This window comes from Lactuca virosa, chromosome 8 (assembly GCF_052849685.1).
Source record: "Lactuca virosa cultivar CGN04683 chromosome 8, Lactuca_virosa_CGN04683_v6, whole genome shotgun sequence".
NCBI classification, from domain to species: domain Eukaryota; kingdom Viridiplantae; phylum Streptophyta; class Magnoliopsida; order Asterales; family Asteraceae; genus Lactuca; species Lactuca virosa.
In genome coordinates this window covers 337,096,502-337,240,680 of record NC_136433.1, presented here as the reverse complement: position 1 = coordinate 337,240,680, position 144,179 = coordinate 337,096,502, and the positions used below count along the sequence as shown (strand labels likewise).

General features: G+C 36.7%; 2 protein-coding genes across 2 annotated transcripts; one reads left to right on the top strand and one right to left on the bottom strand.

Annotated features, from left to right (window-relative positions):
• The first annotated feature begins 34,549 nt into the window (after window positions 1–34,549).
• LOC145131813 (uncharacterized) lies at window positions 34,550–35,164 on the top strand. The gene has a single exon (XM_079066462.1). It carries the CDS (start codon window positions 34,550–34,552, stop codon window positions 35,162–35,164), a length of 615 nt encoding a protein of 204 aa, XP_078922588.1.
• Window positions 35,165–39,495: 4,331 nt separating this feature from the next.
• Window positions 39,496–124,458, bottom strand: LOC145131812 (uncharacterized). The gene is made up of 6 exons (XM_079066461.1): window positions 123,919–124,458; window positions 42,187–42,225; window positions 41,695–42,096; window positions 41,052–41,574; window positions 40,701–40,959; window positions 39,496–40,483 (listed from the first exon to the last, which is right to left on the bottom strand). The coding sequence occupies exons 1-6, from the start codon at window positions 124,456–124,458 to the stop codon at window positions 39,496–39,498; spliced, it is 2,751 nt and encodes a 916-aa protein (XP_078922587.1).
• Window positions 124,459–144,179: the final 19,721 nt, after the last annotated feature.

Below are 144,179 nucleotides of genomic sequence, written 5' to 3'. Positions count from 1 at the left end.
TGTCTGATTGCTGATGATAGTTCCCCGGATGCTTCCTACGGGCACCATGGTTCTTTCACTGTTTTCCCTCCTTCTCTGGCAAAGTGACCAGGTTCATGGCAGTTGAAACATCTTAGTTTGCCCTTGTTGAAACTGACCTTCTTTTCCGCGTTCATTCCCCAGTTGTTCTTGCCTGTTTTCTTTGCGAATTGTTTGCCCTGAACACAGCCATGGCAATTTGTCATGTGATGTCCATCTCCTCGACATCTTCTAGGTGTATTTGATCCAGGTCAGCAAAAGAGAGTTGAGGAGGTAGTTCCCCAGCCACAAAGGCGTTATAGCAGTTAACAAGTCCGATTGCCAAAGACATGTTCTCGTCTGATTCTTTGGTAGCAGGAGTGGAAATGGGTGCTTTGGAAGAGGATGCTGCTTGTTGATAAGGCATTGGTGGTTGAACACAGTGCATCGGTGGTGGAATGACATGAGATGGTTGTGAGGGAGCAACAAAGGTTTGTGGTTGTGGTGTGGTGAATGACGAGAAGGCGTTGTTGGATGAAATCTCGAGGTTAGCAGTTGAGTATGAGTTTACGTGATTGATCTCCCTCTGCTTGTCATCCAGGTCGCAAGCTTTAATAATCGCCATGGTTTCAGCGATACTTAGACAGTTAAGATCTTTTGTCTTCTTTATCACTGAGACGTTCATGTCCCATGAATTTGGCAGTGAGTTCAACAGCTTCTTGTTCATTTCAGACCTTGTGACCAAAACACCAGCAGAGCTCATCTCAGTAGTGAGAGTGATGATGTAACGACGTAATTTTTCAAAACAATTTTTTTCATTTTTAAATCATCAAAAACAATATCATAACAAACTGTATCCAATGTCATCATAACAACAATTCCCAGAATCTCAAAACATAATCTCTATGAGTGTGTACAGATCATGTCGGCGCCTTCCCGCGATCCTCGCTAGTACCTGAAACACATAACACAACAACTGTAAGCATAAATGCTTAGTGAGTTCCCCAAGATACCACATACAACACATACGCCTTTCCAGGCCATAACTCTGTGGGACCTTCCGGTCCAAGTGTCTCAGGGGACTTCCGTCCCGAATCCCGATAGACCTTCCGGTCCTACCCGTATCGACCTTCCGGTCCGTAACCTCTTGACCTTCCGGTCCATATCATCTTGACCTTCCGGTCCTTATCATACATAGCATACATAACACATATATATCACATAACAATATACAACTCATACATCTCATAGCATATAAGACCTTCCGGTCACACATAGGTACCCTTCCAGGTACAGTATAGTGAGAAGACTCGCCTCAGTGAAGTCGGATAAGCTCTCGTGCTCAACGTCCCAACCTAGCCTCCTCCTATCATTCAAATAACATCCCCGATCAATACTCTCTCATAGTCTCATCTCTAAAGATTGGGTAGAAGGCCATTCTACCCCTCCCTGAACTCTCTTGAATCAGTCTTGACCAGAACCCTAAGGTCAACGAAAGTCAACGGTCAAACTTTGACCCGACTCGTCGAGTGCACATGGGCGACTCGGCGAGTCCATGCGGGTCCTCTGAATCCTTCTAGCCTCTCTTGGCTCGTCGATTCATCCTTCCACTCGACGGGTTCCTCCTGTCACGAATCGCGGGGCAACCCAAACTCGACTCGTCGAGTCCACTTATGAACTCAACGAGTTGCTTCCATGATCATACTCAAATGACCTTCTGAGGTCAGATCTACTTCTCTAATCTATAGATCTGACCTTCCCAAGCATAATAATCACGTAAAGGTCGAATCTTGGTACTCATGCAACACACCCAAAGCTTCTTTTGGTGAAATAACCTCTAAAATGGCCTCCTAGGCTCATAACTCAAAAGGTATGGCATAAAGCAGAGTGGTAAGGACTCTCTGGACCTCTTAAGGTCTAGATCTATGAACCATTTCGCCTTGGGACCTCACATACTCCAGATTCAACTAAAAGAGGCATAAAGAAAACCCTAGATTCCACTAGAATCATTATAAACACGAGAATGGCACAGATTGTTACCTCTAACAGCTTCCTCTGATCAAATAGAAGTGGATCCAAGCTCCTCAACACGCTTAGCTTGTTCTACCTCCTTCCTTCTTGCTAAAACACATAAGAAATGGTGAATTAGCCTTCCTCTTGCACCACAAACTGTTGGGTTTTGAGCATTCTAACACTCCTAAGTGTACATGCAACCCTAAATATCTTGGATCTATGTTTTCTCTATTATACATGCAAATATGAACTTTCCAAGGTATTCATCCTAACTAGCATAATAACACATACTCAAATGAATATCTCAAGTTAGAATTACATACCTCTTTGATGTAGAATGTCTTCATGAAGCTTGAGTGCCTAGTGCCCCAAGTGTGACACCTCAAATGGTTCACACAACATCAAATGCACATGGAATGACTTGAGAGAAATTGGAACACTTCATAAAATCGGCTAGCCCTTTTTCCTCACACATAGTCCTCGATTTCTTGAGCCATGGGATTCTTTTATATGGTGGCTATTAGGGTTACACCATGTAACTCACAACTTTACCCATTCCTTATGCTCCATGGATTTTAACCTCCATAGAGTATCCATGGGTCACCCCATGGACTTAGTCCAACATAAGGAATCTTGGATCACAAGCCCACATATAAAAGAATGAATGATTTACACAATCAACCCATATATTTAATTAGTCTCCTTTTGATCACTTAATTAATTCCAAATTAATTCTTGATCAATACTAATTAAATAACCTTATTAATATATTAGAACTTATAATATATTAATAAACCTTAAGTGTTATTTCTCTCATTTTAGTCTATCCAAATGCATGATGCCATGCAACCCAAATGGACCATGCCGGGTCGGGTCAAGTCTTACCAATTATAGTTATGGACTTAGACATTAATCCAACAGTCACCCACTTGGATAAGTCTAAAACTATTATTGCGTACGACTTCAAGAACCGACTGGCAATCGTAGCTCTCAAAAGCTTCTGTCGAACTCTGACCTTGTCGATGATCTCTGGCCTTTGTCAATGACTTGTCCATTAGATAAGGGATCATATATTCCTCCATTCTAGATATCATATGGACTGAGACATGGATTATAATTATTCTCTCTGTCCATTTGTTGTTTCCTGATTTCCGATTTATGACGACTGACTAATTGAACAAATCAAATCAGTCCAGGCCCGGCCGAGCACTTACATTTGTCATCACCAAATCATCGAGGGGCCCACAGATATCGCTTTTATCCCGAAGGTAAAAGGAATGGATAAACTTCGACTCATATGGCTTGTTCTACTACTTGTTGAATCATACACAAAGGCACGTTTTATAACATCGAGTTACCAATGCGTTTTCGTGCAACCAATGTATAACCAACTCATAGTAACAACTTATATCTCTAGGTTTGAAGAATATAAGATATTATCGTCTCATGATCACTCGTGATAAAATCCATGAAGTGATTCCAATGAGCGCGAGTTGAATCCAATACTCAGAACTTATGAGCACTCATGAGTGTTGTAGCACCACCTTGTCCCACATCTTAGACCTCTACAAGCCCAACCCATGACAGTCTTGATTCATATCTACTTCCAACATATGACCGACTGTGGATGGTTTGAATAACTTAATCATTCAGGAAGAATGACCTAGTTATTTTGGAAGTCAAAACATGCAAAGTGAAACACAATAATAATCGAATCCAATATGGTCTCAGAACTTATGAATATAAATAAAACACCTTTTATTTATCACCATATGATTACACATTATTCATTGTATACTGTTTGAAACTATCAACTTTATACTTGAATTAAAACAATAGTTGTCCCATGCTCCAAGCATGTACACTATGTTTTCTAAACACTAGTCATGCCATACACCAAGTATGCATACTATGTTTGTCTATGATCTTTACTTTGTGAAATAGATCAATTGAACATAACTTCAATGATTCTCTTTTCACAGTCCCAAATCCTTACTGCAAATGCAAGAATTCCAAATTCATGCCATTTACTGAAATTTGTTAGATTCTAAACTTATATGCATTGATCATCTTGTAATGATTATGCACAAAGTCACAAGGACTTGACAACAAACATTACAGAGCATTCCAAGGAGATCAACTCCTTGGAAACATCCTTCTTGCATTAAGTTTCCTAATCTTACACAGATTGAATAATTTCTAACTTTGAAACATTTCCATATTCCATTTTGACTATCACTTCTGAACAAGAGTTGCCTCCTTACAGATTATGTCAATATGGTCCTTCCAGAATTAACACTATACTTCCAACTGTCCTTGAGCAACCAATCTTTGGTAAACCTTAGATTGTCCTCGACAATTGCTTAATCCTTTTAGTCATCCAGTTCTAGACCTTTTCCCTTCTTAATGCCCCAGACATTTGGAAAATTTTAGAAAGGATGAATATAGCACATGTAATCGATCCTATATCTGAAGCATATAGGACACGGTTCATGATGTCTCACATAAAGACTAAACCAGTCTTTTGCTATAATATTTCCATTTCAATTTGCCAAGTTCTCATAATTTAGATTATGAAAAGGGATGCCGTAATCATAATCGAATTTTAGAACGCAAATAATGGACCCATATATAGAATTTCCTTATGTTGAGCCATTCCAACATGAAATTCATATATATATATATATCCTTGACTAAATACGATTTAAAACCTCAATCTAAACTTTTAGATTTGAGATGAAGTATAATTTCCTCTCCCTTAATTATATCAAAACAACTTTTTCCCAATTGAAACCTTTTGTTTTCTATAATTAACATTGCTAACTTGCAACCTTTATCATAATTATCATGCTCCCACTAACACGATGATTATTAGCATAACACTTATGCTCCCACTAGCTTTGACATGTACTCAGAAATCAGCTGAACTTCTAGAAAAACAATACTTTATTGACTTTCTTACCAAAGTTCAGATTTCTGATACTAGATTGCTTTGATAAAACTTTATCAAAATCATACACCTTGCCTTAGATAGCACACTTGTGTGTCTAAACAATTTTAAGAACTATGAAAAGGGATGCCGTAATCATAGTCTCAATTGTTTAGACTTTTGTCACTTCTCACAAGTCAATGTTAGTGTGCCGGTTAACCACACATGCTCCACTAACGACTTTGAGAATGCAAATATCACAATTGCTATCTAGCTAAAATCTACTTAGTGAAAGTGTTTCCTCACCATCATTTTCATGAATCGGAGAGAAACCTTATGACACTTAGATTTAATGGTGTATGTGTTCTTATCCATGTGAATTGTCAAAACCATAGTCACAAGACAAGGATAATGACAAATTCAAAATCATATGGACTGAACTCAATCTTAATTTCTTGCCATCTGGCAGCTCAAGGGTCTGCCATTGCTTCCAAGTTGCTGTGCAACCAATTGAGAACTCTAAGAACTCATATGCAAAGCCAACTTTAATTGGAATGGACACAGAAATAGTCAACACGATAGGTTATAAACCTCAAGTCGTGTGCTAGTGAAGAACTTTAGGTTTTACTCTTGATTAGTTCTTGAGACTTTCAAGACCTTTTAAGACTCCCACTGTCCTCTTGACATATAAGACTCTCTTGTCAAATATTCAAGAGATAGTGTGGATTCTAATCAAGACAAACACTTCACACAATGGGCCTTAGTTGGTCTTTGTTTTATCCAAAACATCACAACTTACCAATTTCAAATGTACAAGAGTAGAAACCTTTTACTCTTACATTTGACAAGTGTTTTTAAACCTTCTTTAAGACATGTCACTCAAGTTACAATCTTGGAGTATGACTCTAAGAATTGTTTTGGAATGAAATATGACTCATCTTCTAGATTTAACCACTTCAACAATTCATAACTCCTCTTCTTAGCTACCAGAATGCACTTAGAGGATGAATTGTGATAAGGTCTCTTAATCATTAAGATGATTATATAACATGATACTAAAGTACTCTCCCATCTTTTCAGATTTGAGAAATTTTTATCCTTCTGCCTAATTTGATTCTTCTCATTCGTTCCGCCAAAAACATTTTTCCAATGCTTCAGAATTATACTTACGCCTGTAAGTATAACCATATTTACTAAACTTTAGTAAATCATGACGAATAGTCTTATCGATCTTTTGTGGTGGACTTAATCCGTGCACAAGAATGTGTACTCGATCCCTTAGTCCGTTACTTGACTCACACATCCATGTGAACAAGTAGTTAGTCTTAATTTTTCCAATGCTTGAAGGTTCTCATTCATCATGCTCTACAAATTGCATGATTCCAAGTTTCGGTCCAATTGAAACTTGGGTGATGAGAATCTTTCCTTATTTGGTAAATTTAGACACTACCACAAATGAAAGAATCAAATTCATATTTCCACTCTTGCTCTTAATGGAATCTTATAAGCAACACAGTTTTTCACAAATGCCATTGTAAGGATATTTTAAAATAAATAAAATCAAAAGTTTACCTTTTATTTTAAAACTTTGCAGAAAAACTCATCCTTACAATCCATATGAAAACTTGTTGTTATCTATTCCTAAGCAAAATATTATAACTCCTAAGAAGTAGCTCAAGAATCCAATCTTCAAACTATGTGATAGAAATCCATCTACGCGATCAGATTCAACATATTCTTTCTTTAAGTTTCTTCACTTTTTCTTTAAAACATCACCATGTGACCCAGTCACATCATGTATCAAGAATCTCATAATAGAAACTTAGCAGAGTTAGATAGTGGACTTTACCTGAAGTAGAGTCGAACTGATTGACTTTAACATCCTTAGGTAAATTTGGCAGCTTCGCAACCAATGCCCCTTTCTTTGGCAATGGACCCTTGATAATGGGACTATCTCAGACTTAGCCTTTTCTCTTTACCATTTGGTCAACCGAGTTGAATATGGTCGATCCCTTTCCATTGGGAAGAGAGAGCTTTACTGGATATCCAATGTCATCATTGTCAATGTCCATAAAGTTTTAGGAAGTTGATCTTAGCAAATAGATAAGATCATTAAGGGTCTTGTCATAGTCTGTTTCATAGGAGTCCCAAAGGAACTCACTATGTGACTTAGAAAGTGATTGATCATCAGCTTCCTCTAGACTTTGACACCTAACTCTCCCGGCTTGTCAATAGGTGACTACATCTCCAAGATGTGATCACACATAGACATTTGCTTGCCAATAGGACTTGAGTGACCTTAAACTTTTCAGGAACTTGTGGGTTAGGGAGAATAATTGGAGGATGTGAAAGAAGTATGATTTCCATGGGACATCATCTTCATTTTAGGAAAACTTGTTTCAAGAGATTTGGGAAGATCATCTTTTGGGAGATATTCAAGATAGTTGATTTAAAGTCCTTAATATAACACCCAATATGAAATATTAAGGCTAGGACCCAACACAATACTTTTATAACTTGGAAGAGGGATGCCGTAATCCAAGCTATAAAATATTTGAAGGTAGGTGAATGAAGATTCACCAATTTCCACCAAGATAAACGAAATGTATTATTAGGTTTTAATTGGTTTTGAAACTCCTAGATTCTTTTGAGATTCATTGAACTGTTCAATGGCATGTTTCAATCTTGAGTGTGCCCTTCAGGTTTTATGACTGGGATGCCTAGGATCACAAAACAAGGTGTGAATAACCATGCAAATATACTTGGTACCCTTAAGTGTTTACCCCTCAATCGATGTGCCGGTTAACCACACACACTCCATCGATACTATGATAAACATTAAGTTACCCTTTGCCTACCTTGTTAAATACGAGTTAGTGTGCCGGTTAACCACACACGCTCCACTAACCGATTTAAACAAAGTGCAAAGTGTAATTTCATGGGTTAGCACCAAATTCACATTTTCCTAAGTAACTAAGATTGGGAATTTATAAATGTTTAGTTACTTAGTATTTATCATTAATACTTTTAATGAAGGGAGAATTATAGTCCTTGTCCTACCCGTTCGGCTAACGACCCTCCACCAGTCAAGGAAGCGGTGGGTGAGAGTGGACACCCATTAAACTGCCATTTTAAGGCAGTAACCTTATACCCCCCTTATAGACCGGCTTCGTGAATGAGGCCTACTAACGGTAAGACTGACTTTCTCTTATACATATATATATATATATATATATATATATATATATATATATATATATTATTAACTTATAATATTATAAAGTATAAGGGTTGAATTTTAACTTTTAAAATTCTAAGGGCTTAACTTGGAATTAAAGTATTCATAAGAGAAAACTTTTCAAATTCCAAAACTTGAGGGCAAGTTTTGAAACTATTCAAAACTAATTAATTCCATAACTTATGTGTTTAAAGTAGTTTTAATTAAAAAACTCTTCAAGTTCCATAACTTGAGGACAAGTTATGGAAGACTTTAAACTAATGAAAGAATGTAACTTTTCTTTATTTTTGTAACTTATGGAACTAATTAAGGTTACACATTTTATTACTTAATGAAGTGACTCTTGAACCTCCATAACTTGAGGACAAGTTATGGAGTCATAAAACCATTCAATGAAGACAAGACTCTTCATTTTGTAACCTTTGCCAACTTTTATGAGTTTTAAGAAACTTTAATGTGACTTTTCATGTAACTTGAGGACAAGTTACACAAACACATTTTAGAATCATCTCTTAGATTAAAATGGATTGAAAACAACAATTTCTAATAATTTTTTCTATTAATCTAAGCAACTCATAAGAACAAGATAATTTAATCAAACTTTTTCATGTAATTAGACTAACCATTAAACTAATACAAAACATGAATCTATTGACAATTATCTTTGAAATTGGATTAGAATGAACATTACCACATCAAAAACAGGTTTATAGGTTCAAAAACAGCTTATGGTAATGTTCCTAGTCCATTTCTAGCCAAAAAACTCGAAGATATGCTGACAGGGGCTCCTACTCGTCGAGTGTATAAACCTACTCGACGAGTAGGATGATTTTCTTCATGTACTCGGCGAGTTCATCAGTGGACTCGGCTAGTCCAGTGCCCAGAATGCCCGAAATTCGACTTTTTCAGCATTTTTCAGCAATTTGCATCAAGTATAATTGAAAACAAGCCTATGCTATGATACCACTGTTGGGTTTTGAGCATTCTAACACTCCTAAGTGTACATGCAACCCTAAATACCTTGGATCTATGTTTTCTCTATTATACATGCAAATATGAACTTTCCACGGTATTCATCCTAACTAGCATAATAACAAAGATTCAAATGAATATCTCAAGTTAGAATTACATACCTCTTTGATGTAGAATGTCTTCATGAATCTTGAGTGCCTAGTGCCCCAAGTGTGACACCTCAAATGGTTCACACAACATCAAATGCACATGGAATGACTTGAGAGAAATTGGAACATTTCATAAAATCGGCTAGCCCTTTTTCCTCACACATAGTCCTCGATTTCTTGAGCCATGGGATTCTTTTATGTGGTGGCTATTAGGGTTACACCATGTAACTCATAACTTTACCCATTCCTTATGCTCCATGGATTTTAACCTCCATGGAGTATCCATGGGTCACCCCATGGACTTAGTCCAACATAAGGAATCTTGGATCACAAGCCCACATATAAAAGAATGAATGATTTACACAATCAACCCATATATTTAATTAGTCTCATTTTGATCACTTAATTAATTCCAAATTAATTCTTGATCAATACTAATTAAATAACCTTATTAATATATTAGAACTTATAATATATTAATAAACCTTAAGTGTTATTTCTCTCATTTTAGTCTATCCAAATGCATGATGCCATGCAACCCAAATGGACCATGCCGGGTCGGGTCAAGTCTTACCAATTATAGTTATGGACTTAGACATTAATCCAACACAAACGATCTCTCTGCTCTCTAGGGTTTCTCAGGGGTGAAGGTGGCCGCAAATGAGGGCCATAAGGTCCCTTAAATAGGGCACAGGCCCGGGGATTTAGGGTTTCCACCCACAGCGCCTACTCGGCGAGTCTACTCTTGGACTCGTCGAGTACTTCATTAAACTTACGTGGTCACCCCGCTCCTACTCGACGAGTTATCGCACCAAATCGTCGAGTAGATCAAAGATTCTCAAAAATAAATAATTAAAATAATATACCTGGAAATCCGGGTGTTACAGATGAACCTCTGCAGTTGAGCTTCTAAGGATTCTCCCACAATATAATTGAACATATTAAACCTCTGCCTAAGCATGTCCTGACGACTCTGCTTCATATCCTCGTTTCCTTCGTATACCTCAATTAGTGTTTCCCAAAAAGCTTTTGTAGAAGTGTATTCTCTGAAACCCTGAGCAATCTCTGGAGATAAGGCCATGGTGAGTGTGGCAAGTGCTTTCTCTTGCTGTTCAATTTTCTCAAATTCTTCATCGGTGTAATCTTCAAACTCCTTGTCAATGATTGTTCCATTCTCAAGTGTTGTGGTGATTCGAACTGGTCCTTTCAATATTCTTCTCCAAATCTTGAAATCCTTCATTTTTATGTACTTTTCCATGCGGTATTTCCATTCGGGGAAACCCTCAGCAGATAACAGTCATGGAATGCGCGTAGTTGTACCCATAACGGAATCCAATTCTTGATGAATTGTTGAGCTTTGTGAATCCATTTTTGTTTTGTTTTTTTTTATTTTCTTGATTAAATGAAAAAGAACTTGAAAAACAAATTGATAGAACAAAAATAGTGTTCACGGTCGAAATCTGTTCACGGCCGTACACACAATCACGGTTCAAACGTTTACGGCCAAACAATGCTTCACGGTTCAAGAATTGTTCACGGTCAATTTTGGATGAATAGTTCACGGTCAAGCAATTGATCACGGTCCAGAAACAGTTCACGGTCCTTGAAGATGAATGGTTTACGGCTGTATCAAGTATTCACGATCGTAATCCCTTCAACACAGCAAACCGTAAACTCCCAGATTTTGATGAAAACAAGTGTTTTTGAGCAGATTTCGATTCCCTTAGCCTTGAATACTTGAACAAATGCAGATATCCAGCAACCAAACACGAATCAACCACAAAAATGAAGAGAAGAATCCAGACGTAAACACAAACTTGAGCAAGTTTGACACCAGATTGGCTCTGATACCAATTGTAAGTCCCAAATCCGGAACCAACCAGTGATCAAACAATGAATCAAGCTTAGTTCAATCAATTAAGAACAAGAATGGAGTAGAAGAAGAAATTAATCAAGCAATGCACACATTTATATAACCGTAAACGTCGAGTACACCTTGAAGAATACACACATACGTCTGACTCGCTAACTCCCAGCACTGACACATTCTGACACTATTTATAGGACACGACCAACCGCAAACAGGTTCACGGTCGTGAACATGTTCACGGCCGTGAAAACCTTACAACCGTGAACTAACTGGCCGTAAACACCAAACACATGACCAAAACCCAAACCAAGACTTATACAAGATAAATGCCTAGCCCAAACCATCTAAATGTGACCTAACATATATTATACTTATAATATATTAATAAATCACAAATAGCCTTATTCTCAAAAGTCCATCCTATCAAATTGCACTGGTGAAGGCAACCCAAATGGAACATGCTACAATCGGGTCAAGTACATCCCAGTTATAGTTATGGGCTTAGACACTAAATCCAACAACCCCGACCTCAGAGCGATCTTGGAGAACCAAGATGCACCCTGCAACTGATCAAAGAGGTCGTCAACCGGAAAAAGGGGATAACGGTTCTTCACCGTCAACTTGTTCAACTCTCGGTAGTCAATGCACATACGATGTGAACCATCCTTCTTCTTGACGAACAATATCGGTGCACCCCACGACAAACTGATCGGTCTGATGAACTCATTGCCTAGTAGCTCTTAAAGCTGAGAGGATAACTCCTGTATCTCGGGCAGTGCCAAACGGTATGGCGCCTTAGCAATCGGAGCCGCACCTGGCACTAGGTCAATCCTGAACTCAACCTGCCTCTCGGGAGGCACACCGGGTAACTCCTCCGGAAACACATCAGCAAACTCCCTGATAACTGGCACATCTGAAATCGAGACCCACTCCCCAACCTGAGTATCAACCAGATAGGCAAGATAACCCATACAACCATGTTGGATGTACTGCCGAGCCCTGGCCGCTGAACAAAACTCTGACCCAATCCTGGTACCCTCTCCATATATGACCAGTTCTCCCCCACTTGGGGTTCGAACTATCACTCGCTAACCCTCGCAGTCTATCATGACACCAAACCTGCTAAGCCAATCCATCCCCACTATCACGCATACATCCCCCATGGGAATAAGAATCAAATCAATCGGATAAGGCACCCCAAAAATCTCCAAGACACAACCCTAATACACTATGGATGCAGAAATCCCATGTTTTTTGGCGATAGAAGCCTGCAACGGACACTCCAACTCACTAAGGATCATATCAAAATCCCTACTAAAAGACCGAGACACAAAGGACGACTCGGGCCTGAGTCGAATAATAAAAGATCAAGCAAATAATTCACTAAGAATGTACCTATTAGAAACATAAACATAAGCATACCAGAAAATAATTGATAGAATGATAAATAGAAACATACCAGTAACAACGTCTGGCACCACCCTGGTGTGACAACCGTCAAAATTTGAGACAGTTCTACATTTGAATAAACTTAGTTGCACATATAGGCACGACACATACTAGACTTTGTAACTACGAGTTATGTTATAACCTACTTGAAACTTGGAAACAAGTAAAATCAAAGAATAGTGTATTTATATTTCACATTGGTATGTGAATTCTAAAACTACTTAACTGTAATGACTATCCATATTCGGGTCATTCCTTGAATTTAACATCTTTGCATGAATCATGTAGACACATCATGCACTCGACGTAGAAGTAGAAATTAGTTCAAAGTCTCATAGAAACTTAAGTCAAAGTTGAAACAAGGACTAGTATATTTCATTCATCAAATTCACTTGAATCTTGGAACAACTACATAGAATGCCAAGAAACCGAAAAAAAAAATTAATTACAAACATTATTTCTAACTTGCATAAGAGTTAGGAAACCCAAAAACAATATGAAGTCTCAAAGATTCAATTTATTTTGATATCCAAACATTTACAAAATTCCTTAAAACCCTAAAAGTCATAAAAACTTAAATTTATGAAGTTTTATATTAAAATCCCATAAAAGTTTTTATAAACTCTATAATATTAAATTAGTATATCTAAAATGTGGAAATATAATCTAGGAAATTAATTTAATTCATTAACGTTAACCTTATATTTATAAGCTAAAAATCCAAGAGTTATGAACAAATTTTATATAAAATACACATTTTATATAAATTGAAAGAAATTTTATAAAAATTAAGGAATTAATAAAAAAATCAAATATCCTCTCTCCTCTTCAAAATTCAGAATCCATCTCTCTCCCCTCAGTTCTCCTTCCAAAGTCAATCATTTTCACTTCCCATTCACTCCACCTTTCTCTTTCTCTCTCTAGAAACTTCTCTCTCTCTCTCTCTCTCTCTTCTCTCTAAAGCTAACAAACATAGAAGCTAAATCTGTGGGAGAGATTTATCCACTAAATTCTTTATGAGTTCGTAAGCATCTCTGTGTTTTGGTGGAGTATAACCCCAAAGAGATGATGAGAGAGATAAGCTATCCAGAGAGATAGAATCTCTTTTTTTCTCTCTTTTCTTCTCTCTAAAACCCCCACTCTTTACCTCTATGAATTAGCTCCAAAAACCACAAAATTTCCAAAAAAAATATCCCTCATTTTACTCAAGAATATTCATCATTTGAAGTTGATCTTTAAGGTAAAATCAATTTCCTTACGTTTTGTTCACTTTTCTTTCAAAAATATCAAGTTTTCTTGCATTTTTCTTCTCCATAAACACTTTTCTTTGAGATTATTCACATGCATGTTCATGCATGTCGAATTTGATGAAAATGGTGGTAGGGTTTCACCCAAAAACAACATGCATGTTGTTAGAAGGTGAAATCCAATGATCAAAACCTAATCAAGTCCATCAACTTGAGTTTTACAAGTTTTAAAGATCCAAAACAACATGCATTTAAAATTTTCATTTAGAAACATCATTTTGAACAAAATAAGTTCATTCATGGTCTTCAAATCATAATGCATGTGATGAACATCAATCTTAAAGGCTTGATGATCAAAGTACATTGTTAAGAATGCTTATAAAGGATTTATTCAAAAATATATATCTAAAACTTTTTTTCTGCTCAAATCCGATTTTTCAAAGAATCCAAACAACAAAATAACAATGGCACAAAATTTTTGGAGAATTTTATAAACTGATCCTATTTATTTTGATTTTTGCTATAATAAATACCAGTGTTGTAGAAATCGGCCTTGGCGGCCGATTAATCGGCGATTAATCGTTTGGCGGCCTCGAACCGATTACGATTAGGATGCTTGGCGAAAATTGGCCAAAATCGGTCAAACTCGGGCTTGGCGGTCCTTGGCGGCCTTGGCGGTCCTCGGCGGTCATAGGCGGGAAATATTTAAAAAATTCAAAAAAAAATAATTTTCAAATATTACACCAAAATTTTAAAATTTTAAATTTTTAAGCTTTCAAATTCTAAAATATTATACTAAAATTTTAAAATTTTCAAAATTTTAAAATTTAAAATTTCCAAATACTTAATTTTTTAGGAAATATTAATTTTTTTAAATAAATTTATTAATAATTTAGGGTCCCCGATTAATCGCCGATTAATCTCCAACGAGTCTGATTAATCGTTTATCGTCAGTCGACCGTCGAGCTACCGTCGAACGATTTTTACAACCTTGATAAATACACAAAAATCATAAAATCGGCTTACACTGTTTGAAAATCAATTTGAGTATTTTCCCAGTTTATATACATTGTATAACAGTTATACAAAAGATTGGAAATTTTTATTAACTGTTTATTATTTTTCATGATTTTATGATTTTTTTTCAAGGAAATAAATGGTGGAAAAATAGTTAAACATATTTAAAAATCATGAAAAATTACAAGAGGGTTCTAAATTATAGTTAGAACTGAAATGTAAAGTTTGGAAATTTTTAGAACTGATTTGATTTAGTTTTTGATTTTTAGTTTGTAAATCCCTTCCAAAAGTGCTAAAGTGCATTTCAAACAATAACACAAAATGGGATTTGTCACTTGCAAATGTTAACATTTGTTTATGGAAACTCTTTGGGCTTCGAACTCTCTCGTCATCTCTTTGGGCAACGAACTTCAATTCATGAAAACTTATTTACTTATTTTAGCATTGAACATTTGTTTATGGAAACTGTTATCAATATTCAAATTATCAGGATTTCAAACTATATAATGTTATAAACCTGTAAGTACTCACTAACTATTTAGTTGACGCTCGTTTTACATGTTTTTTCAGGAATCATCTAGTAAGAGACACCTAAGGACACATCACTTGTAGGAGCATTCGCATGTGTGATTCTTTTTATACGTTGTAATTAGTTTTAAAAGTTGTTCAAACTTAATGTAAATTATAAAGCTTTTAATACTATGGTTGGTGTTGTCTTTTAACTTTTGCTATGAGACCCATTGTACTGTCGCGTCCTGTGTTTCCGCTTTAGCGGGGTGTGACAAAAATGGTATCAGAGCCGAAGGCTATAGAGAATACCGGTTTTCCTTTGGAAAACCACAACTATAGCCAAAAAATTTCAGAACGTTTTTAAAATACTGAACGTACTACTGATATAACTAATTCGAGTACGCATTATTGGACTTTAATTAAGTATATTCTGGCCAACTATGCTTAATTTAGGAAAATTATTGTGAGGCTGGAAATGGTTATAGTATAAATATATTCAAAACGATTTTCAACTTAAACTTTTGAAAAACAAAATTTTTCGGTGTGCGTATGGGCATTGCATATTATAGGCATTCATCTAGGTACACTTAGAAACTAAAATTACTTTTATCACAATGTCTTTATTTAGAAATATTCTTATACTTATCAAGTGCTAGGCTAACCAGTTAGGTTATATCACTAGCCACTCTAGGAGCAATCTACTTAATATCGAGAATGAGTATTCCTTGGTAGCTATTGACTTTAGACGTAAGGTTAGTAGCTAGACAGAGACTAGTAATAATCCTATGTCGAAACCAATACCAATTATACCTTAATACCTCTTCATCCTCTTCGTACTAGAGTTACAAATAGGAAAAGCGTTCCGATATCGACACGGATGAGAATTGGAGCATCGTGTAAGGAGGCAGATGAGTCACCACTAAGTAATCACTTGGATACCATTGGCGGGTATTCTGGATTCAACTCACGAGGAGACACGGAGGTTTAACCCATTATTACTAATATGTGAGACCTTCTTTCTACGCTACGATTTAGCTCTAGGTTGTTTCCACCTTGAGCTTAAAACTTAAAATAGGATATCTCTTTGACCCAATACCTTTTCATTAGGTATTTCTTACCCTACCATCTTTACTTCGAATATCCTAATTCAAGCACAAACCATTCCCCTTATGACAAAAACTTACAAGGCTTTGTTCGAGGCCCCCAGATGCACTGGTGATTATCACAAGCATCATCTTACACTTTTCAAATTAGTAACATGTTTCACACCCATCATCCAACCTTAAATGTTTATGCCCGATCAAACATCGCACTACTTTGTTGTACGAATCCTTCCTACAAATTTCGAATCCTCCTTCGAACCTTATTATTTTCATACATTTGTTTGAGCCTTAGCGACATTACTAACATTTCTGTGACAACCGTCAAATTTCGCTCAAGTCAAAGTCAAACAAAGTCAACAAGTCAAACCGGTCAACTCCATTAACCCTTGTATGTTAGGGTTTACATTATACAATTCGCTATTTCAATGAGAAAACATCATTTGAAAAATTCATGTGTTTGATTTTCCTTACCTTAACAGTGCTAAACAACAAACCAAAGCGATAAAACACTATTGCACAATCATCGGGATTGTGTAAGACACTAAATCATGGCTTAACGGGGTTTATGGACCTTTCGTTGCGAAGCCGGACACTCAAAAAGATCACAAACGAAACCTCTCACAATCTCTTTCACTCAACCTCTCTCTATTAAAATCTCTCCCAAATCTCTCCCGAATCTCTCCCAAATCTCTCTCAAAAGTTCCTTTAATTTTTTGTAATCATTCGGGCCATCCCGACCCTTAACTGGGTCAAAAACCACTTGAAACGGGGTAAAAACGGGTAAAATAGGCTTAAGGACCCAAAACTGAAGCTTCAGGACCGAAGTCCCTGTCATAAAGGAAGACGACACACATTTGTCTGTCGTAACCTTACGACTCGCGTGTTGATGACACGCAATGAGTATCAAGGAAGCCCCTGTCATAAAAGAAGACGACATGCATGTTTGCGTGTCATAATTTTTCCGGTTTTTCGACTACGACTTCGTTTTAACTCCGTTTTTCATTATTTTAACGTGGGATTTTCACCCAAAACTTTATTTTATAAACTAAGGCCCCAAAATATATAAATCTCCAGGGTTTTTATAAAAATGTATTAAAAGAATTGGTGGTTGGACTAATTATTGAGGGAATATTTGCTTTTCCTTATTTTATGACAAAAGCAAGCCACCACCACCTCACTCTATGATCATCCACTCTTTCCCACTACTCCTTGTCACCTTAGTGGACCTTTACACCCAATCTCCAGCTCTTCCCACGTTCTAAGAGCTGGAGGATTGATCCTCTCTCCTCATTCTCCATAAAAACTCTTTCATTCTACACTTAGCAACCAAGAACACTCTCCAAAATTCTCTCATCTTTTCTCTTAACTTCAAGAACTTCAAGGCTTTCTCCAGGGATTTCTTTCTTCAATTAGTAAGTATCTTCATCATTCACATAATTGTTAAACTCCATTCTACTCAAATTATTGATATCTTACACAAGTTCCATCTTATTCGGTGTTAGATTTTCGAATCATCAAGACATCTTCTTAGTGTTCTTGAGTTGAACACTTCCTCTCTCTCACTTTCATCTACTGAAACCACATAAGGTGAGTTCATACCCACACATTTACATGTTTTTCTTAAGTTTTAAGGGGGGAATACAAGTAAAATCATCAAGAACACAATTAAACTTTTTCTAACAGATTGCATCAGAAAAGATGGACGTTAATCACGGACTGTTTTGGTCAACTTAAAAATTTTAGTTTTCAAAACTGTTTCAGGTGCAAGTAGTTCAAACTCTTAGCTTTAAAATGACTACTTGCACATCTCCAAATGATTTTTCTACAATTAATGGTGATTTTTACAAAACTGCCTGTCATTTCAGAGGCAAACCCGGACCAGTCTGTGATTATGAACATTTTCACCTCTGTTAGAGATCACTAAAAATCATGATAAAATTCACGAACAAACTAGACTCATATTCCAAACTCTCAAAATTTGCGGATTTGGATTTAGAGCTGTGATGATTTTTCTATAAATTTTCTAAGAACGGTAACAGAAACTGTTTTTAACGAAAAGTTGCTGTTAATTTCATTTCACCTTGTAACATGTTGAGCAAGGTGTATATCTTTATGTGACTATATGTTACTGCAATATATGACATTTTATCTTAATATTTAGACACACATCAGTTTACAAATGGATTTGGTCATATAAAATATAAAGAATAACAAGTGATTATAATCAAAGTACAATCGATACATTCAAACATTAAATAAACTATTTTGAATATAGTTTGCATACATTACCACGTACTACCCTTGGTTGATAAACCATAATAGGTATAGTTTATGATACATTACATAACACATACATTTAAAAAGGGTACATTTATACAAAGGATATTTTCATTAAGCAAGGTACGGCCATACGGTACCAAGTTTTCATAACACGTAATTCCGTTAATGACTTTGTGAGACATTTACTTCAAATTACCATTAAGTCCTGTATTGTAACCAGAGTCTCCTTGAGGGAGAGCGTGATACTTGTGTATAGATCTATATTGGGTTTGACAAACCCACACCTAAACTGCATGCAACAGTTAGACCGATAGGTCTGGGGTGACAAATGTCATAACATTTCCGACGCCTGAAGAACGTCGTTTTAGGCAACCGTGGTCATAGTATGGTTATAATAAACTCACATAAAGTATTAACAAACATTGGAATTTACGGGGACTTCATTAAAATTTAACGAGTTTATGTCGATTTAAACTTGCATTGTTTTACTATAAATATGACAAATTACTTGTACATTTCGGTCTTTGGGTTTTAAGACTACATTTACACATTAAGGAAAATATTGGATTTTTCTAACACAAATACTACTTTTACAAACGAAAAGCTTATGAACTCACCAACCTTTGTGTTGACACTTTTTCAAAAACTTGTATTCTCAGGAAATCATTAAACAGGTAATCAAGTGCTTTTGAGGATGGGACGCTAAGGCGTCTACTATTTCATATTTTATCAACATATTGTGATTGATTCGTAAACATGTAATTCATACAATGATGTAAATTTTTTTTATATATATGTTGGTTGTGTTTGCTTGAATTACTATTACAATTGTTGTTATGATACTATACATGAAGTCCTCCACCCCCGGACGTTTCCGCCATCCTTGGTTTGGGGGTGTGACAATTTCTACCGTTATGAAGGATTACATCCTCTTATGTCGTGAGCCAGACGCCAAACCTATAACTTAACCTTTGACCTCTATAAAAGGCCGCAAAACTGCATTGACACCATAACACGTTTTACAAACAATTTTTCTTGTCCTTTATCTTGGGGAAAAGACATCGGTACTCGCCTTTTACTCTCCTTGTACTCGCCTTAGTATTTAGGTACGATCAGCTACATTAATCTACTTATTCCTTACTTCTTAATCTTCCATCGAAAAGTTATTTCGCTTCATCGGTTTTATTTATTATCGATAAAATACTTTATAACCACTTCATAAAACTTACTAGACCTTTCCTAACAATGTAAGCCATATTTCTCGCTAAAAACAACCAACTTTACTTTTGACAACTTGCTTTAACTTAACACTTTTCTTTAAAACTAAATTTAACCAATATTGGTTTTAGCCTTGCTATTTCAATTTCATTGCAAATCCATTTCAATGGATAGATGTGCTTTTTAAGGGCATATAAACCATTTTAAACCTTGCTTACCATTTTGGCACGTTTTCGGAAAACTTACAAACGTTTTCTTATATAAAAGTGTTTAAACTCTATGCTATAAAACTTAAACATATGACACTGAAGTTCGTATTACGTGTAAAAGTTTCACCGGATCTTTCAAACCACTTTTGTTTTGGCTCTTTTGACCACTTTCTCATCTAGGCATTGTACTTTACTTAAATATGTTTTCTTGAAATCCAATATGATCTTTCTGCAACTTTCTACTTCACACATGTTTCTAAGATATCTCTAATTCCAAAATTTCCAACACACCTCATTTGTTTATTTTATTTCAAATTAGTTTTATAATCTGTGTTTTTAAAACTTATAACATTGCAAAACTTAGTGTTCACTTTTAAACTTCCAGTGACGCACTATCGACAATGCACAATTATTCATCTAAATATGTTGAGTCTTTACCTTATCCGTTTTAACCATACTTGGACTCCAGTCTAAAAAGTCAAAGCGGACATATTTTCAATTACTAATGGTAGTGTTTCTTCTTTTTCACAAATGGAATTTAACTTAATAGATAACTCATGAATTTTTAGCAAACCTTAGCAAACACTTTAAAACCTCTTCATTTCTATTTAACCATCAACATACATCAAAGAGTGAAGTTTGAAATATATCTCGACCTGATTTTAAATCTACATATATGTATTGCTCTTAAAATTTTATCAATAGCAATCATTGCTGCTACCTTCCTTTTCTTTCCCCCGATCTTGATTTCTTACTCTCCTTCTGATTTGATATCTCGCAAACTCATAATAATAACACAATGCATGGTCTAAATTTGTTTTTGTTTATTTTGCTTCTCTTGGTACCATGTTCGTACACATACAGATTAGAAGTCTACCCTTATCAACCTGAGCGATTAATATGTGTATAGTCATGAGGCATAATTTTAAGTAGGTCAGCTTTGATATATTCAATTATGTCTTTTATCATATACATTTTATTTTTATTTTGAAATCTACTGTAAACAAGTAATCCTTATTTACATTTGCTCTTTCGTTCTAAATTCTGAAAACTTAATTTAAAATGTAAATTTCATTCTATTTTCCTTACAATTAATACACAAGATGAATAGCCTTTTGCTTATCATTTTTCTAAGACCGGAAAGTAAATGTGAATGATATATTTTCTTATGTTTCTTCTTCTTAAAAACATAAAAAGTTTTAAATATTACGATTTTCTATCCTTCAAATGATTGTTTTTTGTAGAATCACTGAATTAAGAATGCACTATTTTCAAAGATCGATATTTTTACACATTTCTTAAAATAGCATTCGACTTTGCAATTTTCAATGACTTCCTAAACTCTCAAACGTTTTTTCATAAATATTCTGACGCCTAGTAATCTTGAATTTGTCCTGACTTAAACAATTGGACAATTCTTCACAAAGTGTAATACCAATATTTCTATACAAATTCCCTTAATGACGACTTAAACCTTTAACCTTAATTAATCTTTATATTATTTTACTACTTCGTTTGATCGTCGCTCATGTATCTTCATTCTCTTGGAATTATTACACATTTTGATAATAGTGAGATTACTTATCATTTCAAAACACTCAAAATGCTATCTAGTCAATGTGATTTAATTTATCATAAACTTTCATCGCCTCCATTTGCAACATGACTCTCTCTCTCTCTCTCTCTCTCTCTCTCTCTATATATATATATATATATATATATATATATATATATATATATATATATATATATATATATAATCTAAATACCTTATAATATATACATAATTATTGGACCTACCATTTTTAAGACTTTTATCTTAAAAACAAGGAGCATCAATATGAGCCATTAGTTATTTCTTGAGTTGTTAAGATTGTTTTAATGGTGATCCATGCCAATGGAAAACAACCAATCAAAAAACATTCAGCTCATTGCACACGGATTCTAAATTCAAATCTCTATAAAACCCTAACGTTAGACAAATCTCCCTTTGTAAATTGAAAACATGTTCCCTCCTTTTCTCTAAAACCTAATTGGCATCATTTATTTCTATCCTCTTTATACTTATCACTACCCCTTAATAATTATTTTTTAATAATTAGGTTATCATGACATATTTTTTACCAATTAATTAATATTATTTTTAATAATTAGGTTTTGATGACATACTTTTACTAACATATTTATAATTAACTATTCATAAATTCTATTTACTAAGATATTATTTATTTCATTTATTAAATAGATAATTTATAATACTATTTTTATAAAAGATATGTAAATATTTTTATTTAATTCTTTTTAAAAAAATTTAAAACACGACACATCAATAATAAAATAATATACTGACGCAAAAAATAAAAAAATAGCTCAAATACATTAATAAAAAAAAGTTCAAATATAAAATAATATTTTGACGTAAAAAATAATAAAAAAGCTCAAATACATTAATAAAAAAAAGTTCAAATATAAAATAATATTTTGACACAAAAAATAATAAAAAAGCTCAAATTTTTAAAGTGTACAATTTTTGACCAAAAATAAATTATGTACAATTTTTAAAGTTTATGTAAACTATGAAAAAACAATAAAAATAAATTATGTACGATTTTTAAAGTTTATGTAATCTAAGAAAAAAAACTATTACATAATTTTATCATAAAAAAGTCCACGTTCTTTTGTTAAAATAAATAAATATATATGCAGAAATTGTATAAATATAAATATAAGGGTAAACAATGTCATTTTTTAAAAACAAAGAGGTTATTAATGTAAAAGTATAAGTGTGTTAAGCCTAACTCTAAAAAGAAGCCGCTACTTTTTTCTGACAAAAGCAAACTTATAACTTTTTACGTGACATTTATTTCAATGAATAAAAATCAACCACCTAAAAAATAATAATTAATGGGGTAGGATTACTGAAACTAGGGTAGGAATAACAATACCCAACCTAATTTCATCCACCACCCATTCTCAATTACCAAACACTAGCAAAACCATCGTATCTTCCTAGCCCCATCGTTTGCAGCAGCATCACAGTTCTATTCTGATGTCAAGCAACCACCACCACCACTTCTACACATCCAGCTTTTCCTCTCTAAACAATCTAGCTTCACAAAGAGGAGCTTGGGAGAGAGATGAGTTTCCTAATCTTGCATGCGAAAAAAGAGTTTCTAGATTTTGTTTTCTGATCATATATGTATCTGGTCTGTGATAGACTATATTTTTGTTCTTTTTTTTGGATTAAAGTTTTTACTTTATACCAGATCTTTGTGTCTGTATATAAATATGAAGGTGACGTGTTAGATCTGAGTGTGCGTTTTTAGTTGCTTGTATGTGTATGATATATTTATGTTTGGAATATTTGTGTGTTTGTGTTTAATTGTTTGTGTGTCTTTAAGGTAGTGTTGTTTTTTGTCTTTAGATCTGCGTGGCCTCTTCTATCTGCGCTGCGCAGACCACGCGCAGACATTAGCCTTCGCAGACTGTTTGTTTTTTTGAAGACTGCAGACCTAAAAATGTCTGCGCGCCCTCATCTTGATGCAGATGTGGACCAGAGTCTTCTAACATCTTCAGACATCTTCTAGCCTAAAAAACATATATATCTTTATTTTTTTAAGTTTTTTTTTTTAATTTATATTTTTCCAACTTTATTAATGATAAACAATTTGAATAAAAAGTACAAAACTTAAAAAAAAAAAAAACGTTCGACGATAAATACATGATATTTTTGATAAATTTATAAATAAAGATTTATTACAATAATAGTTGTTGAAGTTGTTATATAAATATGAAAAAAAAATCATAATATATTCTTATATTTTTTTTCCTAAATTTTGTAAAACATTATTTAATACAGTATCGTCAATTTCTCGAGAAAATATTTATGGTACGTTTTTAATGGATTTAATTGAAAAAATCGAAGTTTATTTCCATCCATTTATGTATCAAATTCTTTGATCACTAATTATAATGTTTAGTTATAACTTTGCAACCAAAGTTGTTGGTTTTATAATATATACGTTAATTCATACCATTTTTATTTTTATTTTTTATACAATAATATATAAAAGTTGATCTAGATTCGTTTATTATTTATAACAAAGTCATAAAAATATTAAAAAATCACTTTGAAGTTTAAAAAAAATCAATTTATTTAGATTTCAGTTTATTTTAGTAGCCCGCAGATTTAAAAAAAACAAACAGTCTTCTTTTTTCATACTGCAGACGTTTAGTCCACCTCTTCTACTACAGAGGTTTACAGATGTGGTCCGCAGAAAAAACAAACAGCACTTAACTGTTTATCTAGGTAGTAATATTTGTTTGACTAACTGAGTGTGTGGGTAACAATATGGAAATTTAAAAAAATATATATATTGAAACTAAAAATCAGGCAAAACTCACCCACTTGGATGTGAGTTACTGATTAAAGAAAATACTAGCAATAAAAATGTATATGGTCATGTAAAGAGGTGTGACGGTTTTTGACAAAATATTATTTGATTAAACATTGTCACTCAAATATCTATTAGAAGAGAATCGAAAAATCCAATTAAATGCGGTCCTTAATATTATTTGGGAATTTCTTTTTACACATCATCCTATTCCATCCCTACTACACACCACTCTATATTCACCTATGACTTTCTATTTGTTTACCAATTTCCGTTTCAAAAAGCTGTCAAGTTTAATTTTTTTTTTTTAAATAGGAAATAAAATCAAAAGTAAAGAAAAAGGTGAGTGAATAAAGATAAAATTGGTCGCTGAATGGGGAGAGGAGGAGTCAGGCTCTATCCAACCCAATGGAGTTTAAATTTCCAAAAAATCTTCTCTTTATTAATTTTTTTAGATTATATCCAAATCTCTTTTATTTTAAAAAAAAAAATGACCTACACACCATATTTTGGCTGCCACAAAAACCTTAATACATCATTTTTTTTAATTTATAAAAACTACTAACACACGTCATAAGTTTATTAGTTTTTTTTAAATGTTTACTACTAATATATATATATATATATATATATATATATATAAAGTATAATATATAATTTAATCTTATTATTTATATTTTAGTTCTTTATATATTATCTTGTGGTGAAAATATCTTTGATTGGTATAAAAAACATAAAGTAAAATACAAAACTATGTTTTAATTTTTAGTTGTTTAATATATTATTTAACAAATACATTTGCATGTATAAAAAACTAATTGTAAAAACAAATTTATCAAAATAATATTGTTTTTATTTATCAAAAAATATACACCTAAGAAAAAATGATGAAAATTTTAAAATATAAAAAGTAAAAAAAACCATCCCCAAGTATAAAGTTTTAAATGTTGTAAAAAATATACGTAACTTTTTTACAACTCAAACAATTTTTAATAAAGTTTTTTTTTCGTGAAAAAAGTGTAAAAAAAATATGTTCAATGTGAAAAGAATAAATATAAAGTTTCAAACATTGTAAAAAGTTTAAAGAAAACTTGAAAAATGTAAGAAAAATTAAAAAAAAAAAATATGAAAACCGTTAAGCAAAAGCTTGTACAAAAGTTTTAAAATATTAAAATATCATAAAACATTTAAAGTAAACTTAAAATATGTGTAAGTAAAAAAAAAAGTTTAAAAAACATGAAAAATATTAATGAAAAAGCTGTAAATCAATTTAAAAAGTATGATGTTTTGTTTAAAAAAAGGACTAGTAAATAATATATATATATATATATATATATATATATATATATATATATATATATATATATATAATATTATATTATTTAATATTTAATGATATTTGATTTGTGGAAATTAAGTTTGTGGTTTACGACTAAAAATAAAGATAAAAAACTGATGAAAGTTTATTCGGAATTATATTTTTTTTTATAATATTATTTATATTATTATATTATAAAAATAATATTATTGTTCTTTTTTTATCTTAATAAAAAATAAGTTTAAAAATTAGTCAAAATGATAATCATAATTATAATATTAAAGTTTTAATGATTAGGTTATAATAAAGTAAAGTATAAAAGTTAGTAAAAATAATAATTATATTATAATGATTACCTAAAAAGGAATCCTAATGATGTATAATATGGGTGTTGTTAAACACATCCGATTAAAGGTAAATACCACTTTGATTTGTTTTAAACTAGGGAAGAATCCCCGCTTTGCGGGGTTGGATACTATCAGAGATAATATTACCACAAATCAATGTCAATCATAATCTTTGATTTGTTCACCCATTATTCACTTTCCTTGTATATTCCTTAATTTATGTTGTACTTGTACTATATATTGTTTGTTCAATGTTAAATGAAAGTGTGGTAAATTTTATATTACCTCTCATGGTATCAGCCAGAATATCACGCCTCTTCTAATTGCAAACCCTAAATTCTTTCTTTTGCCCTTCTCTTCTCAGCCAATCATCGATCCTTCTTTTGCTTCCCTATCTCCCCTCAATACAACTTCTTCTTCTTCTATCATGTCTGGTTCATCGACTTCACAAGACTCCCCTCTCCCCATGAATACTCTGCTGCATATGCTCACGATAAAGCTCTCATCCGCCAATTTTTTCTTATGGCGAAATCAGATAGCAACGCTGCTTCTTCATCAAAATTGGATGCGTTTTGTTGATGGGTCTCATCCTGCTCCAGCTAAAACTATCATTGCAGAAGGTAAATCTACTCTAAACCCAGAATATTCCTCATGGTTTGATACAGACAAAAGAATTCTTCTTCTCCTCCAATCATCTCTCACAGAGGAAGCTATGGCAGAAGTTTTAAATCTTACAACCTCTCATGAAGTTTGGAAAGCCCTCGAATCGGCTTATAGCCATGATTCCATGGAACGCTCTCAAAATCTAAAAGACTCTTTACGTCAGTTAAAGAAGGGAAATCTCTCCGTTTCTGATTACGGGAAACAATTTAAAGCTATATGTGACAAGCTTGCTGCTATCGGACAACCTGTATCTGACATTGACAAAAGTCACTGGTTTCTTTGTGGCTTAGGACCGACTTTTAAGACGTTTTCTACGGCTCACAGGACTGTGCAACCCCATCCCCCTTTTCGTGATATGCTTGCTCAGGCCGAAGGCCATGAGTTGTTTGTTTCTTCTTTACATGGCTCTCAAACATCTCCTGTTGCCTTTTCGGCCCAACATCAGTCATCTAGGCAGCAATCCTCTCGTGGCAGAGGACGTTCTAACAGTTTCACTAATGGTCGATCTTATTCTCGAGGGGCTATCTCTTCACGTGGCCGAGGTCGAAGATCACCCCACTGTCAATTATGTCGTCAAAACGGACACTATGCAAGTGCTTGTCCCGACTTAGCAACTTATGCCAAACAATCTTCATATTCCGCTGCAAATCTTGCACAGGCATTTCATGCCGATTGTAAGATAAATGAGACGACACCGGATTGGTATGTTGACTCCGATGCCACCGCTCATATGGCGCCATCACCAGCTCATGTTCACTCATCTACTCCTTATCCACGAAATAAGCAAGTTTACTTTGGCAATGGTAATGTCCTTCCTATCTCTCATACTGGTACACTATCGGTTAACCCTCATTTGAAATTAAAAGATGTCCTTATTGTACCTAATATCAAGAAGAAACTACTATCTGTTAGCAAACTCACTAACGATTACCCGGTTGATTTCTTGTTCTCTCGATCTTATTTCGTTATTCAGGACTCAATCACCAAGGATATTCTAGCAAAAGGGACGCATAAGGATGGATTATATATTTTGAGCCCCGGTTTTCAAGCACTAGCAGCTACCGTTATTTCTTCTTCGAAAGCTTCTTTTGAATTATGGCATAAACGCCTTGGACATGTAAACCATGATGTTCTCTGTCTTTTAAATAAACATGGGTGCTTACATTTTACATCTATTTTACCTAGACCAAACATTTGTTCATCTTGTGAGCTTTCAAAACAACATCGTTTACCCTCAAATTAAATGTGAAACGCTCACTTAATGTCCTTGATTTGGTGCATTGTGATTTATGGGGACCCGCTCCTGTTGCTTCAAACGATGGTTATTGTTACTATGTTTTATTTGTTGATGACTACTCACGATTTTCATGGTTTTATCCGATAAAAACCAAATCAGAATTCTTTGAAGTCCTTAAAGTTTTTTTACAGTTTGTCCATATTCAATTTTCTTGCAAACTGAAGGTGTTTCAAAGTGATGGAGGTACAGAATTTCTCAATAATCAGGTTCGGCGTTTATTTCTTGACAACGGTACTCATCACCAAATGTCTTGTCCATATACTCCACAACAAAATGGACGGGTCGAACGTAAACACCGCCATCTTACCGAAACGGGACTCGCTATGTTATTTGGTGCTAATGCACCCCCCAACTTTTTGGTTGACGCTTTCTCTTCGGCGGCTCACATTGTTAATCGTCTTCCCACAAAGCTATTGGACAACAAATCACCATATGAATTGCTTTTTCATTCGGTGCCAAACTACACAAATTTTAAAGTGTTTGGATGTCGTGTCTTCCCATATTTACGACCTTACTCTAACCATAAACTTGCACCCCGAAGCATAGAGTGCATCTTTATTGGTTATTGTACTCAATATAAAGGGTACAAATGTCTTGATCTAAACACATCCAACATGTATATTACACGATACGCAAGGTTTGATGAGTTTTCTTTTCTGTTCTCAAATAAAACCACATCTTCCCACATAACTCACCTATTTTTGAGCACTTATGAAGATAAAAGTTCTTTATGCCCCACTACCTCTCAAACATCCCCACCACCAGCCCCCATTCTTCCTACCCCATCCACCACTTGCCCTTCATGTGATCATGATGACTCTTTTCCTACAAAAATTTCTCTAGTAGCTCCAAATTCTCATGACTCCCAAACTTCAAGTCAACTATCTACGTCATCCTCTGACATGCCTTCGCCTCTTCCTTCCAATCCTACTACATCGTCATCAATACCTCAACCTTCCACAACATCTACTCACCAAATGGTGACTAGACGCAAGGCTGGAATTGTAAAGCCTAAACACATAGTGGACTTATTGGCCATTGCTCCTACATATATTCACAGTGCCTTGTTAGCATTTAAAGAACCCAAGGGTTTCAAATCAGCTTCCAAACAAAAGCATTGGTGTGACGCTATGTCGGAAGAACTCACGGCTCTTCACCAAAACAATACATGGACTCTTGTTCCCCGACCGGTAAAAGAAAATGTGGTTGGCTCAAAATGGGTATTTCGCACTAAATACCATGCTGATGGTTCTATTGATCGCTATAAAGCTCGAATTGTAGCTCAAGTTTTTTCACAAATACCCTGTTTTGATTTCTCACATACCTTCAGTCCCGTTGTTAAATCCACCACGGTTCGTCTAGTTCTTGCTCTTGTCGTTACAAATAAATGGAATCTCCATCAACTAGACGTCAAAAATGCATTCTTAAATGGCAATCTCCAAGAAACGGTCTACATGGAGCAACCGCCAGGTTTTGCTGATGCTCGTAATCCAGACTATGTTTGTCGTCTCAACAAGGCTCTTTATGGTCTCAAACAAGCTCCACGTGCTTGGTTTCAACGGCTGAGCAATTTTTTAATTCAACAAGGTTTCACTTGTAGTCAAGCAGACACATCTCTTTTCATCTTCCATCGAGGTGCATGTCTATTGTATTTATTGGTGTACGTAGATGATATCATCATCACTGGAAATCATGAGCCCTCCATCAGTCGTTTTATTGAGCGATTGAAAACTGAATTTGCTATTAAAGACTTAGGAAAATTAAGTTATTTTCTCGGTCTGGAGGTTACTTATACAGATGAAGGTTTGATTCTTAGTCAAACAAAGTACGCTCATGACATTCTCTCTAGAGCCGGCTTACTAGATTCAAAACCGGTAGGAACTCCTCTTGCTACACAAGACATTTTCAGCAGTTCTGGCTCTGCATTTCACGATCCTACTTTATATCGATCTCTCGTTGGTGCTCTTCAGTATTTGACTATTACAAGACCTGACTTATCATATGCGGTAAATCAAGCAAGTCAGTTTCTTCATTCTCCGACGGATCATCATTTTCATCTGGTAAAAAGGATCATTCGATATGTTAAAGGCACACTCACCAATGGGTTACATTTTTCACATCCAACCAAGTCAAATCTCATCGGATACTCGGATGCGGATTGGGCTCGTTGCATTGAAACTCGTCGTTCCACTTATGGCTACTCAATTTTCTTTGGAGGAAACCTTGTATCTTGGAGTGCCAAAAAGCAGCCGACGGTTTCTCGTTCTAGTTGCGAGTCTGAATATCGGGCAATGGCAAATACCGCTGCTGAACTCATATAGATTACTCATTTGTTGCGAGACTTAAATGCGTTGCCATCTCAACGACCAACCTTGTTATGTGATAATTTGAGTACCATTTTCCTTAGTCAAAATCCGGTTACCCACCGACGGGCAAAGCACATTGATATTGACTATCATTTTGTTTGTGAACTTGTGTCTTCAGGAAAGTTGCACACTAAATTTGTGCCTACACAGCTCCAGGTAGCCGACATCTTCACGAAACCTTTACCAAAACCTCTATTCGACTCGTTTCGAGATCAGTTGCGTGTGCGTCCTCTACCTGTTCGCTTGAGGGGGGGTATCAGAGATAATATTACCACAAATCAATGTCAATCATAATCTTTGATTTGTTCACCCATTATTCACTTTCCTTGTATATTCCTTAATTTATGTTGTACTTGTACTATATATTGTTTGTTCAATGTTAAATGAAAGTGTGGTAAATTTTATATTACCTCTCAGATACGTAAAAGAAATTGACAAAACGGAAAGATTTTATTGGGCAACAATACCCGATTTTAAACAATTGAAACAAAGATGATAACAATAAATTACAAATCCAAAAGCTAAAAGTCTAGTATGTGATGTCTTTAGCCTTCACTTCAGACAAGAGAAATTCAATTATGTCTTTATCTGCATCAGCTCCAACTGCAAATCATAGTTCATAACTTATTAGTTACTTCACATTTCACAAAAACAAAGCGTATACAAATATAGTGGATTAATACATCTCTCTATTTAAAGTATAAATTAATAAAATTTCATACCTTCACAGTGTTAAGATTTTCACCTGAAGCCAACTTCTGAACAGGTTCAAACACACTAGACCCGATTAAAGATATGGGGTCATCGATGAAGCAATTGGATATTGGTATAATTAGGTAGATTGAATAGAGTATAATATTCTAATAAAAGAAATGACGTAGTAAAAGGAAATGAAAGTAGAATGCTATCCTAAACAAATAAATGAGTGTATATTGCTATTTTTGGTATTTAATGCTTTTGGCTGCAGTCTAATTGTCTGATAAAGCCATAGAAACCAAACGCCTAACCGCAAAAAATCCCAAAATCATAACAGCAAATTCCATTATGTAACAAACATTCTCAATCAAAATAAATTTTGGCTTGCCAAATTCAATAATATCTAACTACCTAAAAGAATACAAACCCAAAAACTATAAGCCAGCGAAATGGATCACTTGTTAAAATCTGAAATTAAATATTTTACTGGATAAAAAAGTAAATTACCATGCCAAGTCGACCGGGTAGAGTAAGAAGCATACATCAAAAAGTAAGGTATTGGGCCCTAAATTAGCCCAATCTCCAGCAAGTGACTATAGTTTTTCTGCTACAAAGGTGTTTACCTGAAACATTTTGAATTTTAGTTGGTGGTTAGTGTATTGGAATTGGTGAAACAATCGAACGGAATGGTCCATTTCATTCTATTTATGTGATTCCTTCCATCTTGAAATCCAAAAGATGTTTTTTTGTCATGGAATGACACATAATGAAAGAATTACTGACCTTCCATATCCTCCAAAGCCTCTGTGTGAGATCTCTGCAACACAATCTGTTTACAAAGAAAGTGGATCTCTGCAACACAATCTTTTTACAAAGAAAGTGGATCCAGAATCAACTATTGAGAATCCCTTAAGGATATTCAATAAAAAAAATCAAAAAATAATAATCCATAACAATTGCATTCTAAAAATCTTAATTAAACTTCAACTACATTAAACTGATAGCAAATTGCAGTAATCGTGAGTTCTTCAAGTTTTATGAAGCTTTTATAGATAGTAAAAAAGGAGAGACCGAGAGGCATACCTGTAATCACGTTTTTGAAGGTCACAGATCCTAGTGTGTGAAAAGGAGGTAATTCACAGATGAACAGGGAGAGAACCTGAAGAATTTTTAAGTTTTGGGCACCATTGTGTAATTCAGAGTTAAATAGGGAGAGAACCTGAAGCTAGGGTTCACATCACATAGTCTTTGGTTCTTATATTCTTGTAAGTTTCAATTAAGAGTCAAACGAAAAGGGGGTAATAAATCAAACAATTCAAAGCAACAATCAGAGTAAGAGAGCTTTCGTTTAAACATAATGAAAAGTCGCAGGTACATAGCAGTTCACAACAGCAAAAGAAAAAAAAGGTTTTCAGTGATAATGATTTAGATAGAGCAGGGGTGCAACGGTGTTGAGCAGAGAAGATGGGGGAAGGGGTGCAACGATGGTGAGTAAAATCTTTGTCTTCAACCTCATAATAAACCCAAATCGGTGGTAAGGGAGCAGGTAGAGGATCGAAAGCAGAAAACGAATCACTATGGTGAGTAAAATCTTTGTCTTCTTCTCCTGAGGATTCTGTTTCCAATTCCGGCATCGACATGGCCACTCTGACCCACCACCACCGTCCATCAACACGAACAGCATAGTCGGCGCTGCCTCAATACCGACATAAGAAAAAAGCGTGTAGGTCAGTCTAAAAAAGAGCTTAAGTAACCCTAGATTCATACGAACACGTTAATTAAAAAGAAGAATATGGAAGAAATGAAACCTGGAAGGAAATTACATGGATGGGGCCACATATCTGTGATGAGCGGACTTGTGATGAATGGAAAAGATGGAGCAGGGGTTCCGTGAGGTGGAGAAGATGGTGGTCGTGGTGGCCGGTGGCGTATAGGGTGGCGATGGTTGTCAGCGGTGGCGTATAAATTGATGGTGGTGGTGAGTTGCATCATAGAAGGAGGCGGTGGAACGCATATTCGAGCAATAACAGAGGGTTTTGGAGAGGCAATGGGAAGCATCCAGAGTTCAACGGAGGCGATGAAGTGAAAAGAGAAGGAAAATCGAGGATAAGAGTCGGTGAAATCAGCTGAGTCTACAGAAGAACAAAGGAACTCCCAACACGTACACAGTATCTGTGGACTTGACACCACGTGTAATCCACTATTTCCAAAAAGTCAAAAAAAAAAAAATTAATAAAAAGTAGACCAGGAAAAAGGAAAGGGAAAAGAAAAAAACTTTCCAACCAATGATAGAGAAGAACTGTTCGTCATGTAGTTCAAAATTAGTATATATATATATATATATATATATATATATATATATATATATATATATATATATATATATATATATATATAACCCTAATTATTGGACGGACGTTAATTCTCACATTTTTATTTACGTTATTTGATCGAGACAATAACTTTTTCAAATGTGTCTTAAATAATTTTTACATCTTCAGCCCTTCTAGTTAAAATTTATTTTAAATTTATATCCTTTTTTATTTTGAAGAATTTCTTTAAACCCTTATTACTTTAATTTAATATATATTAATATTTCAATATATATATATATATATATATATATATATATATATATATATATATATATATTTCAATTTAATATATATTAATCAGTATTGCAGAAATCGGCCTTGACGGCCGATTAATCGTTTGGCGGTCTCGAACCGATTACAATAAGGATGCTTGGCGGAAATTGGTCAAAATATGTCATTTCCTGTTAAAAGAAAAAAATGATTATTTGTAAAAACACGATAATTTGGGACTTTTCTGACAGTTTTCCTACATGTAAACTTAAAATTTTAACGGTTAAACTTATAACTTTCTAAAAACACTGAAAAATTAAGGGAAATAATTTCAAAGGGTTTGTCCATAAGAACACTCCCCATCCCTTCCATTTATCTTCATCACTGTGCAATTGACCACATCCTTTCATTTCGTATTAGCCAAAACTAATAACTATATTTACATTTATGGTCCTTTAACTTATCCTACATTTACAATAAATATCCTATCTTTATTTTAAATACCCTATCTTTATTTTAGTGTGGTGTAAATGAGTACCACTACGATCAAATCAAAATAATATCACTATATTTACATTTATGGTCCTTTAACTTACATTACATTTACAATAAATAGCCTATTGTTCCGCCTACTCAAGATCCAACGACTCAATATCCTCGTAGACATAGTTTTGCGACGTCTATGTCAGATTATAATGGGTCTAATCATTTTGATTTAAACCAGGAACCAGAGAGGCACAATACATTTTCGTTTCAACAACCTTCAACATTTTATTCAAATTCACTTATGAGTGAAATTCCAAATGAATTTCATCCATATGTTACAAACATTGAAGATGTGGAGGGAGATGGAAATTGTGGATTTCGGGCAATAGTTGTCTCCCTCGGGTATAGTCAAAATTATTGGCGTCAAATCCGCTCACACTTATACGACGAGTTATTAGAAAATTGGGGACGATATTCAATGATTTTTCAGGATGATATAAACAACGTACAACACTCGTTGAGTTTCACTGGATTTGGTTATGCACAAAGTGAATATTGGTTGATTATGCCGGATACTAGATTCCTCATCGCTAATAAGTATGGTGTAATTGTCTATTTTTTAGACAAACAAGGTTCGTCGACCTGTTTTCCACTTTGGCATGGTCCGCAAGATATTTCACATCATAGATCTATTGTTATCGCCTTCATTTATAATGGCCATTACGTAAAAGTTGATTTACAAGAATTACATCCAATGCCTACAGTTTTGTCACTTTGGCGTCACCATAGATCAGAACGTGCCGCTGGATGAGAAATACTGTATAATGCTCGACTTAATGCATATATTCCACCGAAGGCACCACGTAATAATTGTAATATTCATGTAGTTAATGTCCCCGATAATTAATAAAAATAAAATATGACATTGTTTGACGAAACGGTAGTAAATGAAAATGATAATTTTATTTGTTATAGTTGTGAAAAAATATCATATTATATTTTTTATTGTTCGTTTAATTGTTTGTGATCGTTATTTTTTATTGTTCGAAACGTAAACAAACTCGAATTTAAACCGAAAAGTTTATAAAAAAACCATGTAATTTAAAAAAAAATAAAAAAAGAAAAGGTTAACCACCTTGAATTATACCGACAAATATATAAAAATAAACACGTAAAAATAGTTTTTTTTAAGTTAACGAATGAAAATTATTAATAAAAATCAAATTATGTATAATACGACGTTAGCAAAAAGGGTCATTCATGCAAGTTTTGGAAACCACAGATACCATATTCGTAAAAAAAAATTATCAGGGACTGCCTTTGTGACTTTTAGCAAACCATAAAGACCATTTTTATATAATTAATTTGAAAAAATAAAAAAAATTTATATGAAATCTATATAAACTTTATTAAAATAAAGAACAAATAAAATTGTTATATAATAATAATAATAATAATAATAATAATAAATTGTTAAAAGAAAAAAAAAAAAAAAAGGAAGAATAAGTTAGTGTTTTTATTTTAAACAAGGACTAAAAGTGTAATATTCATAAACTATAGGGATACAACCTATTAATTTTTAATTTAGGAAACAAAACTGAAAATAAAACCAAAGCACAAGGACCATTTCTGTAATTTACTCTAAACAAAAACGGTTAATCTGTCATTCAATAAATACCATCATTACATATTTAATATTTTTTTAATTAAATTTACCATTAATGGTTTTCAATGAGTGGTTTTGACTTTTTTTTTCAGGTGTATTTAAAATCCCCGGTTGGCTAATAAGACACATCATTTTACCATATAGACACCCTTATTTAATTTTGAAATATTTTTATTGGTTGAAATTGCATTGTTTTCCGAAAAATCTGATTATAAATAGTTAATTATAAGTTGACTTTTTATAAAGCGGTCAATGGGGTGTCTAAGGGGTGTCTTATTAGCAACACCCTTAAAATCCGCGTATAATATATATAGAGTGGTGTGTGTAAAGTAAGACCATATTATTTTGAAAGGATCAATGATGAAAAACAACCGAATTCAAAGAAAGGAGATAAAGTTGCATGTTGAAATAATCAATGTCAAAGAAAAGAGAATTTATACAGTTGCATGTTGAAATAGTCAGTAATTATTTGCTATGGAAATGTGTAAAACTGCCAAAAGTACTAAACTTACAAATAATGAGAACGCGAATAAGAAAAGATCAATCGTATTCTTTTATATCAATATAATTTGAATATTGTTCATTTTTGTGTTATCTCTATCTCCATGTTATATGAAACAAAAAATTGAAATTAGTAGAGTTCTATGTAGAATTTAAATTCTTTTTACGCATAGTTATTTTAAAAAAATAAAATTCTATATGTAAAAGGTTTATATATATTCTATACTGAGGCGGTTGAGTAGCTCGAAAAAACCCATTTAAATAATAGTAGTAATCATAATATCTATTAAATACAATAATTTTGGATTTTAAACGATCCATGGTTTCTTTCACTACCATATATACTATGAACTTTTTATGGCAGGTATCCATAAAGCAGGAGATTAGCGATTTCTAAGCATGTTTTTTATGCTTATGTTGAGTTCATTTAGAATGTACCAAAAAGTTTTATTTGTATAATATTTTTTTTCCCAAATCGAGCCATAAAACAATCACCAGGTTAATATATTTTATTTTATAAAATTATAGTTATGTAATTATTTCATTTGAAAAATAAAACAATAGTATTTACAATGGGTAGTGATTTTGCCACGGTATCTTTTTATCAATCCACCGAAGAAAATAGTGAATGACAAATATACCCTCAGTAGTAATGAGACCTTATTTTTAGTTTATAGAGGACGCAAGACTCGCATAGCACTCAGGAGCAAACAAACCCTTCTTCCTCCTTCAATGATGTTATTCAGCCGCCGTGCATCGTGTCGGAACATGAGATTCCGATGTTTTCATGGAAGTATTCGATTTGTGGGGGATGGGTGTGTTTGTTAATCTCTGAAATACTGATTGTGCCATGAAGGTAGTAGAGGGTGGAGCGGAGGTGAGTTTTGACATCAGAGGCGAGGAGCCTTGGGCGGCGGTGGATGCCTCGTCGAAGGTGGAGGATCTGGACGTGGGCTTCCCGAAGGAGGAAGGTTATGGTGGAGATGATGGATGGGAGTGGGATTATGAGGATTTCAGGGAAGAAGGAGATGAGGCGGCGGAGGGCAGGTGAGGAGAGGGAGATGGTGGTGTAGAGAGGAAGGAGATGGTGGATTTTAGGTGTGAATCTTTTGTTCCTAAACTCTATGGATTTAAAATAATCCACCAATTTCACTGCAAACAAATAAACTCACTGTTCCTCAACTCTTCCACCTTTTTTCTAAATGCTAAAATTCATTTTTCATATTTCCACGAATTACATATATGCAATTGTAGACATCTTGAGGGAAAAACAACAATCTATGTTCTAAATGAAAGTGATTCAATCCAACATCTATTGTCTATTGGTTGAAATCATATGTAGCTTAATGTTTGATTATACTCGAATTTAAAACCATAAACTCAACTGTGCTTTATGATAAACTTCAATAAGTGCTGCAACAAGCAAAATTTGAGGTATATATAAATTATCGATTATATAGATTTGACCTAATCCCAAAGTGAGACATTTCTTATTTGAAATTGGAAGTAATGCAGCTCTCTAAAACTGAAAACAGGCAGAGGCGTGGGAGGAATTAACAAGAAGAGCGGAAGAAAGTGACAGGATTAGGATTGATGAATTAATAAGGGTATATTTGTCTATTCATTATTTTTTCCGTGGATGTATAAAAAACTTCAGTGGAAATATCAGACCCCATTTACAATATATTTTTCTATTTAAAAATTTTGAGTATATAAATGCAAAAGTCTAAAACCGAAAAGAATTAAGCTGAAATAAAAAATGAAACTTTTATTTTTCCTAGCTTGAGACGTCAAAAAAACTAATTTTCTTTTTGTTTGACTTACTGATGGACTAATCATTTGATTATTATTATATTAAAAATTAAATTGTGTTCTACTTTTTATGTTGTATTATTAAGTATGTTTTTTTTATTATATTATTGAAATTTAAAAATGTTTTTATTTATGTTACCTAAAAATATAAATAAACTCAGATATTTATTGTTTTATTCTTGTATATCACAAAAGCTAATATTAAACTAAATAATTGTAATAATAAGGTGGTGCAGGATTATAACCCCTATTGAAAAGGAAACTCATGAGTAATAAGTAGACGCTTTCATGTCAAACTCTACATAGGGAATTGAATATAATCAACAATTTTTTCCTTGGAAAAAAAAAAGAAAATAAACTCTACATAAGAAATTGAATAGGGTGTTCACGTGGACACTCCACTCTAATCTAGTCTAATACACTTTAATCTATATAGGTTATTATGTTATCTAATATTTTATTAACTTTTACTATTTATTATCTTATTATTATATAATCATTTTATTAACTTTATTTATTTTTCAATTATTGGCACAAACTTTTAAAATTCATGGTAACTTGATCAAGTTATTGAATTATCGATCATATATATATATATATATATATATATATATATATATATATATATATATATGGTTTGAAATTGGAATCGAAGCAATATGTGTTCGTACTTTGACGTAAATGAGATATGGTTCCAATCACAGACCAATTAATTTTATTAACTTTATTTTTCAATTATTAATTATTTCTTACAATTAACGATTTCTATTAATCTTATTATTATTTAAATAATAGTTTATAAATAAATAGTAACAAATATGACTTTTCTTTTTCTATGTACGTCGTATTAATTTACAGTAACATGTTTTAGTCTTTAACTTATTATTGTGATTTACATATGTTAATACAACTATTTTTTTAAAAAAATTGGACCATTTATTCATACGATTTATAAGATAAATAAGATAATAACGATATAAATTTCAAAAAAAATATATTCTAAACAAATCCTCACCAATCTTTTTTTTCTTTTAAATTTCAAATATTACATAGCAAAAATTTGATACAAAAATAAGCAACAACTAATCATTTATAGTCATAAAAGATCTTTCAGTAGGTTTCAGATGCTTATAAAATTCTAGCCGTGACTTATACATAGTTTGTCATTCGGTTGCTGACGGGGCTTTGTTGCGGATCCACAATGCCGCAATGGGAGGCATTGGGTACTCTCCTTCCAATTGTACCATCACATAATGATTGGTGTACACAAGTGCAAATGTAAGGACCCGATGATTTTGAAACTCTCTAGGACCTCTCCAAAGAGGAAAAAAAGTTACGGGGCCTTCAGTGGTCAAAAACTGAACGATCACACCAAACCTGTTGGCTATCAAGATGCCTGTCTCAGGCATAAGCATCCAATGTTCTGTTGATGCTGACTCATTCTTCGTAAAGAAAGACAATGAAGTAACTACTTCATCGCATCCAACGAAAACTCTTGTATAGTCGTCATATGAATTCAATAACTCGTCTAACAATTGTTGACGAATGTAAAGCCACTGATCTTCACCATATCCAAGACAAACGGCTACTGATCGAAAACCACAATTTCCATCACCCAATACATTTTGTATATGTGTGATGTATGGATGAAATATAGATGGAATTTCATCCAACAATGAATTATGTCCCAATGGTGGTTCCTCGTTTAAGTTAATCTTGTATGAACATTGGCCTATCGGATCCTCGTTCATGTCTGTCTGGTATGAACACTGCCCTATTGGTTCCTCGTTTAAGTCTATGTTGTATGAACATTGACCTATTGGTTCCTCTTTTAAGTTTATGTTGTATGAACATTGGCCTATTGGTTCCTCGTACGAACCCATGACGAATGAACTATGTCTGGCCGGATCATCGTTCAAGTCCATGAAGGATGAACTATACCATGGTGGCTCCTGGTTTAATTCTGAACAACTGTATATGTGAGGTGCTTGACTTTGATGTTGGACACGCTTTATTTTTGGGCGTCCACGGTTATTTTTCTTAACCGAAGGTTCATTGATCAAATTTGTTGATGGATCTGTTATCTCCTCCATTCTCCTTAAATAGTTGTATTTGATATGATCTGGTTGATTGTTGTATATTTCTTTAAACCTTTGCATACGATGATCAACATTAAGATCACCATATCCCACAGATATAGATCACAAGTTCGTGAGCACATGGTAATCCAAAACATGTCCGCAATTGACATCCACAATTCTCAGGAGTTGGTACAAATCTTTTTGACCGATGAAGCTCTTCCAAGATTTTATCCATAGCATGCATTGAAACACGTTATCGTAGTACTTCGAATATCCGATCCTTAAACCTTGGCATATAAGTGATTATGCAACGTGTGAAAGTTTCTTTGATAGCGGTTTCTTGTGATTGTACAACCTTTTCAATAACATGTATGAATTTGTCCAAATCACATTTCGCAGATTCCAGGTGTTTTTTCAGCTTGGCGTGTTGGCTCTCGACTCTGTTTGTTGTTGAATTTCCAAAATTGACATGTTTGTCAGTCCACAACGATACAAATCTTTCAGCATACTTCCCCAACCAAACAGTATAAAGATAATCAAAAACATCTAAAATGTGAAGAAGAAAAAACAAATTAGTTTGAATGATATAATAATAATTGTTAATCAAATTAAGACTTCAACAAATATAAGAATAATACCTGCATGTTCGAACAATAATGTTTGAAGGTCTGCATAAGTTTGCATGTATGCATTTAGTGTTGGAGATTCGACTAATTTCGTCCACTTTAGATGAAAAGAATTCCAAGTCTTTTGTGGTTTGATTCGTTGTCTGCAATGCTTTGTTATATCGTTGAATATATGCCACCTACAAAGTAAATGATTACTTTGTGGAAAAACATCTCCGCATGCTTTCATCAATGCCAAGTCTCTATCAGTGACGATAACACGAGGACAAAAGGAATCGTTAATCGTCAATTTCAAACAAGTCAATGCCCATATATAGTTGCTCGTTTTTTCATTATGCATGAATGCAAAGGCTATGGAAAACGTCTTGTTTGTAGAAGTGACACCAACAATTTCTAGAAAAGGAAGATTATACTTGTTTGTTTTATATGTAGCATCCATCAACACCACATACGGAAATGCTTGCCACATCTTTAATGATGTTGGATGAATAAAAAATAGATCTTCTAACTCGTTAGTAATCGTGTTTACACGATACTGTAAGTTGTACCCTTTAGTTTGCAAAATGTGCATAACATTCTGTATCGGGGTTCTACCTTCTCGCCGAGATCTCCCCAACTTCTAGACAAAATTATATATAGTTCTCAATGAAGACACATTATTTTGATTTTGCGCTTTTAGTGTTGGCAAAATATTTCGTGGTTTCACATCCAACTCTATCAAACTTTGCACCAAACGAGTTTCTTTATCCGACAAACGCATTGCAAAAGGATGACCCTCCATGTACATTGATGGTTCGTGATTGTGTTCGTCACGTACGACCCTTAACTTCCAACCATCATGTGCCTTCAAATACTTTCCTACCAATTCGAATGGACAATTAATTTTTTTTGTTTGCGCATCTTTATTTCTGGCTATGCCACCACGATCACAACCAAGTTCTATTTTAGAAATGAAGTTCTTAGTTATTGCCTTTGATCGTTTAGTGACGATAACATAACCTTGTGAACGTGCGACATTTTGCACCCAAGTCATTAAATCTCCACGAGATCTAAAGACCTAACAATTGAGAAAAAAAGTCATGTTAATAAAATCAATAAAATACATTAATTAATTACACATAAGTAAATAATAAGATTAGAGATATACTTGGTCGGTTGAAAATTCCGAAATATTCTCCATTTTTTCCTACAAAAATAAAAAAAACAAATTAAAAATGCTGATTAATAACCTAAATTTTATTAAAAAAATATATATTATTAATAATCTATTTTGAAAAAAAATAAAAATAAATGATTAGGAATTAATAGAATTTTCTATCCCAGAAAAAATTCGGAATATTATAACCTAAAATTTAGTCCAAATTCAGCCCATGAGTTAGTCCAATAATAATCTATTTGTTCCATGTATATATATTAAAAAAAAACCCTAGCACTTAAATCATTATATACATAGCTTAACGAATTCCTTTTACGCCGGCAACCATGTTCTCATACAATTTGAGGCAAAAGACTTCAAAGACAATTTGGAAAGTTCGGTTTGTCTATCTAAAGTCGAGGAAGGAGAAAAAGACCGAATTTTGCTAAAATGCAATCATGCGTTTCATCGTTTTTTTTTTCTATCGGAGCAATCCGGTTTTTTAGCACGTTCCCGTCTCTCTCTTGATGGAACACTACTGCCAGCAAGCCGATTTTTTCTGTCGCAGCCTCCGGCGAACAACACAACCGGTGATTTTACTACCGCCACCGCCATTAGATGGAAGACTCGCGAACAGCATATAAATGAAGATACGAAGTTGGAAAGAGAGAACTTACCGTTTTCCGATGAACGACTTCGGCAACTATTTTCCGGCGAACATGTTTTGTTTTCCAGCGGTTTGTATTAAGTTTATTGATTTTTTGTATTAAGTTTACTGATTAAGTAAACAATCTTATAGACAATGTATAGATTAATTAGTTATGGTTTTTTGTGTTTTCATCTTGAAAAATAGAAAATTAAATATGGAAAACGGGGATAATTTTCTTGAAAATTGTTCTGAAGTATAGTCAAAAAGGCAGTAAAAATTGGTCAAACATTCCTTTAAAAAGGTTAAAGAAGTCAAAATAGCTTGTATAGTGTGAAGTGTTTAGAGAGTGGAGTGTAAAAATAATAATCAACAATTTTTTCCTAGGAAAAAAAGAAAATCTAAAACGTCAAGAATATCCCAAAACATAAATTATGAAACTAGATTATTATTTGTGTTTGTACGGCAGGTCTAGAAATATAGCATATGATTGTTTTGATTCCGATCTTAAGCAATTCTAAATTATTCTACATTATTTTATTTAGAATTATTTATGTTCTTATTGTAGGTTTGTTTATTCTTAAATTATATATATTATAATTTAATTTATAAAGTGAGTTCAATTCAAAAGTCCGAAATTTCGTAATACTATATACTTATATCTTGATTTTTATTTAAACTTTAACAAGTTATTAGAATTAATCAAAATATCAATTAAAATTCCATGATAAGTAAACGTTTAAAATAAAATTCTAATTTTTTAATTTAATGGTATATGACAACATAAATAAAGTTAAATATAAGTCGAAGTTCTAATTGATAAAATTTTAGTATAATTTAACAAAAAATTAATTAATATAATTGAGTGAGATTGGCTCAAATAAAACATGAAAAAAGACCTGGCAAAAAATATTGGTCCGTAAAAAGAAGGTAGAGAGAGTCCAACATAAATCGAAATCAAACTATTTGTTGTTTGTGGAAGGAAAAAACAATCGCCGGAATGAAACTATACATCGTCTGCTGCATCGCGCATGTATCCTACTAGTATATATATACTAGACGAATCCTCACGCGTTGCACGCGAATATAATTATTTAATTAAAATAATAAAATTTTATAAATTGTGATTTAGTATTTATAAATGCAAAAATCAATGTCAGTAGCAAAATAACACATATAGTTAACCTATTAGTTTTATTAGTTGTAATAAGTTTATATCATTGGTTATTTCTACTATTAATTGATGATTTTATAGACCGTTTCATGTTGTGTAAATTGTATATCAAACGTATGTTGATTTCTATATATATCAAATAAAAAAGTAGAATGAAAAAATAATAGAATAATATGGAAAATTACTACAACTTTTAACAATATAAAAACATTACAACATTTAGTATAACATTTACATCAAACAAAACTTATTAAGCACTTATACATCATTCAAAAAGAATATTTAGAAATCAACATACATTTGATATATAAAAACATTGTTATAAAAATATTGTGTTGAAATAACCGTTGATACGACAAAACTCATTTTTTCAACTCATTTTAAATAACCATTGGAATAGAATGAATGGTTCAAGTAAAATAGTGATTTGAAATTGAAAGTTATAGTGATGATTGTAAAGTACTAAGACCAATCTTCAAAAAAAAATTAAAAAAAAAAACATGTTAAGAGTGAGTTATGGAGTGGGAAGTGTGACATGTAAAGTATATTTTTATCACTTATATTTTCTTATAAAAGTATTCATATTTTCTTTAGTTTTACTTTAACTTTAAGGTGAAGAACGAATAAGAAAAAGGAAATTGATTAATGTAATAAGATATAATAGAATATTTATTTTTATTACTATAAAAAACATTTAAAAAATGGATACATACATATAAATTTTGCGAAAACATAATGAATGTATTTTTATAACACATAAATAATCATTGGTTTTCAACAATAAATCCATATCATATTTAAAATCATTCGTTCTAATTCATCACTATCACTAACATTTTGGAATAATAAATGCAAACTCTTTTTTTTTTTTTTTTATCAAAATCAATTATCAAAAGTTCCATCGATGTTATTTCCACCATAATAAACGATAGAAACTAACATAATATATAACTAATAACATAAAATACATGTTGAATAATGTTCTCTTGGACCGAAAAATAGATTGTCTTAACATAAAAGAGAAAGACAACATAAAAATACATACATGTTAACAAAGTTAATTGCTCTAACTGATAAATAACTTAAAGATTGATTTATCAAAAGCTCATGAGAAGTAATTATTAGTCTCACTTCATCATCTTATGATTATAAAAAAAATCCATAACACATAAAGTTAAAAAAATTGTCTCAAGTATACCTTTACACATATAACCAAATTTGAAGCTTGGTTAATCTATAATACTTTACATGTACCAAATTTGCATTTACTTGCATTTACATTTAGAAAAGTTGCAATGGTTCTCTTACATCCATGGAACCAATCGTATAACTCTTCAAACTCTTCAAACTCCACCAATATAATCTATCATTTTGTGTTGACATATATGCAATATGCAAGCTACAATGTTCTTACATAGACTAAATATTTCATTTAACATATCAATTAAATAGCATGATTTGAAGAGTTTTTGAAGTTACAAATCACAACATTTCAATTAATCATAAATTAAATAATATAAGTTGAATAGTCTTGGGAGTTTCAAATGAATGAGGTTTTAGGAAAAATGTTTTGGGGGGTTTCAAATGAATATGGTGCAAGAAAAAATGCATCCTTTATAAGTATATATATATATATATATATATATATATATATATATATATATATATATATATATATTCTTCGAATATGATTTTATTGTAGAGAGAGTAACGGTAGTAGTAAATATAGCTTCAGAAATATTTGGCCATTTCGTAATTTCTTTGGTAGACGGGACTTAAATAGCCTTTACATTTGAGATGTACCAAAACTTCATTGCCTACCCTTAGTACGTATCTTAAGGAACCTACCCTCGTTCGCTTCTCTTTCATTCGTGCTACCCTTTCTTATTTCGGAATTTATCTTTTTCCAGATTTAGTAGCCAACCTGGAAGTGAACAAATTGTTCCTAATCTCTTATTTATTAGGCGCCAAATTTACACTTAGTGTTGATTTAGAACGCGACTTAAGGATCAATGCGGACTTAACGCTCAATGCAGTTGGTGCTTCATCAAAACTTATAGCGCTCTCTTAATTTAGATAAAATCTAATTAGATAATCTTTTTCGTCTAGGTCGCCATGGTTGGATCATGATTCCATGAACCAAATTTCCCACAATTTAGACTGTAGAACTCGAATTAGAGAAACACTCATTTCATTATAGTTAAAAAGTTGGGCTCTTCCCATGAGAAATAAACTCAAAATAATCAAAGAGCTCTTCAAGTCACCACCTCTCCAACTATACAATTGTATTCGGCTGAGTTCTAGAATACGTCACAAATTGAATTTCGGGACAAAATTCTTTCAACCGGGGGAGACTGTGACAACCGTAAAAAATTGAGACAATTATATATTTGAATAAACTCAGTTGCACATATAGGCATGACACATACTAGACTTTGTAACTAGGAGCTACGGGAATTCACATTGGTATGTGAATTCTACAACTACTTAACTGTAATGACTATCCATATTCAGGTCATTCCTTGAATTGAACATCTTTGCATGAATCGTGTAGACACATCATGCACTTGACCTAGAAGTAGAAATTAGGTCAAAGTCTCATAGAAACTTAAGTCAAAGTTGAAACTGCGACTAGTATATTTCATTCATCAATTTCACTTGAATCTCAGAACCACTACACAGAATGCCAATAAACCAATAAACATTAATTACAAACATTATTTCTAATTTGAATAAGAGTTCGGAAACCCAAAAACAATGTGATGTCTCAAAGATTCAATTTATTTTGATATCCAAACATTTATAAAATTCCTTAAAACCCTAAAAGTCATAAAAACTTAAATTTATGAAGTTTTATATTAAAATCCCATAAAAGTTTTTATAAACTCTATAATATCAAATTAATATATTTAAAATCTGGAAATAGAATCTAGGAAATTAATTTAATTCATTAACATTAACCTTATATTTATAAGCTAAAAATCCAAGAGTTATGAACAAATTTTATATAAAATAAACATTTTATATAAATTGAAAGAAATTTTATAAAATTAAGAAATTAATAAAAAAAATCAAATATCCTCTCTCCTCTTAAAAATTCAGAATCCCTCTCTCTCCCTTCATTTATCCTTCCAAAGTCGATCATTTTCACTTCCCATTCACTCCACCTTTCTCTTTCCATCTCTAAAAACTTTTCTTTCCCTTCTCTCTAAAGTTGACTAACATAGAAGCCAAATCTGTGGGAAAGATTTAGCCAGTTAATTCTTCATGAGTTCATACGCATCTCTTTATTTTGGTGGATGATTTTGGTGGAGTATAATCTTAAAGAGACGACGAGAGATATGAGTTATCCAGAGAGATAGAATCTCTCTTTTCTTCTCTTTAAAACCCCCACTCATTACCTCTATGAATTAGATCCAAAACCCATGAAATTTCCAGAAAATATCCCTCATTTACTGAAGAATATTCATCATTTGAAGTTGATCTTCAACGTAAAATCAATTTCCTTACATTTTGTTCACTTTTCTTTCAAAAATATATAGTTTTCTTGTATTTTTCTTCTCCATAAACACTTTTCTTTGAGATTATTCACATCCATGTTGATGCATATCAAGTTTGATGATAATGGTGGTAGGATTTCACCCAAAAACAACATGCATGTTGTTAGAAGGTGAAATTCAATGATCAAAACCTAAATCAAATCCATCAACTTGAGTTTTACAAGTTTTAAAGATCCAAAACCACATGCATTCAAGTTTTTCATTTAGAAACATCATTTTGAACAAAATAAGTTCATTCATGGTCTTCAAATCTGAATGCATGTGATGAACATCAAGCTTAAAGGCTTGATTATCAAAGTATATTATTAAGAATGCTTATAAAGGATTTATTCATAAATAAGTAACTAAAACTTATTTTCTGCTCAAATCCGATTTTTCACAGAATCCAAACAACAAAATAAGATGATCTGGAAATTTTCAGAAAGTAGCTCGTTTTTCTTGATTTATTAATATTTGAAAGAAAGTAGAGAAATAATTCATATAAAATATTTTTGATGGTTAATAATTTCTGGTAAATTTCGGGTATCACCTGTGCACTGAGAAAAGACTTTTCATGAAGTTGTGTGCATTTCTAAGGTTGTTTTCTCTTGATTTCTAATTTATTTTTGTTGAAGAGAAATAAATAGTAAAATACTTTTATGAATGTCCAAAGCCATATTTCAGAATTTTCTCATCTTCTAGACGTCATAAAGACTCCATGAAAATCGTTTCAGATTTTTCCAAGACAATTTATTATTTTTCCCGATTTAATGAATGTTTGAGGGATTAAATTGATGAAAAATAGGTACACTTATCCAAAAATTATGAAACTTCATCAGAATATCTTATATTACATATTAATTGTAAATAAAAATTTTAGTGATGTACTTACTGTTTAATAATTTTTCACGGATTAATGCTTATTTAAATGAATAAAACAAAGAAAAATAATTAAACTGTTTGAAAACCAGCTTTAATATTTTTTCCAACTTATATATATATATATATATATATATATATATATATATATATATATATATATATTAAATAATAGTGGCACAAAATGTTTGGAGAATTTTATAAACTGATTCCTATTTATTTTGATTTTTGCTATAATAAGTACACAAAAATCATAAAATTGGGTTAAGTTGTTTGAAAATCGATTTGAGTATTTTTCCCAGTTTATATACATTGTATAACAGTTTTACAAAAAGATTGGGAATTTTTGTGAACTATTTATTATTTTTCACGATTTTATGATTTTTTTCAAGGAATTAAATGGTGGAAAAATAGTTAAACATATTTAAAAATCATGAAAAATTACAAGATGGTTCCAAATTATAGTTAGAACTGAAATGTAAATTTTGGAAATTTTTAGAACCGATTTGATTTAGTTTTTGATTTTTAGTTTGTAAAGCCCTTCCAAAAGTGCTAAAATGCATTTCAAACAATAACACAAAATGCGAGTTGTCACTTGCAAATGTTAATAAGTCAATTGGTATATGGAAATTTGAATTTTCAGAAAAGTATTTGCAACTTATACAAAACCTAATTTTGACACAATATTTGCATAATTCTATTGTAGAAATTAAGCATACCAGTGTTAAATTTTCGACTAGAGACTTACTAGTGTGTAACCTTATCGTACGAAATCGATAGTAGGACGTGAGGGAAGTTAGCTCAAGGCATCACAAATACCTTCATGTATCATTGTGAGTATTCATGACTCCCTCTATTTTCGGTTTTAAATGTTATGGGATGGAAAAGCATGTCCAAAAACTGTTTATTGTTAGTTGTATTTAATTTGACATATATCAAACTTGGTTGCTATATTTTGTTGTGTATGTGTATGCTATTGTTAATTCATGAGGCCTTATCGCGTTTAGGTCCCTGGAATCAGTTCACGCAACTCATTAAGTCATTTGAGCCCATGGTCATTATGGATAACACTATTAGGAGGTAGACAACTCCTCACTCGTACGATTCACTTGAGTGCATTTTACCATTATTTCTCCCTATGATAGCGATAGACATAGCATTCAAGAGGGCATTCGGTCTTAGGCTTGGGTTGTGAACTCATGATTTGATCACTACACATATACAAACTTTGTTTCTAATTATAGCAACTAACTTTTATTACTGGAAACTTATTTACTTGTCTTAGCAATGAACTTGTTTGCTCTATGTAGCAACGAACTTGTTTGTTCTTTGTAGCAACGAACTTGTTTGCTCTTTTTAGCAACGAACTTGTTTGCTCTTTGTAGCAGTGAACCTGTTTACTCATTTGAGCAACGAACTTTTTTACTCATATTAGCAACAAACTTCTATTTATGGAAACTTTATTACTCGTTTTTAGGGATGAAAGTGGGTCCAAACTCGGACCGGATGGACCCGGAATCGGAAAACCTGGAACCGGTTAACGGGATTTTTTAGAACCGAAAACCAGACCGGTATATAGGAACCGGTTCCGGTTCGGTTCCGGGTACGGTACCGGGTAAAGTGGGTCTAGAACCGGAAAACCCAGAAACATCAAAGTGGGTAGGTTGGAACCGGATAAAGTGAGTCTAGAACCGGAAAACCCGGATAAACCGGAATTTTTTTGTAATTACTTACTACTTAGTATGTTGAACTTTGAAAATTTTCATACTGATATCCCGACTTTGGGGGACTGTAACTTATTGAATATGAAACAAAAATTAACAAAATTATAGTCTAAAATCATGTAGAAACTCTAAAATACACTCTGGACAAAACCATATGTCAATCCGACTTTAAATGAATGATATATGCATGTGTTAACATTTTCACAGAATACAAAGTACAAAAACAAATAGCTGAAAAGTTGAAAATTTTCAGTTTTGATATCCCGACTTCAGAGGACTGTAAATCATTGAATATTAAACCAAAAATGACAAAATTATAGTCTAAACTAATGTTCAAACTGTAAACTACAAGTTGGAAAAAACAACATGTCAATCCGATTTCAAACGAATTAGATATGCATGTTTTAAAACTTTCACCGAATACAAAAAAACTGAAAAACTAAAAACTTCCAGCTTTGATATCTCGACAGTGGGGGACTGCAAGTCAATGAATATAAAACTAAAAATGGCAAATTTATAGTCTAAAATCTTGTACAAACTCTAAACTACATGTTGGAAAAAAATCGCATGTCAATCGGAGTTGAAATGAATAAGATATGCATCTTTTAAACGTTTCACAAAAACCAGTTCCGGCCCTAAAAGTGGTTCCGGTTCCTAACACCGGTTCCGGTTTTTAGACCCGGTTTACCCGGACCCGATGGACCCAAACCCGGATTACCCGGAATCCGGATAAAGCCAATTTTTAAACCCGGAACCGGAACCGCTTCTATATATTCCGGTTCTAACGGTTCCAATTCCGGTTCCGGTCCGGTTTTCCGGTTCTAAATCTCATCCCTATCTCATAACAAAAGTTAAAAGACAACACCAACCATAGTATTAAAAGCTTTATAATTTACATTAAGTCTAACCAAATTTTAAAAGTAATTAAAACGTATAAAAAGAATCACACATGCGAATTCTCCTACAAGTGATGTATCCTTAGTTGTCTCTTACTAGATGATTCCTGAAAAAGCATGTAAAACGAGTGTCAACTATAAAATAGTTGGTGAGTACTCATAGGTTTATAACATTATATAGTTTGAAGTCCTGATAATCAGAATATTGATAACAGTTTCCACAAACAAGTGTTCATTGCTAAAGTAAGTAATCAGTTTTCATGAATAGAAGTTCATTGCTAAAATGACTCCGCTCTACCACAGGCTGTATCTGAATCGGAGCCTGCCTCCACTCTCTCACCTGAAGCTCCACCTCAATCTCCCGCCTCCTCGCGACCTCCTGTAGCTCCACAAATGTACCATAGCGCTGTGTGGATATGAACTGGAAGATATTCATCTTAAGCATGCTCAAATACTGGGTCATCTGTGCTTGCTCAGAAGCAGCAAACTCATGACAAAACATAGCTCTCTCCGTAAACATCTTTGTGATCTCAGTCACCGACTCGGTCCACATCCAAATACTCCTGAGCTAGCCTCTCCTGCTCCACCAATGGAACATATCTCGAGTGGAACACCTCAGAGAACTGCTCCCAAGACACGGAAACCCGTTGCTCTGGAGTGTACGAGCTAGTCACCAGTCCTTCGCTCCAGACCAAAGAACGTTTAGAGCACACTTGACCTTAAGTAAAGAAATATCCCTCAACATCTGAAAGCCACCTTATAGAAATAATCAGATCCTAAACCCCATTAAACATCAGGGGCTTCGTATTGTTGAAGTCCCGGTGCTGGAAGGCTCTCCCTGCACCAATCCCCCACAGCAGCGACGACTGCAATAGCAGCCTCAGAAAGTGCAGCGTATCGTTCATCAAACAATTCCATCATGGTGGTGTTGATAGAACCAAACATCTCTGGTATCTTCTGATGGGTTTCGAGCAATACATCATTCCTATGGTGTACATGTAAACCCTAATAGCTTTTGGATCTAGTTTGTCTAATGAACATGCAATTGAATATCCAAACTATAAACCCTAGATCTAATAAACTATAACTGAAATTAGGGTTTAGATCTTACCTTTGATTGTTATATAGCAATAATAATCAATCCTTGGCTTCAGAAAGCTTAGTGCCTCAACTGTTGCACCTCTAATGGAGTCACAAACACCACTAAGCAACTTGGATGAAGAGGGAGGAGAGAGGAGGCACCAAAAACGGCTGGAAACCATAAAGGAAGTATTCACCACGTTTTTGGGGCCATAAGGGTTCCTTATATATGCTGGCTATTAGGGTTTACAGCTAGGAAACCCTAATCTGACTGCTTAAGCCCTAAGCAGCCCATGGACTCCCTCTTTAGAAGCCTTGGACGATTTCTAATGGGTTTCCCCATAGAATTCGTCCACTCCAACTTCTATGGAGTCCATTAGCCCATCTATGTAATTATCTTATAATTACACAATAAGTCCCTTAAGTTTAATTAATCTCTTTTAGCCACAAAATTAATTCTTAATTAATTCTTGACTAATATTAATTAAACAATATGATTTCTCCTTTAATATATTATTCTCATAATATATTAATAAATCATAATTAAACCTTTCTCTTCTTAATTCATCCTACATATTGCTATGGTGAAGGAAACCCAAAAGGACCATGCTCACAATCGGGTCAAGTACATACCAAAATAGTTATGGACTTAGACACTAATCCAACAGTCTCCCACTTGGATAAGTCTAATAACTATTTTGCATAACTTCAGAACCTGATCAGCAATCATAGCTTTCAAAAGCTGCTATCAACTCTGATCTTATCAGATACGCGTGTCCTTTAGATAAGGGATCATATATTCCTCCATTCTCAAGATATCGCATAGACATGAAACATGGATTTAAATCATTCTCTCTGTCTATGTATTGTTTCCCGACATCTGATTTATGACGACTGACAACAGACTACAATTGAACACATCAACTTAGTCCCGTCTTGGCCAAGCGCTTAGGGTGTCATCACTAAATCATCGAGGGGCCCACATATATCGCTTTTACCCCACTTTGGGTAAAAGGAATGGATAAACTTCGACTCAAATGCTCGCTTGCACCTACTAATCGAATCACACACAATAATAAGTTTTATAACACCAAGTTACTGGTGCGTTTACTTATCATCAATGTGCAACCGACCAGCAAATAACAACTCACACGTCTCGGTTTCAAGAATATACAATGTTATCGTCTCACTAATCACCCGTGATAAATCCATGAAGTGATTCAAGTGAGCGTGGGTTTAATCCAATACTTTAATCTTATCAAAGCACTCATGAACTCTGCAGCAAACTTGTGCTATGTCTAAACACTTTAGACAATCTGCAGACAGATTCAAGACAGTCTTCCTTCATACCTACTTCCAACGTATGACCGACTGTGGAGGTTCGAATAACCCAGTTATTCTGGAAGTCAAAACATGCAAAGTGAAACGCAATAATAATATTAATCCTATATGGCCCCAAAACTTTTGAGCGTAAATAAAAACACTTTTATTTAAACACCATATTGATTACTCATTATTCATTGCTTACTGTTTCAGAAAATCAACTTATTTCTCGAATTATAACCACAATTGTCCCATGCTCCAAGCATGCACACTTTGGTTTCCTATGGTTCATACTTCGTGAAATAGATCAATTGAAAACTTTTCCAATGAAACTCATTTCACAATCCCCAATCCTTATTATTAGTATAAGAATACCAAATTCTTGCCACTTTTAGAATATGTCAGATTCTAATATTTTATGCAATAATTCTTTCGTAATGTCATAGCACAAAAGTCACAAAGACTCGGCCAATGAAATCACAAGGTACTCTAGCAAAACAACTTTTCAACCTTTGCAACTTTGCAAAGTGAATCTTTGTTTTCTATAATTAATATTGCTAACTTGTAATACTTACCATAATAATCATGCTCCCACTAACATGATGATTATTTTCTTACCAGCATAACACTTATGCTCCCACTAGCTTTGACATGTATTCAGAAAACAATTGAACTTCCAGAAAACAATGCTTATTGAATTCCTTAAGTTCATATTTCAAATACCTAATGCTTTGATAAGCCTTTATCTAAGCTTTTTAAGCTCATACACCTTTGCCTTAGATAGCTCACATGTGTGTCTAAACAATTCAGAATTTATGTTACTAAGTCCCAAATGTTCAGACCAATTGCCAAATCTCACAATTCGAACTATGAAAAGGGATGTCATAATCATAATCGAATTTGAGAATACAATTTTCACAATTGCTATCTTCTTAAAATCTCTCTTAGTGAAAGCATTTCCTCACAATCATTTTCATGAAGGAGGGAAACCTCATGACACTTAGATTTTAAAATGTATGTGTTCCTATCCATGTGAATTTGCCAAAACCAAAGTTTGCGACAAATCCAAACTCATATGGACCGAACGTGCTCAATCTCGATTTCTTGCCTCATGGTAACACGAGTGCCCACCATATCTTCCAAGTGGTTTAGCAACTCATCCTTACTTATCAATGTACTTTCCATTGATCAATGTGCTTTGTCTTTATGCATTCACATGAGAACTCATAGAACTCACATGCATAATCAACTCAATTGGAATGGCACAGAAAAAGAGTATGTCATCCACGATAGGCTTTAAACCTCAAGTCGTGTGCTAGTGATGATCAACTAGGTTTAACTCTTGATTTGTTCTTGAAACCTTTCAAGACCATTAAGACTCCCACTGACTCCTTGACATATAAGATTCTCTTGTCAAGAAACATTCCTTGACAAAACAAATATTCAAGAGTTAGTGTAGTTTTTATCAAGACTATCACTTCACATAATTGGTTCTAGTTGGTCTTTGTCTTATCCAAGACATCACAACTTACCAATCTCAAATGTGCAGGAATAAGAAGACTTTTTCCAATTCCACATTTGTTGAGTGTTATAAACCTACTAAAGACGTGTCACTCAAGTCATAATCTTGGAGTATGACTCTTAAGACTTGATATTGGAACGAAGTATGATTGACTTATTGATTTAACTATTTCCATAATTCTCGATTCCTCTTCTTAGACATGCAAATGCACTAAGACTCACTTAGAGGACCAATTGAGAAATAGTTCTTAATCATTAAGACCTATCATAAAACACAATAAAAGGTACTCTCCCTTCTTCTTAGAATAGAGAAACTTTTATCTTTCTGCCTACTTGATTCTTCTTATTCGTTCTGCTATTGACTGAAACTCTTTCGATCAACTCAGAATTATACTTAATCTTATAAGTATAACCATATTTACTAAACTTTTAGTAAATTATGACGAATATCTTTATCACTCTTATGATGGACTTGATCAACGCACAACCTAGTGTACTTGATCTCCTAGTCCTTCTCTTGACACTTTGTCAAAAATAGTCTAATTTCCAAATATGAAGTTTCTCATTCATCATGCAACCTAGTTGTATGATTCCAAGTTTCTGTCCAATTGAAACTTGGGCGATGAGAATCTTCCCTTATTTGGCAAATTCTCGACATTTCCACAAATAACATAATTAAGAATCAAATCCATTATTGCTAATAATAGAAACAATTAAACATCAATTTTTCATACACACCATTGCAAGGATAAATAAATAAGACAAAATCAAAATTTATTTTATTGCGGAAAAATTTGTCCTTACAATGCAATTCAACTGAAAAACTATGCTATTTTATATTTCTTATCCTTCTATCCTAACTCTAGAGTAGCAGCTCAAAAAATCTAATCTTCGAATCCATGCGATCGAAATCCATTTCTTCATGATCAAATTCAGCACGCTTCTTCCTTAAGCTTCCTCTCTTTTCTTTGATCCTGCAAAACATCAAAATGTAATCTTATCACATCATGTATTAAGAATCAAAAATAGGAACTTATAGAGTTAAATAATGGATTTTACCTGAAGTAGAGCCATATTCCTTGACTCTCCCATCTCTTAGATCTCTGAGGTAGTTTGGGCAGCTTCGTCTCCAATGCCTCTTCTCTAGGCAATAAAAGCAAATGGACTCCTTTGGCACAACACATGGGACAATCTCATGCTTAGTCCTTTCTGGACTTCCAATGTTGCTAGTGTCCATTGAAGTTTGAGAGTTTGATTCACCAGACAAATTTGCTTGACCAGCACGCCAACTCATTGCTGATTCAACAGCTATAAGCAAATAGGTGAGATCAATGAGGGTCACGTCGTGGTCCATCGTATAGTACTCTCTAAAGAACTCAGTATATGATTCAGGAAGCGACTGAAGAACCTAGTCAACAGCCAACATCTCTGAGATATCGACACCCATCATCCTTAACCTATCAATGTGTGACTTTATCTCCAAGACGTGTGCACACACATGTTTCCCATCTTCGTGTTTACATGCCAATAGGGCTTGAGTGAGCTTGAACTTTTCAAGCCTCTGAACTTGTGGGTAGGAAGAATAATTGGAGGAGGTGGAGGAAGTGAAGCATGACTCTCATTTCCTTGATCGTATCGTGGAACGTCATCTTCATTTGGAAAGCTTGTTCCAAGGGACTTGGGAAGACCATTGTAAGATTTAGACATCTACAAAACGGGAGAAAATTCAAGTTAGTTGATAAGAATCCTTGATGTAACACCCAAAAGAAACATCAAGGCTAGGATCCAACACAATACTCTACAACCTAGAAGAGGGATGCCGTAATCTAGTTGCAGAATATTTGAAGGTAGGTAAATGACGATTTACCAATTCCCACCATGAAAAACAAAAAATGAAGTTTAAATTTTAAATGAATTGAAACTCCTAGATCTTTTGAGATTCATTGAACTTTTCAATGGCATGTTTAATCTCGATTATGCCCTTCAAGTTTGCGACTGGGATGCCGAGGATCACAAACAAGGTGTGAATAACCATGCGAATCACATGGTGCACCCAATGCTACTACCACCTAATCAATGTGCCGGTTAGCCACACACGCTCCATTGATCTATGATAAACATCGAGCCACCCTTCGCCACCAATGACAGAACCAAATTAGTGTGCCGGTTAACCACACACGCTCCACTAACGTTTCGACAAGGGTACAAAGTGTAATTCCATGGATTAGCATACAATTCCACATTATTTTCCAAAGTAACTATGATTTGGGAATTTGTAAAAGCATGTAGTTACTTTGTACTTCATTATACTTATAATGGAAGGTTTCGTCCTATCCTACCCATTCGGCTAACGACCCTCCACTAGTCAAGAGTGCGGTGGGTAAGAGTGGATACCCATTCAATCGCCATTTTATAGGCAATTTCCTTAAACACCCCTTATAGACCAGCTTCGTGAATGAGGCCTACTAACGGTAAGACTGACTCTTTACTCATATATATATATATATATATATATATATATATATATATATATATATATAATATTAGACTTTTAGTTTTACATATATATAGTATAGGGTGTATTTTACACTTTTAAAATACTAGGTGGTCTAATTTAATAAATTATACTTTTAATTTAATTAAATGTAAACCAAAACTTTAGGGATTTATTAACTCTCTTTTAATTATACACTTTAATTAATTAATAAAACCATAAAGGTGTAATTTGAACTTTTCAAAATACGAGAGTTTTAGAATTTAACATTTCAAAGTCAAACTTTTAATCAACTTTTAAATTCCAAAACTTGAGGGCAAGTTTTGAAACTTTTCAAAACATTTGGGATTGGAATTTAAATATTTCAAAATTAACTTTTAATCAAAATTTTAAATTCCAAAACTTGAGGGCAAGTTTTGAAACTTTTCAAAACATTAGGGTTTAACTATTCAAATTTCAAAAACAAAACTTTTAAGTTCAAATTTAAACTATAAAACCTAAAGGGGAAAATTGAAACTCTTTCACAAGATAATTCAAATCTAAATTACAAATAATCAATCTTTATCTAATAAAACAAAAGATTATCTAAATTTTGACAATTATCTTCTATTTTGGCAAGGATAATCTCTAAATATTGATAAAAATCGGATTTTATTAATAAAAAACGTTTTAGGCAATTATCCACAGCCAAAACAGGTCAAAATCCCGAAATCTGCTCCATCTGCGACTCTGACTCGTCGAGTCTAGCTTGGACTCGTCGAGTTCACTATGGACTCGGCGAGTCTAGTCCCCAGAAACCAAAAAATTTCGATTTTAAGCATGAATAATCGACTATAGCATCAAATACATCAAACAAACAGCCCTAGGCTCTGATACCACTGATGGGTTTCGAGCAATACATCATTCCTATGGTGTACATGCAAACCCTAATAGCTTTTGGATCTAGTTTGTCTAATGAACATGCAATTGAATATCCAAAGCTATAAACCCTAGATCTAATAAACTATAACTGAAATTAGGGTTTAGATCTTACCTTTGATTGTTATATAGCAATAACAATCAATCCTTGGCTTCAGAAAGCTTAGTGCCTCAAGTGATGCACCTCTAATGGAGTCACAAACACCACTAAGCCACTTGGATGAAGAGGGAGGAGAGAGGAGGCACCAAAAACGGCTGGAAACCCTAAAGGAAGTATTCACCACGTTTTTGGGGCCATAAGGGTTCCTTATATATGCTGGCTATTAGGGTTTACAGCTAGGAAACCCTAATCTGACTGCTTAAGCCCTAAGCAGCCCATGGACTCCCTCTTTAGAAGCCTTGGACGATTTTTAATGGGTTTCCCCATATAATTCGTCCACTCCAACTTCTATGGAGTCCATTAGCCCATCTATGTAATTATCTTATAATTACACAATAAGTCCCTTAAGTTTAATTAATCTCTTTTAGCCACAAAATTAATTCTTAATTAATTCTTAACTAATATTAATTAAACAATATGATTTCTCATTTAATATATTATTCTCATAATATATTAATAAATCATAATTAAACCTTTCTCTTCTTAATTCATCCTACATATTGCTATGGTGAAGGAAACCCAAAAGGACCATGCTCACAATCGGGTCAAGTACATACCAAAATAGTTATGGACTTAGACACTAATCCAACATCTTCCCCCATACAATAGAAACAACCTCAGCATGAATCATCTCCTTAAATTGGTCCTCAATCATCCATGGCCTATCCTGGCCACTCAATCCAGCTCCTGACTCAAATCTCCTTGCAACCACCATACTGAAAATAAACCAGAAAATATCAGATGAGGCACAGTTCATACCACATGAGCTATTTCAAACAACAAAACCCCAGGAGTTGTGACTTCCTTGCTATGCGTACAGGTCCTGTGCTTCCAGTAGCACGAGCCCATACTTCCTTTCGCACTTACCAATATTTGTCTCAGAAAATTATCATAAGAACCCTAACAACACACTAGAATACGCATACACCCTATTTTCACTTCCTAGAGAAAGGCTATACATTCCCCAACTGGCCGGCTGACCCCACATAACTCATCCATGAAACTTCCACTGCCCCTACAGCACTTGTGTATGCTAATCATACATAACACTAGATCTTATAGACAGTCGAATACTTGAATCTGCCCTAAGCCCTTCATCAAACAAGAACAGGAAATAAGACTAAACCAAACATTCTCAACCATAGAATCTTAGTTATGTACAACTATGATCCATACACTAAGCCAATACAGTAATGATCTCAATTCCATACAAGAAAGAAAACCTAGGCTATCAGGCATCAATTATCAGGAATTCTATCATGCAATTCCTGGAGATCCCTAGTCTATCACTAGCATGTTGTTCTATCATAGCAAATAACAGTGTGGTTTTTTGGGGTATACTTTATTGCTCCGGTTGATCGTACACATCACATCCTTCCTTGTTTACTTTTGACAACAATGTTTGAAAATCAGTTAAAAACTTTTGTAGTTCCCTAGTTTGAGTCTGGATTCACACGAATGCTCATCCAATTCTCTCAAACCATGGCTCTGATACCAACTTGTAACACTCGAAAATCACAATAAATTTAAAATTTTCAAAATCAACCATTCATCAACATTGTTTACAAAATAGTTATTGTTTCAAAAGCATTATTTCGAATCGGAGTTTTCCCCAAGACCCAGATACATAAAATAGGAAGTTGTGTACGATCACACCTTCTCCTTCCCGTGATCCTTCGAAGTACCTGAAACCATAAACTAAAATTGTAAGTAAAAGCTTAGTGATTTCCCCCAAAGTACCACCACACAAACATATAATCAAACAGATAACGGGTCCACGACATCCTGGTTGGATTAGCCCTGGCCCACAACCTTTCGGTTGACTTGCCTTGTCCTACAACCTTTCGATTGGAATGCCCTGGTCTGTTGACTTACAACACAAAGCAGTACACTCTCAACCCCGACATACCATGCCGACATATATACACCAAATAACATATATCGTGAAACAAATAATCATATAACTATTTAACATACTAGCAGACAGATTGGTGGTTGTCGAGGCCAACAAAATTAATAACCCTAAATCTTTTACACTAAATTAGTGTATAGCGGTAAAGGGGTCGAATCCACAGAGATTGGTTCAATTTTATAACTCTATGAAAAATCTCTTTGTAAAAAATACTTGTAAAAAAAATTAAATAAATAAAAATAAAAATGGGGGGTTTGGTGTTTTGAAATAGAGTTATTTCCATAAAAGACCCTATATTTTGTCTTTTTTTCTTTTTAGACCTAAAATTTTTTTCTTTTCCGAAAAAGACCCAACTATTATGTGTTACTTGTTATTTCAGACCCTAGCAGGTCACCAATAGGTAAATTAGGTATTTTTGTTTCATAAAAGACCCTATATTTTGCAGTTGTTTCCATTTTAGACCTAAAATGTTTTTTTTTTCAAAATAAACTCAACTTTAAAATTGGTTATAATCTTCAAGACCAAATATATAAGGTACTTACTGACTACACCGAAAAAGAAAGTATACATGTATACACTAAAAAATGTTATCTAATCTATTATATTTTGAGCGAATATAACCTAAAAGAAATGCAAAATTTTATTTTTGTCTAAAAGATATAATTAAATTTATCTTGGATATATATTATATCATTAAACTTGATATTTTTTTTATAGTAAATGTTATTATTACCGCTAATAAAAAGTTTGATGTTAATTTGATATTTTTTTGGTAACATGGATAATACATGGCTAAGAAGAATCTTTTAGCATAATAACAATTTTTTTTATTTGTAGAAAAAAAAATACCATATCATTTAACAAACTATATACAAAATAATTTTTTTAGTTTGTCTATTATACTTATTTGGTGAGTTTGGACATATTTCCCTCTCTCACTTTTCTATATTATTTTTTTGGCCGAATTTTTTAATTAATTTTTTTAGAACAGTTAACAAACGCACTCACTATCATACTCTTAAACCAAAGCCATAGAATATTTTGTAGCATTAGCCAATTATTAAATAATATGTTATAATTATATCAAATAAATACATAAAAATATTAATCATAAACATCCGTATCAGTTTTGTTTAGATATATGAGATTCAAGTTTAAGACTTCCTTAAAAAATGTTAACATCACATATGAATACATAAAACTATATTTTGGGAATGAAACCATCTGAGCATAAGTTGAAAATCCAAATAACAAGAATGATACCGCACACTTAAATATCAAAATACAATGGTTGACATTATTAACAATGGTTGGAATGTGGTGAATGAGCAAAACGGACAAAACTATGAATTTTGTTGTAGAGAAAAGAAAATTGAATAGTTGGCCTACTACCTCATTTTATTAATCTATCTTATGTATACATTGTGTTTAGATCAATACATGGTGTTTGTATATCATTGTTATTGATTCTTAAGGATAATCATAATAATTACCAAAATAAAATTTAGGATTTTATTTTAATTTGAAAGGATATAATCATGTTTTTATGCATGAACGAAGTTAAGCTTCATTAAATCGGTATAGTTAAGTACCTTATACAACTAGTGTTAAAGGTTGTAACCAATTTTAAAGTTGAGTTTATTTTGAAATAAAAAAAAACATTTTACGTCTAAACTGGAAAAAAATACAAAATTTAAGGTTTTTTATGAAATGAAAATACTTAATTTCCCTTTTGGTAACCTGCTAGGGTCTAAAATAACAAGTAATAGGTAAAAGTTGGGTCTTTTTCGGAAAAGAAAAAAGTTTTAGGTCTAAAAAAAATAATCAAAATATAGGGTCTTTTATGGAAATAACCCTTTGAAATACTTGAAACAAACTAGAATTAAACTAAGATTTAAATGGACAATTTCAACAAGAATAAGAGGTTGATGTAAAATCAATAAGAGAAAAATGGTTGACTTGAGGTTTCCTCACTTTGACTTTTTGAAGAACATATCATTAGAATCTATTGGTGAAATACTTGATTTAAATCCTTAATTTGGCTATAGTAATCCAAGAAGCTTGAGATTACCTAGACTTTTCTTAGTTTTTGAAATGGTTAGAGAAGCTCATAACAATTTCCTTAGTCAAAGTCACCAATTCGATTAAGCATGTAATTAGTGAAAGTCAACTAGCATTAAGAATTAAAAAGTCACCAAATCCAAGAGGAGTCAAATGCTTCCACTATCATGTTGGAGAAAATGTTTTTATGATTGTGTGAAGTAAAACTAACACAAAAATCACTTGTTGCTTGCTAATTTGAAGATCCTTTACTTAATCAAGAAATTAGCCAACTAATCACCACAAACACATTTAAACTCATGAATAAAAACATATAAGTAATGATAAGATGATAAAACACAAAAACATTTCATAAAGATTCAAACACAAGTTCATGGAGTCTTCAACATTCAACAATTAGTCAAAGGAATTCAACAAAGTCAACCACAATTTGTCTAGCCAAGCATGGCTAAACTTAAGAAAACAAAGTTAGTAAAGATTGTACCAAACATTTAACAAGAATCAAGAGGTTAAATGATGAAGTTCTTGAGGGTTCTTGGCCTTCAAAAATGCTCCAAAACTCCAGAGAGAATGTCTCAAAATCGGATGTCCAAGATAAGGCTAAAGAGGCACACCAACCTTCCCAATATAGAGCTCCAAACAAAAACCCGAAATTGTCCCTTTAGGAATCCATGCGGGCCGCGTGGAAACCTTACGCGGGCCGCGTGAGTGTGACGGATTTTGAACTATTTCAAGTCTTGGGCCCCCACAGCTATTCCATTGGCCCAGTTCGAGTCTAATCAGCTTCTAGCCCATTTTTCTTCAAGATTTCATCAATTTGAGCCCAAATTGCCTCTCCAAATCACTCAAAGCTTCCTCAAACTCCCGATCATCGATCTCCGCACATTTGAAAATTCTCCCGCGCCTTGCAAATTTAAAGTTCAAATCGTCCAAGATTCTAAGCAATTGACAAGCCCACTCCATGAATCACCTCCATAGCCATCAAGCTCGAAATCCCCATTGCCCTTCAAGTCCAATCGCCTCCCAAAAATCCCGCTCTGCTAGTCTCCAAAAAATCTGCAATAATGCTCAAGAAACTAGAAAGTACCCGAAATGGTCATAAAATAACAAAAAGGAAAATATGCATGGAAATTAACTAAAATGCGAATGAAATGTGCTAAAATAAACTATAAAAATAAGTAACTAAAATGAAGCTATCACAGATCAACAAATCACTACCGCATAGCAACATCCTACATACCAGGATACAAAACTAGAGGGGTCGGCATTGGTGCCTTCGACCCACGAGAACAGTGAGGAAACTTACTGATGGGTTTTATGCATAAGAAACAATCCTATGTGCTCATACAAACCCTAATGCTTGGATCTAGGTTTCTCTATTGTACATGCTTTGAATCCAAGTCTTGCAAACCCTAAACTAGCATACATATTACCAAAATAACAAACAACATCAGATCTAGATGTTTACCTCTTCAAATAGCTTGAATCTTCTTTGCTTGAGCTTAGAATCACAATTGTAATTCCTCTAATGGATCACAAACACCAAGTAGCAAGTAGGCAATAAGAGAGAGGAGGGAGGATGCTAGAAATCGGCCTAGGGTTTCTCTTGGAATAATCTCTTGGAATAATGTCTAGCCGATTTCCATAGCCTAGGGGTCATATTTATACTTGCAGGCTACTAGGGTTTCAGTCTAAACCCTAATGGACAGCTTAGCCACCAAGCAGCCCAAGGAACCTTCTGGAATGAGGCCCTTGGACGAAAATATGATGGATACCCATCATAATTTCGTTCCCCCTTAAGTCCATTAGGATTCCTTAACCCAAAATCTAACTATCACACTTTTGACAGTTTATACGCCTTTATTTAATTAATCTCTTTTAGTCACCAAATTAATTCATAATTAATTTATGACTAATACTAATTAAATAAATATAATTTCTCCTTTAATATATTATTCTTATAATATATTAATAAACCATAATATCCTCTCTCTCATATCAAATTACCTTGTCAAGTTGCTTTGGTGAAGGCAACCCAAAAGGACCATGCACAACCGGGTCAAGTACATACCAAATATAGTTACGGGCTTAGACACTAATCCAACACTTACCTCACAGTCTGATGAATAACTGAACAATATACTGCTCCAAATACTGGCTCTACAGGTAAATATTCACTAGATAGAGACCAAGGCTTAACTATAGCTCAAAATACCCAAAATACCCTTAAGTCGAACTTGGTCAACCCTGGTCAATGTTAAAGTCAAAGTCAATGGGTTAAGGAGTCAACTTGGTCCACTCAACTAAGTATGCGGGGCGTACTTGTTGGGTTTTAGGTACTATAACACTCCTATGGTGCACATACAACCCTAATGCTTTGGATCTAATTTTTCTCTAATTATACATGCAATTTCATATTATCCAAAGCATATACCCTAGCTAGCATGCAACTGGAGATATACAACATAAAAACTAGTTAGATGAATACCTCTTTTATGTAGCTTGTAGAACTTGGTCTTTCAAGAGCTTAGCACCTCAAGTGTGATGCCTCAAATGTTTCACAAAACACCAAGAACAAATGGAGGACAATGAGAAAGAGTTTGGAGGCACCAAAATCGGCTAGCTACTTCTTGGAATACTAGTGTGTCGATTTTGGAGCTAAGGGGTTACATTTATAGTGTAGAATTCGAAGGGTCACTTGTAAACCCTAATTCATACACTTAGGCTTTTGACCCAATAACACTTCATGGACTCTCATATAAACTTAGTCCATTACTAATCAATTATGGATCATTAGTCCAAACTATATATATATATATATATATATATATATATATATAGATAGATATGTCACTGATTTACATAATCAGCCCCTGTTATTTTAATCAGTCTCTTTTGATCACTAAATTAATTCCAAATTAATTCTTGATCAATACCAATTAAATAATATCATTTCTCAATTAATATATTATTCTTATAATATATTAATAAATCACAAATAACCTCTTTCTCATATATCCTTCCTATCAAATTGCTCCGGTGAATGCAACCCAAAATGGGCCATGCTACTATCGGTTCAAGTACATACCGATTATAGTTATGGGCTTAGACAACTAATCCAACAGTCTCCCACTTGGATAAGTCTAATAACTATAACTGCAAGTACGACTTCAAAAAACCGACTAGCAATCGTAGCTCTCAAAAGCCGCTGTCAACTATGATCAATAACGTGTCCTTTAGATAAGGGGTCATATATTCCTCCATTCTAGAAGATATCATATGAACTGAGACATGGATTATAATCATTCTCTCTGTTCATGTGTTGTTTCCCGATTTCCAATTGATGATGACTGACTAATTGAACAAATCAAATCAGTCCAGGCTTGGCCACGCGCTTAGGGTGTCATCACTAAATCATCGAGGGGCCCACATATATCGCTTTTATCCCTCTTAGGGTAAAAGGAATGGATAAACTTCAATTCATATGCTTGCTCAATTTACTCATCAAATCACACACAACAATGCGTTTTATAACACCAAGTTACTGGTGCGTTTACGCATCATTAATGTGCAACCGACTCGTAAACTACAACTCATATGTCTCTACTTCAAGAATATAAGATATTATCATCTCATAATCACTCGTGATAAAATACATGAAGTGATTCAGATGAGCTAGGGTTTAATCCAATACTCAAATCTTATTACAGGAGTACTTATGAACACTACAGCAAACTTGTGCTATGTCTAAGCACTTAGACAATCTACAGTTGGATTCATGACAGTCTTACCTCATTACTTACTTCCAAAGTATGATTGACTGTGGATGTTTGAATAACCTAGACATTCGGGAAGTAAAACATGCGAAGTGAAACACAAGAATAATCGAATCCAATATGGTCTCAAAACTTTTGAATAAAAATAAAAACACTTATTATTTAATCACCATATTGATTACACATTATTCAATGTATAATCTTTCGACTAATCAACTTAATACTTGAATTAAAACAATAGTTATCCCATGCTCCAAGCATGCACACTATGTTTACCTATGGTCCTTACTTTGTGAAATATATCAATTGTAAACATTTCCAATGACACTCATTTCACAATTCCAAATCCTTCGTAAGTGTAAGAATACGAAATTTTCGCCACTATTTGAATGTGTTAGATTATAAACTATCATGCATTGATCCTTTTGTAATGGCAATGAACCAAAGTCATAGAGACTTGGACAATGATATTACAAATTACTCCACTGGAGATTGTTACAGGACAATTCCACAGATACGAAGTCTCATATTTAAAGTACATTCCTTTGAATATCCTTATTGCACGAAAGTTTCTAACTTACACATAGATTCTTAATATCCAACTCCCATTATGGAAGCATTTCTATATTTGACATGTGACAATCATATCTCTTCATAATCATGTCAATATGGTCCATCCATTACTATACTTCTAACTGTCCATAAGAAACCAATCTTTGGCGAACCTTGCATTGTCCTTAACAGTTGTTTAACAACTTTGGTCATATACGGTTCTGGTCCATTTTCCTTCTTAATGCCCTAGACATTTGGAAAATTCAGAACACACAAATATTAAATCATATGTAATCGATCCTATACCCGAAGCATATGGGACACGATTCATAATGTCTTACATAAAGACATGATACTTTACCAGTCTCTCGCTATAACATTTCCATATATAGAATTTCCTTATGTTGAATCATTTCATCATCACATTCATATATGTTCATGACTAAATTCTATTAAAATCTCAATCTAAGCTTTTAGATTTGAAATGAAGTATGAGTTCCTATCCCTTAATTATAGCAAAACATTTTTTTCAAACTGTGCAACTCTGCAAACTTTTGTTTTCTATAATTAGCATTGCTAACTCGCAATACTTAACGTAATAATTGTGCTCCCACTAGCATAATAATTACATTCTTACAAGCATAACACTTATACTCCCACTAGCTTTGACATGTACCCAGAAATCAGTTGGACTTCTAGAAATAAATACTTATTGACTTTCTTTCCAATGTTTAGATTTCTGATACTTGGTGCTTCGAAAAGTCTTTTATTTAGACTTCACAAGCTTATACACCTTTCATTAGAAATCTCACATGTGTGTCTAAACAATTTTAGAACTTACAACAGTAAATCCTGAATGTTCAAACTTTTTGCCATTTCTCACAATTCGAACTATGAAGAGGGATGCCGTAATCATAATCAAATTTGAGAATGCAATTAACACAACTGTAATCTCTTTAAAATCTACGTAGTGAAAGCGTTTCCTCATAATCATTTTCATGAAGCGGAGAGAAACCTTTACCACTTAGATTTAGTGGTGTATGTGTTCCTATCCATGTGAATTTGTCAAAACCGTAATCACAATACAAGGTTTGTGACAAATCCAAATTCATATGGACTGAACTAGTTCAATCTTAATTTCCTGCCATCTAGTAGCACAAGGGTCCTACCATTGCTTCCATGTTGTTGAGCAGCTCACCTATTCAAATCAATGTACTTTCCATTGATCAAGGTGCTTTGCCTTATGCATTCAAATGAGAACTCATAGAACTCACATGCATAGTCAAACTAACTGGGATAGGCATAGAAACAACAATATGTCAACACGATAGGTTATAAACCTAAAGTCGTGTGCTAGTGATAAACAATAGGTTTATTCTTGATTAGTTCCTGAACCTATTTAGAACCATTAAGACTCCCACGGACCTCTTGACATATAAGATTCTCCGTCAAGGAACATTTCTCGACAATCAAATATTCAAGAGTTAGTGTGAGTTCTTATCAAGAAAAACACTTCACATAATTGGTCTTAGTTGGTCTTTGTCTTATCCAAGACATCACAATTACCAATTTCAAATGTGCAAGAGTAAAACACCTTTCACATTTCATGATGTGTTATAAACGTACTCAAGATTATGTCACTCAAGGCACAATCTTGGAGTATGACTCTAAGACTCGATTTTGCAACGAAGTATGACTCACCTTTTTGATTTAACCATTTCAACAATTCTTGATTCCTCTTCTTAGTCATGAAAGTGCACTAAGGTGTCCTTAGAGGATCAATTAAGATATGGTTCCCTAATCATTAGGATGATCATAAAACACGATACTAAAGTTCTTTCCTTTCCTTTCAGATTGGAGAAACTTTTATCTTTCTGCCTAATTGATTCTTCTTATTCGTTCTGCTATACATTGAAACTTTTCAAGGTATTAGAATTACACTTAAACTTGTAAGCATAACCATGTTTACTGAACTTTCAGTAAATCTTGACAAATATACTTTATCGTCCTTTGTGGTGGACCTGACCAGTACACATCAATGTGTACTAGATCCTTTCATCTTTCACTTGACTTACATACATATGTAAACAAGGAATTAGTCTTAATTTCCCAAGTACCAAGATTTTCATACATCATATGATTCCAGGTTTCTATCCAATTGAAACTTGGGCGATGAGAATCTTTCCTTTCTTAGAAAATTACGACACTACCACAATTGATATAACTAAGAATCAAACCATTTTCAATATTGCTATTAATAGAAACATATAAACAACAATTTTCACAAATGCCATTGCAAGAAAATATAAAATAAAATCAAAATTTCTTTATTTATAAAAGTGCAGAAAAACTTGTCCTTACAATGCAAATACAAATAAAAACTATGTTGTTATCTATTCCTAAGCAATCTATCATAACTCCTAAGCAGCAACTCAAAAATCTGATCATCGAACCATGCTATCGAAATCCATCTCTTCGCGATCAGAATCAACTTACTCTTCTTTCAAGCTTCCTTTCTCTTCTTTGATCCTACAAAACATCAAAATGCAATCTTATCACATCATGTATTAAGAATCTATAAGTAGGAACTTAATAGAGTTAGATAGTAAACTTACCTGAAGTAGAACCATACAATTTGATTTTACCATCTCTTAGATCTCTCAGGTAGTCAGGGCAACTTCGCAACCAATGCCCCTTCTCTTGGCAATAGAAACAAACAAACTCTCTCGGAAGGGTACACGGGACAATCACAAACTTAGCCTTTCTCTTTACCATTTGGTCGAACGGTTTGACCTTGGTCAATCCCTTTCCATTGGGAAGAGAAAGCTTTTCTGGACTTCCATTGTCGCCATTGTCAATGTCCATGGAAGTTTGGGAATTAGATCTTCCAATGAAGTTTGTTTTACCAGTGCGCCAAATCATTGCTGATTCAGCAGCAATAAGCAAATAAGTAAGATCGATAAAGGTCACGTCGTGGTCTGTCACATATTAGTCTTTAACAAACTCACTATATGACTTAGGAAGTGAATGAAGAACCAAGTCAACAGCCAGCTTCCTTGGGAACCCGATACCCAACATTCCCAGCCTGTCAATATGCAACTTTATGTCCAAGACGTGAGCACATACAAACTTTCCATCCTCAGGTTTGCTTGCCAATAGGGCTTGAGTGATCTTGAACTTTTCAAGTCGACGAACATGTGGGTCAGGGAGAATAATTGGAGGAGGTGGAGGAAGTGAAGAATGATTTCCATTTTCATGATCGAAGCGTGGAACATCATCTTCATGAGGGAAGCTATTTTCAAAAGATTCGGGAAGACCATAGTTGTCAGAATTAGACATCTACAAGGGAGAAATTCAAGTTAATTGATTTAAGTCCTTAATATAACACCCAAATGAAATATTAAGGCTAGGACCCAACACAATATTTAACAATTCGGAAGAGGGATGTCGTAATCAAATTGCAAAATATTTGAAGGTAGGTAAATGACGATTTACCAATTTCTACCATAAAAAACGAAAGTGAACACTAGGTTTTAAATGAATTGAAATTCCTAGATTCTTTGAGATTCATTGAACTTTTCAATGGCGTGTTTAATCTCGATTATGCCCTTCAACTTTGTGACCGGGATACCGAGGATCACAAACAAGGTGTGAATAACCATGCAAATTAGTGCTGGGTCTAAATTATGATTTATACTTTGCTTTTCTAGGCAATTGTAATTTTCCGTCTAGGACCGAAAAGTGTTTACGGCCCAATGGGTGTTTACGGCCGTGAACCTATTTACGGCCCATGTTCCCCAAGTATATATATAGGTGTTAGTGGTGAGGAGTAGTTAATGAGTTTATGGCTAAGAGAGAGAAGAGAGGAGCTTAAGTGTGTGTTAATGTGTGAATCTTGTGTAAGGGAATTTCATTCTAATCAAATCATACAAGATTCATATTATTCTTCTTCTCCTTCTCTTCTATTTTGATCTGGCATCATCCGTTTGATCGAGATTCCGCACCATCAAACGGATCTGATTGATACACAAGCAGATTTGGGACTTACAAGTGGTATCAGAGCTTAGATTGTATCAATCATTTTTGTCAGATCTGGAGCGTATTTGATCTTATTTTTGAAGGATTTCTGCGTTTTTGGATAGATCTTGGCAAAATAGGGGGGTTTGTTCTTTGTGTTTTTCATAAAAACGAGTTTTGGAGCAAAAAGGGTGAAAAACGTCGTTTTTTATCGTATCTGTTGAAGGGTTCTCGGCCACTGTTGAAGGGTTCTCGGCCTCGGAAGAAGCGTTCTCGGCCCCAGATCCGAAGAAGTTTTCACGGCCCAGCAGTGTCGCACGTTCACGGTCCTCGGTGGTTTGCGGTCTGAGGTTTACGGATAGCTTCGCTCGATCACAGTTTCGCTGGTTCACGGTCTTCGGACAGATCACGGTCACCGCGTTCACGGCTCAGTAGCTTCGTGTTCTCGGTCTCAGCTTCGTTCTCGACCCTGCAAAGCACGCCCATCATCATATATTAAAAAAAAATTTAGGCTCCCGAGTTTCGTACCCGGGTGCCTTACTTCCATAAACCGGCGTCTTTCCACTTGATCTACCTTGCCACACGCTGCTTTCCTTCGCAATTTAATTCAAAAGGATTCTCCATTTCGATTCCCATTTCGCATTTTTAACACTTTTAGCCCAAAAATCAATTTCCTTTTATTTTAAAATTCCATTTTCAACCCAAAATTTTAGTTTTTAATTTTTGACTTTTAATTTTGACTTTTTCCTAAAATTTTGACTATGACTTTTAAAGTTTGACCTTTGACTTTAAACTTTGACTTTTTTGTTTAACTTTCAAAATTTCAAATTTAATTTTTCGGTTTGACTTTTAAGTTTGACTTTTTCAAGTTTGACTTGTAAGTTTGACTTTTTAACTCTGACTTTTAAGGTTGACTTTTGAGGTTTCAAGTCAAAGGGCATTTTTGGTAAACAATGAGTTCTTCAAAATCAAAGTCAATGAAATTTCTTTGGAGAATTTACGTGGACATTACGAATTACTACGTAGAGAGAACGAGGAACTAAAATACGAAGGGTACCAACTTAGGAAAGGCCAGAAACCATTGAAAGATCAATTAGAGGCCAAAACAAATGATTATAAGAAATTACAGGCATAATACAGTGACAAGTGTGTTCATTATAGATATCTTAAGAAAGATTTTGATGCTGTGACTGCCGAACTTGATGCATTAAAAGCCAAATATAAAGATGGTGAATTTAACTTTAAGAAATTTGATGTGTGAAGTGAGGTAGTTGTGTCCATGATAGAAAAACAATTAACATTTAAAGATAATCAAAACAAGGGTCTAGGGTATCATGATGTTCCATCTCCTTTCAATTATCACTACACTTTCACCCCTCTGACTAAGGAAGAAATAGAAAATGAAGCACACCTTAAGTATGGCCAACCCCCTGCACCAGCTTCAGTTAATACTGAACAATCATGGCCAACTGAGGGTGTTGAGGTGAAGAATACTGATGTTTCTACTTCATGTGCAGGTAAAGTAGCGGAAGATGAGAACAAGAAGAACACTGTTGAACAAACCAATGACTCCTTGAACTCTGAATCTGTTGCTTCTAATTCTGTTACTCCTAACAAACCTGCCGTTGAGAAATACATGCCACCAAAACAAGCGAAGCAGACTGCTTGCTGCAAGTGTACTTGTGGGAACAATAAAAGACAAGGTAAGGACACGCCACCAGGGGCAGGAAGAAACAACTTCCCAGTGAAGAAAAAGACATGTTTTCACTGTGGAACACCTGGACACATTGCCAGAAATTGTCCAAATCACGCATACATTCCCTACTATGCACAAGGTTGGCAGAACGCGCCAAGAGGGAGATTTTCCAAAAGAAACCCCTCAAGGTCACGTTCAGACAATGGCAACTGGAATGCCATGAAGGGCAAGAGTTCAACTCCCAAGGCCAAGAAATCAACTCCCAAGGGCAAAAAGGGAATGTCGGCCCGAAAGCCAATTTCAAGAAATGCTCCAACGAAACCAAAACTGGCTAGGTCAAAGTCATCTCAACGACAAACCTCAAGCTCAAAAGCAAGTGCCGAGGCACCCATCGGATCGAACAAGAAATGGGTTAAACCCAACTACAGATGGGTACCAAAGGTTCAATCTCCCAAATCACCTAATGACTCTAATATTTCTTCATCTTCTGTTTGTGATAAGCAGGACATGTCGTGGGAGAGAGTTCCTTGCACAGACAACAAAGGTCAACCCAGTTTCAAAATGGACTGGGTTCCAAAGACCAACTAATTCCACTCTGTTTCAGAGCAGCTATGGAGGCATATCATCAAACTTTGGTTTGTTGATAGTGGTTGTTCCAGGCACATGATAGGGGACATCTCTCAACTGTACAACACTCAGAACTTTGTTTGAGAGTATATGTCCTTTGCGGGAAAGGAAGAAAGGAAGGGATCACTCATGGGGTTTGTGCTTAACGATGTGAAGAATTTTCGGATATGTTCTGCGATTATGCGTACTGTTCACAGACCTTCTGGATGCAAATTCAATCGGTGACTTACTGTCACACCCCCAAACCGAAACGGCGAAAACGTTCGGGGGCGGAGGACGTCATGTACAATATCACAACAATTGAATAATAGTAATCAAAGCAACAACAACCATTGTATTACTAGTATAATAACTACATTACATTTTAATTATACATGAATGTCTTCAAAAGTAAATATAAGTAAACACTCGAAGCTACTATGCTCCGTCTTCTTGAATCTGCGCGCGTACCTGTCTACTAATGTCCTGAGAATACAAGTAGGTTTTGAAAGAGTATCAACATAAAGCTGGTGAGTTCATAAGCGTTTAGTTTTGGAAAAACTGTTCTTTGTTCTTTTGTAAAGTGTATTATCTTTCTCCAGAAAACCTTATATTTTCTGATGTAATGAATGTATAAACCTTTAATAAAAATGACTCTTACTAGTTTCTCCTGCGAGTATTTAGTGTGTACAAATCATATACAATCCAGATCGAACAAACAATCGATTGTGTGGTTCTGCCCAAGCCCACAACAAAACAAGGAACAAGAAGTGAGGCGGAGTCCACACATTCCACTGGTTGTCGGATCCTCATGTACATAATCCTGAAGTATTCACTAGATACTTGCAAAGTTAACTGTATTGTTCCTTTGATATCTGTTGAAAGTGTTCCTCAAGAAAATCCATTATTTTCCTATTGTATGTATGATTAACCAATTCTTTTTATAACTACTTAGCTCATACTAGCTATGTATTAACCAATATCGAACAAACGATTGATTGTGTGGATCTGCCCAAAATCCACAACCAAACAAGGAACAGAAAATGAGTTGGAAACCACACATTCTATTGTTTATCGGATATTCTTCACACATAGCCTGGATACATAAACTAAGAAATTACAGAATTATTAGTAATGTTCATTAGTAAAATGAATAACCGCTTGTTTGTCAAGTACTAATGTTTTCCTAAGAAAATCCTATATTTTCCTAAGTGTATGTTATGTATGTATTCTGTACGAAAACCTTTGTATGAAAACCCTTGTATGAAACCCTTGTATGAAACCATTGTATAGTAGTCTTATTACATAAATAAAACTAGCTGACTGCGTGTTGTACGATATACTGAAAGTGGTTTTAATACCCTCCCGTGATCACCAAGTACATACGAGTTTTAGAAATCTAGATCGAACAAACAGTTGATTGGGTGATCCCGCCCTAAGCCCCCAACCAAACAAGGAACAGGAAATGAGGAGGAGATTACACATATCACTACAAGTCGGATGTTAATTTCATATTACCCTGGTGTATATACCAAGTTATCACATAGTTACTAACCCTTAATGTTTTTTCGTTAGGTTTATTATTACGCGAAAGAGTCGTTGTTTCACCTATGGATTCTTATAACCATACTATGGACGATCAACAATACGACGTACCTGGACGTACATCGATAAAAATGAAGTTTGTCACCCTAATGGTCAGGGTGCGGGATTGTCACTCCCGTATAGATCTATACACAAAATTACGTTCTCCTTCCTAGGAGACTCTGGTTACAAGGCGTCTCACACTGCTGGCTCTCTCAACGAATTCAAGAATAATACATTGAAAACCCTTTTTGTTATGAATCCTTATAAAATATTATCTTTTATTTCATAATTCATAAGTTTGTTTCCTCTGTTCTGAAAACTGTGTTTGTAAAGTTTGTATCTTAACATGTTTTGTAAAACCGATTTCAAGTCTAGTAGTAACGATGTTTACCATGTATGCAAGTTCTATGTTCAATGTATACTAGTGATAGGAAAATATAATAAATCAAATTATATTTTTAAACACAAGATTACTTGTGCTTTTACTTGTATTCCCCCTGAAAACATTAAAACTCGGAAAATGTAGGGGTATGAACTCACCGTTAGTTGTGTACAAGCGTAGAATCAACAAACTGAAATGAAGACCCTCGAGTTGTAGTGTGTGGCAATTAACGGAATCCTAACAACAATTAAATACATATATAAAGTTCGATTATATAACTAAATATCTTTCCAAACCAAAGGAATTCGGCGGGACTCAATAAAATTCAAATTTTATTAACGGAATTCGGGTTCACAATAGCGGAAAAAGATTCGGGTTGTCACGCTTACGGTTTGAGTTTTCTTCTCTATACTCGTGAGTTTATCTTAAACTGATTCATTTTGAAGACAATTTTTTTCTTTCTTATAGTTTTTCTTTAGTAGGCATTGTTTGGGAAGTGATATCAAGAAAGTGATAACGGGCAGTCTTAACATGTGTAAGGGACTGAATCTGAACTGTCTAGACTCTGTGTTAAATGTGCTGGTAGGCACTAAGGATTTGACAGTGTGGATTTGGATAGGATTGTTTTGGACTGACAATACGACGCTCGGGTAGATTGAGCAGTGAGATAAACACGGGAACCCACGGGATACACTAAATTAATACGCATCTAGAATAGTGGTTCAACTTTTCCTTGATGTACAGACTTATGTCCTTAATTTTGGTTCGGATAGGGCAACTGGGGGGTTTTGATAAAGTAGATCTGTAGGAAATTATTTTCTTGCTTTCTATCTGTCAGTCATATGTTGCTTCCTCTGCGTGATTGGAAGAGATCCGACCTGGAATGCAACATTTGCAACTCTATTTCTATGCACTTCTTTATCTATGCAATTCTTTCTATCTGTTAGCCATATGCAGTCTCCTCTGCGTGATTGAAATGATCCGACCTGGGACACAGCACATGCAACATTCTACCTCTCAACCCCTCTATCCTAGTTAGACATATGTTGTCCCCTCTGCGTGATTGAAAGATATCCAACCTGGGACACAACATATGTACCTATCTCTAAATCTGTCTTCCTCCTTAATAATTGTTTACTCACCTAAAGTAAGGAGTCCTTAGGAAGTTCTTGATAGCCAGGGTATATCGGGAAGTGGGGAACACGTTCTAGTGCAACTAAAATTGAACCATTTAGAGGTTGTCTGTAGATCTCACTGCTTAATTTAAGTGGACAACAATACTCGTGGTCGTCGTCAGCTAAATGGTATATTTTGAAAATTTTGTTGATATCCTTCATGTTTAAGTGGACCATAATACCGGCAATTGACCATATTTATGCATGAAGGTGAAGGTACTGATAAACAAAGTTAAGATTGTCTCACAACTTTGATCCCAAATATTTTTGTTTTTGTTAAATTTGTTCATAGTTTTCCTCTATGCACAAATTTAGGGGGAGAATTAAAAATATCAAAAATCAAACAAAAATCAGAAAATTAAAAAAAATCCAAAAATAGTGTTATTTCTGTTTTATTTCTTGTTTAGAAAAATCAAAAATCCAAAAATATTCTTGTTTCTGTTTTTATTTTTCCAGAAAATATAAAAAATCCAAAAATATTGTGTGCTAAGTTTTCTTTTAGTTTTTGCTTTGTCTTGAAAAGTGAATTCAGATGTAGATGAGACTCATGGAGACTGTATCGAGATTTTCTGAGCCAAGGCTTCGTACGTGATCATCGAAGAATTATCATTCGAAGGAGCAAGAAATGAAGACTATTCTTTCAACATTCAATCCTTCAACCCCTGAAGCAAGGTGAAGCTGCACTTGAAGATTATGTGACAGATTTCATTGAAGCCTCCTCAATCGATTTGCTGCTATCTATGAACTTGCTGAAGTGATCCAAAAGATTATTTCTCTCTGATATTCTCTCTGAAGATTCTCAAGCTGAAAGCGCTATCTTTCAAGAATCTTTTCAAGAAGCCTCCTCACCCAACGTGCGTTCAATGTCAAATTCTGAAGAAAATCCCAAGTGCTCAAGATGAAGTCATTTATTGAAGATTCACCATGTTCATCTTGAAGCTGTGAAGATATAGAAGATAAACGTTGAAGCCAAGCTCCAAATGAAGATTGACAAGAAAGGCCAGCTACCTTTTTAGGGGGAGTTTGTTGGGTCAGTTAGAAAAGAAAGCTATAAACCAAGGGGGAGATTGTTGGGTCTAAATTATGGTTTATACTTTGCTTTTCTAGGCAATTGTAAATTTCCGTCTACGACCGAAAAGTGTTTACGGACCAATGGGTGTTTACGGCCGTGAACCTATTTACGACCCATGTTCCCCAAGTATATATATATGTGTTAGGGGTGAGGAGTGGTTAATGAGTTTATGGCTAAGAGAGAGAAGAGGGAGAAGAGAGGATCTTAAGTGTGTGTTAATGTGTGAATCTTGTGTAAGGGAGTTTCATTCTAATCAAATCATACAAGATTCATATTATTCTTCTTATCCTTCTCTTCTATTTTGATATGGCATCATCCGTTTGTTCGGGATTCTGCACCATCAAACGGATCTGATTGATACACAAGCAGATTTGGGACTTACAATTAGCTTGGTACTCTCGAAGACATTTATCACCTAATCAATGTGCCGGTTAACAACACACGCTCCATTGATCTATGATAATCTACGAGCTACCCATTTCCATCCTACATTAGTCGCAAATTAGTGTGCCGGTTAACCACACACGCTCCACTAACGACCAATAAGGTGGAATGTTCAATTTCATGGATTAGCACCAAATTCACATTTTTCCTAAGTAACTAAGATTTGGGATTTTATAAAAAATTTAGTTACTTGTATTTCATTATACTAATTAATGAAAGTTTGTGTCCTATCTTACCCGTTCGGCTAACGAACCTCCACTGGTCAAGGGTGCGGTGGGTAAGAGTGGATACTCAATGACTGTCATTTTACAGGCCGCTTCCGTAAACACCCCCTATAGACTAGCTTCGTGAATGAGGCATACTAACGGTAAGACTGACTTTTAACTTATACATATATACTATATTAGACTTTTAATTTTATATAGTATAAGGGTGTATTTTATACATTTAATACTAGGTGGTTTAGTCTATTAAAAAATTATACTTTTAATTTAATTAAAATTTAAACTATTACATTATGGATTTATTAATTCTCTCTTTTAATTAAACACTTAATTAATTTAATAAAACTATAAGGGCGTAATATGAACTATTCAAAATATCAAGGTTCTAAATTTAAGATTTCAAAATTAAAGCTATTCAATTAAATTTTAAGTTACAAAACCAAGAGTTGCTCTTTTGAAACCTTTCAAATAACTAGGGTTTTAGAATTTAATATTTCATAATTAAGACTTTTCAAATTCCAAAAGTTGAGGGCAAGTCTTGAAACTCTTCAAAATTTTTGGATTCTAAAACTTGATGACAAGTTTTGTAACTCTTCAACACCTTTTGAATTCTAAAACTTGATGACAAGTTTTGTAACTCTTCAAGACCTTTTGAATTTCAAAACTTGATGGCAAGTTTTGTAACTCTTCAAAACCATTTAGATCAAATTTTAAACTAATAAAATAATCATATGATTTTATCTTTTACTAATTTGACCTCATACAATTCATATAGCAAGATAATTCAAATCAAATTCTACAAATAATTAATTTTTCATAAAAAAACAAGTAATTATCTTAAAATTTGACAATCATCATTGAATTGGATGAGGATAATCATTACCTTATCATAAAAAAAACAATTTTTATAAGTCAAAACAGTTTGTGGTAATGATCCTAATCCAATTCTAGCCAAAAACTCAAAAAAACTGCCAACTGATGATCCAACTCGTCGAGTCGGATACTAGACTTGTCGAGCTGGCTTGTATAATGCACGACTCGTCGAGTCAGTCCATAGGACACGTCGATTCTACTCATCAGACAACAATTTTTCAATTTTTTCAACTTTGAACAATTAAGTAATGCATCAATATAAAAAAAACACTCATGGCTCTGATACCACTTTTGGGTTTTAGGTACTATAACACTCCTATGGTGCACATACAACCCTAATGCCTTGGATCTAAGTTATCTCTAATTATACATACAATTTCATACTATCCAAAGCATATACCCTAGCTAGCATGCAATTGGAGATATACAACATAAAAACTAGTTAGATGAATACCTCTTTTATGTAGCTTGTAGAACTTGGTCTTTCAAGAGCTTAGAACCTCAAGTGTGATGCCTCAAATGTTTCACAAAACACTAAGAACAAATGGAGGACAATGAGAAAGATTTTGGAGGCACCAAAATCGGCTAGCTTCTTCTTGGAATACTAGTGTGTCGATTTTGGAGCTAAGGGGTTACATTTATAGTGTAGAATTCCAAGGGTCAGTTGTAAACCCTAATTCATACACTTAGGCTTTTGACCCAATAACACTTCATGGACTCTCATATAAACTTAGTCCATTACTAATCAATTATGGATCATTAGCTCAAACTATATGTGTCAGTGATTTACATAATCAACCCCTGTTAATTTAATCAGTCTCTTTTGATCACTAAATTAGTTCCAAATTAATTCTTGATCAATACCAATTAAATAATATGATTTCTCAATTAATATATTATTCTTATAATATATTAATAATCACAAATAACCACTTTCTCAAATATTCTTCCTATCAAATTGCTCCGGTGAATGCAACCCAATGTGGACCATGCTGCTATCGGGTCAAGTACATATCAATTATAGTTATGGGCTTAGACACCTAATCCAACAATACTTGTCTCCTACGCTAGGGGTACTCCAGCTTTGACCGGAGTCGGGAGGTTGACAACATATGCGCGACGTACGCTAGGATACGCACGACGTACACTCATATCCTTCTTTCCTCCATAAGAGCTTAATGCATTAAGCTCTCACGTCCCAATTTCAGATCCAAGGCCAAAATACAACTAAGATTCATAATGTTTCCAACGTTATGACTTTGCATGCCCAATAAGTGCTTAATACATAAAATCCTAACTTCTTAACACCTTAAGACCTTCTAGAGCATGCATGGAGAAAAACTAAGCATCAAAACCACATTTTTATGACTTAGGAACCCTCATTAGGTATGAAAGGACGACTTATTCAACTAAGAGCATGACATGCTCAAGAATCATCCTAGTTGGGACCAAAAATGACTTAAATGAAAAAATGTCTAGATCTACAAGATAAGATGATCAAGTTATGAGCTTTTTACGTCCTAGAGGTTGCTAGCAAGGAGAGAATCCCAGATCTAAGTTGATTCCAACCTCCAAGGTCTTCCACCACCTTCTTCTTCTTTAATATTACCACAAAACATAATGATAAGCTCAAGATGCACTCTTCTCACTTAGGGTTAGCTAGAGGGACGTTTTCTTAGATGGAGGATGATGAGGGAAGGATATATGAGGTGATAATGATGTTTATATATGGAACAACCCCTAAAAATTAGGGTTTTTATCTTTCTTCACGTATGCCCTGCGTACATGGTGTACGCTTAGCATACTAAGGTTCGCCTTAGTACGCTCAGCGTACACAACGTACGCCCAACGTACTAGGCCTTTGGCCAAAATCACCAAAATGCCACTATGGGCAATTCTTGCAAACTTTCTCAAGCCCAAGGGTCAAAATGCAATATTCTTTTATACATAGGGTTAAAATTGAAAATACCTCATCATCGGGATGTTACATTTATTATATATTATATGTTCTTCATAGTACAGGCACAAGAAATTCAAATACAACTTAACGTCTTAACAATAATCGAACACATATTAATTCCAAAGAATCCATGGATGATTTCCTAACCGATGCCACTTTTCACTTTCATTCTCCTGAGAATACATGTGATTTTAAAAACGTCAACATAATGTTGGTGAGTTCACAGGCTTGAATGTTTTATCTTAAAAATATTTTTATACAAAACTTTAGATAGCTGTATAAGTATTTTGTTTTACATTGTTAGGTTACCTTCATTTTTAAAATAATATTCTACTATTTATGGGTACTATTGTTTTCATACTTCATTTATCGTTCATAATATAATTTTTATATATTTTTGTCCTTTTAAGGTGTGCCCCTGTCTTATATATATATTATTATTCCTTTGAGGCGTGCCCATATCAAACGTTCATAATATAGTATATATATATATATATATATATATATATATATATATATATATATATATATATATATATATATATATATATTGTCACACCCCAAAACCGGAACGGCGGAAACGATCGGGGGTGGAGGACGTCATGTTTAGTATCACAAGATATGCATTATAGTAAGCAAGTAATGAACAACCATTTCATTAGAAAGAAAGTGTTTACAGTATGTGTGTTCACAAAACATAGTATTCATAAGCAAATAACAAAACAAGACTTGAAGCTATTATGCTCCATCTTCTAAATTCCCAGCACGAGTACCTGTCTATTAGTCTCCTGAGAATACAAGTTATTTGAAAGAGTTGATCAGCAATTAAGCTGGTAAGTTCATAAGATTTTAGTGATGTAAGTAAGTTGTAGAAAGTTGTTGTAAAATGTAGTACGTTGTAAGTTCTGTTTAGAAAAGTTCGCATGTTCCTCTAGAAAATCCTATATTTCCTACTTTAATGAAAGATAAGTAAAAATGACTTTACAACCCTTTCTATGAGTACTAATGGATACAAGTTATATAAGACTTAGAGTAAACAAACAATCGACTGTGCGCATCTGCCCTAAGGTCACAACCAAACAAGGAACAAAAATTAAGGCGGATAGCACACATCCCATTGGTTATTAGATCATTGTTGTATATAACCCTGGTGTATTCACTTGTTACTCATGGAGTTAATTGTAATGGTTCCTTTATATTTAATGAAAAGATTCTTTAAGAAAACCCTTATTTCTTATAATAAAATGGTGACCACAGTGACTACTTTTATAATAACTTAGTTTATACTGGATATATATGATCTAATATCGGATAGAAAGTTAACTGGGTGAATCTGTCCTAAGCCCACAACCAAACAAGGAACAGGAAGTAAGGCGGATAGCACACATCCAACTACCTATCGGGTGTTAATGATATATAACCATGATGTATAAACTAAAGTATTATAGAGTTAATCACCTAAGGTCCTTTAAGTTTTACTGGTTTAATATAATGGATTAAACCCTTTACTGGTCAAGTTTCTAGTTTTGTGTACCAAAAGTTCTGATATGGAAAGTATGTTTTGTTACTAGAAAAACTGTGCTTTGACTCTGTGTCCTATGACTTGCCCCATACCTGTTACCCTTATGATGACTTAATGTATACTGAGCATATATATATATATATATATATATATATATATATATATATATATAGAATCGAATAGAAAATAGATTGGGTGAATTCGTTCCAAGCCCACAACCAAACAAGGAACATGAAATGATGCGGAGAGCACACATCTTATTACCTGTCGGATCCTATTGGTATATATATATATATATATATATCTTATGATGTATACATTAAGGAATCATAAGGTTAGCATTATGGTCCTTTCTATTAAACGTAGCCTTCTACCAAGGCATCTACTGTTATGTGCTAGACTCGACTGTTCTGTTTGTCGTTTGTAAAAATGTAAGTTTTCCCTAGTTTATAACTATCTTAACTCGAAAATAGTTTTCATTTGTCTTTCAAGTGGTACTGTCACTTTATGAAAGTAATGGGAAAAGTAAGTACACAGTTGTCGTTTATAATGACATGCGGATGTACTTATGACCTTAAAACATGTTTGTTTTATACTGGTCATAATGTGAAAGCTAGAAACCCTACTAAACGCTCTCCCTGTCTAGAGATTAAGGGAACCAAACGCGACCTCTGCAAATTCTTGTAAGCCGGGTAATTCACTTTAAAGTTATATGATCATGTATACCCAATATAACTATCACCTTTTGTTTAAAACAATGAGTTAGTGATTCATTGGTATATTTAGATCCTGTATGTTCTCATGCTATAGCAACTTAGTTTGTTTGTTTTGTACTGTATATTGTACGTTCTGTTTGTTTCTCATCATTGTATGTTCTCTCTGTATGTTATTGTTTGTTTCTCATCATAGCATCTACTCTTGTATCTAGCATGAACTGAACCCCTAAACTATACCCCTTATCGTTTACTAGTAATTTACTTGTATTGTTGTTGAAAAGACTCATTTTCTACGAAGTTATGTTGATACCTTTAAAAACGGAGTTTTGTTAAACTATAAAGTAACATAACTTTTAAAAGAGTTTTTGAAATGTTTTGACAACTTATAAATGACATAAGTAACATTTTGAAAGATGTTTATTACAAACAATTACACAATTATCATTGTTTTCAACTTGTATTCCCTCCTTAAAACATTTAAAACAGTTAAAAGATTCATTACGGGATATGAACTCACCTGATGTGGGTGATTCAAACGGGTATGCGTGTAAGGATGAGAAGTTCCACGAATGAAGTCCCGAGACACAACAAGTCCTAAATGACATATAATGACACATATTGGCATGAATATAGTGTTTATAAGCAACTATATGAAAGGAAACACCTTCTGGGACTAGGAAACACTTTGACCAAGTGTTGGCATCACATGTGATTCATCAAAGGAAAGTGGAATAGAACTATCATGAGTTTACAGCCATGGGTTTACCGTCAAAGGGAGTTTACGACCGTAAACTCATGGTCAAACATACATAAGTGTGGTTTTGAATGCTAGGGAAACTTTAGGGACTTTTGCTCTACACAAGGATGAAAAATACCAACCAAATGAAGGCTTTTGATGAGTTTACGGCCCTAAGGAGTTTACAGCCGTAAATTCATGATCATTTATGCATTTGAGAGTAGTTTAAGGTCCTATTCTCATCAATGAAGGGTTCTAGGTCACAAGCCTTGCATCTAGGAGGGTTTATGGCCAAAATGGCACCCTTAAAGGGGTTTACGGCCATGGGAGATGGCTTGGCCGTAAACTCCTTTTGATCTTGTGTTTGTGATGTTTTAAAGTCTCTAAGCATGAGTCCTAACTAGATATGAAGTATAGGGAAGAGTACTTACGATCTAGAAGCTTGAAATGGTTGGTTTTGGCCAAGAACACTAGTGTGTGTTCTTGATGTTCTTGGTGTTTCTTGAAGATCTAAGAAAACATGATTTCCATGGATGAAATCATGAGATGATGCTAGTTAAGAAGGATTAACATCAAACTAAAGGAAGAACACTTACACTTTTGAAGATCTAAGATGAAAAGTTGGATGATACTTGAGAGAGAATGGGACTTTCTTGACTTGGAAATGAGAATAATGAAGAATATGAAGGATATGAGTCTAAAAGGGGGAGTTTACGGCCCACCTTGAGTTTATGGCCGTAAACTCAAGTGTTGTGGCCGTGAACTCTTTTTGAAGAGGTTAAGGCTTGATTCTTTGTACAATGTCTCTAGCAGGTACATTCTAACACTCATTCCTTAAGTGTACTAGGCTTAAAACTCCTTAGAATGACCTTTAAACAGGCTAGAACTCTTTCCCAATGAGTCTGACACTCAGTTGAGTTGATTGACTGAGCTTTAAAAGCAAAAATTTTCCGGGTTGTCACACACACACACACACACACACACACACATATATATATATATATATATATATGTACATTATTCCTTCGAGGCGTAGCCCTCTCTAAAGTTCGTATATACTTTTATTATTTTAAGGCTGGTGGAACAATGTTACAATAAGTTCCTATAATCGAACTTTCAACTTGTGTAGAATATGCCCCCGCACAACGCTTCATCGGACGTCGTAAAAACTTTAGACAATTATCGCCGTTGTGATTCGACCACCAAGCTTGTAGCTAGCAACCGCATGTGGGGGTGTCAACCACGTATAGATCTATACAAAACTCTCCCTCTCACTTAAGATTTAACGATTATAGGTCGAGGTTTTAACTAAAAGTTAATAACTAATGTTGATGAATAGTTGTATCATTTGACCCTTGTTTTGTTAAACCTCAAAATTTAACGAGAATTTCAATGTTTTGTTGTATAATTGTATTCTCATATATATATATATATATATATATATATATATATATATATATATATATATATATATAATGTTTAATTACTCTACAAGGATAAACGAGAAAAGTAACGACTATGTATATAGCTATCCATAAAAGTTGGGCAGAGTGTCGATCACGCATAATATTAACCGTATAAACTGGGCAGGGTATCTACCAGACATAATATTATACTAAAATTCGAGCATAGTAACGACATATAAAATACTGATTTATAATATAACAATCGACGATTATATAATCAAATATTTTATTAACATGTATCCCCCCCCACACGAAAGCTTTTGGAAAACATTAAAGTGGGGCCGTGAACTCGCCCTAGAAGTGTGCTTTAACATCTCGGGGTGTCGCGTTGGGAGGCATCGGGGACTCGGGAGAGGGGAACACGTATATTAGGGGGGGGGGGTGGGGGGTTAAACTGAGGTGTGCAAAATGATTTTCCTTGACCTGCTATTTATAGTAGCTTTTATAAAGTGTCGCGTATTTTTGAAGGTGTGCACCATGCGTTGGCTCCACCCGAGGTGGGGCAGGCACATATACGTGTCACTCTCTCATGCGGTCGTGTCGCCCGAATTTGCACGAATCTGATCGTTAACCGCGCGTTGCGTGCCGCACACCTCTTTTTAGCGGATATTGTAAAATTTGTATCTTTTGCATATGACCTCTGTTTTCGACATTCTTTATATCCACACATAGCTATCGATGAATACGACATCCTTGATTTAGATTGTTTTAGCTAATTCCATCTTTATTTTTAGTTCGTTTTCTTTGTAAGGGGATACCCTAAATGATTTTATAAAAATCATAACTTTTTCGTACGGAATTTGTTTTTGGTGTTCTTCATCTCGTTAGTCTTATATCAAGGAGTACTACAATTCTCCACTTTATTACTTTAGCTAAAACTCAACCGATTTTTGTGTCGCTAATTACGACACATATTTTTGTGCGCTGTTGATTTTAAAACCTAGAAAAATCATAACTTCTTCATACGAAGTCATATTTTGACAAAATTTATATTTTTGAAATTACTTTGACGTGTACTTTCCGAATATATATTATTATTTATATATATATATATATATTAGCACACTTCTTGCGCAACTAATTTTTAGCTTTCGGCTAATCTACTCGTACTTTTACGGGTATGGGAGGGCATAATAGTGTGCTTTTACATTAATTAGACAAATATTACATTTTTAGCCTATTATATTAGTCTATTTCCATTATTACAATTGACGGTTAGTGATGCATTTCCATCGGTTGTCATAAGACCAATGCATAACAGATATGTATAGCAAACCCCACATGCATCTCTGTTTGAAGAATAAAAGATATTATCATCTTAAAATTACTCGTGACTTAATCCATGAAGTAATCTCTAAGTGCAGGTTGTTCCAATACTTAAATCTCTATTAAGTACTCATGATTGTTAGCACAATCTCAATGTCATGTCCAATCTCTATGGACAATCCACTAACCCTAATGACAGTCTTAAATCACTACTTTCTTCCAAGTGTATGAACGACTTTGGAGGTTTGAATAAATTAATACCCGTGAGGGGGTTTTAAACATGCAAAAGTGAAACATAGAAATAAACAAACACAATATGGTAGCAACAATAGCCTTTTATTAAGTCGCCACAAAATAAACACCAAGTTGGTTACAGTTCATATTGTTATATGTTTTGAATTATAATCAAACTTACAAATAAACTATTGCACCATATCACTAGCATATCTCATTCCTATCGACCTAATATGATTGCCATGCTTCGCTCTCGATAATGGCTTTGTGAAAGGACCAGTTGTATTTGTTGGATTAGTGTCTAAGCCCATAACTATAATTGGTATATACTTGACCCGACCCGACATGGTCCATTTGGGTTGCATGGCATCGGGACATTTGGATAGACCTTTTGTGAGAAGAGGAAATTTGTGACATATTAATATATTATAAGTTCTAATATATTAATATGAAATCATATTATTTAATTAGTATTGATCAAGAATTAATTTGGAATTAATTTAGTGATCAAAAGAGACTAATTAAATATATGGGGATTGATTGTGTAAATCATTCATTCTTATATATATGGGCTTACGATCCATGATTCCTTATGTTGGGTTTAACCCATGTGGTGACCCATGGAAACTCCATGGAGGTTAAAACCCATGGAGCATAAGGAATGGGTAAAGTCATGGGTTACATGGTGTAACCCTAATGTGCACACTATATAAAGACCCCATTGGTTGGTGAAATTGGCACTAGTGCATACACAAGAGGGCAAGCCGATTTCTATGAGTCAAGTATCCTCTCTCATGGTTATTCCAAGATGTTCATGATGTTGTGTGAACCATTTGAGGTGTCACACTTGGGACACTAGGCTCTTAAGCTTCATGGAATCAAGCTACAACAAAGAGGTATGTATTGTATCTAGTTTGGTTATCCTATTACATATGATTGTATGTTAGTTAGGTTAATACCTTGGAAAATTGATATTTGCATGTATAATAGAGAAAACATAGATCCAAAGTATTTAGGGCTGCATGTACACCTTAGGAGTGTTAGAATACTCAAAACCCAACAGTGGTAACAAAGCCTAGGCTTGTTTTCAAGTTATACATGCTGAAATAGCTTAAAAATCGAAAATTCTGGCTTCCTAGGCATTGGACTCGCCGAGTCCACTGATGGACTCGCCGAGTCCACTGATGGACTCGCCGAGTCCATGAAGAAATTCATCCTACTCATCGAGTAGGTTCATACACTCGACGAGTAGAAGCCCCTGACAACATATTTTCGAGTTTTAAGGCTGGAATTGGTCTAGAATCATTACCTTAAACTGTTTTGGACTTATAAAACCTGTTTTGATGTGGTAATGATTATAGTAAACCAATTTCAAAGTCATTATCAAAGTTTCAAGTTTTATATATGTTTATATGATTCTTGAAAATTGTTGATATGGATTGTTCATGCTTATGAGTTTTGGTAGATCATAGGAATTATGTGCAAATTGTTTGTTAGTGTAATTCTTGATCTTAATGACATTGTATGGACTCCATAACTTGTCCTCAAGTTATGGATTACCAAGTTTTTTTTGTCACCTTGTTTTATGAGTTAATTTAGATTAATGGAAAAATTATGTGTTAGTTGTTTTCAATCCAAATTGATCTAAAAGTAGTTCATAAAATGTGTTTTTGTAACTTGTCCTCAAGTTATATGAAAGGTCACATTTATAAATCTTAAAACCCATAAAAGTGCCATAGGTTACAAAATGAAGAGTCTTTTTCTCATAAATAGTTTTATGGACTTCATAACTTGTCCTCAAGTTATGGATGTTCAAGAGTCTCTTCATTAAAGTTTTTAAAACTTTAATTAAACTCATAAGTTATGAAAATCCAAGAGTTCTGAAAAGTTTCAATACTTGCCCTCAAGTTTTGGAATTTGTAAAGTTTTGCTTATGAATGCTTTAATTCCAAATCAAACCCTAGAATTTTAAAAATTTAAAATTCAACCCTTATACTATTATTATAATTTTAATTATATAGATATGTATAAGATAAAGTCAATCTCACCGTTAGTAGGCCTGATTCACGAAGCCGGTCTATAAGGGGGTATAAGGTTACTGCCTATAAAATGGCAGTTTAATGGGTGTCCACTCTCACCCACCGCTTCCTTGACTGGTGGAGGGTCGTTAGCCGAACGGGTAGGATAAGGACTATAATTATCCATTCATTAAAAGTATAATGATAAATACTAAGTAACTAAACACTTATAAATTCCCAATCTTAGTTATTTAGGAAAATGTGAAAAGGTGCTAACCCATGAAATTGCACTTTGCACCTTTGTTAAGTCGTTAATGGAGCGTGCGTCGTTAACCGGCACACTAACATGTGACTGAAAATGTGTGGAAAAGGGTAACTTAATGTTTATCATAGATTGGTGGAGCGCGTGTGGTTAACCAACACATCAATTAGGTGATAAAGTTAAGGGTACCAAGTTAATTTGCATGGTTATTCACACCTTGTTTGTGATCCTCGGCATCCTAGTCACAAACTTGAGAGGGCATAATCGAGATTCAAACATTCCATTGAAAGTTCAATGTATCTCAAAAGATCTAGGAGTTTCAAATCCAATTAAAACTTAATTATATTTCGTTTTCATGGTGGAAATTGGTAAATCGTCATTTACCTACCTTCAAATATTTTATAACTTGGACTACGGCATCCCTCTTCCAGTTATAAATAGTTTGTTGGGTCCTAGCCTTAATATTTCATATTGGGTGTTATATTAAGGACTTAAATCAACTAAACTTGAATTTCTCCCTCATGAATGTCTATTTCAGACAACTATAGTCTTCCCAAATCTTTAGGAACAAGCCTTCCTAATGAAGATGATATCCTACATGGCAATCAAGGTGAAAGATTAATCCTTTTGTTGTGCATTAATGGGACTGGAAATTATGCTTCACTTCCTCCACCTCCTCCAATAATTCTCCCTATCCCACAAGTTTCAAGACTTGAAAAGTTCTAAGTCACTCAATCCCTATTGGAAAGCAAAGACTATATGTGCTTACATCTTGGAGGTTAAGTCACATTTTGGCAAGCCGGGAGAGTCGGGTGTCGAAGTCTCGAGGTAGCTGGCTGTTGACTTGGTTCTTCAGTCACTCCCTGATGACAAATCACGACATGACCCTTAGTGATCGTACCTATTTGCTTGATGCTGCTAAATCAACAATGATTTGGAGCATTGGTAAAGCAAATTAGATTGGAAGATCTACCTCCCAACCCTATTTGGACATTGACAATGGTGACATTGGAAGTCCATAAAAGCTTTCTCTTCCCAATAGAAAGGGATCGGCCATGGTCATGTCATTTGACCAATGGTAAAGAGAAAGGCTAAGTCTGAGACAATCAAGTGTACCATTTCCAAAAGGTCCATATGTTTCTTTTGCCAAAGGAAGGGACATTGGTTGCGAAGCTGCCGAATTCAACTGAAAAGTTCATAAGGATGGTAAAAGCCAAAAAGTTTGACTTTGCTTCACGTAAAGTCCATCATCTAACTCTATTAAGTCTCTTTTGGAGATTCTTAATACATGATGTAATGTAAATTACATTTTGATGTTTTGGAAGAACCAAAGGAAACCTAAAGAAAGAGTATGCTGATCTGATCGTGAAGATGGATCTCGATCGCATGGTTCGATGATCAGAATTTTCAGCTGCTGCTTAAGAGTTATGATATGTTGCTTAGGAATAGATAACAACATGTTTTTAATATGTATTTGCATTGTAAGGATACGATTTTTCCGCAAAGTTTAAAAATAAAAGAAAATTTTGATTTATTTATTTGAAGTATCCTTACAATAGCATTTATGAAAAATTGTTGTTTATATGATTCCATTGATAGCAACACTGGAAAATGGATTTGATTCTTTCGTTTGTGGTAGTGTCATAATTTACCAAATAAGGAAAGATTCTCATCACCCAAGTTTCAGTTGGATAGAAACTTGTAATCATGCAAGTAGTATTGTGTGATGAATGAGATTTTTCATCTTTGGGAAATTAAGACTAAGTCCTTGCTCATATGTATATGTGAGTAAAGTGAAGGAATAAAGGATTGGGTACACTAGGTTGTGCGCTGGTCAGGTCCACCACAAAGGTCGATAAGATTATTCGTCATGATTTACTAAAGTTTAGTAAATATAGTTATACTTACAAGTTTAAGTGTAACTCTAAAACATTGGAAAAGTTTCAATGTATGGCAGGACGGATAAGAAGAATCAAATTAGGCAGAAAGATAAAAGTTTCTCCAATCTGAAGAGATGGGAGAGTACTTGAGTATCTTGTTTTATGATTATCTTAGTGATTATAAAACCATATCACAATTGATCCTCTAAAGACACCTTAGTGCATTTTTTTGGCTAAGGAGAGGAATCAAGAATTGTTGAAATGGTTAAATCAAAAGATAAATCATACTTCGTTCCAAGAAATCAAGTCTTAGAGTCATACTCTAAGATTGTAACTTGAGTGACATAATCTTTAGAAAGTTTATAACACTTGTCAAATGCAGAGTAAGATGTTTCCTATTCTTGTACATTTGAAGTTGGTTAGTTGTGATGTTTTGGATAAAACAAAGACCAACTAAGACCAATTGTGAGAAGTTTTTAACTTGATAAGAATCCGCACTAACTCTTGAATATTTGTTTTGTGAAGGAATGATTCTTGACAAAAGAGAATCATATATGTCAAGAGGTCAGTAAGAGTCTTTAAAAATCTTGAGATGGTTTCAACAACTAATCAAGAGTATTGTTAATCACTAGCCCACGACTTGAGGTTTGTAACCTATCGTGTTGACATATTCTTATTTCAGTGCCTATTCCAGTTAAAGTTGACTATACTTGTGAGTTCTGTAAGTTCTCAATTGTTTGTATAACAACGTGGAAGCGATGGTAGGCCCTTGAGCTGCCGGGTGGCAAGAAAAATGAGATTGGGCAAGTTCAGTCCATATGAGTTTGGATTTGTCACTAACCTTGTCTTGTGATTATGGCTATGACAAATTCACATGGATAGGAACACATACACCATAAAAAATCTAAGTGTCATAAGGTTTCTCTCCCATTCATGAAAATGATGGTGAGGAAACGCTTTCACTAAGTAGATTTTAAGTAGATAGCAATTATGATATCTACATTCTCATGTCGTTAGTGGAGCGTGTGTGGTTAACCGTCACACTAACTAGTGAGAATGGCAATAGGCCTAGACAAACATGTGAGCTATCTAAGGAAAGGTGTATAATTTTGATAAAGTCTTATCAAAGAAATATTGTATCATAAATATGAACTATGGCAAGAAAGTCAATAAAGTATTGATTTCTAGAAGTCCAGATGATCTCTGAGTACATGTCAAAGCTAGTGGGAGCATAAGTGTTGTGCTAGTAAGATAATAATCATTGTACTAGTGGGAGCATGATTATTATGGTTAGTGTTGCAAGTTAGCAATGTTAATTATAGAAAACAAAAGGTTCAATTCGCTTTGAAAAGTTGTTTTGCTATAATTAAGGGAGAGGATTTATACTTCAATCCAATTCTAAAAGCTTAGATTGAGATTTTAATCAACTTTAGTCAAGGATATATATGAAAGTTGTGTTGGAATGGTTCAACATAAGGAAATTCTATATATGTTGCATTCTCAAAATTCGATTATGGTTACGACATCCCTCTTCATAGTTCGAATTTTTGAGAACATGGCAAATAAAAAAAATTTATAGCATGAATCAGGTCCCATATGCTTCGGGTATAGGATCGATTACATGTGCTATAATATTAATCCATTCTAAATTTTCCAAATGCCTAGGGTGTTAAAAGGGAAAAAGGAATAGAACTGGATTTGACTAAAATGATTAAGCAATTGTCGAGGACAATCTGAGGTTTGCCAAAGATTGGTTGCTCATGCACATTTGGAAGTATAGAGATAGGACCATATTGACATATTCTGAAAGGAGGCAACTCTTGTTCAGAAGTGATAGTCAAAATGGGAATATGGAATTGTCTCCATAGGTGGAAGTTATTCTTTAAATCTGTGTAAGATTAGAGAACTTAATGCAAGAAGGGTGTTCAAAGGAATGTACTTTGAATGTGAGACTTCGTTTCCATGGAATTGCTCTCCATTGGAATACTTTGTAATGTCTGTTGCCAAGTCTTTGTGACTTGTGTGCATATTCATTACAAGGGGATCATTGCATTTAAGTTTAGAATCTAATGGATTATAGTAAATGGCAAGAGTTTGGTATTCTTACATTTACAATAAGGATTGGGATTTTGAAATGAGCATCATTGAAATATTGTCAATTGATCTGTTTCACAAAGTAAGGATCATAAGACAAACATAGTGTGCATACTTGGAGTATGTCATAGCTATTGTTTAGACAAACATAGTGTGCATGCTTGTAGCATGGCATGACTATTTTTTTATTCAAGTATTAAGTTGATAAATCAAAACATTATACAATGAATAATGAGTAATCAATATGGTGATTAGATAAAAGGTGTTTTTATTTACACTCAAAGTGTTGGGGCCATATAGGATTAGTATTATTCTTGTGTTTCACTTTGCATGCTTTGACTTCCAGAATAACTAGGTCATTCTTACCGAATGACTAAGTTATTCAAACCGTCCACAATCGATAATACGTTGGAAGTAGGTATTAAGGCAAGACTGTCATGAATTGGGTTTGTAGATGTCTAAACTGTTTAGACATAGCAAAAGGTTGCTGCAACATTCATGAGTGCTCCTGGAATAAGATTCGTGTATTGGATTAAACCCACGCTCATTTGAATCACTTCATGGATTTTATCACGAGTGAATCATGAGACGATAATATCTTATATTCTTCAAACCTAGAGATATGAGTTGTTGACTATGAGTTGGTTATACATTGATTGCATGAAAACGCATTGGTAACTCGATGTTATAAAACGTGCCTTTGTGTATGATTCAACAAGTAGTTAGTACAAGCATATGAGTCAAAGTTTATCCATTCCTTTTACCCTTAAAGGGATAAAAGCGATATCTGTGGGCCCCTCGATGATTTAGTGATGACACCCTAAGTGCTTGGCCAAGCCTGGACTGATTTGATTTGTTCAATTAGTCGGTCTTCATAAATCGAAAATCGGGAAACAACAAATGGACAGAGAGAATGATTATAATCCATGTCTCAGTCCATATGATATCTAGAATGGAGGAATATATGATCACTTATCTGATGGACGCGTCAGTGATTTGTTCAGAGTTCGATAGCAGCTTTTAAGAGCTACGATTGCTGGTCAGGTTGGAGTCATACTTGCAATAATAGTTATTAGACTTATCCAAGTGGGAGACTGTTGGATTAGTGTCTAAGCCCATAACTATAATTGGTATATACTTGACCCGACCCGACATGGTCCATTTGGGTTGCATGGCATCGGGACATTTGGATAGACCTTTTGTGAGAAGAGGATATTTGTGACATATTAATATATTATAAGTTCTAATATATTAATATGAAATCATATTATTTAATTAGTATTGATCAAAAATTAATTTGGAATTAATTTAGTGATCAAAAGAGAGTAATTAAATATATGGGGATTGATTGTGTACATCATTCATTTTTATATATGTGGGCTTATGATCCATGATTCCTTATGTTGGGTTTAACCCATGTGGTGACCCATGGATACTCCATGCAGGTTAAAACCCATGGAGCATAAGGAATGGGTAAAGTCATGGGTTACATGGTGTAACCCTAATGTGCACACTATATAAAGACCCCATTGGTTGGTGAAATTGGCACTAGTGCATACACAAGAGGGCAAGCCGATTTCTATGAGTCAAGTATCCTCTCTCATGGTTATTCCAAGATGTTCATGATGTTGTGTGAACCATTTGAGGTGTCACACTTGGGGCACTAGGCTCTTAAGCTTCATGGAATCCAGCTACAACAAAGAGGTATGTATTCTATCTAGTTTGGTTATCCTATTACATATGATTGTATGCTAGTTAGGGTAATACCTTGGAAAATTGATATTTGCATGTATAATAGAGAAAACATAGATCCAAGGTATTTAGGGTTGCATGTACACCTTAGGAGTGTTAGAATGTTGAAAACCTAACAGTATTCTCCTTTGATGATGCTCTATTCATGATTATGTCTCCATCCTCAACACACTTTCTAAAATAGTGGTATTTACTAAGTATATGTTGTGACTTTCCACCATTAGGTTCTTTAGTCAATGCAACTGCACCCTCATTATCATTGATATTTCAATGGGATCCTTGATACTCAGAACGACACCAAGATCACCAATGAAATTCTACAACCATGTAGCCTCTTTTATAGCTTCACTATTTGATATGCACTCGGACTCGCATGTAGAGTCTGTCACTATCTTCTGCTTGGAGCTTTTCCAAGTTCTTGCTCCTCTATTGATCAAGAACACTCATTCTGATGGTGAACACGGGTCATCTCTGTCAGAATGAAAACTTTCATAGGTATAATCAGTTACTCTCAACTCTTTTATACCTCTATAGACTAAGAACGTATCCTTTATTCTCTTTATATAGTTAAGGATATTCTTTAATGTTGCCTAATGAATATCTCTAGGGTTGTCATGATATCGACTCGCCATGCTCAAAGCATATGATACATCAGGTCTGGTACATGTCATGGAATACATGATCGATCCTACAACAGATGTGTATGGGTCTCGACTCATTTTGTCCAGTTCATCATCAGAACTAGGACACTGATTTTTACTCAATCTTATGCCATGTTGCATGGGTAGAAACCCCTTCTTGGAATCTTGCATCTTGAACCTCTTTAAAATCTTATCCAAGTATGTACTTTGGCTAAGTCCTATTAGATGTTTTGATCCATCCTTATAGATCCTTATACCGAATATATAAGTTGCATCTCATATGTCCTACATAGAGAAACATGCCCCAAGCCAAGTCTTTATACTGTTCAATGTTGAAATATTGTTTCCTATAAGGAGTATATAATTGACATACGACACTAGTAAGACTACAGTACTCCTACTTGCCTTGCCATACACACATGACTCATATTCACTTCTAGAAAATCCAAAGTCTTTGACCTGTTTCATGTAAGAAAAGATTCCATGTAACGTCCTGAAAATATTAAGTAAAAATTTCATTTAACTATATCAAACCTTTCGTTCATTTGTTCCAAAAGATAATCAAAGTGATAGTGTTCTCAAAACATCAAAGTAAAAATCACAAATACCCAATACGAAATAAAATCTAGGGGATGCAGTGCCATCATGTCGGGCCCTTCCCTATGGAACTAGAAATACCTAAAAAATGTTTAAACCACAAACCCTAAGCACAAAGCTTAGTGAGTTTCCCAAAATACCACATACCATATAATGGACCCAACCCGACATACAAATGGGCCCAACCCAACATATCAATGGGCCCATCCCAACACGTAAATGGGCCCAGTACAACTTGCATACAAATGGGCCCAGCCTAACATGTAAATGGGCCCATCCCAATATGCATACCATTGGGCCCAGCCTAACATACATACCAATGGGCCCATCTCAACATATTAATGGTCCCAACCCAACCCACAATGCAAGAGTAACAAAGACAACTAGCATCCTATATAGTATAGTGAGAAGACTCACCTGACTCACGAGATCAACTCAACGCCCCACAACATATGCTATAGCACTCCTATCAAAACATACAAGGTCCAACTGTAATGACCCAAAAATCACGGGTAAAAATTTCATTTTTAATTTAGCTAAAACTTTGATACCATTTATTTCAAACATTTCAAATCATCGTTAAGTAAATTATTTATCAGAGTTCATCCCAAAATCATTCATTGCGGAAATCATAGGTGTGTGCACTGCGATCAATCCGAGCTCTTCTTTTCCAAATCGATGATACCTGAAACCAAAACTGTAAACCGTAAGCACAAAGCTTAGTGAGTCCCCAAGAGCATACCCCACACACAATCCACATAACACATATCATATTAGCTATACAAGCTATCTCTACCACATGTCACATATCATATTAGCTATACAAGCTATCTCTACCACATATCATTAGCTATAAAAGTTATCTCTACCACATATCCATGCATAAGGACGCCATGGGCTCCCCCACATGGTCTTACACCTAAGTGTCATGGGCTCCCCCCATGGTCTTTCCCAGCCGGACAGCCATGGGCTCCCCCATACGGTCTTACATCCAAGTGTCATGGGCTCCCCCATGGTCTTTCATGCAAATATCACATAATCACTAGCATACAACTTAGCATAAAACTAACTAACATACCACATATCTCTACTACAGCTAGTGTACCACATATCATAAAATGGGCCGACCTTGGTTCCTTAGACCCATTGGTATGGTGAGAAGACTCACATCGAATGTAGAAGCTTCCCGATTGACATCCTTAGTTGCTGTCCCGCTGACTTCCCGAGCTATCAATACCAATCAGTACATCCAACTAACAATTAGGTTCCATACTGAAATCCTTAATCCATACATGGGGTAAAATGACCATTCTACCCCTGGCCCTTTATGATATAAGATTGAGGCCCAACCCAAAACAAAAACCCAACACTATAATGTCCATAAACCCATCAATGGCCTAGCCCAAGAAGGCCCAATACCAAAAAGGCCTTAATTATTGAATGGTCAACCCTAGTCAACTCCTGGTCAAAGTTCAAGTCAGCAGTCAAGGTCAACAGTCCATGTTGACCCCGACTCGTCGAGTGCATCCAGCAACTCACTGAGTACCTGAGTAACTCATCAAATCTCCGAGTTGCCTTCGTAACTCGCCGAGTCCCTCCGAAAACTCATGAGACCGAAAACTCATGACAACCGAAAACTCGTGAAACCCAAAAATGAGCAAAACCCACTCGACTCGTCGAGTCAACCCGGGGACTCGACGAGTTCCTTCAGTCAATTTCATGTTCAGCCCTTTTCAGTGGGATCTAAGGTCCTAAACTTCAGATCCAACCTTCCCCAGTGCAGATACTACGTAAAGTTGCAAACTTTACGTGTATGGAAGACGTCCAAGGCTAAAAACACTTAAACAATTCTTGTCAAAGGAGTTGGAGCATGAAGGAGGTCAAGGACTTGATAAAGTTGGCAACTTTAAGTCCCGAAAGACCCTGATATGTCCAGATCTAAAACTATAACTTCATAACTTGCTCAATCCCAAAATGGTCCTCAAACTAGGCTAAAACTTCAAGAAATGAGATCTACTAATCAACAAGTCAAGGTTGTGACTTTATACCTCCAATATGCAGCCTTTGATGAAGACTTTCTGGATCCAAGGTCACTCCTCCAAGTTTGGTACTTCTCTCTTCAAGATTTCCTTCAAGAATCACTCTCAAACCCTCAAAACTCCATGGACAAGTGGAGAAAATGATCTAGGGTTTCTTTTGGGCAAGGGAGGCCGGTAAGGAGGCCAGCCCTAGGAGTTAATGTTCTTTATATAGGGTACAAGCCCTTAAAATTAGGGTTTCTTTTTACATCTCCTACTCGCCGAGTCGGGTCCTTCCGATTCGTCGAGTAGGTCCCGATCCCGCGTTTATAAAAATGTCTCTACTCGACGAGTTGGACTCCCAACTCGCCGAGTCCAGGCACAAAACCCTAAAATTAAATAAAATAAGTAATACCTGGAACAGGTGTTACAAATCTCCCCCACTTGAACTAGACTTCGTCCTCGAATTATGCTCCCTCCGTAATCATTCATGATACACCCCTTGCCCTATCAGGGCCAAATCCTGACTGACTCACTATACCTGGCCTTCAACCCTGCTTCTCGTATCGGGTGTCACTCCTTTTAGAGTGAAACCTTGAGAGCACTCCAACCATGATGAAGCTTGAGTATCCAACTCTTACCAATAAACGACAACCCATTCTGAACCCGAAAAATACCCACACGTGACATCTCGAGGAACACAGCCGTCACCCCGATCATTCCATGACCGTTCCAAAAGGTAATAGGTCTCAACCACACCAGGCTCTCTCTTCGATCCTGATTATCTCGACGTTAGCACTGACTGGGTTCACTTACCATAATCGGGCGTCGAACGCCTATATTCGGAACACCGGATTCCTGTCCGGTTGCAGAGCCGACTAGCAACCTCATACTCGCCCCATGCATACTTCGAAAGAGACCTCGTTTAGATATAACTGTCCTCGCTATACCGGCACTCATGGCTCCATCAATATTGCTGACACATCTATTCATCATAACTTGACAACCTATCGCCACTGAATCCAACGCAAACGTGTGCGCTACCAGAATAAAGGTAGCCTTACCTCATTCCCGGTACCCTCCAATCTGCTGTTTCCTGATACCAACTTGTCGTGGCTCTTCCAGATATTGGACCAGCCTGAAACACATCATGATGGCTTAAGCTGCCATCGAACCAAATCCATTCATTTCCCGGAAATCCTGCATTTGATGTCCTGAGCATATAGATTCTTCTAAATCTCATCTTACTGGAACAAAATCATGTACTGCACACTTGCGGACTCCAATTCGGGATCTTTCCCAAAATGAATCGATATTCCGTTCCTACCTCGTGATCCACGAATCTGTATTTGCATATTGCACCATAATTTCCGACGTCCCTTAGTTAACCGATAAGTAAATTCCCATATCCGGTCCTCGAGACTACCAATCTCGCACCATGTCCAACCACCAGGTCCCCAAAAGTTCAAATATCAAGACTACCCAACCGTATCCTACTGTGACACGCACTACTCATCCACATGATCCTCCAACACGAGATCCAACTCTTAGCTCAACAGTCTTTACCGGCTCCATCCTAAATTCCCATAATCATCCGGGCTCGCCCACGGATAACTGATCGAACAATCCTCCGGTCCTGATTTTAATTAGGTTGCGGCCTACACACAACCTTGTGAACTGGCCTTTCCTGGCCTAAATCATCTGAAAGAATTTGTGAATGCTACGGCTCTCCCGTAGTCTTACAACATTTTCATACCAACTGACCAATAGTGAATGCTACGACTCCCCTGTAGTCTTACAACACTTTCATCCAAACACAATCGTAGCCCAATACCTTACCCCTAATCTATCAATTTGAAATGCATATAGAGTCGAGTACGCACTCGACCAAACACCCAAACTGAACTCAATTTATGACTGGAGTCCCAAACTGTTTTCCCCAATTTCTGCTATCAAGCCCCCAAGAAGACGCGATCCACATGTTGGGGAGTTTCCCGAACTCCCATCTCACGATATCCTATATTCCGTCAGCCCCTAAGGCCTCCTTTCCTTTCCCAATGGGGATGTGAAACGCATCCTTGTTTCACACTCGCTCCTATCCTGGATATTTGAATGGTTCTCCCCCACTTAGATTCAACTAAGTCCGCTAGACACATAAAAATTGAAAGATTCTCAATCCTTCTCACGTTCCAATGATTAATATGCTGACGGTCGGTGCCTATCAAAGTTAGTACACCACGAATAACCCTTCCCAAAACAACATAATTTCCGAAAACCAGCTAACACTTCTTGAATCTCAACAATGCCAATGAATTTAGATGCTCAAACTGATATCGTACTCAGATCTCGAAGTCCAAAGGTCGGATGCTCCAAGCATTACTTCAGCAACAACTCTCTCTCTTCCTTTTACAACCCTGAAAGCCTTTCCAAACATAATTGTTAAGGCTACTGGGTCCTTAGTCGTAACTCCTCGTGCAAGCCCCTGAACCAACCCCGACCATACCCAAAATGACACTCGAATACTGGAAAATCCGCGATATACCAGGAGACGACCCCGTACTATTTCACCAAAATTCATGGTATGTAGATGGCATATAACTCTTCTTGAAGGTGCGCATAACTCAACCACAACCAGAGATAACAACCAACAATACGCCTATTTATGTTGATGGAAAATAACTGCTACTAAATACAGGCAACGCTGGTGGGGAGGCAAAAGGGTACATACTTCGCGCCCTTGCCTGCTGAAGTTCCGATCTCCCTTGTCTGACCCTTCAAGGTCGGGCCCCTCTCTGCTCGGCTCCGGATCTACCGTCTCGTCCATTGGTGATCTTCAAAATAGCCGGAGCGAATACGCTCACCGCTCCTCTCTGATCATCAAACGGTCGACGTCCTTGTCACCCTTCTGATCGCAACAAATATAACGGGATTGCCTCCTATAGACAATCCTGCTGTCGTGACCAATCATGCTACACCAGTAGCAACCCAACCCCTGGAGCAAAAAAATCCATTATACGGTTCCCCGCACATACTACACTGACTCCGGCCCTGCTGGCCTCTCAAATGTTGTCCCACATCTTGGGTCTCTTCCCGAGACCTTCCACTAAATGCACATGCCCCGAACCTTCCTGCTCAAGGTACTCCAAAACAATCTTCCACCCTCAGACTCTGGGACCCATATCATTCAGGGTCTCACACCCTGACCCACTCACTAGCTCAATCGTCACGTCTACACTACAATAGTTGGAGCAATCGCTTCTCTAAACCGGTCTACAAACTATCCCTGAGACTTGGTCTCTAATCCCGAATGTGTAATAGATTGCACAATCCCTGCGGCCTGATCCAAGGCGAACTCAAAATCCTGGCAATCCTTCCACTAACAGGCTTACCACCGGAGCTGGGACCAAACCCTGGTCCTACCCATGCATGCTCATCCTCATACTGCAAAGCAACTATTCCCACGGTCCAATCATAACCGAGAATTCTCCTCCCCAGGCTTCTTAGATTCTCCAAGACTTTCCCCGATTCGAGTATGGATCCTATGATTTCAGTAGTACGGGGCCAATACTACCTTCCACACCTATCCATACTTTCCTCCGGAATCATCCCGAATCCTCTATGTCACCTACTCCCATGATGTAATAAATGTCTGCTAAACAGCAACACAGTATCCACCGAAGCACCTCCTAGGCTCCCCGTCGGTCCCCAACCCACCCAGTCCTCAGCTGTTGAAAGATTCCCAACAATGTCAATTAGCTACCTTATGAATATAGCTAGATGCAACAAAGGTCAGATAATCCTTCGAGTAACATACTTAATCCTAGAACGGTTAGACTCAAACGAGAGCTGCGCAATAGGGCCAAATCCATCACTCTGAGATTATCCGGCCTGTGCCACATGTGACCTAACATATTCACTTAGTAGCTAGCTCACATTGCTAGAAGTCCCACAAAGCACAAAGCAAGCAGCATCCGGACAACGGAAAACTAACCAACATATTCCAATCAAACAACTCTATCTATACATCCAATTCACAATCAGGTGACTCATGTCACTAATCTCATCCTAGGCTTACCCTAGGGTAATCTCCGACCCACAAACTATCATAGAACATTCGGCCCATATACCACAACCCATGCTGTCCACATCCACCCTCGTGGTCGGCTGCCTTATGCATGCAAATTATACACAGAACATGATCTAATAGACTGTCGAATAATAGACTCTACCCTAGGACCTCAAACAGACAAGGAATAGGAAATAAGGCAAAATCAATTATTCTAAGGCTATAAGATCCTAACTGTATACAATTTTAAATGCATACACATAGCAGTTACTAATACCAATAATCATTCTCATTCTAGCATGACATCCAATATTCCCAAGGCTACAAGCACCACATATCAGACCAATCTATTACTGATTACTCAGCACTAGCATGCAAGTCTACCAGCTCATACAACATATACATGCATCTCCCCTAGCCCTAACTAGCATGCGATTCACAGATTCATTAACCAAGTCATAACAGATAACATATGTGGGTATTCTGGGGAAACTTACTTGAGCTCGGTTGATTGCATGCACCACAACCTTTCTTGTCTTATAAATTCTTTCCTTAAAACATTTTTCTTTTGAAAACTTAACAGATCCTCAGCTTGAGATCAGACACACCCGAAAATATGTCCGAATCCCTCAAACCAAGGCTCTGATACCAACTTGTAACGACCCAAAAGTCACGGGTAAAAATTTCATTTTTAATTTAGCTAAAACATTGATACCATTTATTTCAAACATTTCAAATCATCTTTAAGTAAACTATTTATCAAAGTACATCCCAAAGTCATTCATTGCGGAAATCATAGGTGTGTGCACTGCGATCAATCTGAGCTCTTCTTTTCCAAATCCATGATATCTGAAACCAAAATTGTAAACCGTAAGCACAAAGCTTAGTGAGTCCCCTAGAGCATACCCCACACACAATCCACAATCCACATATCTTATTAGCTATACAAGCTATGTCTACCACATGTCACATATCATATTAGATATACAGGCTATATCTACCACATATCATTAGCTATAAAAGCTATTTCTACCACATATACCTGCATAAGGACGCCATGGGCTCCCCCACATGGTCTTACATCTAAGTGTCATGGGCTCCCCCATGGTCTTTCCCTGCCGGACAACCATGGGCTCCCCCACATGGTCTTACATCCAAGTGTCATGGGCTCCCCCCATGGTCTTTCATGCAAATATCATATAATCACTAGCATACAACTTAGCATAAAGCTAACTATCATAGCACATATCTATACTACATCTAGTGTACCACATATCATAAAATGGGTCGGCCTTGGTGCCTTAGACCCATTGGTATGGTGAGAAGACTCACCTCGAATGCAGAAGCTTCCTGATTGACATCCTTAGTTGCTGTCCCGCTGACTTCCTGAGCTATCAATACCAATCAGTACATCCAACTAACAATTAGGTTCTATACTGAAATCCTTAATCCATACATGGGGTAAAATGACCATTCTACCCTCTGGCCCTTTATGATACAAGACTGAGGCCCAAGCCCAAAACAGAAACCCAACACTATAATGTCCATAACTGTCAAACCCCCAAACCAGACGGCGGAAACGTCCGGGGGTGGAGGACTTCATTTGTAGTATCACAACACATGCATTATAGTAATAAGAGTACAAACAACCACTGTATTTAAAAAGTATAAGTATTTACATGTGTTTCATCATTGTATACTGAAACCAAATAGTTATACAAAAGAAGAAGACAAGACATAAATAGCTCCATCTTCTCAAAAGCACGGGGAGTACCTGTCGACTGGTTCCCTGAGAATACAAGTAATTTGAAAAGAGAGTATCAACATAAAGTGTAGTGAGTGCATAAGTATTTATGTTTGAAAGAATGTTTTCTGTTTCTTGAATATGTAAACTGTTCCAGAAAATCCTATATTATCTGCTGTATATGAAAAGTAGTTTTAGTTACATAAAACTTTTCTATTTGTAAACCAATGTTCTGTATTTGTAATCCTTTTGTAAACTTGTATCTGAGAGTGTGCCTGGTTTCATTAACTGTTATTGTAAACTGTAATGTAATACTGTAAACTGTATCTTGTAAACTAGTACTTTGAAAATGTACTTAAGTTTAGTTAATTATACATTAACATATTGTTAATATCTTTTATATGAGTTATTATTACCATACTGACTAGATGTCCTGACCCAACGCTATGAATGCATTGAAAGCTGTTGATAACAACTGTCACTCGTAGGATTGTGTATGCCTGACTGTAGCTAGCAGTCTGAGTGCGAGGTTGTCAATCCCAATATAGATCTATACACATATTGTTTCAATCCCCGACTGGAGATTCTGGTTATAATGTCAGGACTTTAACTATATTGTTTAAATGAATTAAACAACCTGTATCAAATGACTCATAAAAGCATATAAACGTTACATGTATAATAGTTATGAAAACCCAATCATTCTGAAATAAATGATTGATAGTATGTTCTTGAATTAGTATTGTTAACATGTATCTGAAAGACGTATATCCTTGATTAGTTTTGAATCAAACCTATGTTCTTGTAAAACAATGTACTTTAGTATACTTGAATCGTGAATTAATGTTCTGTGAATCATAAATTATACCTATTATAATTTATATGTACTTTCTGAATTGATACCGAGTATTCATGAATGCAACCCCTTGCTCAAAATGTTACACAGGGTAATTGAACTTAATGAACTAGCTTTTATACTTGAATACATATACAAATATATATAAGTAAAAATTTAAATGACACTCGGAAAAATAACTGATACTTGTAATCCCACATCCAAACAAGGAAAAGGAACCAAAGTGGGTTATTAGTCCTAAGCCTTTTAAATCTTATTTATATAAATAAATATATATATATATATATATATATATATATATATATATACAAGTATGATTTCTGGGAGAAATATAAGTTTATAAAAACATTTAAAAGAAGTTTAATATTTTGAAATACATTTTGGTGACTTGATGTCATTTTGATACAATCATTGAAAGCTATTTGATTTGATGATAACTGAAATCCATTTTGATAAGATATTTGAAACCATTTGGTTATAACAAAAAATCTTTGTGTTAGACTTGTATCCCCCCCCCCCTTAAAACAGTAAAAACTATGAAAATACGGGGGTATGAACTCACCTGTAGTGAGTTATTCGAGTGAAAGGTTGATATATGGATATAATTAGTGTATATAACAACTAATTATGATAGGAAACCACTTTAGGGACTAGGAAACACTTGAATTGAAGTGTTACAATCACATGTGATTGCATCAAGGGGGTTTACGGCCACACAAGGGTGTGTACGGCCAAGATGTGTACGGCCAATGTGGTGTACGGCCATTGGGTGTACGGTCATAGAGTGTACGGCCGTACACTTATGGAAGAAGCATGCAAAAAGGGTGTTTATGGCCCTATCTAGCATCCATTAAGTGTTCATGATTTTATGTTGGGACATAAGGTGAGTTTGAGGTCAATACATGCACTAAACAAGGGTTTACGGCCATAAGAGGTGTGTACGGCCATACACCCTTGGTGTTCATGCATTAGATGATAATTCAAGGCTTGGAATCAAGTGTTTCTTAAGCCTAACTAGAAGATAAAAGAGATACTCACACTTTTGAAGGTTTCTAAGGAGTTCACGACCCAAGAACAAGTAGGTGTTCTTGGTGTTCTTGGTGAAAGTGAAGAAGACTTGAAGATCTATCCAAAAGAGAAGATTTCATGGATGAAAACATGGGATCTTCACTAGATAAAGCCATGTATCAACTAATCAATGGAAGGAATACTTACATCTTTGAAGATCAAGGTGAAAAACTTGATGATATTTGAGAGAGAATCGTATTTTCTTGAGGTGAAAGTGTGAAAGAATGAGGGAAAAGCTTATATATGGGTTTGGGTTCATGGCCACCTTGGGTGTACGACCGTACACCCATGTGTACGGCCGTACCCTCCTCTTGAAGGAGTGTTTGGCCCGAATGCAATACGAAGAGCTTAAGTTAACTCATCCCTAAACCCAAACCTTGAATGCACTAGGCTTAGAACACTCAAACAAACCCTAAACAATGCTAAAAGATAGTAGAAACGAGTCTGACTGTGATTGAATTGAATGAATGTACAAGATAGAAATTTCGAGTTGTCACATTATCCCCCCGTTAGAGAATTTCGTCCCAAAATTAGAGTTTAAGCAATTAAGCAATTACAAATAACTAAGCAAAAAGATGAGGATATTTCAGTTTCATTTGATCCTCGCGTCCCAAGTGAATTCAGGTCCCCGCTTGGCATTCCAGCGAACCTTCACTATAGGAATACGACTTTGCTTTGTTTGCTTGACCTCTCGGTCCATGATCTCTACTGGCTCTTCCACGAAGTTGAGGCTCTCGTCGATCTCGATTTCGTCGAGTGGAGTTACAAGAGTCTAGTCGGACATACACTTTTTCAAGTTCGAGACGTGGAAAACATGATGTATGTTACTTAGTTCTTGAGGTAGTCGGAGTTTGTAAGCTACTGAACCGATTCTAGCAAGAATCTCGAATGGTACTATGTACCTTGGATTCAGCTTGTCACGCTTTCCAAAGCATATCATGCCCTTCCAGGGTGAGACCTTCAACATGATGCGGTCACCAACCTGGAACTCCAAAGGTTTTCTTCTTTTGTCAGCGTAGCTTTTCTGTCTATCTCTGGAAGTTTTAAGTCGCTCCTGGATTTGTACTATTTTCTCCGTAGTTTCGCGAATGATTTCCGGACCAGTGAGAGCACCGTCAGGAACTTGAATTCTAGCTAGCTGCGTGTCACCCACTTCAGCCCAGCACAGAGGTGATTTGCACTTGCGGCCATAGAGGGATTCGAAAGGAGCAACCTTTATGCTAGTGTGATAACTGTTATTGTAAGATAATTCGACAAGGGGTAAATGAGTATCCCATGCCTTTCCAAAGTCTATCACGCAAGCTCACAACATATCTTCTAGAGTTTGAATCGTTCTCTCACTTTATCCGTCAGTTTGTGGATGGTAGGCTGTTCTCATGTCCAGCCTAGTTCCCAAAGATTTTTGTAAAGACTGCCAGAAACGAGAAGTGAATCTACTATCTCGGTCAGAAATAATAGATATTGGCACACCACGCAGTCTAACGATTTCCTTGAGGTAAGTTCTTGTTAGCTTCTCCATCTTGTCGGTCTCTTTGATTGGTAAGAAGTGTGCGGATTTGGTTAATCTATCGACGATTACCCAAATAGTATCATAACCACCCGATGTCTTGGGTAACTTGGTTGTGAAATCCATTGTAATTCGCTCCCACATCCATTCAGGGATTTCAGGTTATTGCAATAAACCTGAAGGTTTCTGGTATTCTACCTTGACTTTGGCACAAGTAAGGCACTTGCCCACAAAGGTAGCAATTTCGGCCTTCATGTTAGGCCACCAATATAGTTTCTTGAGGTCCAGATACATCTTGTCTGAACCTGGATGAATGGAGTATCGGGTTTTGTGTGCTTCATTCATAACCACGTCTATGTAACCATCGAACTTTGGTGTCCAGATCCGATTCATGAAACAATAGACTCCATCATCCTTAACTCTGAAGTTTTTATCCATTCCTCTCAAGGTTTCACCTGCCAAGTTTTCAGTTTTTAAGGCCTCGAGTTGAGCCTCTCTGATTTGTGTGGACAGATGTGAATGGATTGTCATGGTCAACGACTTTACTCGGCGTCCCGAGTATTCTTTTCTACTAAGGGCATCAGCTACTACGTTAGCTTTACCAGGGTGATAAAGAATATCACAATCGTAGTCGTTCAGTAGCTCCACCCATTGTCGTTGTCTCATGTTCAACTCTTTCAGATCGAAGATATGCTGGAGACTTTTATGGTCCATGAATAGTGTGCATTTCGTGCCATATAAGTAATGTCTCCAGATCTTCAGAGCAAATACCACTGCTCCTAGTTCAAGGTCATGTGTTGTATAGTTGACTTCATGCGTCTTTAGCTGTCTTGAGGCATAGGATATAACATTTCCTCTTTGCATAAGAACACATCCAAGCCCTTGATTAGAAGCATCACAGTACACTACGAAATCCTCTATCCCTTCAGGAAGAGACAGGATCGGTGCGCTACACAAAGCTCGTTTCAGCGTTTGGAACGTTGTTTCTTGCTTTTCTCCCCAGCTAAAAGTTACACCCTTTTGTGTCAGGGTGGTAAGAGGTTTAGTTATTCGAGAGAAATTCTGGATGAATCTGCGATAATAGCCAGCAAGACCTAAGAATTGATGGATTTCTGTAGGTGTTTTGGGTGTTGACCAGGTTTCAATTGCCTTTATTTTGGAAGGGTCAACGTGTATTCCTTCTGAACTGACCACGTGACCTAGGAAATCAACCTTCCGGATCTAAAATTCACACTTTGAAAACTTCGCATAGAGTTTCTCTGATCTAAGAGTTTGCAATACTTGACGAAGATGTTGGCCATGTTCCTCTTCACTTCTTGAGTAGATAAGGATGTCGTCAATGAAGACTATGACGAATTTGTCCAGGAATGGACAACACACTCTGTTCATTAGATCCATGAACACAACAGGTGCATTCGTTAATCCGAATGGCATCACTACGAACTCATAATGACCATAACGAGTTCTGAACGCGGTTTTGGGAATGTCATCCTCCAAAATCCGTAACTGATGATACTCGGATGTTAAGTCTATTTTTGAGAAGTAGCTCGCACCTTGAAGTTGGTCGAACATATCGTCAATGCGAGGCAGAGGATATCGGTTCTTGATGGTAAGTTTATTTAGCTCGCGGTAGTCTATGCACATACGGAATGATCTATCCTTCTTCTTCATGAACAAAACCGGTGCTCCCCAGGGTGAGAAGCTTGGTCTTATGAAACCTTTGTTAAGGAGTTCGTTAAGTTGGCTGGATAATTCCTGCATTTCAGAAGGTGCAAGACGATAGGGGGATTTAGCTACAGGGGTAGCCCCAGGGATTAAGTCGATTCTGAATTCGAATTGTCGTTCGGGAGGCACTCCTGGAAGATCATCGGGAAAAATGTCGGGAAATTTGTAGACCTCAGGAATGCTCGCAATGTCTTTCACTTGTTGCTTTTTGTCTACCACGTGAGCTAAAAACGCACAGTACTCTTTGCGAAGGTACTTCGGTGCCTTGATGCAAGAAATGATATGGAGGTTTGTTCTGGGTTTGTCGCCGTAAATAATAAGAGTTTCGTTAGTTGTCAAGTTCAGACGAATGGCTCTTTCATAGCATAGGATGTCAGCATGGTTAGGACACAACCAATCCATACCTATTATGACGTCGAAACTTTTGATAGAGACCGACATAAGGTCTATTGGGAATGAAAAGTTATTCAAGGTAAGAGTACATCCTATGTATATATCATTGGTGGATTCGGATTTCCCGTTAGCCATTTCGACTGTGAATTATTCTTTTAGTGGTTGGGAGTTTTGATTTAGCAAGTGTTTGAAATTATGGCTCACAAAGCTCTTCTCAGCACCACAATCAAATAGAATGCATGCATAAGTGTTGTTGAGAAGGAACGTACCCGTGACCACTGCAGGTTCTGCTACCGCTTCTTCATGACCCAAAGCCAAAATTCTCCCAACTCCACTGGCATTTCCAGCTTTTGGACAATCTTTCTTGAAATGCCCCACATCACCACATTGGTAGCATGCTTGACCTACTCCAGCGGCAGGTACTTGGTTAAGCGGTTTGGGTGTTGATCTACAGAATCGGGCAGTATGTCCTTTAATGTTGCAGTTACGACACTGCATTTCCCGACAATTTCCATTATGGTGAAAATTGCTCTTGTTACACTTGGGGAGGTTACCAGCATAAGGCTTAGCTGGTGCAGGGTTAGCAGGAACAGCAGTAGGTACAGTAGCAGCATTGACTGCAACTAGCTGTTGCTTCTTTGAGGACTCCTGTGAAGACTTGCCCTTCCTCTTGTTCCAACCCTTGTTGTTGTTGTTGTTGTTGTTGTTGTTATTGTTGTTGTTGTTATTTCCATTCGGTTGTTCTGGTGCAGTAACCACTGAGTTTTGATGGGCTCCGTGGTCAATAAGAGATTGTGCTAGCTCTTTGGCGCTGTCAAAAGTAACCGGCCTTGAAGCTAAAACACTTGACTGAATTTGGGGTGACAGACCCCAAATATATCTCTCAATATTTTTTCTCTCCATAGCAACCATATCCGGACAAAGAATTGCCAAATCACAGAATCTACTGGTATAGGTTGATATGTCAGAACCAACCATTGTAAGACCCCAGAGCTCTTGCTCAAGTTTCTGAATTTCCCCTCGCGGACAATATTCCCGCATTAGCATGGCTTTTAAGTTCTCCCAGCTAATCGAATTAGCCACTACCAGAGTCAGTGACTTAACATGGCCATTCCACCACGTTAAAGCTCTATACGAAAAGGTACAAGCAGCGAATTTGACTTTGCTGCTCTCTGGACAGGAGCAGATTTCGAAAATTGCTTTTGTCTTCTCAATACACTGTCTTAATGCCATAACTCCTCCAGTCCCATTAAAGGTCTTGGGTTTGGCATTCGAAAAATCTTTATAAGTGCACTCTCGTGAGTGCCCATGACTCTCGCCATGGTTAGAAGGATGTGCACCAGCTCCCGACCCACTAGTACCAGGAGTATTGATATGAGACATGGCAGTCGCTACAGCCGTCGTGACCGCTGCTTGGAACATAGCAGTGTCGAACTGAGGAGGTGGTGGCGGAGGTGGCGTCGATGCTTCATTAACAGTGTTACGTCTTGGATTTCTACGAGGAGGCATATTTTTCTATAAAAGTTAGAAGATACAAAGATGGTAAGATATCAAGAGTGAATATGAATTTTGATATCTCTGAACTAAAACATTTTAGTTCAACATGAATCTTGTAATGAATTGGAAATAGAAGTCTACAACAAGTACAACTTGCAACAGGATTATATGAAATTGAGTGGTTATTTTTCAAAGAGTATGAAAATGCATGTCGATTAAATTGGCATATTGAATACATAAAGTTTGGAAAACTTGACCCTAAACAGGTCTACGATATACCAAATTCTGGGAAAAACATCGACATCATATTGACCTACCAAAAATAAACTTTTCGCGGTTGTACTGAAAAACATGAAAAATAACACTAGAACATATATGTAGACTTTAACTATAACCAAAAAAGTGAACAGAAAACGAGTAGAGCATCTCCTACTGGCGACGGTTATCACTTGGACGAAACCTCAACTCAGCCAACTGACCCTCCACAACAAGTAGATGTCTTTCATGCACTGTCAGGCGTGCTCGAAGTTCTATGACTTCAGCTCGAGTTACAACTAACTCTTGCAGTAAGGCTTCATTGTCTCTCATTGCTCTGTCACGAGCATCTTCAAGACGACGAATGCGGACTGTATTAACTCCCGCATTTGCATCAACTTCCATGATTCGGTTGATGGCTGTCCTACCCTGTTTTTCATTTCGAGCAACCCTGCGGACCAGAATTGGCAGGACTCTGTCTGCAGAGCCTCCTTCGCTCAGGTTGTAGAAGGTTCTGTCTCCGTTGTATGGCATAGGTTGACCCTGATCTTGACTCCATGTTTCCAAGTTTTCTGCCCACAGAGGCGTCGGGCCTTGAAAAGCCGGACGAGGGTTAGGATCTGGGATTGGAGCATCTAGGGGTAGATCATTGACCTCTGGCTCGGAATTAGAATTCTCCGGAAAGTTCTCTCTGAAGTCATCATCCAATGGAATTGCGTGATTATCTTTTGGCTCTGCATCTTGTCCTTGATTGGGAAAATAAGGGTCTCCAGGTAGATGAAATCCAACCATTATTATCTAAGCGAGAATAGGGATAAGAGATATAGAAAATAGTTAGTAACGATAGATCAAGGATACAAGTTTCTATGAGAGAGACCTACAGTTATCAAGTAATGTATTCTTTATGACTTGTTCTAGGTATTATTATAACTATAAAGTGTATACTAATTATATATAACTTGGGTATAATCGACCTTTGATTAAATGGCCCGGCTCTAAATCCACAACCAAACAAGGAACAAGAAATGAAGCTAGATCACATATTCTAAGTCTATATAACTTTAATTATATATAATTGTAATATACCCTTAATATTTATAATTCTACCCTCAATTGTTCTATTGTTTTCACATGATTGTTATTAGTATATAGTGCCTATAATACCCCTATAGTATTTTAATCTTTATGTTATGTTCTTGAGTTCTTCTGAATATGTATGGTTGGTAAGTTTTAGACATGTCGCAACACCACTATCACTCCCAAAAACATGTTGGTCATATCTCAAATCAACATAGGTTATCAATCTATATTAATCTCAGATATGATTACATAACTGCCCAGGTTTGACTATAATGTTCAACATCCAAATACTTTTAAGTTCTTATGACTGTGATACTGTACTTGTAGGTATGAGTATTAGTATACTTCTTGTAAAAATACTTCAATTTTTAAAAAGTATACTTGTAGTCAGAGCTCTTAGCCCCAAATGTATTTATAGTTTGTATATCTTTTATGGATTGATATACTGAGTTCACTATAAACAATGCTCTGATACCAATCTGTCACACCCCCAAACAGACGGCGGAAACGTCCGGGGGTAGAGGACTTCATTTGTAGTATCACAACACATGCATTATAGTAATCAGAGTACAAACAACCACTGTATTTAAAAAGTATAAGTATTTACATGTGTTTCATCATTGTATACTGAAACCAAATAGTTATACAAAAAAAGAAGACAAGACATAAATAGCTCCATCTTCTCAAAAGCATGGGGAGTACCTGTCTACTGGTTCCCTGAGAATACAAGTAATTTGAAAAGAGAGTATCAACATAAAGTTGAGTGAGTGCATAAGTATTTATGTTTGAAAGAATGTTTTCTGTTTCTTGAATATGTAAACTGTTCCAGAAAATCCTATATTATCTGCTGTATATGAAAAGTAGTTTTAGTTACATAAAACTGTTCTATTTGTAAACCAATGTTCTGTATTTGTAATCCTTTTGTAAACTTGTATCTGAGAGTGTGCCTGGTTTCATCAACTGTTATTGTAAACTGTAATGTAATACTGTAAACTGTATCTTGTAAACTAGTACTTTGAAAATGTACTTAAGTTTAGTTAATTATACATTAACGTATTGTTAATATCTTTTATATGAGTTATTATTACCATACTGACTAGATGGCCTGACCCAACGCTATGAATGCATTGAAAGCTGTTGATAACAACTGTCACTCATAGGATTGTGTATGCCTGACTGTAGCTAGCAGTCTGAGTGCGGGGTTGTCAATCCCAATATAGATCTATACACACATTGTTTCGATCCCCGACTGGAGATTCTGGTTATAATGTCAGGACTTTAACTATATTGTTTAAATGAATTAAACAACCTATATCAAATGACTCATAAAAGCATATAAACGTTACATGTATAATAGTTATGAAAACCCAATCATTCTGAAATAAATGATTGATAGTATGTTCTTGAATTAGTATTGTTAACATGTATCTGAAAGATGTATATCCTTGATTAGTTTTGAATCAAACCTTTGTTCTTGTAAAACAATGAACTTTAGTATACTTGAATCGTGAATTAATGTTCTGTGAATCATAAATTATACCTATTATAATTTATATGTACTTTCTGAATAGATACCGAGTATTCATGAATGCAACCCCTTGCTCAACATGTTACAAAGGGTAATTGAACTTAATGAACTAGCTTTTATACTTGAATACATATACAAATATATCTAAGTAAAATTTAAATGACACTCGGACAAATAACTGATACTTGTAATCCCACATCCAAACAAGGAAAAGGAACCAAAGTGGGTTATCAGTCCTAAGCCTTTTAAATCTTATATATATATATATATATATATATATATATATATATATATATATACAAGTATGATTTCTGGGAGAAATATAAGTTTATAAAAACATTTAAAAGAAGTTTAATATTTTGAAATACATTTTGGTGACTTGATGTCATTTTGATACAAACGTTGAAAGCTATTTGATTTGATGATAACTGAAATCCATTTTGATAAGATATTTGAAACCATTTGTTTGTAACACAAAATCTTTATGTTAGACTTCTATTCCCCCGCCCCCCTTAAAACAGTAAAAACTATGAAAATACGGGGGTATGAACTCACCTGTAGTGAGTTATTCAAGTGAAAGGTTGATATAGGATGTTAAGTGTTAAGTGAAGTCTTTAGCACAAACAGATCCTATTAAGCATATAATGAAACATATATGGATATAATTAGTGTATATAACAACTAATTATGATAGGAAACCACTTTAGGGACTAGGAAACACTTGAATTGAAGTGTTACAATCACATGTGATTGCATCAAAGGGGTTTACGGCCACACAAGGGTGTGTACGGCCAAGATGTGTACGGCCAATGTGGTGTATGACCATTGGGTGTACGGTCATAGAGTGTACGGTCGTACACTCATGGAAGAAGCATGCAAAAAGGGTGTTTATGGCCCTATCTAGTATCCATTAAATGTTCATGATCTTATGTTGGGACATGAGGTGAGTTTGAGGTCATTACATGCACCAAACAAGGGTTTACAGCCATAAGAGGTGTGTACGGCCATACACCCTTGGTGTTCATGCATTAGATGACAATTCAAGGCTTGGAATCAAATGTTTCTCAAGCCTAACTAGAAGATAGAAGATATACTCACACTTTTGAAGGTTTCTAAGGAGTTCACGGCCCAAGAACAAGTAGGTCTTCTTGGTGAAAGTGAAGAAGACTTGAAGATCTATCCAAAAGAGAAGATTTCATGGATGAAAACATGGATCTTCACTAGATAAAGCAATGTATCAACTAATCAATGGAAGGAATACTTACATCTTTGAATATCAAGGTGAAAAACTTGATGATAGTTGAGAGAGAATCGGATTTTCTTGAGGTGAAAGTGTGAGAAAGTGTGAAAGAATGAGGGAAAAGCTTATATATGGGTTTGGGTTCACGACCACCTTGGGTGTACGGCCGTACACCCATGTGTACGGTCGTACACTCCTCTTGAATGAGTGTTTGGCCCGAATGCAATACGAAGAATTGAAGTTAACTCATCCCTAAACCCAAAACTTGAATACACTAGGCTTAGAACACTCAAACAGACCCTAAACAATGCTAAAGGATAGCAGAAACGAGTTTGGCTGTGATTGAATTGAATGACTGTACAAGATAGAAATTTTGTGTTGTCACTATAACCCCATCAATGGCCTAGCCCAAGAAGGCCCAATACCAAAAAAACCTTAATAATTGAATGGTCAACCCTAGTCAACTCCTGGTCAAAGTCCAAGTCAGCAGTCAAGGTTAACAGTCCATGTTGACCCCGACTCGTCGAGTGCATCCAGAAACTCACCGAGTACCTGAGTAACTCATCAACTCGCCTAGTTACCTGTGTAACTTGCCGAGTCCCTCCGAAAACTCATGAGACCGAAAACTCATGACAACCGAAAACTCATGAAACCCAAAAACGAGTAAACCCTACTCGACTCATCGAGTCAACCCAGGGACTCGACGAGTTCCTTCAGCCCATTTCAAGTTCAGCCCTTTTCAGTGGGATCTAAGGTCCTAAACTTCAGATCCAACCTTCCCTAGTGCAGATACTACGTAAAGTTGCAAACTTTACGTGTATGGAAGACGTCCAAGGCTAAAAACACTTAATCAATTCTTGTCAAAGGACTTGGAGAATGAAGGAGGTCAAGGACTTGATAAAGTTGGCAACTTTAAGTCCCCAAAGACCCTGATATGTCCAGATCTGAAAGCATAACTTCATAACTTGCTCAATCCTAAAATAGTCCCCAAACTAGACTAAAACTTCAAGAAATGAGATCTACTAATCAACAAGTCAAGGTTGTGACTTTATACCTCCAATATGCAGCCTTTGATGAAGAATTTCTGGATCCAAGGTCACTCCTCCAAGTTTGTTACTTCTATCTTCAAGACTTCCTTCAAGAATCACTCTCAAACCCTCAAAACTCCATGGGCAAGTGGAGAAAAAGAACTAGGTTTTCTTCTGGGCAAGGGAGGCTGGTAAGGAGGCCAGCCCTAGGAGTTAATGTTCTTTATATAGGGTACAAACCCTGAAAATTAGGGTTTCTTTTTACAGCTCCTACTCGCCGAGTCGGGGCCTTCCGACTCGTCAAGTAGGTCCTGATCCCGCGTTTATAAAAATGTCTCTACTCGACGAGTTGGACTCCCAACTCGCCGAGTCCAGGCACAAAACCCTAAAATTAAATAAACTAAGTAATACCTAGAACAGGTGTTACACCAACCTTCGTCTACACACTAGATCCAGCAATCGTGACCTAAAGTCAACATAGGTGAACAAGTCAATGGTCAAAGGTCAACCCTCAAGGTCAACAGCCCAAAATCATCGCAACGAATCACCACTTCGTGGCCTTCCATTGGCCACATCGTGGTAGCATAAAGGCAAAACAGTTGAGTCCTTTCCTATTCGCCATGTCATGGTAGCTTAAGGCCATGCAGTGGGGACTAGTCTGGACATCTTAACATATTCAGTTCGTTTCCAACAACTCCAAGAGCTCCAAATCTTAGATATGATCCTCCCCACGGTCTTAATGGATAAAGTTTCCAACTTTACCCATTAAGACACCTCAATAAGTAAAGATCCCAAACCCTAAGTCGTTAAAGGCAACTCAAGGCATGCAAACACCTATTAAGCACTTAATCATTATAGCTACTCCTCCAAAGTTTCCAGAAGGATTTCCTACACCTAATAGACCATAAGAATCATAACTTTGTGGACATGTATGTCCAATGCATATCTCTTCCATTTTTTGTCAAAAACCTTGCAAATATGTACTCAAATCTTGTGCATGGGACCAAAACTCCAAGGTTCCTCAGATTTGGAACATATAACACTAAGATGACCACAAGAATCCACAAAGTTGCCAAGTTTATGGAATCCAACCTTCCAAACTTCAAAAGATTGGATCTTGGACACTTAAAAGTGTCTAGAGAATTCACAATAAAAGGAGGATGAGGCTTGCTTGTTGGATTAACACATCAGAACACTTCTTCTTGTTTTTCAAGCCAAAAAAAGTACCAAAATGAACCAAAATCTTAAAGGGAGGCTAGGGTTGGAGGCTGAAGAGGATGCCCTAATCTTCTAGAAATGGTTCTTAAATATGGGAGGAAGCCCTAAAATTATAGGCTTGGGCCAGAATAGCTGTCACGTCGTGGCCAACCTACTGCCACGTCATGGTACTCTACAAAACACGCGATCCATATATTTTGTGCCATGTCATGAGCATCCTTGCACCACATCGTGGCATAGAGCTTGTCCCAAAACTCCATCTTTGGTCCCTGATAAATAGAAAGCTAAGCCAATATGGAACATTGTTGTTACATTTTGGCTGCGAGATGCTTATTTGAGTTCATAAATAGACATCTTAAGCTTACATACTCTATCTGGATACTCAGGATCTATGAAACCCTTCGGTTGTGCCATATACACAACCTCTGTGAGTTTTCCATTAAGGAAAGCGGTTTTCACATCCAATTTCAATACCTCATAGTAATAGAAGGAAGATATGGCAAGTAGTATCGTAACAAACTTGATATTGGTTACTAGTGAAAAGGTTTCCTCATAATCAATTCCATGATTTTGAGTATAAGCCTACACAACTAACCTAGCCTTGAATACGTACACATTCCCGTCCATGTTGGTCTTTTTCTTGAAGATGCACTTGCAACCAACAACTTTAATCGCAGGTGTAGGCTCAACAAAATTCCAAACTTGGTTGTCATACATGGACTGAATCTCACTCTCCATGCTCTCCTTTCATTGAGCAGCCTTTGGGCCTACCATCGCTTTTTTCTAGTTAGATGACTCATCCATACCAACTAGCATACGACACTAATTAGTAGCTCTCCTTCTATGGTAATATGGAAAACATAGAACTCAGAAGGAATACAAACTCTATTGGATCTGTGAAGGGGAGGAGTTGGAGTTATGTCAGCTTCCTTAATAGTTTGATCAACCTTGGGTTGAATGCTTGTGTCAACTATAGGTTCTTCTTCATTTGACTCTTGAAGTTCTTCAAGATCTATTGGGCTCCCACTAGCTTCTTTAGGCATTAGCTCCCCTTAAGGAAAACGCCTCTTTGAGCAAAAACACTTTGTTATCTGAAGGCTTATAGAACAAATATCGAAAATATTTTTGTGGATATCCTACGAAGAGACATTTCTATGATCTAGGTTCTAGTTTATCGTCAGTCTCACAACGAACAAAAACTTCGCAACACCAGACTTTCAATTGTGAAACTATTCAACAATCCTTTAGATGATCGATGAACTTAAGACTCAAGTATTCTCCACCCCTTTTGGAGATAATCATCTTGATATTCTTACCTTGTTGATTCTCTACTTCGTTTTGAAATTCTTTGAACACTTCAAATGTTAATATGACTTGTGCTTGATTAAGTAGATATAACCATATCTACTAAAATCATTGATGAAAGTCATGAAGTATCGCTCACCGTGCGTGTGGCGGATCTGAATGGTCCACACACATCGATTTGTATGATGTCCAACAAATCTTTTCCTTTTTCACAGCTACCTATGAATGGCGACTTTTTCATCTTGCCAAGTAAGCAAAGCTCACATGCATCATCTGACTCCAAGTCAAATGATTCCAATATCCCACCCTTTTAGAGCTTAGCCATGCATTTCTTGTTTATATGACCAGGACAATAATGCCACAAACATGATTTATCCAATACTCGTTTGGAGGAATCAACATTTAATGGTAGATTATTAGATTTTCCAACACAAATAACACTTTCATATATACCATTACAATGACTAGATTTGAAAATAAAACAACCATTTTTATTATCAAAAGAAAAGAAAAATCCATATTTGTACAATGCATAAAATGAAATAATGTTACGAGCCATATTAGGAAAATCACAACAATTTGATAAACTAACTGAAACACCACTACTTAGAATAAGCTCATAATTCTCGATCCTTATGACATGTATAGTGGGTTTTTTTCCCATGATCAAGTTGAGCTCTCCATGCTTTAGCATCCTACTTCCCATTAGTCCATGAATATTCGAGCAAATATGAGTACCACATCCAGTATTATGAACCTAAGAATTAGAAGTTGACATACTATGGAGTTCAATCATAAAAATACTTGAAGTGCCACACCCTTTCGCCTTGTTCTTCTTAAGCTCTTCCAGGTACTCTAGGCAGCTATGTTTCCAATGTCCTTTCTCTTGGCAGTAGAAACATATGGCCTCTTTGGGGGCAATGTTCGAAGCTATGTTTCCAATGTGCTTTCTCTTAAGACTTTGGTTGGACATTCCATCCTTGGCCTTCCTTTTTCCCTTGGAATGAGAAACCTTCTTCTTCTTTGCAAGATGACCATTAAAAATGGACAAGATGGGAGCAGTGGAGGTGGATCTTCTAGTCTTAAGCATACTTGCTTCGACAGTTTTCAACATGCCATGAAGCTCCATCAAGGTCTTTTCCAGATTGGTCATGTTATTGTTCATAACGGGTTGGTGGTATGAACTCGAAAGCGAATTGAGAACCATGTCAATGGTCAACTTCTTAGGAAACTGGACACATGGATTTCCAATATGTCTATATACGACTTCATTTGCTATGTACATACACCCAAAAGTCCCATATTGATGTTTACATGCCATTAAGGATTTAACGATTTCGAATCGTTCTTGCCTAGCTTGCTCTTGTAACATTTCATTGAACTGGTAGTTTATGTCATATGTACCCCAGTTCTTGAAGCCCTTTTAGAGAAGGAAGACATGGTTGCTAACATAAGACAAGAAATCTCAGTTAACTCATCGTATTTCTTGTTGTAAACAAAAATATCTTCATCAGTGAAGTCTTCAGTAATTTTAGGGAGCGCATCACCGAGAACATACTCCTTCTTCCCCTCATGTGATCCTTAAGGTTTGAAATCAATATAAGTAGTTTGGACCAATGAGCTTCTACCTAGAAAGGACTGATAGGAGAGAGAAGTTTAAGGGAGGTGGTGGTGGAGGAGGTAGAGGAAGATTGTTATTGTTTTTTGGCATCGAAATCCACAAAAGAGAGACTTTAGTTAGTTTGATTTCATCCTAAAAATAATTTACCCTTAAGAATTATTTACTAAGGCTATGATCCATATTTTGCTTTGAAATGTGTAAAAGGATTTCGTAAACACACTACAAGGTTATTTAGGTAGGCAAAGTTGTTTATCAATTTCATTCTCTCTGAAACTCCTAGATCTTTTGAGATTCATTGACTATTAATGGCATGTTGTAACACCCTAAATCTGGTATGTCTTGAAACCCTCAAGAATTTCATTTTAGCATAATTGACCCTTTAAGTACGTTGGGCGTACATAAGTGTACGCTTAAGCATGAATGGTCGCGGAGGAACTAGAGGTACGATGGGCGTACCAAGCCGTACGCTGGGCGTACATGCCAGGGGTCGAAAACCGTAATTTTTGGACATGAGACCTATTTAAGTAACCTTAAGTCCCTTGGACTTAACCCTAGAGAGCCTCCACTGCCTTAGAACACCCTTACACTCCAGAGAAACTTATGAGACCATTTTGAGCTCTAAAAAGTGCATTTGTGGCCCTTTTAGTGATTATTCCAAGAAGAAGAGGTGGTTAAGCAAGCTTGGAACGAGTTGGTGCTTCAAGGTTTTTGACCAAGAAGAAGAGGTGGTCAAGATCCTCCATTATAGTCATCTTGCAAACCTTTTGGAGGTAAAAAGCTTGGTTCTTTCATCTTAAATCTCTAGCTTTAGTTAGGGTTTTCTTCCTAGTCCTTTTTGGTGGACTTTGGACCTCCATTTGTGAGTTGAGCAACTCCAGATGATGAGAAAGACAGATCTGAGGCCCCTTGGTCCTTTAGAACCATAAACATTGATTCTTCATCGGAGTATTGGCATCATGCATGGGTTAAAGACCTTGGAAAGGTCTTAATGGTGGTGTTGGGTGTATATGAGGCATGCAAAGGCATAAAGTTGCCAAATTTATGCCTTAGGACGTCTTATCAAACTTAGATCTGGATTTTGGACGTATAGGAAACAAGTATTAAGCACTTAATGGAGAAAGTGCTTAAAGTGGTTGTATGTTGGGCGTAACCCAGTGTACGTCGCGCGTAGTCCCAAGACCCCAGTACGCTGCGCGTACCAGGATGGTACGCCGAGCGTACGCATCACAGTTGGGCCGAATCTGTTTTGGGCCTTTGAGCCTTGGGCCTCACTTTGGTTATTGGGTTGGGTTTCATTCTATGAATTATGGCCTATATCATTCGTTGTGGACCATAGTTATATTGATTGGGCCTTATTAGGCCAAGTGGCCAATTAAGGATTTTGGACTTGGACTTTGGGCTCATTACCAAGGGATGGATAATTGGGCCTTATGGAAGGGTTGGGAGTTTGGGTCTCCCTTGGTTATTCAAAGTCCTAACATTATCTAATATTATTATTCAGCACCGGAGGTTGCAGATTGTTAGGAGAGCAGCTTTTGTATTCAGCAGAAAGAGGTGAGTTTCCTCACCATACCAATGGGTCGAAGGCACCAAGGCTGGCCCATTAAGTGTTACGTATATGCTATTTGGACTATTTGATATTCAATGAGCTAGTTGTTTCTGTGTATTGTGTATGGAAGACCTCGGGGGGTTCCCGAGGCACTTAGGTGTAAGACCTTGGAGGGTTTCCTTGGCTTCCTAGGTCAAAGACCTCGAGGGGGGGGGGTTCCTGAGGCACTTAGGTGTAAGACCTTGGAGGGTTTCCTTGGCTTCCTAGGTCAAAGACCCTGGGGGGTTCCCAAGGCATTGGGCTAAGACCATGTCGGGGTTCCCATGGCTCCCAGAGTAAGACCCTGGAGGGTTTCTAGGGCTTCCTTATGTGTTGTTTTGCATGGCTTATGTGTTATGTATAGCTGTTAGCTAGCATGATATGTTGTACATGTTTGTGTGTGGGTGTGCTCTGGGGAACTCACTAAGCTTCCAATCTTACCGTTTGTGGATTTGTTTCACATACATCTGAGCCCAAGGGCAAGGGCAAGGCGTGATGGCGCGACGTGCACTCTATCTCTCTTTTTTTCACTAACAAGTTTTGGGACACTCTGATGATTTAAACAAAGCTGTAATGAATGTGGATTTGAAAACAATTATGTTGGAATTTCATGGTTTATGCAAGTGTGTTTACTAATTAAAAATGAAAATTTTCTTTGTAAAAAATTTGGGTTGTTACAACTTGGTATCAGAGCCTTTGTTTGAGGGATTCGGGCACACTCTCGAGTGTGTCAAGACTCAATGGAGAACAAGATCTTTGCGCAGGGACAAGGTTTGAGAACTCAAACCTTGAGTGAACGCTTGAGATCAATGTCTGCTTAATAATGGATGTTCAAGTCAAGACTGGAAAGACCAGTCAAGTCTTAGATAATCAATTCAACAAAGTGATCAAGACAATAATTAAGAACAAGTGAATAGTGATCAAGGTAAAGTTAATGAATGAGGAACAAGTGGAATGTTTTGAATGTAATAAGAGTAAATGCCAAAAATGAGAGAAAAGATCCTTCGTTGACTTGTATTGAATGCTCCTACTTAAAGGAGAGAATGTTACAGCGAATTAACCTAGGTGTTTACATAGGACCGGACAAAAGATACAATTCTGACTTTCTGGTTGTCCTAAATCAACATTAGACTAAGTCCTATGAAACGTTACATCAAAATACAAGACAAACATAATAAATACATAAGAGACAAAATAACTTCATTCCGGACAAGTGATGTTCCGGAGATGAAGGTTTGGTTCCGGATCGTTAAGCATTCCGGACTTCAGGATCAGTTCCGGAATGCATTCTTCTTCAAAATTCTTCACTCCTTTTCTTTAGCTCCGGACAGGTTCCAGATCACATCTAACATCGGAACCAGCAGCCTTCTGGAAATGTACTTAGGATTGCTAGAGGTTCACTTTCAGGTTCCAACAATCTCCCCCTAAGTGAACTTAGCAATCCATCAAGCTTAGTTCATTTCTTCCTTGATGAAGGTGTATGCTCGGAACAACCATTCTCGCACTGCAATGTACCAAGTCAGTTGACTTACAAACTTTGCTTTAACCTGTTCCGGAGCATCAGACTTGGACGCCCGGGAAATGAACTTTTGCAGAGCTTTGGTAGGAACCAGGTGTTTGTCAAGGACTCGGAAGATGTCCTTCTCTTTTGTTCTCCTGGTGGTGTAGACAAACCCTAGAACCGGTTCATCGATCGGACCATCTGCAAGAATTTCAACTTCCGGAAGAATAAAGTCAATTTTTGCTACAAATTGTTCAGTTACGTAGAGGTGAGGAAGTTCGTAATCACATCTGCAAAACTCAGCAACATAGTCTTTGAGAAAGCTGAGAGCAGAGTGATAGGCACCCATACTGATGTCATCCTTTTGGTTTTCTCTGAAATACGCAGCAAGAGAGAGGATGTCATTCGGATTCATAGAAGGAAAATCTGCATCAGTAACAATCATTGGAGTTGGTTTGTTCCGGAGAAGATGGAAACGGAACAGAGGACAGTTTAGCTCAAATTTTACTAAGATTTTTCTTCCTAAGCCATGAACCTTAGTGATCCTCTTTCTTGTCCATACCTCCTTGAAGGGCCGAGCATTCTTGGCGTAAAAGGTTTTGAGCCTTTCACGTTCTGTCCGGATGATCACTTCCGGATTGTCGTTAGGGTGGAGTGGAGCAAACTTTGTGTAGAACTTGCTGAAGGGAGAGAGAGGAAGATCTAGTTGATCAGTGTCGTGTGTGGGAATGTCATAGTAGAGAGTTGGAATGATATCCTTGGCTTGAAGAATGCCTTCACGACACAGAGGAGAAATGCCACGCATCGGACCGGGATGATCTTTCAATGCTTGAATCAAGATACTATCCTCCAGTGCCTTTTGAATTTCTTCCTCAGACCATCCAAATTTTTGTTTAGGGGGAGGTCCGGAATGAAGGGTTTGTTGTTCCAAAGTCATTCGTTTCTTCCCTTTGTCTCTCTGCAGAGCTTCAATAACCGTCTTCATGTTTTCGTCAATGACGAATTCCGGAGTAGGAATTGGAAGTGGTTCTTCCGGAATGTCGTATGGAGTGCGAAGAGGAGAGCCCTGATCAATAGGGGCTATCTTTGGTCTCGAAATTGGAGCAGAAGGTATCATGGAGGGAGTGGCTCGGAAGGCTTGGGCAGTAAGGAGGGATTTTGCCTTAGCCATTTTAACAGCAGTTTCGAAAGCATCCGGAAGAGAGGATGGCCATGAAACGGTGAACCAAATCCTCTTCTGTTCTTATGTCAACACTTTCAGAGCAATCAACTTTGATGCTTGAAGACCAAGAATGTAACATCCGGATTCCCAGGTGTCTTGTTTTAAGTATTTATCTTAAGTTTTAGGGAGGGACTCGGCGAGTAGGCGCTCAGACTCGCCGAGTAGGAGCGCATATTTCTTGTCTGATTTAATGAAGGACTCGACGAGTCGATGCGTGGACTCGGCGAGTCCGCACTGTAAAGTGAAACCCTAATTCTCGGGGTCTGTGCCCTATTTAAAGGCCTTTATGGCCTCCATTTGCGGCCAATGCACCCCTGAGAAACCCTAGAGAGCAGAGAGAAAGCTTGTAGTGCAAGAGGAGGGTTAATTCATCATTCTAAGTGTGATTTTGCAAGAAAGAATGAAGGAGGACAAACAAGGAAGATGGAGGAGCTCAGATCTATCACCCATTTGATCAGAAGAGGCTGCTAGAGGTACTAATCTGTGCTCAATCTCATGTATTTGGTGATCTACTTGAATCTAGGGTTTTCTTATGCCTTCTTTGGCTTGGATTCGAAGTATGTGAGGTCCCAAGGTGGAGTTCTTCTTAGATCTGGACCTTAAGAGGTCCAGAGAGTCCTATCTACCTTGCTTTTTGCTACTCCATTAGAGATATGACCCTAGGTTGCCATTCTAGAGGTTATTTCACCCAAAGGAGCTTCTTAGACATTGCATGAGTGTAAAGGTCGGACCTTTACGTGATTATAGTGGTTGGGAAGGCCAGATCTATAGGTTAGAGAAGTAGATCTGACCTCAAAAGGTCATTTCAGTGTTGCCATGGATGCAACTCGCCGAGTCCATAATGGGACTCGACGAGTCGAGTCGGGGTTGCCCCGCGATTCGTGACAGGTGAAACCCGTCGATTGGGATGATGACTCGACGAGCCAAGAGAGGCTAGAAGGATTCAGAGAACCCGCATGGACTCGCCGAGTCGCCCTTGTGCACTCGACGAGTCGGGTCAAAGTTTGACCGTTGACTTTCGTTGACTTTCGTTGACTTTAGGGTTCTGGTCAAGACTGATTCAAGAGAGTTCAGAGAGGGGTAGAATGGCCTTCTACCCAATCTGTAGAGATGAGGCTATGAGAGAATATTGATCGGGAATGTTATTTGCATAATAGGAGGAGGCTAGGTCGGGACGTTGAGCACGAGAGTTTATCCGACTTCATTGAGGCGAGTCTTCTCACTATACTATACCTGGAAGGGTACTTATGTGTGACCGGAAGGTCTTGTATGCTATGAGATGTATGTGCTATATGCGGTTATGTGATATGTATGTGCTATGTATGTTATGTATGGTAAGGACCGGAAGGTCAAGATGATAGGGACCGGAAGGTCAAGATGACATGGACCGGAAGGTCAAGAGGTTACGAACCGAAAGGTCGATACGGGTAGGACCGGAAGGTCTACCGGGATTCGGGACAGAAGTCCCCTGAGACACATGGATCGGAAGATCGTACAGAGTTATGGCCTGGAAAGGCGTATGTGTTGTATGTGGTATTTTAGGGAACTCACTAAGCATTTATGCTTACAGTTGTTGTGTTATGTGTTTCAGGTACTAGCGAGGATCGCGGGAAGGCGCCGACATGATCCGTACACACTCATAGAGATTATGTTTTGAGATTCTGGGTTTAGTTTGTTATTATGACAGTGGATACAGTTTGCTTGATATTGTTTTGATGAATAAAAGTATGTTTTAAAAATGAAAAATTGTTTTGGATATTTACGTTGTTACAAGTTGGTACCAGAGCCTTGGTTTAAGGGATTCAGGTGCATCTTCGGATGAATCTAAACTCAAACTGAGGATTTGAGAAAGTTTTTCATAAGATAAACAATTTTTCTGAGAGATTAAAAGATTTTGAGAAAGGCAGAAGGAAGCAATGTGTACGATCAGCCAGCGCCTGAACGGTGATTTCCCAAAATACCCTTACATTATGTGTTATGAGATATGTTATGATATGATATGCATGCTAGAGTTGGCTAGGTATTTATATTAGGACTAGAGTGGCCTGATTTTGTGATGCCTTAACCTAGGAAGGATTTTGCTGCTATGTGATGCTTGAGAGCGAGTAGGTAGCAGTGAGGAGCTGATGAGAGGTCTACTGAAGGGTAGCCTATGCCAGTGAGATATAGAGTACTTGTGATCTGGGATCCTAGGAGAAGGACTTGGGGTGAACATTGATGCGGTGTGGACGGTAGTATAGGGCCCGTACTACTAAAGACACCAGATCAGTGCACAGTCCAAGTAAGAATCCTTAGGGTACTAGGGAACAAGTAGGGTTGAGTTATCGAGCGCGAGTATGCTCGAGCGAGTCTCTGATATTATTATGTTGTATTTCAGAGACATCATGGTTGGGACACGCCACAGATCTGAGACGAGCGGCGTGAGTGACGAGGAGCTTCGTCAGATTCCGGAGATGTTTGGGTCTATTAAGACCACATTGATTGAGACTTTTGATGAGCGGTACGCATCGGTGACTGAGGTTTCGGCTGCTATAGCTACTGCAGCTGTGGCTACTGCCAGGCCTCAGGGAGGTGAATCGTTGTTGTTTCGGGAGTTCAGCAACACGAAGCCACCAGAGTTTGATGGGATGCAGGATCCGATCGCTGCAATGAGATGGATTTCTGATATCGAGGGATGCTTCTACACGTGTTCATGTCCGGAGCGAAGGACTGGTGGAAGTTCGTGACGGCGAGCTTCACTCTTGCAGAGATTTCAGAGGTGACCTGGGAGAGGTTCACCGCTATGTTCAGAGACAAGTATGTTCCCCCGGTGGAGAGGGAACGGCTGGCACAGGAGTTCTTGACCCTCAAGCAGGGTACTGATTCTGTTAGTATGGTTACCAGGAAGTTCCATGAGAGGACGATGTTCTGCCCTGAGCAGGTGTCTACCGAGCAGGCATGCATGAGCCGGTATTTGGGCGTTTTGAGGAGGGATATTCGGGAGTTCGTGTCGAACTCGACTTACCGGACATTTGCTGAGCTCCAGGCAAATGCCCGAAAGAGGGAGATTGAGTTGGAGACTCAGGCCAGGGAGGAGGCCGAGTCTCAGAGGATGGATCGGAGGCCGGCACAGTCTTAGTCGGCGGCCAAGCGGGCAAAGTCCGCTGATACGAGATCTGGAGGCTAGAAGGGCCGCACTTGTTGGAAGTGCGGAAAGGGACATGATGGGGTCTGTCGATCAGGTGCTTGCTACAAATGTGGCAAGGAGGGGCATATCGCCAAGGATTGCCCCAAGGGGTTTATGGTTTGCTTTCATTGCAACCAGACTGGCCATCGGAAGGCCGAGTGCCCGCAGTTACATCAGGGATCAGCACAGGGATCTGCACCTGCTGCCAGGGTTACCGAGGTTCGGCCAGCGAAGGCCGAGGCACCGAAGGTTCGCGGGAGAGCTTTCCAATTGACAGCAGAGGAGGTCCGCACAGCGCCCGATGTTGTGGCTGGTATGTATTCTTTATTTATTTATGCTGAGTTGAGATAGTGTGCTTATATTATGATATGCGTAGGTACTTTTCTTGTGAGTTCTATACCTGCCTTAGTGTTATTTGACTCGGGTGCGAGTCGATCATTTGTGTCGCTAGCATTTAGTCGGCACATCAGTAGCCGACGAGAGGCGTTGAGTCGACCTCTACGAGTTTCCATAGCTAACGAGCGAGCGGTGTATGCTACGGATGTGATTCGAGGATGTGTACTCGAGATCTTCGGTGTTGAGTTCCCGATAGATCTGGTCCCGATAGCGATGGGGGATGTGTGTGTCATAGTGGGCATGGATTGGTTGAGCCGGTTTAGGGCTGTTATAGACTGCGAGCGACAGTTGGTGATGATACGACCCTAGTGGGGGAGTACTTACGGTGTACGGCGAGGGTACCCGTTCTGGGTCAGCATTTTGTTCAGCTGCTAGAGCGAGGCAGAGTCTACAGCAGGGCTGTAGCGGGTTTGTGGCATATGTGATGGATTCACGAGTAGCCGCCGAGGGGCCAAGTTCGGTTGATGATGTGCCGATAGTGCGTGAGTTCCCGGATGTGTTTCCTGAGGAGTTGCCGGGTGTGCCTCCCGAGAGGCAAGTGGAGTTTCGCATCGATTTGATTCGTGGGGCAGCGCCTATCGCCAAGATGCCTTATCGCCTTGCGCCGCCAGAGATGCAGGAGCTATGCTCGCAGCTTCATGAGCTGTTGGGGAAGGGGTTTATTGGACCGAGTAGCTCGCCATGGGGAGCGCCAATCCTTTTTGTCAAGAAAAAGGATGGTTCACACCGGATGTGTGTTGATTACCGGGAGTTGAACAAGTTGACGGTCAAGAACCGTTACCCATTACCGAGGATCGACAATTTGTTCGATCAGTTGCAGGGAGCGTCTTGGTTCTCCAAGATTGATCTGAGGTCTGGATATCATCAGATGAGAGTGCGTGATGAGGATATCCAGAAGACGGCGTTCAGGACTCGTTATGGGCATTACGAGTTTGTGGTGATGCCTTTTAGGCTCACCAATGCACCGGCAGCGTTCATGGATCTCATGAACAGGGTGTGCCGACCGATGTTGGACCGATCGGTGATCGTGTTCATTGATGATATTCTGGTGTATTCGAGGTCTCGAGAGCAGCATGAGGAGCATTTGAGGGAAACCCTCGGGGTTTTGAGATCGGAGAGGCTGTACGCCAAATTCTCCAAGTGTGACTTCTGGTTGCGAGAGGTCCAGTTCTTGGGGCATCTCGTTAATCAGAAGGGGATATTGGTCGATCCGGCCAAGATTGAGGCAGTGATGAGTTGGGAGGTGCCGAGATCACCCACCGAGATCAGGAGTTTTCTAGGATTGGCCGGCTACTATCGGAGATTTATCATAGATTTCTCCAAGATCGCCGTGCCTCTCACCAGGTTGACCCGGAAGGTTGTTGCTTTCTCATGGGATCCGGAGCTGCAGACCTCATTTGAGACACTTAGCCAGAGATTATGCGAAGCCCCGGTGTTAGCCCTCCCGGAAGGGATGGAGGATTTTGTGGTGTATTGTGACGCATCGATATCAGGGTTGGGTGCAGTACTTATGCAGAGGGGGCATGTGATAGCGTATGCATCGAGGCAGCTGAAGCCTCATGAGACGAGGTATCCCACCCACGATCTGGAGTTGGGGGCAGTGGTGTTCGCCCTCAAGTTATGGCATCACTATTTATATGGGGTTCGGTGTACCATATACACGGACCACAAGAGCTTGAAGTATTTGATGGATCAGCCCAATATGAATATGCGCCAGAGGAGATGGTTGGACGTGGTAAAGGATTACGATTGTGAGATCCTATACCACCTGGGCAAAGCGAATGTTGTAGCTGATGCCCTGAGCCGTAGGGCGGAGAGTGCCCCGATTCGAGACATTTGTATGCGACTGACAGTGATGACTCCGGTGTTTGACACCATTCGGGAGGCCCATGCAAAAGCCATGATACCGGAGAACCGCAAGAGGGAGCGGGTGATCGGGCAGGTGTCTGAGTTCGTTACCAATAGCCGAGGGCTAATGACCTTTCAAGGTCGGATTTGGGTGCCGTATGCAGGCGGGGCACGTACCATTCTGATGGAGGAGGCGCACCGATCGAGGTTCTCGATCCATCCCGGGGCCACTAAGATGTATTTGGATCTAAAGAAAGATTACTGGTGGCCCTGTATGAAGAGGGATGTAGCGTGGTTTGTTGAGAGGTGCTTGACCTGTCGCAGGGTTAAGGCTGAGCACCAGCGTCCGCACGGCAAGTTGCAGCCACTTGAGGTTCCCCAGTGGAAGTGGGAACAGATTTCCATGGATTTTATCACCAAATTGCCAAGGACCGCGACGGGTGTCGATGCAATTTGGGTGATCGTTGACCGGTTGACGAAGAGCGCTCACTTCCTTGCTATCAGTGAGAGCTTTTCCGCTGAGAGGCTGGCTGAGTTGTACGTGAGAGAGGTGGTATCGCGTCATGGAGTACCGATCTCGATTGTGTCAGATCGAGATGTACGTTTCACTTCCAGATTCTGGAAGAAGTTCCATGAGGAGTTAGGTACGAGGCTGCATTTCAGTACCGCATACCACCCACAGACGGACGGGCAGAGTGAGCGGACGATTCAGACGCTCGAGGACATGCTCCGAGCATGTGTGTTGGACTTCGGGGGAAGTTGGGACATGTATCTACCGTTGGCTGAGTTTTCTTATAACAACAGCCACCATTCGAGTATTGGTATGCCTCCCTTAGAGTTGTTGTATGGGAGGAGATGTCGGACTCCCATTTGTTGGGGAGAGGTAGGGCAGCGCGTGATGGGCAGTACTGACATAGTGCTTCAGACGACCGAGCAGATACATCAGGTTAGACAGAGGTTGTTGACGGCTCAGAGTCGCCAGAAGAGTTATACGGATAGGCGACGATCCGAGCTTGAGTTCCAGGTGGGAGAGTTCGTACTCCTAAAAGTGTCTCCTTGGAAAGGAGTGATTCGATTCAGGAAGAGGGGCAAGCTGGGGCCCCGGTATATTGGGCCGTTCAGGGTGACCGCGAGGGTGGGCAGGGTAGCATATCGGTTGGAGCTACCTGCGAAGCTGAGCCAGATTCATGACATCTTCCACGTGTCTCAGTTGAGGAAGTTTATAACCGACGAGTCGGCAGCGGTACCACTGGAGGATATTCAGGTAGATGCGAGCCTGAATTATGCTGAGAGGCCAATCGCGATCCGGGATCGGAAGATCAAGGTTCTGAGGAACAAGGAAGTGTCCCTGGTGCAGGTCCAGTGACAACATCGGAAAGGGTCCGAGCTGACTTGGGAGCCGGAGCTGGAGATGCGGGAGCAGCATCCAGAGTTGTTTGCCGAGCAAGACTTCGAGGGCGAAGTCTGATTCTAGTGGGGGAGAATTGTAACATCCGGATTCCCAGGTGTCTTGTTTTAAGTATTTATCTTAAGTTTTAGGGAGGGACTCGGCGAGTAGGCGCTCAGACTCGCCGAGTAGGAGCGCGCATTTCTTGTCTGATTTAATGAAGGACTCGACGAGTCGATGCGTGGACTCGGCGAGTCCGCGCTGTAAAGTGAAATCCTAATTTTCGGGGTTTGTGCCCTATTTAAAGGCCTTTGTGGCCTCCATTTGCGGCCAATGCACCCCTGAGAAACCCTAGAGAGCAGAGAGAAAGCTTGTAGTGCAAGAGGAGGGTTAATTCATCATTCTAAGTGTGATTTTGCAAGAAAGAAGGAAGGAGGACAAACAAGGAAGATTGAGGAGCTCAGATCTATCACCCATTTGATCAGAAGAGGCTGCTAGAGGTACTAATCTGTGCTCAATCTTGTGTATTTGGTGATCTACTTGAATCTAGGGTTTTCTTATGCCTTCTTTGGCTTGGATTCGAAGTATGTGAGGTCCCAAGGTGTTGTTCTTCTTAGATCTGGACCTTAAGAGGTCCAGAGAGTCCTATCTACCTTGCTTTTTGCTACTCCATTAGAGATATGACCCTAGGTTGCCATTCTAGAGGTTATTTCACCCAAAGGAGCTTATTGGACATTGTATGAGTGTAAAGGTCGGACCTTTACTTGATTATAGTGGTTGGGAAGGCCAGATCTATAGGTTAGAGAAGTAGATCTGACCTCAGAAGGTCATTTCAGTGTTGCCATGGATGCAACTCGCTGAGTCCATAATGGGACTCGACGAGTCGAGTCGGGGTTGCCCCGCGATTCGTGACAGGTGAAACCCGTCGAGTGGGACGATGACTCGACGAGCCAAGAGAGGCTAGAAGGATTCAGAGAAGCCGCATGGACTCGCCGAGTCGCCCTTGTGCACTCGACGAATCGGGTCAAAGTTTGACCGTTGACTTTCGTTGACTTTCGTTGACTTTAGGGTTCTGGTCAAGACTGATTCAAGAGAGTTCAGAGAGGGGTAGAATGGCCTTCTACCCAATCTGTAGAGATGAGGCTATGTGAGAATATTGATCGGGAATGTTATTTGAATAATAGGAGGAGGCTAGGTCGAGATGTTGAGCACGAGAGATTATCTGACTTCATTGAGGTGAGTCTTCTCACTATACTGTACCTGGAAGGGTACCTATGTGTGACCGGAAGGTCTTGTATGCTATGAGATGTATGTGCTATATGCAGTTATGTGATATGTATGTGTTATGTATGTTATGTATGGTAAGGATCGGAAGGTCAAGATGATAGGGACCGGAAGGTCAAGATGACATGGCCCGGAAGGTCAAGAGGTTACGGACCGGAAGGTCGATACGGGTAGGACCGGAAGGTCTACCGGGATTCGGGACGGAAGTCCCCTGAGACATATGGATCGGAAGATCCTATAGAGTTATGGCCTGGAAAGGCGTAGGTGTTGTATGTGGTATTTTGGGGAACTCACTAAGCATTTATGCTTACAGTTGTTGTGTTATGTGTTTCAGGTACTAGCGAGGATCGCGGGAAGGCGCCGGCATGATCCGTACACACTCATAGAGATTTTGTTTTGAGATTCTGGTATGTTTCAACCGGATGGAGATCAACAGGTCAAGATGGGATTCTCTCTCTGCTGTGGATGGTCCGGATTGTTGTGAAAGAGACTAAAGAATGGCGTCAAGTTTTGAATCAAGTCCAGAGACTTTTTGATCCAGTTTCGAATTCAGCTCAGCGACAGAAGTCTCTACAGAGGACACTTTAGCCATAGTGTCAGAGACATTGGTGCGGATCTCCAGTAGGGCAAATGGATCAACATTATCACCAGCGGAGGATTCGGAATCAGAGTCTGAATGTTGCGGAGGGGGCTGGTGAGTATCCGGAAATGAGGAAGGACCCGGTTTAGCAGCATCATCATCTTCTTGAAGTTGGGAGTTGGGGCCATCGTCCGGAGTGGAAGTAGAGGAGGTTCCGAAGTCAAAAGCGGATTTGGATACGAAGGCTTTAGACTGATAATGAATGGATGTAATGAGTTGAGCATCCGGAACTTTTGGTTCTTCTTCCTTCAACATAAGTTCTTCGGAAATCTCTTCTTTCGGATCAGTATGATAGATGCTTTTGGGAAAGACTATTGGGGGAAGTTCCGAAGTAAGTTCCTTGATGGCGTCATCGTCTGAGGGAAGAACATCGAGCATGTTGCTTTGAATAGCCCGGTTCCTCATGGAGACAAGAGTGGATTCAACTTGAGCTCGAGTTAGATCTGGACGCCTTGATGCTGCCCTGTTCACATAATCTTCCCACAAAGGGTCATTAGTACCTGGTCGTCCTGTACGCCTTCCGGGTATCAGACCAGTTGGGGCATCGGAAGTTGGAGGGACTGCTCCTTCTTCCGGATGCTTGGGTTCCGGAACAACGGTTCCGAAGTGTGTGGGTGTGGAAGAAATAATAGGATTATCAAGAGTGACACGTGGGTGTGTTCCAGGGGGCTGCAAGGAACTTTGTTCAACACCGACAACACCCTTTTGGGATGGAGAGGGTGGAATATGTGTAGACTCCCCGTGAGTGTGTGCTTATGAGGATGAAACATTGATGGGTACCTCAGATGAGTGGACAGGAGGGGTGTGCGGACGGCCAGAATCAGCCGGAATGTCATGAATGCCCTCCTGTTGAGAGGGGGCACCGACTGTGGTTTTCTTTTTGGCCTTGGGTTTGGTGGGAGAAGCCTTGCGTTTGGCCGGTTGCTTAACCTTTGGTCCGGACTTAGTGTGAGTGGCCTCTTCTGGAATGGGCTCAACTGAGACCGGGGCAGGTTGTGTTAGGTCAAACACAACCGAAGTCTCAAGATGGTGTTTCAAATAAGGGGATCCGGAAGGAATGAGGGCCAACATATTGTCCGGAAGTCGTCTGACCGGACCAAAAGATGATTGGTCCGGAATTCTGTAAGACTTAACAAGTTTAAAGGATGCACATACCTCCGGAGGAATGGTGCTCCCCGGAATGGGAATGTTCAGTTCCTTGAAGATTTGCTCAATCGTCAGGGCCCAAAATCTAGGGCTCGAAATTTCATTCGGTTTCCTCTTGATGGCAAATTTGCAAAAGTCTTGCCATAGCACTTCCGGAAGATCGACTGCGTTGTTGCGTCCGGAATAGATGTTGAATACCACTTTCAGCCAGTCCTTGCTAAGAGTATCAGTGCCGCCATGCTTGCCTGATAGACCACGAATGATTAAGTGCATGAGAACGGTCCAGAGCCCGGAAATTGCAGTCTTCTTGAAATCCTTTGCTCGATAGTCCTGATTGTACCCAATGAAATTAAGAAACGTCTGAAACTCTTCAGCAATTGGTTCAACCACTTTGAAACCAGCAGGGTTGGGAGAAATTCCAATAGCCTTGAGGAAGGTCACTTTATAAACAGGAATGGGGCGATCATCGATGATGGAAACCAACATAACATCATCTTCAAGTCTGATGCTTTTGAAAGCACGATGAAGATGAGAAAGAGGGAGTGGAGGATCTGGGATTTTGGTAAGTGGAATGGAGAGAGGATGATGAGCAAGGAACTCAATCATGATCCTGATTGATTCATCGTAGTCAAGGGGATTTAGTGAAAACAGTTGAGTGGTGTCACGAAGAAAAGGTTCTTGATCAGCCGACGATGATGAACCCTTCGATCCTTTTGATGATTTCTTTCTGGCAATGGATTTCTTTGGGGTTTGAGCAGTAGAGGCTGGGTTCTTGGAGGATTCCATTGTTGAAGATGATGAGAGCTTGAAGAACACGAAGAACTGTGAGGGTTTCAGAGAGGGTTTGAGAATTGAGAGATCGTAAAGTGGTAAAGGTAATTTGTGAAAAGGTATTTATAGGTAAGAAAAGTCGGGTCTGGTCGGAAAAGGTAATGATGAGGATCCGAGATCCATCGGGTGGCATTTAATGTTGGGAGGATGAGATTAGACACTTGAAATGAAAGGGCAAAGCAATTGGTCTAAAAGTGGGAAATGTAACCGTCAATTCGTTTTCCATTTTAGAGAGCGTGCAATCGTGTCACGCTTATCGAGGAAGATTGGATAAGGATCTTCCTAAAAAGTAACCGTTGAGAAAAAAAACGTTTCACCTTATTGCCTCTTGATATTCCAGATGATTTGTTCCAGACAGAGCATGATCCGGAAGACAAGAGAGATGTTCCGGAATAAGTACGATAAAAGAGGTTTTCCGGAACAATTTTGAAAATTTCTGGAGCATTTATGAAGGTTTCGGAGTACTGTGGAATTCCGGAGCAAATTAGGATTCCGGAACAAGTTTTGAAAAAATTCCGGAGCATTTTGAAATTCCGGAGCACATTAAATTTCCGGAGCAGATTGAAAAATTTCGGAGCAGATTTTGAAAATTCCGGAGCAAGTTTAAAATTTCGGAGCAGATTTGAAAATTCCGGAGCAAGTTGAAAATTCCGGAGCAGATTTGAAAATTCCGGAGCAAGTTGAAAATTCTGGAGCAGATTTGAAAATTCCAGAGTGAATTTTGATGATGGTCGATCCAGATCGTCGTGAGGTAGAGAATAAACTGTACAGCTTAAGAAACTCAAGGGATAATTAGTAAAAGAGACAAGTAAAAGGATCCTATGTATTTAGAGGAAAAATAGTTCTGAAGCAAAATGAATGAGTTCGGAGCATATTTTTCTGCTGAATACTTCAATCAAAGAGAACATGCACTACAAGAAATATGGGCATATGTGACTAAAAGTTTAGAGACTGATTAATCAGTCTCATATACCATGTATTTAGGACTGATTAATCAGTCCTTGATACTATTGGGGACTGATTTCAATGTATGAATCATTATAGACTGAACAAAACTATTAGAGACTGAAATTCAATCCCTTTTATATTTGCACTGAATTACATTTGGAGGGTATCTTATTAGGGACTGAATTTTAGTCTTTGATATACGTACTCAGTTTTTACTTTGGAGAGAAACCTCTTAGGGACTGAATTTCAGTCCTTGATAGACTTGCAGTGTTTTTCATTTTTAAAGAAACTTATTAGAGGCTGAGTTTTAGTGTCTGATAAATTTTAGTCTCTAATAGACATGTATTACTTTACATTCAAATGGACACTCATCATGGACTAAAGTTTTTGTATCTGATCCGAATTAACATGTCATGCATACCATGTATCAATGACTGATGAATTAATCACAAATACTAGTTAGAAGGATATTTATTGGGGACTGAATTTCAGTCTCTAATCGGCATGCCTCAATTTAGATTTATAGGGACACTTATCAATGACTAGATTGGAGTATTTGATAGTAATCGATGAATTCTTGATACCATAAATCATAGTGGTGAATATTTCCCGGATAGTATTTTGAAAGACACTTATCATGGACTGAATTTCAGTCTCAGATAGACACACATCATCTTATATTTCAAGCTATATTAATTAGAGACTAAACTCTAGCACATGAGAGATTGAGATTGATAAATGAGTCTCGTATGTTGTATATTAAATTTTGATGAACTGTAGCCTTTGGTAGACATGCATACTATTTTCATGGAAACTTATCGATGATTGAGTATAATTTTCTTATAGACAGGAAACATATTAGCCACCTTAACGACCAATACCTCTATTGTTGTCGCCACAGCCACAACACCCATAGACCACAGTCATGCCAAACCAAACAACCCTATAAGCCCTAACAACTACAAACCGTCTAATCATCGATGTCGCACCCTCGATCAACGCCACGGTCGCATATCCTCGCTCTCCATGTTGTAATTGCCCTTAATGACTTTCGCTCTATGTCGCCACCACCGTTTCGTTGATCTAGCTCGACACCTCTATTCACAACCGTCTCTGTACCAATAGGTACTTGAGGCCAACTCTGAATCAGTTTGTTTTTTAAAAATTTTAGCTTCTTGTTCCGTCTTTTTATTCCGAATATACATTGCGATTTTATTATGTTGCTATAAGATTAATCTGAATGTTGTAAAATATGTTTCATATTGATTATCTATACTCTAAAAAATCAAACTTATGGGTTTCAATTTTCATTTTTACAAAACAGATACCCATTGGATACCTGTCAGTTCCGGCTCCACTTCCGGGAACGTAAAACCGGCCGTTAACCGGAACCGGTACTGTCGGGTACCCGTATTTTTCTAAAAAAATTTATATCTTGGTAAATTTGTTTTTTAAAAAAATAAAAAGAACTTTCACCTTAGTCTTTTTTAGGGTTTTGTTAATTCATTCTTGCCAAAAAAAACGCTGACACTCTGTTCTCCCCTGAACTCTATTCTTCTCGTCACTATCTTCTTCTCGTCAAGACCAGTCGTCCCTCATATTACCAGTTAACAATAAAATATCGATTAGAGCTTAGAAGTAGGTGGCGCTCTAGTCGACATTCATCTCTTGTAGTTGTATCTTACGCTCAATCGCATGTCATCTCTTGAAGTCGGCCATCTTTGTTCAATCGTTCACCATCCCTGCTCAATTGACTCTGCAACAAGTCTAAAATCGAGAACTCTACAAGTCTTTATCAGGTCAGCTTCTTAATATCGTTTTCTGTAAATATGTGAAACCTCGATTTCTGTAAATATGTGAAGTTTAATTCTGAAAATCATGATTTCTGTAAATATGTGAAGTTTATTTCTGTAAATATGTGCAAGGCGATTCTAAGGACATCGTGAAAGTGAAAGCTCGTTTGGCCACTAAACTGGTATACACTCCTAATCTGTAATCTCCATTGATGTTCTTCGAGAGTTACATTTTGCTTATTCGGAATGTCTGTATTGTATGTGAGTAGGTGAAAGGACCGGTGCTAGTTGAAGACACTTGCCTCTGTTGCAATGCTTTGAAAGGCCTCCCTGATTAGTATAAGATTTCGGGTAGACATGAGAATTACAGTTAATTAATAACATTATCTTCAATCCTTCTTCAAGAACACTTGAGATTGTCTAAACTTAAAATTCATCATTGTTTTGATTGCAGGACCTTACATGTAAGTCTCCTTTGCTGCACTTCCTTGTTTATTGCATAAAATGATAAAAGCAATTAACTTTCTCTTACATCATTGGATTCATAGCAAGTGGTTTCTCCAAAAGCTTGGTCCTGAAGGTACTTAAATTAATTCAATTCAAAATGTGCCCTTGATCTGAACAAGTATGTGCGAGGTATTCTTCTGTTTTTGTTTGTTTATATCAGTCACAGTGCTTCTTTAAGACATCTGGAGTCGTTTTTTTTCTTATTTGTTCAGGTGAATGAATTTGGTACATCTGTAGTTGGTTGCCTTTTAGCCGAAGCTGATGAAGGAGCTACCAATTTTCATGTAGACCATAGAGTTGGTGACCAAGGCCCTTCAATGGCCATGAATGAAATGTTGGGGTCTGGGTCAGAGTCCGTGTTACTACCTTTGAAGCGTGGTCTGTAATTATTGGAGACTTTGGTAGATGTGCCCGTTATTTAGTGTCTGTTGATTTGTTGATATGCTTATTGAAGAAAGACTCTGTGAGGAACCCATCAATGACTTTGTTGAAAATTGTGATATTGTTGCCTTCAATAAGATCTGTAAGTTCATTGTTTTAAGCAAATTATTTTCATTTTGTCTTGAATTTATATGATTGATTAGTTGGCTAATGTAACTGGTTTTGTGATTTCAGAGTTCGATGATGCTGTTGTTGCTGTTTTGTTATTGTTGTTTTGTGCTGTTTTTGCTATTGCTTTTTTGTTGTTTTGAGACTCTTTATGTTTTGATGTTTTGTAGTTTGTTGCAGACTTGTTAAATTCCATCTATTTTTGTTTTGAGATCAAATTTTGTAATTGTTTTAGTTTATATATTGAATTCCTATTACTTATAAAAGTTAATTTCAATGGCATGTATAAAATAAAAAATTTAATATTCAAAAAACCGGGTACGCGGAACCGGAACCGGTTCCAAATTTCTAGGAACCGGTGTAAGCGGTTCATTCCAATACCAATAATTTTAGAAGCGGCGGTTCCGATTCCAACTAAAATAGGCGGGTACCCAGTTAGGCTCATCCCTAGTTTGGAAGACTGATATTAAGTCTCAGAATGATTGTTTTAAGGAAAGATGTTCGAGACTAAACATGATTCAAAGACTAATATTTAGTCTTTGAAAGATAGTATCAGGGAGTAATACGACATGAAATAGAGATGTCAATGAAACATTAGAGACTGAATAATATATTATTTAGATCTGATATTCAGTCCCTAAAAGATAATATCAAGGACTGATATGACATCAAATTGAGGATTTGATGAAAAAAGATTAGAGACTGAATGGGATATTATCAGAGACTGACTTTCTGTCCTTGAAACTTTGATGTATTAGGGACTGATTTTCAGTCCCAGATACATAAAAAACGAATATCTAAGACTAGGTCTCAGGGACTGGCTAGGGACTAGCTAAATTAGTCTCCAATTCTCATCAGAGACTGATTATTGACCATCGGAGACTGATTATGTCAGTCTCTGATACCCCTTTTTCTTGTAGTGATGTATCCTGAAAGAATTAAGGATCAGGCATCATCATACCCATTTTGTTCAGAAAACCATTAAATTTGGTTTCGTCTAATGCCTTAGTAAAGACATCAGCAATTTCATCGTCAGATGGAACAAAAATAAGTTCGATGTTACCATTTAGAACATGATCTTTAATAAAGTTGTACCGAATGTCAATGTGCTTCGTCATGGAGTGCTGAATTGGATTGTGAGAGATGGCAATGGCACTTTGAGAATCACAGTAGATAGGAATGCGTTGAAATCGGTAACCATAATCCAAGAGTTGAGATTTCATCTAGAGAACTTGAGAGGTACAGCTGGCAGCAGCAATGTATTCAGCTTCGGCTGTAGAGAGAGCAATGCAGTTCTGTTTCTTGGATGACCAGCTGACTAAAGGACCACCTAGGAATTGACATCCTCCTGATGTACTTTTCCTATCGAGTTGAAGACCACCATAGTTCGAATCAGAGTAAGCTTGCAGAAGGAAACTTTCATTTGTTGGGTACCAAATTCCGAGGTTCTTTGTACCTTTGAGGTACCAGAAAATTTGTTTCACAGCCAAAAGATGAGACATCTTCGGATTGACTTGAAATCTGGCACACAAGCATGTTGAGAACATTATGTCCGGACGACTTGCAGTGAGATAGAGTAAGGATCCAATCATTCCCCGGTACTTCTTTTCATCTACTGAAACACCCGAAGGGTCGGCAAAGATTTTGTGACTGAAGCCCATAGGTACCTTGGCTGAGGCACAGGTGTCCATAGAGTATTTCTTGAGAAGCTCAGAAATGTACTTCTCTTGGTGAATAAAAATACCTTTGTTAGTCTGTTTGACTTGAAGGCCAAGAAAGAAGCTTAATTCTCGATTCATGCTCATTTGAAAACAACTGACCATAAGTTTGGCAAATCAGCAACCATAGATGAATCGGTAGATCCAAAAATGATGCCGTCCACATAAATTTGTACCAGCATGAGATGTTTTCCAATTGATCTTCGAAATAAAGTGGGGTCCAATATATCTCTTTGAAAACCTGAGCGCTTGAGAAAATCAGTGAGAGTCTCACACCAAGCCCGAGGAGCTTGCTTGAGTCCGTAGACATCCTTTCGGAGTTTGTAACAGTAGTTCGGAAAGGAGAGATTGATAAATCCGGGGGGCTGTTGAAGGTATACTTCAGTGTCAAGCTCACCATTAAGAAAAGCACTCTTAACATCCATTTGATAAACTTTGAAACCTTTGTGGGCCGCATAAGCAAGAAAGATTATGATAGCTTCAAGTCGTGCAACAGGAGCAAATGTCTCGTCGTAATCAAGACCTTCAATTTGAGTGAAACCTTTAGCTACCAACCTTGCCTTATTTCGGATGATCACTCCTGCATCGTTAAGTTTTTTGCGAAATACCCATCTTGTACCAATAATAGGGTGATGTTGAGGAGGAGGTACGAGAGTCCAGACTTCATTTCGGTCAAATTCTGCCAGTTCGTCTTGCATGGCTGTAATCCAATCAGCATGCTCTAATGCTTCCTTGATGGACTTGGGTTCAACCATGGAAATATATGTTGAAAAGTGACATTCATTTTGAATGTTGGTAGCAGAGCGAGTTTGAATACCAGCATTCAGGTTGCCAATCACTTGATTTGGAGGATGGTCCTTCGTCCAAACGTGCAATCGAGGGAGTTCTTGTGCAGCGGAGGATCCCATATCAACAGTAGAATTGATTTGCTCCCCCTGAATGATTTGAGTATTTGGATGATGCTCCCCCTAAACTTCTGAACCAGAACCAGAGAGGTTTACATCATCATCAGAAGGAAACTCAAAGAAATTTTCATTTTCATCAATGTTGAGAGGATTTGAGTCATCGAAATCAGCAGCTGCATCTTGGAAGCCATCCACATTTGATTCAAGAGAGGGATTTGCATTATTCTCCCCCTCAACCTGTGAAGGTTGAAATGGTTCGGAATCAAATGGAGGTAGGCTCGGAAGAGGACCGGAGAAGTTGTGAGAAACTAGGGCTTCCGAAGGAGGAATTGGAATCAGAGATGGACGTGATCGTGATTCGAAATCAAGAGCTGTTTCGGAAGGGCCAAAGAGGGTTTCAAAGTCAACCTCGAGAATGGTTTGAGGGTTCGGACATCCTGGCGGAGGAGCTTCAGAATCCATGTTGTGAGTTGTGATGTGAGTGGGGCCAGAATTCCGAACAAAGTTGTCATCAAAGGTAATATCGAAGCTTTCTTCCAGAACACGAGTTCTTCGGTTGAGAACTCTGTAAGCCTTGGATTTGGAAGAGTATCCTAAAAAGATAGCTTCATCGGCCTTAGGTTGGAAACTTGTAAGCTGATCACAGTTGTTTTTTATGAAGCATCTGCATCCGAAGATATGTAGGAATGAGATCGTTGGATTTCGACCATTCATTGCTTCGTATGGTGTCATGTTGAGCCGTCGATTGATGATGCTTCGGTTTTGAGTGAAGCAAGCGGTGGATACAGCTTCAGCCCAAAGATAGAGTGGAAGGTTTGCATAATTCAGCATGGATCGAGTAGCTTCAACGAGTTTTCTATTACGTCTTTCAACTACACCATTTTGTTGTGGAGTGTACGGAGCTAAGAGGTTGTGATTAATTCCTTTTTTTGTGAGGAACTTCTCAATGGTGGAATTGACAAATTCCGAGCCATTATCACTTCGGATTCTTCCTGACTGGGAGTTTGATAAGAACTTCTATTCCTTTGATAAAATTGATGAGCTCAGAGGCTGTTTCGGATTTCAGCCTTAGGAAGAAGACCCAAGTGAACCTTGTAAAGTCGTCAACAATCACAAGAATGTATTTATTATGATGAAGACTCTCTACAGTGGATGGTCCACAAAGATCAATGTGTAGGAGTTCTAAGGGATCAGAAATGGATTTTTCGATGATAACAGGATGACCCTTCTTTGATTGCTTACCACACTCGCATGCAGTAAATAAATGATCATTTTCAAACTTGAGAAGAGGTAAACCTCTTACCATTTCACCTGAGACGAGATCATTCATGTACGAAAAGTTTAGATGTGCGAGCCTTCGGTGCCATAACCAACTAACGTCAGGAACAGCTTTGGAGAGAAGGCAGAGTTGTGGTTTGCCAATGATCATATTGATGTCGAGTGGGTACATGTTTTTGTTGCGAAGAGACTTTATCAAACATTCTTTTCAGTCTTCAGTCATCACATAACTATATTTTTTGCAAAATTCCACACGTCGGCTTGAGTCGGTAAGCTGAGCGACACTTATCAAATTATGTTTCAAGTCAGCTACATAAGCAACATGTGAAATAGAGAAGTTTCCATTGGTGAGAGTTCCATAACCACAAATTTGAGAATTTGAGTTGTTGTCGTATATCACGTAACCAGCATTTGGAGAGAGCTTTAAATCTCGCAGAAAATCCTTCTGCCCCGTCATGTGCATGGAGCAAGCACTATCAATATACCATATTGTTTCTTGCTCCGAAGCACAAAGTGCCTGCAAAATTAATGAGCAATGGAGCTTTTAGGCTCCGAGTTAGACTTTGGGACGTAGGCATGAACTTTGGACTGTGATTGTGACTTTGGTACAACTACGTGTTTCTTGATGAGATTACTTGAGTTCTTTGGAAACAGACAGAATGCTAAAGTCTTTTCATCTATCCAGTAGTCATATTCAACTACTTGTGGGTTCGGAGTTGACTTCTTAAGAGCGGAGATATCTGAAGGATTGACACTTTTAGTTATCTCCAAGTCAGTTTTTTTGTTAACAGATGATTTGATTTTCCACACAAGATTTTTGTTTGAAGATTTTGAAAAAGTAAAATTTGAGTTGGTGGATTTGTTTGATGACACATTGTTCTTAGAGATTTTTGGTTTAAAAATTGTGCCATCAGATTTTGCAATAAAGACAGATGAGACATTTTGAGGCGTTGAAGAAGTGTTTCGGATGGTTTTGACATTATCATGAGCTTGAGGAGATTTGAAGCTAAAGACTTCCTTCGGTTCTGAACGAACAGGAGGTTCGGAAGGTCTCTTTAGAATTCTTGTTGGAACAAATGAATTTTGACTATGGCGTTGACACAAAGACTTCCTTGTGTTGTTCCGAGATGAGTTTGTTTTAGAGTTGGCAAGGAACCTGGAATTTTGTCTATCCTTAATTTCCTTTTTGTAAGCATTCCTGGCTTCTACCTTGGGATCTACAACATCTTTTCTATTTAACATTGGTTTTCTCTTAGGATGAGGAGAGGATCCAG

Bases quoted from the DNA above. Each gene is read 5' to 3' on its own strand.
- LOC145131813 (XM_079066462.1), top strand. From the start codon at position 34,550: ATGTCAGATTATAATGGGTCTAATCATTTTGATTTAAACCAGGAACCA.
- LOC145131812 (XM_079066461.1), bottom strand. From the start codon at position 124,458: ATGGCTAAGGCAAAATCCCTCCTTACTGCCCAAGCCTTCCGAGCCACT. The intron at 40,960-41,051 runs GTATTATTCTTA...TTCACATTTTAG, and splicing joins ATTATTGTTCGAACATGCAG to ATGTTTTTGATTATCTTTAT. The intron at 40,484-40,700 runs GTTTAAGGATCG...TCGTATGCAAAG, and splicing joins ATAATCACTTATATGCCAAG to GTTTAAAGAAATATACAACA.